This window comes from Lampetra planeri, chromosome 44 (assembly GCF_965212315.1).
Source record: "Lampetra planeri chromosome 44, kcLamPlan1.2.h2, whole genome shotgun sequence".
Lineage (NCBI taxonomy): Eukaryota > Metazoa > Chordata > Hyperoartia > Petromyzontiformes > Petromyzontidae > Lampetra > Lampetra planeri.
This window is the reverse complement of record NC_136150.1, coordinates 2152372-2296550: the sequence shown is the minus strand read 5'-3', so window position 1 is coordinate 2296550 and position 144179 is coordinate 2152372. Positions and strand designations below refer to the sequence as shown.

Genomic DNA, 144179 nt, shown 5'->3' with positions numbered 1-144179 from the left:
TCGCTTTCCTCGAGCTTTAGCCCGCGATCAGGAGGGTTGACGGCTGTCGCCACGGGCACCGAGGGGTTGGGGACCGCAGGTTTTCTGGCGCACGAGATCCCCGTGAGCCCAGCCGTGTGCCGGGCCGTGTTGGTAACAGCGGCGCGTGTGTTGGGGCGCAGGATGAAATTGCAGATGAAGGCGCTGAAGAAGGAGCGCGAGCAGGCGAGGCTCTCACGGAGTGAGGGCGACAGGTTCCTCCTGCAGGCTGATGACCCCGGCAGACACGCGCAGGAAAAGGTGCGTAGCGGGGAGGCGGAGAGAGAGAAAGAGCCGCTCTCCTTTCGTCGCGTTGCATCGTTCACAGCAGACTTCCAGGATAAACACGCCCGCATTCGAGACCCAGACATCGCACCCCCTGGCTTTGACGTTCCTCCTCCGCCTCCTCCTCGGAGTCACCGGCGGTTTAAACTGTGGCCGCCGTCTTGTCCTCCCGTGGGCTTGGATCTTTCATTTTCTATTTACGGAGGAGATGTGCGCGTCGGCCTGTTGATGTTCTTAAGCGGTTGACGGCGCCGCGGTGGCGAGATGTGAACTCCCTCGCCTGGTACGCAGGAGGTCGTGGGTTCGATCCCGACGACCCTTGACGCCTGTTGTATATTTGGAGCTGGAATGTGTCCTCCCCTTGGTCGCATGGGGTTTTCTCCGGGTCCTCCGTTTTTCCTCTCTACGTTTAGAAACATGCATTTCGAGTATTTGGCTGATATACATTTTCCACTCGATAAGCCACTTTGTTGAGCTATCATTTGTGGCCGGGTCGCTTCTGAAAAAGAGCTACACAGCTCAGTGGGCCTTACCTGCTAAAATAAAAAAAGAGCTAATAGTTTAGTTTATCGTATAGCAATGCATCAGCTCCTGCGAATATTGCGGGGCCGACCCATTGCGCTAGCCTCGTAGGTCAGCATCAGGACCTCATAGTCCGCTCGATGCTCGACTGCTAGCCAGTGCAGAGACAAGAGAATGGGTGTGTTTGCGGCGTGCTCATCGGCGACGCTGCCGGCTTTGCTTTGCGCGATGAGCAGAGGCTGGAGGAGCTGACGAGGCAGCTGCAGGCCACCCAGGACACGGCTCAGAGTTTGCAGCGCAGCAACCGCGAGCTGGAGGAGCAGCTGCGGCGCAGCAAGCGCCACCTGCAGGTGCCCGCCGGTGCCCCCTCTGTCGCGGACGTTGTTCGCGCGAATTTACGTTCGCTTACCTCCCTCCGATCAGCACGGTTGGCTACGTACGTGCGAGGCTCGTTGTCAGGGGCGTCCTGCTAGGTTTTCGCAGGAGGTGGTGACGTTTGCCGTGCTTTTACACGTGAAGTTACTTGCGACGTTATTCATGACTGAACGTTTGTTTACCTCCGGTGAGTACGGTTGGCTACGTACGGTACGGAAGAAGAAGTTCAGCATAAATATAAATGTGTCGTTAAACCCGCCACCACCCGCCACAGCCAATTAGTAAGGTTTAATCACGTGGACAAAACGTGCCAATTTATTACGAGTACAGCACGAACCGGTGTGTGTTGGAGAGTGAACCCACTACAACATTTACAATTCGCTACGTGGGTGCAGTTTGGGTGGGGGGGGGGGTGGTCCTGGCTTTTCACTCGCCCGTAACCGCTTCCTTAACCCCGGGTAGACGCGTATGTGAAATGTTGTTCTGACGTTGACGTAATCAAGGTAATGGTGCCCTTAATTGAGAGAATAAATAATTTGATGCAGGATTTCCGAATCAACGTCTTATGATGTTTATTCAAACCGAGTTCGTATTTCAAGAGCAATGGAAATCGTTCACAAAGTTACTTGCGATGGCATTGCAGTCTTTGTGATGGGATCGCATTGCATATTAGAGGCTTCGTCTGAAAACAATTCTCCCCGTTATTGCTCCGCTGGATGCAATTGGTGTCTGAACCTGGCCTCGTCCTGCTCTCAGTTGACGTAGCCTGAAGTGAGTCAGCTGGTGCCGTGTGGCAGCTTCGGTATAGGGGGGCGGAAGAGAAGCAAACTATGGTGTACCACTACCAGCACCACCTCGTGATAAAGCGATTCAATTGGAGATTGTGCCAAGCAATCGGCAGCCCCTCCTCTGTGGTTCCTGATGTGAACTTTTCAGGCGTCCGTCCCCATCCGTAATCTGGTATCAGTTCAACGCCACCCCGCGGCTTCCCTTGAACTCCCCCCCCCTCCCCACCTCACCGGACGCTGACGCCAGCCAATGTCTGCGCTGCAGAAGCAGCAGCTGAGCGGCAGCGTGGCGACGCAGGCGGAGCTGGAGCGTCACAAGCGGGAGCTGCACGAGCTGGCCCGGACAGAGCTCGCGACGAAGCTGCAGGAGGTCAACGCGTTCCTGCAGGTGCGCACTCGGGCGGCCTCCTCCCGCGCGCTCGGCAGCCTCACACCGCCAATTTGTTCGCCAACGTGAACTTTTTGATAACAATGTGTTCGCTTAGCGACCATTCCCCTCCATTGGATCCTCATTTGCCAGTAAAAATATGATAATTGGTTTTTTACCCTTCTATCTGGCAACAAAACTGACACCTTTTTTACAAGGAGTCATGTTTGCATAGACCACAATACCTGCAGCCATAATGCAAACAAAAAACACAACTCTGATAATGTATGCACTGTCCTTGAAGTTAATTGGTCCACACCCGAGACAGCTTTCCTTAGAGCCTAGTCTCACATGGGTTGGACCAGATTACGCCAAAAGGGGTGTGGACCAACTGTCTCGGGTGTGGACCAATCAACTTCAAGGACAGTACACATTTTCAGAGTTATGTTTTTTGTTTGCATTATGACTGCAGGTATTGTGGTCTATGCAAACATGACTCCTTGTAAAAAAGGTGTCAGTTTTATTGCCAGATAGAAGGGTAAAAAACCAATTATCAGACCATTCCCCTGTTAACGACGCGCTGTTGTAGGTTCAGCAAATGTCAATTAATGCATTGATTAACCGTGTTTCTGTTAATATTATGTGTTCGTGATGTTGTTAATATCTTTAGGTATTAATATCGCTTGTTTAAATATTATAAAGTACGTTTTTGGGGTTAAAAACGGGGTAACTTTCAATGCTATCGGAACGAATTAAGCATTTAAAGTGTATTTCCTATACTCGCTTAATGACCAAATCACTTAATGATCGGTTTACTGGAACCAATTACCGTCGTTCATAGGGGTTCTACTGGATATCTTTTTACCCTTTTCCGGCCACCGTGTTATTGCCGAATGTGTTGTATGTAATGTCCCTTGAACTTCTATCACGCCGTACGTAGCCAACCGTGCTAATCGGAGGCGCCAGGTGGAAGGACAACAAACTAAATGCAAAAAGCAGTTTTATAGAAATTCGTTTTCAGTCTAGATATAAAAGTGCATAGCTCCAGTGGCTTCCTAATATCGGAAGGAAGAGTGTTCTAGACGGCCGCAGAAGCGCATCTGAAAGCGAGGAATCTGTCAGGGACGTCGAGAGCGCACGTTGAAGTCCGGCTCGCGAATCGTAACGACCCCTCGTCGGCCTGGTCGACTTGCAGAGCCAGGCGGTGTCCCAGGAGACGTTGGAGGGCCTGAGGTCGATGAATGAGTTGCACCTGAAGCGGATGATGGAGCAGAAGCTGCAGGAGGTGGAGGCGGAGGTGGAGAGGCTGAGGAGCAACGCCGAGGAGAGCCAAAGGGTGACGGAGCAATTGCAGGCCGAGTTGAAGCGCTACACCAGCCTCTACCAAGAAGAGCTCAGCTGCAGGAAGGCCCTCTCTGCCAAGCTCGAGAGGTGAGAGAGACGCACGGCTTGCGTGAACGTCGGTACGATTTTGGTATGAGAGTAAAAAGCAGCCCGGATTCATCGTTGATTTTTTGGAGGTTAGGCCACGTCATGATTTGGCCAAATTTTAATGCTCATAACCCTCCGCTTTCCTCCGCCAAACAATGAGATTGTCATGTCTGTGAGCGTTTGACGTGCGACGCTTGTTATTGTTTCAGCCCACTGGTAAGTTGAGGGGCAATGGTCTCATGGTGTTTCATTTGCACGAGTCTACCTGGGTTTGCCAAGACGACAAAGCGATACAAATTAGGTGCGGCAACGAAGCAAGTATAAATCACGGCGACAGTGCGAGAAATCTAAATATTGCAAAAACCTAAATCATTTTTGAAATCATAAATTCCATTTAGCGTAAGTCACCTGGGTAAGAGAGGTGGAGTCTGATATATTTTTGGTCAGTTTAACCTTTTTCAAGGAACTGAATAATTTGCATGCATGAATGTAAATGTCCCGTCGCGAATCTCCACTCGACCTTTTTTTTTTAAGTCGACCCCTCGCTCGGACGTTAAAAGCCGCGCGCCGCATTCACCCGACTTCCGTGTGCGCCGCAGTGCGAATGAGAGGCTGGCAGACATGAACGCGCAGCTGGGGAGCGAGCGGCAGAGAAGCTCTCAGCTGATGAGCGGTCGCCTGCTGGACAACACGGCGCTCGCCACGCTGCTGCCCATTGCCACCACCGGCCTCCGTCAACCTCAGGGCTTCCTCCATCAACCTCAGGGCCTCCTCCATCAACCTCAAGGCCTCTACCACCAACCTCACGGCCGCTCTCCTGGCCTCTCTCAGAGCCTCCTCTCGCACCCCGCAGACAGCCAGAACTCTGGGACTTTCAAGCATGCCTATCACACCAAGGTGAGTGCCCAGAAGCTGGGTGCACACCTACCCTGTGGGTACAAACAAAGACAAAGTTCACCCGTGTAGCCTTTAACAGACTGTTGGGGCGAGTGCTGTTAGCGAGCACCTGTGAAGACCGGAACGGCACACGAGGGGGTGGGTGGGTGGGCCAGTACCACGCCCGGCCACCTTTGTCTTCCAAGTGGCGATGTTTACACACCGCACCGGGTACTCGTGAGGCTGAGTCGGCTTAGGGGAGGCCCAGGAAAGGTTCAAATATTCGTCACTGGCGATGGCCGTGAGCGGGAATCGAACCCGGGTTGCCAGGTTCGTAGTGCAGCGCGCTAACCCCTGCCCTGCACTACCGCTCCCCATTCTGTGGGTACAGTGCACACACGACTGTAGGAATTCACCGCTGCGATGTTTCAAGTGGGGGGAGGTAGTCTCCACATCGTCTCGCTTTTCATTTGTCAGATTAAGTCCCATCGTGATTATATCTGCGTTAATAATAATGATAATGGTTTGTTTTTGATAGGGCCACCCCACCCCGTCCTCCTTCACGCCGTGGCATTGCGTTGCTTTGCGCACGATAAGCGACTTGCGTCACATCTCATCTCAAGACATTTCAAATGGGCACCCCCGGAGGCAGCTGTCACTGCGCTGCACAAGGTGGCTCGGCACCTGGCTGCGTATAATCCCAAATTAGCAATTTGCGGGGATTTTTTTGGGGGGAACTTGACCAACTAGGACCGTGATGCCGCACGCATTCGTTTGAAATGACGTCAGTGCACTGGTGAAGCGGACGGGGCACAGCTTTTGCACGGCGAATGCACCCGCAGAAAGATCCAGGGCGGCCTGCCGGATTTTGAGCCGCGAATCTCTGCCAACGCCGCTACTCGCCGTGCCGCGCCGCCGTGCCGAGTAAACGGTCTCTCCTGCCACGATGCCCCCCCCCCCCCCCCCCCCCGGTGAATATACCACTTGAGCGACGTGGCATCTGTCTTGTGTTCCAGATGCAGCAGGAGATGGACAAAATCATTTCTCGAGAGTTGTGCCAAGGTAGGAGCAAGCAATTGCACAAACTGTTTATTTTGACATCGTCCTGTGCCGTTTTTTTTTTTACGTGATAATGGTAACCGAGTATATCACACTATCGAAGTCAGAGAACTTCACCGAGTCCACGTTAACCGGTGTGGTAGTTTGAGAATGGAGCAAACAACCACATGGCGGTCAGGTGACTTCACGTGGAACTACTGGACAAGTGTAAACAATGGTAGGCGCATTTATATAACATTCTTGAGAACTATACAGCTTTTGATGGACTATCTGCGCGCTGTTATTTTATACGCTGACAAGCTCTGCCCACGAATTTGCGTGGGATACACTGCCGGGTTGGACGGTGGGTGGTATTATGATGTCAGAGCGACGCTCGAACCACTCGGCTCCACGCTGTGGGATGCGGGTGATGTCATCACGCGGATATGCGTGGTCACGTAACCACGGAGCATTGCCTTCCCGCGTGCCAGCCAGCCAGCCAGCCAGCAAAACTTTTAAAAAATAATACAGTCTGATAATATTCGGGGAGTGCGGACGGGGGCTCAGGAGTGTGATGTCACTCTGCCAACCGCGTGTAGATGGGCGTAGAGCAGTCGTACTTCTGCGAAGTCACGAGAGTTGAAACACCGCGGGAAAGACCCGACCTCACACAAGCGTATGGCCACGACTCCTAAATTGCAGCCAACTGCACAGACCAAGGCAGCAGCAGATGCGGTTGTACTTGATGATGCACAAATTGAAAATGAGAAACTTTGTGGGTACTGTGTTGTGACCCATAACGGAACCAATGCCCGATTCATAGAAGGAGGAGGCATTATCACAGCGATGCACCACTCCGCTACTCCTGATGCAATTATCTGGCTCCACCACCTCAATGTAAAAGTCATGAGTTGTGTTGCTCCACATCAACATCAGCCACACGAAGAAGAAGAAGACTTGAGTAGAGGGCACTGACCACGTGGTTAAACTAAAACTAAACTATTTTCTTTATTTTACCAGGTAAGGCAAACTGAGATGAATAGCTGTTTTACTGGTAGGAACCTCCTGGTTACACCAGCCCACAGGGGATTATTGTGTCCGTCCGTCCGTCGTGCATCCAAAAATGGGAGGGGTGGGGCTGGGTGGAGAGGGGAGGGTGGGGAGGGTCTGGGTGGGGAGGGAGGGGCTGGGTGGGGAGGGGAGGGGCTGGGTGGGGAGGGTGGGGCTGGGTGGGGGGGGGGAGGGTGGGGAGGGGCTGGGTGGGGAGGGTGGGGAGGGGCTGGGTGGGGAGGGTGGGGCTGGCTGTGGAGGGGCTGGTCACCCCGTGGTGCCCTTATAAAACGCAACGTTTAACCTACTCACACCGGCTTGTGCCCGCCCTCACAGTCGGGCACATTTTGCGGAATACACCACGCCGCCATTGACCGAGCAACCCAACGTTCCTACCAGCTCCCTCCGTAGGAATGTGTTTCAGAAGCGACCTGGCAATCACAAATGATAGCTCAACGAAGTGGCTTGTCACGTGGAAATTTATAGCAGCCAAATACTCTAAACCAGTGGTTCTTAGCCTGGGGTGCACGCACCCCCTGGGGGTGCGAGGTGCCCTTTCTGGGGGGTGCGAGACCTGGCAACAGATTTTGCTAGTAATTTTAGCTGTGACGGTCCCACCTGATGACGGAGACTTGTGTTGCCTCCGAAATGTCGTGATTTATAATTTTATTTTATTTCCATTGTTAACTTTTAATTTTATTTTTTACCTACGTGACTTTACCGAAAAAACCTAAGAGTATGAATTCTTGCAGTCACGAAAGCTTCAAATCTAGAATTAGAAGGTAAATAGTTGAAAACGCAAATTAAGCACGGGCACATGAGTAACAACTACTTTGTGTCATCAAACCCTGTGTGTTTATTAACATTGTACATGGGTTTTAACGGTTGAGAACTAAAGGGGTGCAAAGCTGCAGTAAAGGTTAAGAACCACTGCCCTAAACGCATGCTTCTCTATAAATGTCCGTTTTACCCAAACTATTCAATGATCCTGCTGCTGCGTTGACGGTGATGCCGACGCCACCGGCATAAACGAGCGTGGCCTCTACGAAAAAACAAATCGTTATTATTGTTATCATCAACATCATCATCATCACCGCCGCCGTTGTGTGTTGCAGCCCATGCGGAGCTGGACGGGGCATCTCAACGATTCTCCCCACTGGGGGCGGCTGGCGACCCTTGGGAGCGAGACCCCGTCGCCCGAGCCACCAGCCAGTACGTGGACGTGCTGGTTGATCGCCACCGCATCTGAGCCAGGGGCAGAAGCGGCCCAATGCGCTGTCCCACGTCACAACAACCCCAACGCGTTTCGGCTACGTTTCATCGGCACGTTCGTTTTTTGTTTTTGTTTTACAGGAGTGTGCGGTTACAGTGTCGTAGCTCCAAAGAGGTACATAACGCTCGTACGCGGACTACGATGCGAGGTGGTTAACCCTCGCCGATTTGTGACCCCGATCTGAAGGGAGAATGTGAGTGAATAAAAATCATAATAGGTCTCTGCGAGCTTTCTAAAAATGTGGCCGATGGGTGAACAAATCCTACTTGCCATCCACCGCCATTATCGTGATGCTGAACCTGGGGGGGGGTCTTGGCACTCACGCTTATGTAGTTGCTTGCGCACAGTGCAGTATATATATATTACTTTATAGAACAATGTTTCAAATCGTAGGGACCAGCAGAAGAGACGTTGCTTTCCAATATCGTTCTTTTCTATTTTCTTTCCAACAATGCAATGTGTTTGTTACCTCAAATGGCGTCGTGTGCATCCCGTTTGGGTAATCTTGAGATTTTTCCGCGCAGTCGTCTGCTTGTAATCAAAATGTGTATGCACAATATCTGTTTTTAACGCATTGGTTGTATTTAAATGAAGCGCGCAAAGTCATCAAATGTCAAAAGTTGTTTCCTGCTCAAGTTTACAAATCTGGTGGTGGACACTCCACATTCCTACGACGGGTCGAGTCGATCCGCGGGACAACCACTTGTCAAAAAATGTCCCACAAACTGATGTTCACCCTGAAAGCATGAACTAAATCCTCAACCCGGACTTGAACTCCCACACATTCCAACGGCTGTGAAAGTCTCCTAAACGCTTGCTTACTTGTCAGTCGCCCGCCATACTCGCTGCTTGCTCCAACAACCAAACGTGGTTGCGTCGCAGCCAATGGTGGACACGCACGTGACATGTAACCCATCACCGTGGAGGGAGCGAGGGTTTGGCGGACACACGGATGGCGTGAAACGGCCCCTCCACGTGGGCATCGAGGTGGCGCCATACCCCGGCTCGCCAAGAGAAGGGGCTGTACGGCAAACGTGGACTCCACCCGTTCCGTCCGTTATGAATATCATCTGTCCATTTGGCACGGGATCTCGTGTTGCCCCCTCGCCATGCGGGGATTTTCTCCGGGTGCTGCGGTCTTCTTCCACCCGTAAACGCTCATTAATTTGTCGATAAGACCTTCGTATGTAGAGGACTGCAGAGCTCGGATGGGAATGTGGCGCTGGCTGCTGCTGCTGCTGCCCTTCCCACTCGTCCGCGGTTCGTGCTGGTGTCTCCGAGTCGTTCTCTCTCTCTCTCTTCCAGAGTAAGTGAATACTGCGTTACAAGTTGGCATTATTTTTATTTTCCCTTTGCACTGTGTTACTTTTAACGTTTTTTTTAATGGTCGGTTATTCCTGGACTGCCGATCGGTGCGACGTACCACAGTGCTTTGGGACTTTGAGTCGTTGGCACTCACTCTGCCCACAAGTTGTCAACATTAAGATCCATCCACGGTGACGATTGATAACATTGAACTATCAGTCCGATGAAACACTCCGCTTTAAGTCCTAAAAGTCCGGCTGGCATGATACGTTGCTACACGGTGGAATTTGGGACGGTTGAGTTGGTTGACCCCAAATGTTTAATCGTCTTTGAAGTTTTTCGACTTGTTTCCAGGGATACGACACTGGTATTGAACACTATAGGGTTCCATACAGGGTGGTCTGACATGTATGTGAATCACATTCTTGGAACCTAATGGTGAAATGTGTTAAAAGTGGGTTTTCAAAGTCGCCTACACTCAGTGTGTTGATCACACCAAACTTTAGCCGCCCTCGTGGGGCTCATACTTGAGACAAGTTTTTCCAGCTCACCTGTTCGAAGCCCCCACTTTGTTTTTTCTGGATTTGATGATTTGATGATTTTTACACTAATGTTATCGTTGGAGACGCATTCAAAGCGTGCGAGAGAAAGTTCTTGAAACGTTGGGTGAAATTGTCGTGCAGGGAAACAATGCGTGTAAAGTATTAGCCAATCCCTTTAAGTTTACACAATAAAATATCCCACATTTGTTTTAAAAGACATGCCGACTCTGTCTGGATGTGAGCTACAAGGCTATATTTTCGCGACGGATTTTATTTAAACCTCTTCATTTAAAATTGCTTCATTAAATAAATTAAAGCAGCAGTGGAAAATACGCCAAGCGCTGTGATCCACGGAGAAGGCTCAGACCAACCACCGGGATTTAATCCCTGTGTTGAGAAGTTCCGGAGACGAAGGTAAGTTAAGGGCTTCCGCCAGGGTTTATTAAAGCTTATCAATATTACACAGCAGGGTACACAACTCCCAGGGGCTAGGGGTCCTACTCTGAGTCCGGGTCCCTGCCGGCTAGCTCCGGTCTCTCTCTCGTGTCGGATCGTGGACTCTGCCGACTCCACCGAGCGGAGAGAGAAGCACCTCTAAGGCTACCACCGGCTTCTCCCCAGACTCACCACTCGATCCCTCTCTCTACCCCTGGCTCCCTCTTCACCCTGCTCACTCTACCTGTTCCCACGGTGACCCCGCTTACGTCACGGGGTCTCCCTTAAATACCCTAGGAAACGTGACGTCATCGCACTGAACGGCACACCTGACGTCACGTCCCCATTTTACTCCTCTACACCTGTAAGGTACCAGAGCCGTCTACTGGTACAAGTTAATGCTTTTTGTAAAATTAATTCTTAGTCGGGGATTTTTAGTTTTTCCATCAGCCAAAATGCGAATTGTGTGCTGCTTTTATGTTTTAGTTTTTGTTCCGATTTGCGCTGAAGTTCCCAGAACACCTTTTGCGATCCGTCGCTTGGATCGCGATCCAGTGATTGGCGACGGCCGCTTTAAACGACGTTAATGCATTTTGTCTGCTGCGGTGTGCAATGTGCAATACTGCAGGCGTCGTTAATAGAGTTTGGAGGTTCAAACGGAGACTAGAGTTCTCTTTGAATCACTAAACCTGTGGAGTCAATATTCGTGAACAGGTCCACCGACACAACACTGGGCGGGGGCGGTGGTGGCTATGCACGTAGCCTGTCATCCAACACTGGAAGCATCGAGGGTTTGTGAATCGCACAATGCTGTGAAGCCCCATTCCCGTTGAGCGTCACAGAAGGTGCCATACTCCGGCTCGCCAGGAGAAGGTGGTACAGCAAAGTGCTGATGAATATCACCTGCCCCCCTTTTGTACGGGATCGAGTGTTGCCCCCTCACACGCGTTGATTTTCTTCGGTTGCTCCGGTTTCCTCCCACATGTAACACCTTCATATATAGAGAACCACAGAGCTTTGGGGGGGAGGGGGGAGTTGTCACTGGCTCATCGCGTGCCTGTCTTCCCTCGCCTCTGAGCCGTTTTCTCCCTTTCGAGAGCAAGCGAATTCTGTGCACGATACAAGTTGCGATCATCATCATCACTATTAAAGTTGTGCAATCGTGCGTAGCTGGGGACGGAATTGCACCCAGAAAATGCGCTTGCAGGAATTAATTTCCCTGTCGGACTGTTGAGCTGGTAAATACAGGTCCGTGGCGGGGGTCTGCGGCTGTGTTCGGCACAGTCACGGGCTGTGAACGATTCGGCTCTGCTGCGATTCAGCAAAAAAGAATTGCACATGGATGCACGCAAGCACGTTTCGGTCGTCTCCCGCGCGCGAAACACATCGAGGTCCGCGTGGCAGCGTGGACGGTGGCGGGGACCCAATCCCGGCGGTCACAGCAACGCACTACCAGAGTCGAGGCCACGCAGCACACACGCAGCACACACAGCAGCACACCACAACACACACAGCACACACAGCACACACACCACAACACACAGCACACACACAGCACACACACCACAACACACAGCACACACACAGCACACACACCACAACACACACAGCACACACACAGCACACACACCACAACACACACAGCACACACACAGCACACACACCACAACACATCACAGCACACACAGCACACACAGCACACGCACAGCAGCACACACATAGCACACACACAGCACACACACCGCACACACAGCACACACACCACACACAGCACATCACAACACACCAAACCACAGCACACATAGCACACACACAGCACACACACAGCACAACACAACACACCACACCACAGCACACATAGCACACACACAGCACACACAACACACAGCACACACACAGCACACACACACAGCACGAGACGTCCGCCCTGCACTCCCTCTGGTTGACGCCACGGAGTCTGAAGTCGCCCACGTGGTCCGGACGACCACCCGAGACATCCACTTCCTCACCTGCCTTACGGCCGCTGACCACAATGCAGTTCTCCCCCCACGAGGACCTGTCCAGGTAGCAGTCCCTCCCCACGAGGTCTGTCACAGGGGACGCTGATTTCATGCTAAATTGGATATTTTTTTAAAGTGATAAATGTGCCCCTGTTTATCTTCTTGGTTCTTTCGGTAAAGTCACGTAGAAGGGAAATAATAAAGTAATAAAAATAAAACATTAAACAATTCTCACGACGTTTCGGCCACAACGCAAGCAGCCGTCCTCAGGTGAAGAACAGGTCTGTCGGAAAGACAGCGTCTGTCTGTCTTTCCGACAGACCTGTTCTTCACCACAGCGTCTGTCTGTCTTTCCGACATTTTTATTTTACTTTTATTAATTTAAAATGTTTACCTACGTGACTTTACCGAAAAAACCTAAGAATATCTTCCCGTGACGCCTGCTTTGAGTTGCAGCTGTTGGGACGCCGTGTTGCCCTGCTTTCTGTGCTTTATTTTTACTTGACATTTTTAAATTTCAAACTTGATTTGGAGCTTTCGTGCCTGCAGGAATTACTCTTTGGTTCTTTCGGTAAAGTCACGTATAAAGAAAATAAATTCAATAATAGAATACGACGTTTCGATTGCAACACAAGCAATCATCATCAGGTACGAATGAATGAGAAAAAAAACCTAGTGAACTTAGAAATATAATGCAGTACAACACAGAGAGTCGGCTAACATAACAGTCAACACGCTACCTGGTTGATTACGTTCTTCCAAAGATTGCTACATTTGAGAGAGAGACAAAACACAGACACGGAAACACACAGACAGACACAAGCAGAGAGAGACTCACACAGAGACACGCAGACAGACACACAAGCAGAGAGACACACACAGAGACACGCAGCCAGACACACAAGCAGAGAGAGATAACACAGAGACACGCAGACAGACACACAAGCAGAGAGAGACACACAGAGACACGCAGACAGACACACAAGCAGAGAGAGACACACACAGAGACACGCAGACAGACACACAAGCAGAGAGAGATAACACAGAGACACACAGAGAGTGTTTCTCTCTGTGCCTACCTGATGATGATTGCTTGTGTTGCAATCGAAACGTCGTATGCTTTATTTAATTTATTATTTTCTCTTTCTACGTGACTTTACGGAAAGAACCAAAGAGTGATTTTTTTTATTTGTATCGAGGTAAGCGCGTGCAAGCCCGGTACAAAACCATCCGATGGTTTCGGAACAACCGCAGGGAGAGGGAATTTCGGCGCTTGAGAACTTCATGCAGTTGGGGGATTTCACTTTTATTTTCAACGCGTGTAGGCTTTCGCGACCCAACATTTACGATTCGTAATCAGTTTATTTAGCGTCAGAATGTCGTGTAGGTAGAATGCCGCAGTTTTACACTAACCCTCTCAACACCCAACGGAGCCGGCTACATTTTTCTTCAGTCATCGTACGCAGCGCTTATACTTGCAATGAACACGTGGCTCTGTCGGGTGGTGCACGGTGATGGTGGAAACGGTGACGTTATACCTACGTGGCGATCTGATACAAACAAAATGAATTATTGTAAAAAATACAGCTTGAAAAATAAACATCAACAGAGACGACAATTTGGTCGTGATGTTTTTTTTAAATTTTATTGTCAGTTAAAACTGAATGAGGTTCTATTGGTTCTATTTCATAAATACACACATTTCTGCTTTGCCTAGCACCCACGTTACAACTATGAACGGCATATAAATGTACGTGCGACCTCCGTAAAATCGTATAGTATCTTTGTTTACTTTATATTCAAAAAAAAAATAGGAATAGTATAGTGTGTGAAGCACGCTGGCGTGGCAGTTAAATTAAGAAGGCTCATTGGCCGAAACCTCACCTAACATTTAATTTGCTGGGTGCGGAGGGGGGCGATGGCGGTGTAATTGACGAATCTGTCGCGTCTGTTGGATACGTCACAGACGGGCCGATACGAAGGGAGTGTGGGTCACGTGGGCCACGTGGTCTTGTGTCGCCTCCTGTCCACCGCTCCCCTCCTCCTCCCCAGGCCGTGACAGCCGGAGTGGGAGATGCGCCCGCGTTGCTGCGTCTCTTCACAAGTCGCCGCACGCGCGCCATGTGCCGTGACCGCCCCCTCGTAGACGCCAGGGCACGCGCGCGTTCGACGCCTGTTTGGCGAGCACGTGCTCATCACGTGCGCGTGACGAGCACGTAGTGAGCACGTGGGCGTGGTGAGCACGTGGTCGCCACACCCACGTGTTCGTCGCGCGTGCGGTGAGGACGTGTTCACGTAGAGGACGGCGCCGCCATGCAACAGGAGCCGGAGCGGCCAGCGGCTCCGTCGACGGAGACGTCGCCTCCGAGCTGCAGAGTCATCGCCTTCGTCTCCGCGATGTCCGCAGCCAGCACCTGCCTGAGCAGCGCCACGCGCAGCAGCAGCGTCATCACACCACGTGGCGTCACGTCACGTAGAATCATCACACCACAGCAGCAGCGTCATCACACACGTGGCATCACACCACGTAGAATCATCACACGCGCAGCAGCAGCGTCATCACACCACGTGGCGTCACGTCACGTAGAATCATCACACCACAGCAGCAGCGTCATCACACAGGCGGCACACCACACATGCAGCACACCAAAGACAAATATCCCCCTGATAGCCTTAACAGACTGTTGGTCGGAACGGTATACGAGGGGGGTGGGTGACCAGCGTCACGCTCGACCGCCTTTGTCTCTCCAGGGGAGGGTGGGGCTGGGTGGGGAGGGGCTGGGTGGGGGGTGGGAGGGGTGGGGCTGGGTGAGGATGGGCTGGTCACCCCGTGGTGCCCTTATAAAACTCAACGTTTAACCTACTCACGCCGGCTTGTGCCCGCCCTCACAGTCGGCCATATTTGCGGAATACACCACGCCGCCGTTGACCCTGGCCATTGACCGAGCAACCCAACGTTCCTACCAGCTCCCTCCGCAGGAATGTGTTTCTGTTGATGTTATGCACATCTTCGTAAGGCGTAATCCTCACTTGGCAAGCAACTCCACCGCGTCTTGGACATTCGTGCCCTGCTTTGCACTCGTCTCGATGTAGATCGCATTGTATTCCTGCGAACACAATTTCACAGTCGTAGAATCATCAGGCTCCACGGTGGCGAAATCTGAACTACCTCGCCTGGTACACAGGATGTCGTGGGTTTTATCCCGAATACAAACTCAGGGATTGTCGCCCTCCCGTGAGCTGCATGATCGGTCGATCGCTCGAACGAAGACGGTCACTGGTACGGACAGTGGTGGATCCTTCCCGGTATGCGACGGCTAAGTTATAATGGCACTTGCCAGAACACGAATGTGTGTATATCCATCGAACAAATACGGTCACTGTATCGCACCTATAAGGGGCCGTCCATAAATGACGTCACGCGATTTTGGACGATTTTTGACCCCCACCCCCTCTTCACACGGCGTCACAAAAAGTCAGACCACCCCCCCCTCAAATATGACGTCACAAAGCTCAGCCCACCCCCCAAATATAAAACATGCTTCAAATCGTATTCTTGGTTCTTTCGGTAAAGTCACGTAGAAGCGAAACAATAAATTATAATACCGAAAGAACCAAGAATATGAATCCCTGCAGTCACGAAAGCTTTAAATCGAAATTTAACAACTTCTTTGTTTCATCAAACCCCGATGTATTTGTTAACATTATACGGCTTTCTTTTACGATTGAGAACCAAAGATGGGGTGCAAGGCTGCAAGTAAAAGTTACGAACCACTGATGATTGTAGTGCGTATTTAATGTGGCGATGCACTCTGATGTTGTAGGAGAAAACATTTATTAAAAAGTCTATTTAATTAAGTAGAACGTGTCGTCTATATTATTTAAAGTTGCGCATTTTGATGTGACGTCACATTTCTCACCCCCCCCTCTCGTCACATATCGTCACAAACGTCTGACCCCCCCCCTAGGTGCGTGACGTCATTTATGGATGGCCCTAAGGCTTTAAAAGGACTCACCCTACATTGCTTGTGGGACCTAATACATTGACATAATCCATCAATTTCGATTTAAAGCTTTCGTGACTGCAGGGATTCATCTTCTTGGTTCTTTAATAAAATAAAACATAATAAAATAATTATGTTTAATTGTTATTATTTTATTATTTCCCTTCTACGTGACTTTACCAAAAGATAATTATTTTAGAATGTTTTATTTTTATTATTTTATTATTTCCCTTCTACGTGACTTTACCGAAAGAACCAAGAAGATAATCCATCAAGGTCCTTAAGATATTCTGATCTCCAACTGCTCATCACTCCCAGGTCTACAGGTTGCGCTCATTTTGGCGATCGGCCTTTTGTCCGCGTGGCACCCAGGCAGGCTACGGAACGCCTCGCCACTTGAAATCGGGGCAATCAGAGTCGGTAGATACATATGTAATAAAGCTTGTTGAGACGACTTCTGGAATCCGTCTTTTATTCAACTTATGTTACAGTTACTTCACGCTGCTGATAGGCAGCGTGAGAGGGACAGAGAGACAGAGAGAGACGCACTGCCACGTGGCAACTCGGAGCCCCGCTCCCGCGTGGCCCCCTTCCTCTGTTCGTTCCCGTTCTGACCACGTGTCGTTCGTTTCCACCCCTATTTAATACCCGGGTCACGTGGTACGGTTCCGCCAATCCTCGTTAGCCTGCGTCGAATCTTTCAGGCTCCCTCGTCAGCTCCCGGGACCACGCCCCTGACTCATCTCCCCATTGGCTGAGGCCAAAGCCAGCAGAACCAATCCTTATAGCTGTCACCTCTCCATCACGTCAGGGCCACGCCCCCAGGCTTCCCCACAGTGGCTGTAAACCAGGACCGGCAGAGCCAATCACCATGACGAGTTGTGATACGTCAGTGAGCCGGATATATCCTCATATTACACTTATACAAGTCAGCTTTGACAACCCATCTCTTACAAGTGGCCTTCTCTCTCCAGTTTGGTCGGTTGCCCCCTGGCTCTGTTTTTGTTTTCTGCTTTCTATGCATTGCGCATTGGGATTCTAGGATGGAATTCGCATTGTACATGCGAATCATGATTATCGCTCACTTTCAGGTGCTCTTCTGTGGCCGTCTGGAACGCTCTTCCTCTCCGATATCAGGAGTACACTTGAGCTAAGCACGTCTAAATAATCATCTCGATGGAAAACTCATTTCTTTGGAGCCGTACTCTTAGGTTTTTTCGGTAAAGTCACGTAAGTAAAAATAAATAATAAAAATAATAGAAATAATAATAGAAATACAATTATTATTATACATAATTTTATAATAATAAATGTTATAAAATTAAAATTTTAAAAATAGAAATCTAATTATTATTATAAATAATTTTACTTCTATTATTAAATTAAAAAAAAGTAAAATTAAAATTATTATAAATAATGAAACTTCTATTAAAATTTTTATAATATTTATTTTTTATTTTTACCTACGTGACTTTACCCAAAGAGTATGAATCCTTGCAGTCACGAAAGCCTCAAATCTAGAATCTTTGGAGCCACTTTCTGCGTCTAGTTTGTCCCTTCCCCCGCGCGCCTCCGACTAGCGCGTCCGCCCACGTATGGCGCGAGAGAAGCTCTCCGTCCGTACCTTGGCCAGGCGTTTCCCGTCCTCCGGCATGACGCACTTCTTGCCGTACTTGACACACGTGTCGCGCATGTCGATTTTGTTCCCCACCAGCACGGTGGGCAGCTTCCGCCCAGCAGCGTCCTGAGGATGACCACAATCGGCACGTTGCTCCGTTGCTCCGCTCGTCCGCGGAGGTTCGTCCGCTTCGAATCACGCGGCCTCCCGCAGCTTACTGGGGTACCCCTGATGGTTCAATGAGCCACTCTGTCTACAGGAAAGCCACCCATACGGATGCTTACCTAATACCGGATTGCCACCACCATCCATCCCAGAAGAATTCCCTCATCAAGACTCTACACCATAGAGCCCAATGCATCTCCGACCAGGAACACATTGCCAGTGAACTCAAGATGAATCCCTGTAGTCACGAAAGCTTTAAATCGAAATTTAGGCCTCCCGCAGGTCGATGCTGCGGCGTGTATCGGCCGTCACGGTGCGCCCGCCTCGTGGTGGACGCCCAGGAGGTAAAAACCTACTACTATATTTTGCCACTGGTAAAGGAGGTCTCATAGTGTAAATGCTTACCCCGTGCTCTCAATACTCTGATAGTGCGCTGTTTTTGAGTTGTACGCCTTTTGGCGTCATCTGGTCCAACACCAATGGAGACTAGGCTCTAAGAAAAGCTGTCTCGGGTGTGGACCAAACAACTTCCAGGACAGTGCATTTTATTATCATTATCAGAGTTGTTTCTTTTTATTTTTGTTTGCATTTTGACTGCTTGTGTTGTGGTTATTGCAAACATGATGCCTTGTATAATGGTGTCAGTTTTGTACCAGTTGAAAGGGTAAAACCCTATTACTAAACCAAAGAGTTGTAAAAAAAATTTCTAATTTTTAGAGGCGAGCGAGGGATTGGGAGCCAGCGGAGGCCGGGAGGAGAAAGTCGCCGCGGGATTTTAGGAACGGCGCCGCGGGATTTTGGTACCTCCACGGCGAGCAGCCACTCTCGCACGTTGAGGAAGGACCCCTCGTGGGTGCAGTCGAACACGAGCAGGACTCCGTCGGCCCGGCGGAAGTACGTCTGGGCGATGCTGCGGAACCTGCGGGACGGGGGAACGCGTCGCGGTGGTCAGCGAAGGCCTCAACAGCCGGTCACCACCAAGCTGTGTGGTGGTGGTGGTGACGGTGGTGGTGACGGTGGTGGTGGTGATGATGGTGGTGGTGGTGGTGGTGGCGTGTGGTGGTGGCGGTGGTGGCGGTGGTGGTGGCGGTGGTGGTGGTGGCGGCGGCGGTGGTGGTGGTGGTGGCGGTGGTGGTGGTGGTGGCGATGGTGGTGGCGGCGGTGGCGGTGGTGGTGGGTTGCCAACTCGCCTCCCGGCAGCATTGGCCGGGAGTCTCTTACTCCGCGGAATTGGCATCGATCGATCGATCTCACACCGGTGGCCAATGAAAGCAATCGGGGAGATTTTGATCCAGGATATTTTAATGAGATAAATTAACACCCCCCCCCCCCACTCACACACCCCCCGAATAGCTTCAGTCAGAGTTGGCAACCCTTCCTCGGGGGTTGAGAGGTGACCTCCACGACGCGAGATTCCGTTTTTGGGCGGTCAGGCCACGTAATTATTGGGCCAAATTTGTGTCGAGAAACCCTCCGCCACCCGACGACGCAGCCAAAACTTCCCCGCGCCTCCGACTTGCACGTTTGGCTACGTACGGTGCGAAAGACGTTCAACGTACACACGTGCGGACGTACAGGCTTAATCAAATCGTCTGGGAGCGAGGAGAAAGCCTCACGGGAGCTCCTCGTGACAGCCACTCGATGTCAACAACAGCAGCGTGGTGAGCACTCTCCCGGATTCTCCACTGCCTTCCCACTCTCCCACTCTCTCTCCCACACTCTCCCACTCTCTCTCCCACACTCTCCCACACTCTTCCCACACTCTCTCCCACTCTCTCTCACTCTCTCCCACACTCTCCCGGACTCTCCCACTCTCTCCCACACTCTCTCCCACTCTCTCCCACACTCTCCCACTCTCTCTCCTACCCTCCCACACTCTCCCACTCTCTCCCACTCTCTCCCACTCTCTCTCCCACTCTCCCGGACTCTCCACGGTGACACAGCCACTGCCAGGAGACTAGAGCCGTGCTCTTGGTCAAGCCTCTCTGACTTTGGTCACGTGGCCTTGAAGCCCTCTTCAAACTCTGTTCAATCCATAACATACACACACACGTGTGTGTGTATATATCACCATATATAAATACACACATACACGTGGTAGTATATACACGCCACTAATTAGTCACATGGCTTTATATATACGATAATTATTCACATGCTTTTCCAAACACGCTGCTAATTAACATATATACGCTGGTAATTTTTCTGCTAATTATTAAAACGTTATATAAAAAAACACCGCTGTACGTATAATGCCATGTTAATATATACTTAGCGGTGCTTTTTTCTCTTTCTAAATTGCCACGTGCGCGATCTCGCCGACTGGCAGGGCGCTCACCGTTCTTGCCCGGCGGTGTCCCACAACTGCAGAGTCAGCTGCCTCTCATTGATAGTCAACGTCTTCACGTGAGTGTCCACGCCTGCGTCACACACACACACACACAGTGACACACACACACAGTCACACACACAGTCACACACACAGTCACACACACAGTCACACACACACACAGTCACACAGTCACACACACACAGTCACACACACACAGTCACACACACAGTCACACACACACAGTCACACAGTCACACACACACAGTCACACACACACACAGTTACACACAATCACACACACACAGTCACACACACACACAGTCACACAGTCACACACACACAGTCACACACACACAGTTACACACAATCACACACACACACACAGTTACACACAATCACACACACACAGTTACACACACACAGTCACACACACAGTCACACAGTCACACACACACAGTCACACACACAGTTACACACACACAGTCACACACACACAGTCACACACACAGTCACACACACACAGTCACACACACAGTCACACACACACAGTCACACAGTCACACACACATAGTCACACACACACAGTTACACACAATCACACACACACACACAGTGACACACACACAGTCACACACACACAGTCACACAGTCACACACACACAGACACACAGTCACACACACAGTCACAAACACAGACACACACACAGTGACACACACACAGTCACACACACACACAGTGACACACACACAGTCACACACAGTCACACAGTCACACACACAGACACACACACACAGTCAGTCACAGACACACACACACAGTCACACACAGTCACACACACACAGTCACACACACAGTGACACACACACACAGTTACACACACACAGTCACACACACACAGTCACACACACACAGTCACACACACACACACGTACACACACACAGTCACACACACAGTGACACACACAATCACAAAACGAGCTGTATAACTCTTTGGGTTCCTCCTGCAGTACAGAGACATCAGATTTTGAACCGGGGGGGAGTCATTGAATAGTCACCCAGCGTGGAGCTCATGGTGGCACGGAACTCGTTGCGGCAGAGTCGCATCATGAGGCTGGTCTTGCCCACGCTCGCGTCGCCCATGAAGATCAGCTTGTACATGCGGTCCGAGAACTCTCCCATCCTGCACTCTGCACAAAGACGGAAGATCTTACACCCCCCCCCCTCACCACGTGTTCGCCTGCTCACAGAACTTGATTCGAGGCTTTCGTGACCGCAGGAATCCATTCTCGCTGGTTATTTAGGTAAAGCCTGCGTGACTTTACCGAAAGAGCCACAGAATATGCGCACAGACTGCCTGGGGTCAGGCTGCTCTCAGCGAATGCCGCACTAAGCGAGCTTGGTACTGAGGCCGGCACGGCACACGAGGAGGCGGGGGGGGTGTCGATTGATACCAGCAGAGGCCGCCTTTGTCTCTCCCCAGTGCGCACGTCTACACAGCCGCACAGGCAGCGAGTGGACTCGTTTAAGGCCGAGTCAACCTTAAGGAGGCCCAGGAACCGGGTTTCAGACATCGCTCACTGATGCCGGTCGTGTATCACAGTTCCGCGTAAAAATGCACTGCAGTGAATCATAGCCGAAGCGGTGACGTCACTCCAGCGGTGACCCCTCACTGCAGCAGTGACCCCTCGCTGTGACCCCTCGCTACAGCGGTGACGTCACTGCAGCGGTGACCCCTCACTGCAGCGGTGACCCCTCACTGCAGCGGTGACCCCTCACTGCAGCAGTGACCCCTCGCTGTGACCCCTCGCTACAGCGGTGACGTCACTGCAGCGGTGACCCCTCACTGCAGCAGTGACCCCTCGCTGTGACCCCTCGCTACAGCGGTGACGTCACTGCAGCGGTGACCCCTCACTGCAGCGGTGACCCCTCACTGCAGCGGTGACCCCTCGCTGCAGCAGTGACCCCTCGCTGTGACCCCTCGCTACAGCGGTGACGTCACTGCAGCGGTGACCCCTCACTGCAGCAGTGACCCCTCGCTGTGACCCCTCGCTACAGCGGTGACGTCACTGCAGCGGTGACCCCTCACTGCAGCGGTGACCCCTCCCTGCAGCGGTGACCCCTCACAGTGACCCCTCACTGCAGCGGTGACCCCTCGCTGCAGCGGTGACGTCACTGTAGCGGTGACCCCTGGTGACCCCTCGCTGCAGCGGTGACCCCTCGCTGCAGCGGTGACACATCGCTGTGTGTGTAACAACACCGTGTGGAGTGTGAGGTGTGAAGTGAGTCACTCACCGCAGTGACGGTGTCCAACTCTCAGCTGTCCAAATCCGACGGGTGCGAAACTCTGGGAGCTGTAGCCCGGGCAGTTGAGTACCCCGGGTAGTTGAGAAACTAAGGTAGTTGAGTAACTCAGGTAGTTGAGTTTCAGATGTAGCTGAGTAGCTCAGGTAGTTCAGTAGCTCAGGTAGTTGAGTTTCAGATGTAGTTGACTAACTCAGGTAGTTGAGTAACTCAGATGTAGCTGAGTAGCTCAGGTAGTTGAGTAGCTCAGGTAGTTGAGTAACTCAGATGTAGCTGAGTAGCTCAGGTAGTTGAGTAGCTCAGGTAGTTGAGTAGCTCAGGTAGTTGAGTAACTCAGATGTAGCTGAGTAGCTCAGGTAGTTGAGTAGCTCAGGTAGTTGAGTAGCTCAGGTAGTTGAGTAGCTCAGGTAGTTGAGTAGCTCAGGTAGTTGAGTAACTCAGGTAGTTGAGTAACTCAGATGTAGCTGAGTAGCTCAGGTAGTTGAGTAGCTCAGGTAGTTGAGTAGCTCAGATGTAGTTGAGTAGCTCAGGTAGTTGAGTAACTCAGATGTAGCTGAGTAGCTCAGGTAGTTGAGTAACTCAGGTAGTTGAGTAGCTCAGATGTAGTTGAGTAGCTCAGGTAGTTGAGTAGCTCAGGTAGTTGAGTAGCTCAGATGTAGCTGAGTAGCTCAGGTAGTTGAGTAACTCAGGTAGTTGAGTAGCTCAGATGTAGTTGAGTAGCTCAGGTAGTTGAGTAGCTCAGGTAGTTGAGTAGCTCAGGTAGTTGAGTAACTCAGGTAGTTGAGTAACTCAGATGTAGCTGAGTAGCTCAGGTAGTTGAGTAACTCAGATGTAGTTGAGTAGCTCAGGTAGTTGAGTAGCTCAGGTAGTTGAGTAGCTCAGGTAGTTGAGTAGCTCAGGTAGCTGAGTAGCTCAGGTAGTTGAGTAGCTCAGGTAGTTGAGTAACTCAGATGTAGCTGAGTAGCTCAGGTAGTTGAGTAGCTCAGGTAGCTGAGTAGCTCAGGTAGCTGAGTAGCTCAGGTAGTTGAGTAACTCAGATGTAGCTGAGAGCCCCTGGGGTCTCCGCTGTGGTCTGTGCCTCGTCAATATCCCCGTGCCGAGCCGTGCAACTCGCTGATCAGCCGCCTGGTCGCGTGCAGTGGTGGCAGGGAGCGCTGCTCACCGATAACGCCGCACGAGGCGTGCAGCGTCGTCTGAGGATGCCTCGCGAATCCACAGCGGCGAGTCGTGGCGATTGTGCTGTGGGGTGCTGGTGGTGCTGGTGGTGGTCATCGCTCTCCTCCGCCCTGGGCAGGTGCCCTGTGTGCTGTGTGTGTGTGTGCTGTGCGCTGTGTGTGTGTGTGCTGTGTGTGTGCGTGCTGTGTGTGCGCTGTGTGTGTGTGCTGTGTGTGCGCTGTGTGTGTGCGCTGTGTGTGTCGTGGTGATGTCAAGCTGGGGACTCTCCGTCTCTCCGCGTGTCTTCTCCGTTTGTTGTTGTCCACGCGAAGCTTTGAGTGCGGTGAGCGCAGCACGTGGCAAGATCCGGCTTCATGCGTTGCCACTCCTCCCACTCAGCGACTCCCAGACCCCCCCCCACACACACTCAATACAATCGCAGATCGTTACCCACGTCCTCATCGACCGAATGTTTTTGTTAACTAAACTATAGTTTTTTTAAATTCTTAACAATGTAGCGATACATTTTGATTTTAAATCGCTGGTGCTAACTTTAAGAAAATAAAAAAACGCCACTTTTTTCAAATTTTCTTGCTGTGGGTTTCACACCTGATGATGATTGCTTGTGTTGCAATCGAAACGTCGTGAGAATTGTATTGTTTTATATTTTTATTATTTTATTGTTTCCCTTCTACGTGACTTTACAGAAAGAACCAAGAATATAATGTAGCGATAGTTACATTTTAATGTACAAGTTTACTCGATGTTGTCTTGCTGTGGTCTGTGTCTGTTTTTGCTGTTGTTTTACTGCCTTTCCCAGGCTTGAGAATTGATGTACTAATGCAATTGGAATATTTTACTTAATTTATTTACTAAACGACAAATTATTTATATTTATTTGACCAGGTAACCAATAAGGTCTGAGTTGATAAGGGGTTGAAAGGTATGGTAGTGAGACACTGGGTGGTGAGACACTGGGTAGTGAGACACTGGGTAGTGAGACACTGGGTAGTGAGACATTGGTATAGAGACACTGGGTAGTGAGACACTGGTGGTGAGACACTGGGTAGTGAGACACTGGGTAGTGAGACACTGGTAGTGAGACACTGGGTAGTGAGACACTGGGAGGTGAGACACTGGGTAGTGAGACATTGGGTAGAGAGACACTGGGTAGTGAGACACTGGTATAGAGACACTGGGTAGTGAGACACTGGTGGTGAGACACTGGGTAGAGAGACACTGGGTAGTGAGACACTGGGTAGAGAGACACTGGGTAGAGAGACACTGGGTAGTGAGACACTGGGTAGAGAGACACTGGGTAGTGAGACACTGGGTAGAGAGACACTGGGTAGTGAGACACTGGGTAGTGAGACACTGGTAGTGAGACACTGGGTGGTGAGACACTGGGTAGTGAGACACTGGGTAGAGAGACACTGGGTAGTGAGACACTGGGTAGAGAGACACTGGGTAGAGAGACACTGGGTAGTGAGACATTGGGTAGAGAGACACTGGGTAGTGAGACACTGGGTAGAGAGACACTGGGTAGTGAGACACTGGGTAGAGAGACACTGGGTAGTGAGACACTGGGTAGTGAGACACTGGTAGTGAGACACTGGGTGGTGAGACACTGGGTAGTGAGACACTGGGTAGAGAGACACTGGGTAGTGAGACACTGGGTAGAGAGACACTGGGTAGAGAGACACTGGGTAGTGAGACATTGGGTAGAGAGACACTGGGTAGTGAGACACTGGGTAGAGAGACACTGGGTAGAGAGACACTGGGTAGTGAGACATTGGGTAGAGAGACACTGGGTAGTGAGACACTGGGTAGAGAGACACTGGGTAGATAGACACTGGGTAGTGAGACACTGGGTGGTGAGACACTGGGTAGTGAGACACTGGGCAGTGAGACACTGGGTAGTGAGACACTGGGTAGTGAGACACTGGGTGGTGAGACACTGGGTAGTGAGACACTGGGCAGTGAAAATCTGTCAGCCCATACAGTTTACCCCGTATTCTTGTACAGGGAAATTGAGTTTTCAGGTCCATACGACGTACAGCCGTTTCAATACGGGCACAAACATGTATTTGCGTTTCTCCCTTGCGATGGGGCTTTGTAGGATGAACGTTGAGATTGGTGAGGGACACGGGGTGGCCAATAGGGTGTGAGTTGGTCTGTAATAAGGTGGGGCACTGATAAGGGCATTTGAGGTGTGCACTAGCAATGAGAACAATGACGCACTTTTATCGAAGCGTTACGGGGTTTCAAGTCTCTGTTACGACAGTTTTGTTTGGAGGGGGGGGGGGATATTGGGGCCAATTTGTTATTGAGCTCTCAACTCGTTCTACCAGTAAGTTGCACGTGCAAGTCGAGCACCAGCGAGTTACACTGTGCAACATCGCCCTCTACCGCGAAATCTTAGCAGGACCCTCCTGAAAAAACACATTGTCCTGCGGAGGGAGCTGGTAGGCACGTTGGGTTGCTCGGTCAATGGCCAGGGTCAACGGCGGCGTGGTGTATTCCGCAAATATGCCCGACTGTGAGGGCGGGCACAAGCCGGCGTGAGTAGGTTAAACGTTGAGTTTTATAAGGGCACCACGGGGTGACCAGCCCCTCCCCACCCAGCCCCTCCCCGCCCTCTCCTCCCCACCCAGCCCCACCCTCCTCACCCAGCCCCTCCCCACCCTCCCCACCCAGCCCCTCCCTCCCCACCCAGCCCCTCTCCACCCTCCCCTCTCCACCCAGCCCCACCCCTCCCATTTTTGGATGCACGACGGACGGACACAATAATCTCCTGTGGGCTGGTGTAACCTGGCGGTTCCTGCCAGTAAAACCTTTCGAGGTAAGCAAGCATCGTCGAGTAACAGCACTGTTGTCATAACAAAAAAACCACTCCTCCTGCACACGTGGTGTGCATTCACTTACTGCCACCTAGAGACCGCTGGGACGTTTGCAGAGACATTCCGTGAGATTCCATCGTCAGAGTTTGAGCTCGCAGAGCCAGCAGGCGCATTCAAGAGCCATGTGGATCTTTAGATAACTGCAACTGGCTGAGGTCTATGAGTGCACGAGTTATGTAATGCAGTTCGATTTTAAGCTTTCGTGACTGCAGGGATTCATCTCGGTTCTTTCGGTGAAGTCACGTAGAAGGGAAATAATAAAATAATAAAAATAAAACATAATACAATTTAAATTCTCACGACGTTTTGGCCACAACACCTCGGCGGCAATTGTTCTTTTGTTGTTGGTTTTAGATGTTTTGTTGGCCTCCATACAATTGTCCCACTGAACGTGTATTAAATTGGGCTGTGCGCTGGTGTTTTCATTGGTGGCTGATGATGATGTGTGTGGGTGTTCAGAGTTGGAATGTGGTGTGGTGGGGAGGTGAGGACAGGGAACTTTGAGTATCCGCCCCTTGCTCTACTCACCATCGTCATCATCACATTCAGTCTCACCATCTCGCTCATCATCATCATCGATGATGGTGGGGTGGTGGGTCCCTTGTGTTTCGGCTGTTAGCAATGTGATCACAAGTTCCACATCGATACCCAGACACACCTCAAATCCATTTTTTTAAATGTATACCAGTCCTCGGCACAATCTGAGGAGGTATGGTAGCTGGATAATGATGTGCTTATGGATATGAAAAATAAGTCAGACCATTTGATATCCTAAGGAATCTAGTGTCATGTACAGTTTGTGAGTTTTTGTACAAAGGATATCATCCGCATACACATTTAGAACTGCAATAAACAATTGAAACATATAAGAATTGTACATCATGCAAGTTTTTCGTTTTCTTAAATTGTAATAGTTTATGATGCAATGTATTTTCAGTTCTCACATTACTTTGATGTCAGAGGACTAAAACACATTTACCCTTCGGCCAGCATCACGCCTGCCCACCTTTGTTTTTCAATATTGTATCGAATCTTATTCCTCACTAGATGCACTATGTTGCAATATCTTTCTCTAATCTTAATGTTCACTTTAGTTAAATATTTACTTTATAATTAAGTAATATATTGTACGTTTTTTGTTGTTGACTTTTTTTCATTGCCGTATTTATTGTATTTATAGTTTTTATGCGGCCTGTTGCAAACGTTGTGTTTTAATTTGACAGTTTTTTTTGTTTTGTTTATCAAACCCGATTCAAGAGCTTCTGAGCCCGCAGGGAAATTCTAAATAAACTGTTCAATTGTTCAACTGTAACCCTATTTCTGGTGATGGCATACTAGCAGGGGGTTGTTGATACCATCGTTAGGAAATCCTGGCGCCAACGTGAGCTCCCATGGCCCTTCTAGTGGAAGGTTGCAGACAGTTGCCACACCGCTCAGTTGGCAGGCGCAAGTTCGATTCCTCGTCAGGGTCTGTGCGTGGCATGGTGGAGCACGCCCTGTGATCCAGTGACGGGAGGGTTGGCGGATCACGTAAAGAATTACATTTCGATTCAAAGCTTTCGTGACTGCAGGGATTCATCTTCTTGGTTCTTTCGGTAAAGTCACGTAGAATGGAAATAATAAAATAATAAAAATAAAACATAAAATAATTCTCACGACGTTTCGGCCACAACGCAAGCAGCCGTCCTCAGGTGGAGAGCAGGTCTGCCGACAGACCTGTTCTTCACCTGAGGACGACAGACCTGCTCTCCACCTGAGGACGGCTGCTTGCATTGTGGCCGAAACGTCGTGAGAATTATTTTATTATGTTTTATTTTTTTATTACTTTATTATTTCCATTCTACGTGACTTTATCGAAAGAACCAAGAAGACACGTTGAGAATTGTTCAATTCCACACCCGTTGAGCGGCGAGGTCACGAAGTAATGTCAGAAGACGAAGCGGGTTCGTGAACGCGTCTGTGCAGACCGTTGAGTGTTGTCCCTCATCATAGAAGGGTTTCTCAAGGAACTCCGGTGTCCTCCCACATGAAGCCTGGCACTCATTAATGATACAGTATTGTATTTATTTTTCATTTCAAGGCAGTTATTGACGAATGTGTAGAATTTACACTATGAGACCTCCTTTACCAGTGGCAAAATATAGTAGTAGGTTTTTACCCTTTAAACTGGTACTACTATATTTTGCCACTGGGAAAGGAGGTCTCATAGTGTAAATGCTTACCCCGAGCTCTCAATACTCTGATAGTGCGCTGTCTTTGAGTTGTACGCCTTTTGGTGTTATCACCAATGGAGACTAGGCTCTAAGTAAAGCTGTCTTGAGTGTGGACCAATCAACTTCAAGGACAGTGCATATCATTATCATCATCAGAGTTGTTTTTTTGTTGTTTGCATTTTGACTACTTGTGTTGTGGTTATTGCAAACATGATGCCTTGTATTAAGGTGTCAGTTTTGTACCAGTTTAAAGGGTAAAAACCTACTACTGAATGTGTAGAATTGTTTAGCATACGATTTAATTGCCACTCATCATGGTTACACAACACAATATTTCCGATTATTAATTGTAACAGAGATGGCCAATGCACACTCTCCATTTATCTCAATATATTTGGAAAATATATTTTAATGCCACTGTGAATATATTTGGTCCCTGTCCGACTGCTCTTCTGATTAGTAATGGTTCTTGCACTCAGTGTAGCTAGCTGCTCTATAATTATTAACTGTTACTCTGTGAGTCTGTGTGAGTCTGTGTGTGAGTTACTCTGTGAGTCTGTGTGTGAGTCTGTGTGTGAGTTACTCTGTGAGTCTGTGTGTGAGTTACTCTGTGAGTCTGAGTGAGTTTCTGTGAGTCTGAGTGTGGCTCTGTGTGTGGCTCTGAGTCTCTGTGAGTCTGAGTGAGTCTCTGTGAGTCTGTGGCTCTGTGAGTCTGAGTGTGGCTCTGTGTATCTGTGAGTCTGAGTGAGTCTCTGTGAGTCTGTGGCTCTGTGAGTCTGAGTCTGGCTCTGTCTGTGGCTCTGTGAGTCTGAGAGAGTCTCTGTGAGTCTGTGGCTCAGTGAGTCTTAGTGTGGCTCTGTGTGTGGCTCAGTGAGTCTGAGTGTGGCTCTGAGTCTCTGTGTGTATCTCTGTGTGGCTCTGTGAGTCTGAGTGTGGCTCTGTGTATCTGTGAGTCTGAGTGAGTCTCTGTGAGTCTGTGGCTCTGTGAGTCTGAGTCTGGCTCTGTCTGTGGCTCTGTGAGTCTGAGAGAGTCTCTGTGTGTGGCTCAGTGAGTCTGAGTGTGGCTCTGTGTGTGGCTCAGTGAGTCTGAGTGTGGCTCTGAGTCTCTGTGTGTATCTCTGTGTGGCTCTGTGAGTCTGAGTGTGTCTCTGTGAGTCTCTGTCAGTCTGTGGCTCAGTGAGTCTGAGCGTGGCTTTGAGTCTCTGAGTGTGTCTCTGTGAGTCTGAGCGTGTCTCTGAATCTCTGTGTGTGTCTGAATCTCTGCGAGCCTCAGCCTGATTGGCTGCTGGAGGCCCCGCGCCTTATATGGGCACGGAGGCGGCAGCGGGGCGCGCCGCTCCCGGCATGCATCGCGCGCGGTGGCGGGCGGGGCTCGCGGTGGCGCAAGATGGCGGACTACGAGGAGCAGATCTCGGAGCAGGACAAGGTGAGGGGACCACCTCGGGGCGCCCTGGGGGCCGCCTTCACCGCGGCGGGCAGCGAGGAAGCCGCGGCGCGGTGGCCAGACGTCCTCGCCGTGGAGCGGGGGGGTTTACGGGGAGCTCTTCGTCTCCCTCCATCGCCTAGCAGAGGCGCCGCACGGGGCCGAGGGAGGCGCGGGCCACCACCACCACCACTACCTCCACCCCCATCACTACCCCGGGCCTCTCTCCCGTGTCTCTCTCTCTCTCCTCGTGCGCTCTCTCGCCGCCTCGCACGGGGCTCGCCGGGGCTGCTCTTCTCTCGCCCTCGCCCGCCCGGGGCTTCTCCTACCCCCCACCACCACCACCCCGACCCTGTCCCGGGGGACGACGCCCCGCGCGGGGCCCGTTCGCCAACACTTCCGCGTTGTTCGCCGATGCCACGGCCCCCCCCCCCCTCCACGAGACATCAACAACTCACGCTTCTCACGCCTCTCACGCTCTCCCCATCCCGCAGGCTTTCGCGCCTTCCCGATCGCGTCTCGGGCCTTCCTCTCGCGAGCTCACGGCTGGGCCCCGTGTCTCAAAGAACCTCGCGGCTCGCTCACGCATCCATCACGCGGCTTCGTGCTCTCTCTCTCGCTGTCTCACGCTGCGTTGCCTCACACATCTCTCACGGCATCTTTCACGACTTCTCACGGCTTCTCACGCCTCCCCCCCCCCCCCTCCTCGTATCGATGCCTCGGATCCCTTCGCGGTTTCTTACGGTCACGGCCTCACGCTACCGCATCTCTCTGGACCCCATACAACTCTCTCTCTCGACCACACACATCTCGTTCTGTCGCCTTTCTAGGCTCCCTGCGTCTCTCTCTCTCCCCGTCCAGGGCTTCTTGTGTCTCTGTACACCGGCGCCGTGGATCGCCGCCTCCGTTACTCGCGGTGCCCGAGGGCGTCCGCGAGCAGCGGTCTGCAACAACAAAAAACCCGAGAGACCTCGCCCCTGTCTCTCTCTCTCTGCTGTGTGTGTCTCTCTCACGCATCCGGCGCCACGCTTCTTCGCCTCGCTTTTCCCCTGCCACATGACAAACACAAGAGAATGTTGGCAAACGTCACACAATGCCGCCCGACTCCCTCCTGAAAGCAAAATCCTTTCCTTTATTTATCCAGCAAGGTTAAATAGAGTACTTCGCTGTGATTTCTACCATATGGTTGCTGTGTAAACACCGTCTTATTTGCCATGTATTGCTGCCATTTGCGTACAGGATTTGGCAATATTCACGCGACTCACAACAGCAGACAAGTGGCACATCCAGTAGCTGAACGCGTCTTATTATTGGCCTTTTGTATAATCTGTACTACTCGTCTTTTATATGTAAGAATACCTTTTGTGTGTATATAAAGACAACGTTAAGAGTATTTTCAATAACAAAGTCAAGGCACACAACAGAAAGTGCCTTGACTTTTAGTGAGCTTTGTGGCATTGGAGTATTTTGCGAAGTAATTACGAACACTTTAAGTTCTGTTATTGCGCAATGTAGGCATTGTGAGACTTGGATGACGACGCATTTTAAAGTATTGTTCATAGTCGTGTTAGGATTGCAGGAAGTCTGAGCAAGTATTGTACTGTAGTAACTGATTTATTTCAATCTTTAGCAGGGTATTTCTTCGCTCGCCAGTTTATTTTTCGGGAACTAAACCTACTGCTTCATCCAACAAGAATTAATCGTATCCATATATTCTTTGGGTCAAACACTGCGCGTTAGGAATTGAAGAATGCATTATCAAGAGTACTTGCTCAAACGTGCGATTAAGTGGCACGTTTTTTCCGTGGCAGGTCCAGAGCCAGTGGTCCAAATCTCTCGCTTGTGGTCCAGTGTCTATGGCATGACCAACCTCCACTTGCATAATTTTGTTTGTCACATCCCTCCCCCGAAGGGTTTATGGTCTGCATTGACCCCTGAAGGAGAATGTGTAATTGCATGCACAATATCAATGCGTTTGGAGTTTATGGCGACAGACGTGTTGCTGTTGCTTATAGGTGGTTTTAAAAAGTACCCTCCTGCAAAATCTACACCAAGCTCAACACTTTCATAATAGTTCAGGGTGAACGTTGTGAATAATCCAGAGGATTACAAAAAAAATATCTACATTGTCATGCCTTGTGGTGTTCTCAAGCAAAACAGGTCGGGTGTTGGCTCTGCTCGCCACGTTATATTGCTTGCTTGCCTTATACCCAAAGCATTGGCTGTTAATCCAGATCAGAGGGACTTCGCGGATACAGCAAGATCTAGAGGTCCGTTGGGCCTATGTCCCTTGTGAGGAAAGCAGACCGAAATCAATCCCGTGCTTGTAAACATCCCATTTGAGCTGGTGGTAGTCCCATATTAAATAAATGTGAAGCAAATGGGCGATGTTCTTTGCACAAGATCATTAGACTGTCAAACCAGAAAAAAGGATGCAGGATGCTTGGTCTGTTCCTGTCTACATATCCAAGTTACTGTACTTTGATGTGCCTCATTACCCATCCCATGTCAGAAAGTGTTAGCTACACTGCACAGCCTTGTGCATCAAACCTGGCACAAGAGATATTGTGGAACGTTGACATTTAATTATGTTAATATAGTTTTTTTTTTAATATCCATATTGTTTAAGAAAATTAGTCATCTCGGAAAGCGCTTAAGGTTGTTAACAGTTAACTTATTTAATAGCTAACTTAAAAAATAACATGTTTACGAGCACTATAAAATTGCGCTATTTTCTTTATTGACTGGACACGATGTGAGTGAATTTGCGATAGGGATGCTATTGACCTACTGGGAGATGCGTGTTTGATTGTAGTTCAGTACATTATATTTATCTTGTTTGTACACATTTCTTATTTCCATTCGTAGCTCTTAACCATTGATGTAAGTTCAACATTTTCACTGTCAACGTTCCCCTCCCCCAGAGCAATCTTCCTTTTCTCAACCACAAGTGGGTAATCTGCTGAGCTGAGGCCAGTATTTTACTTTGTATCCTCCTGTCATGAGTTGAAACCATCTACCCGCATTGCCACGCTCCAGTGTAGTAAATATAACACGTACGAATTTTTGGGGATTTTATCATGTTTTGGAAATGTCTTAATTATGAAATTTGTATAACTTACCCACAGATATTTCATTTGTAATATGCATATCAATCTTTGCCCCCCCTCTCCCCACCACCGCAAAAGCGTTGCAGGACCATCCTGACAAAGTCATGAGACTCATTGAGGCTTTCCTGGCTAAAGGTGCCTAATAGTAATCTTTGGTACTTAATTATAATGGTATGAAAATTTTAACCCTGTAAAGGACATGAGTGTACTTTTTAATGGACGTTATAGCTATTTCCATTGCCATTGGGAATACTTACCATGGCGATTACCTGGATTGGTTGGATAAGTTAATGTGCTGTCCTAGGTATGTATGCCTAGGGTGGTAATTGAAGATCGACCGCAATGAAAATTATTAAATGAGGTGGATGAGAACCGATTCAAGTGGTTTGGAAGAGATGGAGGAATCGAATTTGCTCGTGTGTAAGAAGGAGCAAGGTGGATTGTTGCAAGGCAGAATCTTGAGCGAGTTGCATGACTTGGTTGAGGTCTCCATCCAACTATGGATAGTTCATGGCTCATGATGATGATAGAACCACTACATAGTTGTCTTTGCATTGATGATGTGGGTTAGGTATTGTTTATATTGCAGGTATACTGTACTACCACTCAGTGCATTGATGGTTCGTGAGCCATGCAGAATCCTGATTGAGGTGAATATAGATTCAGGGTATTTGACATTATTTTAGATTTTTTTTTTTCAAAGTAATATCTTATTTGCCAAATAACGTTATTGTTACTCAGGTACAGATTGAGCAATACAGTAATGTCATGAGTTTCTTATCGTAGGGCTTATGTCCTTTATGTTACTTATGTATACTCACGATATTAACCTCTTAAAAAATAGATTTCTTTTATGATCACTGATAATTGTGCACTTGGAACTGGAAATATCGTCAGTGCTAAACTTGAGTTTTTTCTAAGTGCCTTCATATAAAATCAGTGTAAATCTGAACATGGATTTTCTAATTCATATTTGCTTTGCATTGCTAAGCAGAGGCTTTATTGTAATGTTCCAAAGGCAAATACGGTATAGTATTTCAGTCAGGTAAGGCTTTGCAGCATAACAACTTGCTGATAGAGGCTGCATTTTTTCCCCCCGCTGAAGTGGGGGATGACTAACTCCTTTGTTTAATATTTGTACTTGGACACGGAGGCACTGTAATCGCATGACAACAATAACCTTTGTGCACTCGTTTGTGGTTCGGGTACTTCAGGTTTGAGCTGGAGTCGTCATGAGTGGTGGCCGGAATATTCTGTGTTGTACAGTGGCTCAGTGAAGCCCTGGCTGGCTCGGTAACTGCTGCTGTGGCTACTCCTTGTTCAGCACATTGAGGCAGTGGCATCTGCCCCAGTCAGACCGTGGCAATGCTTGCTCGGCAGGATATTTATACACCAGAAGAGGAATTTGCACTGTAGCCGGTGTAGAAAACGGAACCATAACTTGGTAAAGAAGAAGGAGGGTCTACATGTTTTGTTTAACTTCTTGAGCTGATAAAGGTCAACAAAGGTAACCACAATGGCAGGGTGAAGATTGACTAAATGGTTTTGTATTCTTCTATTGACACGGAGTCTACAGTCATTTGGGGGCCCATAGGGATAACATTCTCGTGCAAGAAGTAGATCTGCAAAGAGCGTGAGAAACGCTGTGCCAGGGGGTCACGTGGCATTAACATGTCATTAGTCAGGGCATTAAAGCACGCGGCACAGCTTTAGGATAACATATACATTTGCGTGAAAACTACTTTGCTGTATGCGTACAACTGACATTACATTTGTACATTTAAATGAAAAAAATATATAAACGTGACTTTACCGAAAGAACCAAGAAGATGAATCCCTGCAGTCACGAAAGCTTTAAATCGAAATTTAAAAAGGTGAGATATCGTCTCTCTTGTGTTTCATTGCAAACGAATCGTACGTGCATGAATTTTGCACAGTACAGGCTTTCATTGTTTCCCCCCTCGCCCTTCACATTTGCACAACACACAGATGCCAAGTGAACGAAAAGAAACGCGTGGTTGAATGTGTTATTAACGCTGTATAATCTCCCACTGAAACACACACACATTGTGCAAGAGCCTCTATATAGGAGGCTTTGGTTGCTGCTGCCTGCAAGGCAGGTGTGTGATGCGTAAGGTGTGAGGGTATTTGCTCAAAAAAATTAATATGGGGAGAGTGAGGAGTTCAGATACATTTGATCTCCCATGCAATTCTCGAGATACATTTGTTTTAGTAGGACACCAATGCGGATGTTTTAAAAAACGCGCTTTCACGGCGACAGAAAGAAAGGACAATAACTCTATCCGGAATAACAACGAGTCCTAACAAGATTTTTTAATGTTTTAACTTTGCCTTGACTCGCCATGCGCTATTGACGCGCTGGGCGCAAGGACGCGAACCGACTGGCGGATAATTTCTTGACAATCATGTCCAGTGGGGGGGGGGAGCAGTCTTGTAGAGGAGAACCCCCTGTTAACGAGCACCCCTGTGAACAACTAGTCGTTTAACGACGGGCCTCAGAGCCCAATGTGTAGTGTAGTAGGTGTAGTGTAGTGTGTAGTATAGTAGTGTAGTGTTTGGTATTGTAGAGTAGAACCCCTCTTAACGACCACCCCTGTTAACGACTAATCGCTTAACGACGGGTTTCCATAGATTCCAATGTGTTGTATAGTGTAGTGTATAGTGTAGTGTATAGTTGTGTATAGTGTAGTGTATAGTGTAGTGTATAGTGTAGTGTAAAGTAGTGTATAGTAGACGGGTCTCCATAGAGCCCAATGTGTTCGCTCACTGACCATTCCCCTGTTAACGACGCGCTGTTGTAGGTACAGTAAATATTAATTAACGCATCGATTAACCATGTTTCTTTTCATATTATGTGTTTGTAATGTTGTTATTATCTTTATGTATTAATATCCATTGTTTAAATATTATACAGTTTTTTTGGGGTGAAATAGTGTCGGTGCTATGGGAACAAATGAAGCCTGTCACGTGTATTTCCTATCCAGTACTCGCTTAACGACCGGTTTCGTGGAACCAATTACCGTCGTTAAGAGGGGTTCGACTGGACACTATTCAAGGGGGAAGTCGCTTCAGTCCATGATCATTCCAAGTTTGCAAACGTGCACAGTTCCCCCATCGTTCGCCAATATGCGCGGTGCAATATGAAGAATTTTATTTCACAAGGAGAGCGGCTCTCACAGAGGCAATCATTCTGCTGGTGACTTGATGATGTGTGTTTATGACGTTCATTGGAAGGGCAGAGAATGCCGGATGCACTTTGCATTCGATTAAATTATGATATCGTAAACAGCAGGCCTGCAACGATTCATGGATTTAAAGTGATTGTTGCATGAACAAAACATTCATCGGTGACGTATGATGTTGTTGGCTGCTGACACTGGTTGATGTAACATTTGCAACCATTTCAGATTCCACGCACGACACTGGTAAAACAAACTACAGTATTTTTATTATGAGTTGGGACCCCAAATTATAATTAATGAGGGGGGGGAAGTGAATTATTACCTGCATCATTAACAATACTCACAACCTATATCACCTGTAGACATGACAACCGTTTTGAGTTACAATTGAAAGCTATTTTAGTTACAAATATAGTGGAATTATTTTATAAACGGTGAACATTTGAGTACCTGCTGTACGTATATTTAAATGGCTGTGCCGATGGAAGGCAATTACACTGATAAAAACATGCACACAATAAAAAAAATCCAGTTCTCATTGCACGCTTTGCAGTGTTTTTGGTATGTGCTCTCTTATTTGCGAGTACTTTTCACGATACCCGATATTTTTAATGACTCTTCCGCGGGAGATTGACTCCCATTTGCCTGGCACTTAAATACAGGGTCATCTCAGAGGGGCTTTCACTGTTACGGGCAACAGCTCCTCATCTCTGTGTACTGCTCAACAGTGATGTAGATCAGTGTTTTTTTTCACCTGGGGTGCGAGACATTGCCAGATTTTTTTAGAAGGTAAACCATCGAAACACAAATTGAGCACGGGCGCCTAAGTAACAACTGTCTTTCCGACAGACCTGTTCTTCACCCGCGTTGTGGCCGAAACGTCGTGAGAATTATTTTATTATTTTTTATTATTGTATTATTTCCCTTCTACGTGACTTTACCGAAAGAACCAAGAAGATGAATCCCTGCAGTCACGAAAGCTTTAAATCGAAATTTAACAACTTCTTTGTTTCATCAAACCCCGATGTATTTGTTAACATTATACGTTGTTTTTACAATTGAGAACCAAAGATGGGGTGCAAGGCTGCAAGTAAAAGTTACGAACCACTGATGTAGTGTGTAGGGGGCTTGCACCTCGGCAGAGCCAGTGTGCGATTGAGTGTCGCCACTTGCTTGGCAGGAATGGTGAGATTCCTCGTAGGACAGTGTGGGGTGTGGCTGCCATCCCACTGGGCAACGTCTCTTGCTCTCCTCGACTCTCTCTTAAACCCCTTTTTGAGACGTTGCTAAACGTCTAAAGTTGCCTTCTTTCGTTAGTAGTTTGAAACAAAAAAGCAACAGGCTTCGAATGGTGTTTTTATTTATTTTGTAAGCCATTCCACTTGTTCCACCAGAATGTGCGTGTTTATGTTGAAGTCATCGGTGGTGGCATGCCTGATAGTTTGCGCCTCATGGCTTCTTATTAAAGTCTGCCGTTAGCCGAGGAACTTTTCAAAATACCCCAGCTTTAGAAACAATGTTAACATTACACGCGATACACTTGTTACATTAAACACCGACAAAAGAAGGCTACTACTAAGGGCATTTTTGTAACGCAAACATTGAAAGACCAGTGGTGTAAATACAGGGGAGAGTGTAACATGATTCCGGTCACACAATCTTAACGGGATTTCAACGTGGAGTTTACGGCATGATGCGAAGCGAGCGCAGAGTGAAATGTGATGAATGGCACGCTGCGAAAAACGTGCTGTGCCGTTCTGCCCTGGGCCACGCGAGAGAGTAACACATACACGCTGTACAACAGGAGTCATTGTGTAGAGGGTGTTTTTTGTAAAATGTAAATATCTCAAGTGCTGGGGATACAGAACCATGCTTCAGAGATTGCTGCCTTGAAGCAGAGTAAATATTATTTCACAAACAATGACAGATGCCTTGGAAACTAAGCACGTTTTGGTGATGCAATGAATGCATTTGTTTTTGATGTAGTACATCTGCGTGTGTGTAACAGCATGTTTGGTGAAACAAACCGACCTCAACACATTCGACAATAACACTGGCCCTACATTTTTTTTACAGAATCAGAATATTTATCCTGCAGGAAGAATCCGAAGAGCAATAAAGCTCTTTCACAGGTGTCCAGTAGGGGCAGGTTAGAACGTTACGACAGTCAGCGGGCGACGTTTTGGGCGATGGCCCTTCTTTACAGCACAGAAACAGAGAGGCCAGAGATACAGATTCGACACGGGTTTGGAGGCTGCACTTGTTCACACCGTGAGGCCTGTTGAGGACATTCTTTTAAGATGTTTTCTGAGCGCCTATGTTTAATAGGCATACGAATAGGTAACTAATAGCCGCTATTGAGTAGCAGGCAAACACGTCGATCATTAAAAAGTATGACTAAGCTCATACTCTTTGTTTTTTTTCGGTACAGTCACGTAGGTAAATTTTTAAAATAAATTGACTCGAGACGTTTTGGAAGCAACACAAGCCTCCGCAATCAGGTGTAACTGCTCCAGTAAAATTGCTGTAGCGTATGAAAAAAAAACCCCTCAGAGTATGAATCCTTGCAGTCACGAAAGCTTCAAATCTAGAATTAATGAGTAAGCTCATTAAAATTATACAAGGTTGCTGGGACAATGCATTGTGGCAATGTTTGATCTTGTGAGGACAAGGCACAATACCGCTGGGATTGCATTCCTGGGCACATTTACCTTTTGTTGGGGTAAAACAAGAAACTTTTGATTTAATTGCTATTTGTAAAATTCTGAAGTGAAGTAATTGCATCCGATTGGAGGAGAGACGGCTGTTTAATATTCAATTTCTTTTGGAAGCCTACATTTGCAAATGAAACTCATTTTGCACGTGAATGTACATCGTGTCAATCTGTTGCTGGAACTGTGTCCCCCCCTCTGTCATGGGGAGGGAAATGCAGCCTTGCATCACTTCTCTAAGATGGCCCCGCAAATTGCCACCCCCTTCACAGATATTTATGGCCTTTCATTTTGATGTTGGGAAGTTTTCATGCAACCTCTTGTGTTTTGGAATTCGATGATTGGTGTTGCTGGTTTTGTCGACTTACATTGCAGTTGAATTGTTACAGGTGGTCTCCGGTTTTACAGTGGTGATCCACATTTAAGAGTTTCATATAATGCCACCATATGGATCGATTTACGACGGAAAAAAAACTGTATTCCAACAACGACTCTGAACACAATTGAACAGAGGCAGTCTTGTTTCCGATGTGACTTGGCATGAAGCTTTTGTTATCCTCAAGTGTTTTTGTGGATTTTTACTCATTAAACCCCGTTTTTAAATATTGCTCATGAAAGGAAAAAAATCACCGGCAAGTGATGTTTCCAACGTTTCTGCCATCAATGGCAAAATAATATCCGATTTACGACGGCCTTTCCAGCAATGCATTGTGTCGTAAAAGCAGGGATCGGCTGTGTAGTTTTCTAAAGTTACTGGTTTTTAAATAGTGTGTTTGTCATGTGCTTTGTAATTGAATTTTTTTTTAATGAAGCTATATTTTTGTTTCAGGTGCGGATTGCGGCCAACTTCATCAAACATGCACCTCCGGGGGAGTTTAACGAGGTGTTTAACGGTAAGTTTCTGCTTAGCCTGTTTTCTTACGCTACCTTCAAATATTCACTACTCCGTCTACTCAAGGGTTCAAAATGTACTATTGTTTTGTTTTAAACCCTGTCTTGTATTCTAACATATAGGTTTTCCTAGCCATAATAATTTAAATTTTGTCCATGTACATAAAACTGTTTATTATTTCAACAGCTTTTAATGGCTATATATGATGTGTAGATGAAATTCCACTCACTTTTTTTAGTATCTTCACTATGTGGAACTGAGGGTGGCACTTACTGCCATCAGCTGATATTTGGTTGGCTTTGCAGAAACTGGCCATCTGGCACACTGCACATGGAGAGAAACACTTTGCTGTGTTTTGTTTAAGTTGTTAAAGTGTAGATTATGTCCAATGAGACAAATGTGTGATTTATTTGTATGGTTAACACACTCAGTAATCTTGTCTGTCACCAAGGTTACATAATACCGTAATTTTTAGAATAATAAAAACCATTCTGAGCTTGTCGTACCTTAGCCTGGCACCTTCTGTCACGCTATACGTTCTGATAATGTTTCTATTTCTTGATGTCCTTAACTGATAAAACCGTGAATGACTGCTGCATACAATATTTTGAAGGGCTCCACGTTCTGTTTCACCCTGTATTGGTATCTTTGGGTATGTGTGTGTTTTACAAGCTTTTTATGATATAAGAAAATGATGGACATTCAGAGCATTCATTCTTTGGTTACTTTAATATATTTTTTAAAGCTTGTATGTACCATAAGAGGAGAAATATGCTTTAGTTTGAATGTCTAGCCTTCCCCTACTCTCTTTGTTTTAGATACTTACCACCATTATATCTTTATTTTCACAACCAGACCGAACAGCTTTTCTCCTGCTTAACCCACACTCATTCGAAAACAACCTTACCACGAAGCTTTTGGTTCTGATTCAACGACTTATCTCAGGTTTGCAAGAACTTCCATCCTGCTCCAAATGCTGTATCCTGGGGTGGTGACATGGCCCAGTGGCACCACGTTTATGAGACAGGACAGTGCTTATTATTAGGTTTTTTTCGGTAAAGTCACGTAGGTAAAAAATTAAAATTAATAAAAGTAAAATAAAAATAAATAAAAATCACGACGTTTCGGAGGCAACACAAGCTTCTGTCTTGTGTTGCGCCCGAAACGTCGTGATTTTTATTTTATTTTTATTTTACTTTTATTAATTTTAATTTTTTACCTACGTGACTTTACCGAAAAAACCTAAGAATATGAATCCTTGCAGTCACGAAAGCTTCAAATCTAGGACAGTGCTTCCCAACCTGTGGTCCATGGACAGATTTGTATTGGTTGACAAGCCCAGAAGGGTTGAACTTCTGCCATGGGGTGTAAATCCCCTCTCCCTAACTTACACTCGCCTCTCTCCATGTCGTTTAACTGTCTCCATAAATAGTCATGTTATTTTATTTACGTTTATTAACTAGCAGCACTTGGCTTATCTGCTTGGCAGAGGTTTGCACATTCCAGTGTGCCCATGTCCTTTTTTGGGGCTGACTTGTCAATCCCACAACTCCATCACAATGTTCGTTATTGTTATTTGTTTTCATATTATTTGTTTCCCTGAATATCCAGTGACCCACTATCCTGTTTTGGGTGCCAATGTGTCCTACTTGAGCCTCGCCTGCTTTTGGGATTGGTTCTGTACCCTATTAGTCCCACAACTCTAGATCCAGAGACCTTTAGCCACCACTTCATGTAAATCCTCTAACGCTCATCCAAGACGAGGAGGGATGTGTTGGAATTATGGGAACTCGAACAATAGGTTGGGTGACTTGTTTGAGGTGAATCAACTGATTAAGACCAATGGGAAAGAGCAAATATTTAAGAACAGGGATCAGAAGAAGGTCAACTTGGGATAGGACTGATGATTTCCACAAACAGCCAATGGAAATGGACTTTCAAATATTCTCTAGTTTAGACTTTCAAAAGGACAATTGTAAGAGTTAAAAACCATTAGTAACGGATTGGTTGTAATAGCCCTGTGCTTGTAATTCTGCAAGTCATATTTTTTCTCTTTGGAAGACAGCTGTTACTCGATAATTAAAAAAAGTAAATTCATCCTTAATTATATTGACACATTCTATTGAGTCCCAGAAGCTTTCCAGTTCTGCATGCCACACACAGTATGGGCCACCACTTGAAATTTCAGCAACTTCCTCTTCTTAATACGGAAGAGTATTTCATGTTGTTACAATCAGACTGTATGCCCTGCGGTGGCTGTGCATTGTAAGGTCCAGGTATACAGCACTGGACTTGGGATACACGGGAACATTTTAATTGGTTTGGATTCTCTGACTGCAATTGTGGGGAATTTTATTGTTTAAAATGAGTGTGGTTCTTAGTAATTCTCACACACCTAAGTTGTTGCAATCGGAATAAGCAAGTTGATTTGCAAAATTGAAGATCGTGAAACTGACGTAAAAAAATAGCCACAGTAAGGTCGATTTTAACGCGGGGAGGGGGGTGGACATGAATAGTCACCCGGGTTCTAGGCTACTGCCCCCCCCCCCCCCCCCGTTACAATGGAACATGCACGTGTGTTTCTCCGTGTCTCTTTGTGTGTCTCTGCATCCGGCTACATGTGTCTGTGTGAGTGTCTCCGTGTCTGTTTTCCCAACCGTGCATGCACCACCGTGGAGGGTATTGTGAGGGGCAGGTCAGGTGGTGGGTGTTGACGGCTATTTGCCATACGGTGCCGCAACTAGTGGAGAGGGGGGAGCGATAGACCACTGTTGTTTTTTCGGGGGGGGCGGCATGACCCTTGCCCGCTTAACGAACCGCGTTGTATCGGACTTTTACTAGAATTGTTTGGTAATGAATGGGGGTGTGATTATGATGATGCCAAGTACACTGTAGAGTATTGAAAGTATTTAACGGTCCGGTATTATGGAAGTATTTTATTTTATAACCTGACGAAGAGGAAGTTCCCCTCCGTGTGTTGACCCTTTGGGGCTTTTGTCGCTGGTCTCGGTGCGGTGGTTTTGCTGCGTGTCGCTGGACTTGCTCAGTGGGTCTGCTACGTGTACAATAGTCAAATTATAATCTGAGATCATGTTGTAAGGGAGAGGGGATTCCGGATGGCCGATGAAAGGTGCTCACCTCGAAGCTGTGAAACAGTCTTCATTTGATAAAACGTCCACTGTGTACTGCCACATCCCTGACATCTGGGCCCAGCAGGTTTGGGGATTTCACCAACATCTTCTTGGTTCTTTCGGTAAAGTCACGTAGAATGGAAATAATAAAATAACAAAATAAAACATAATAAAATAATTCTCACGACGTTTCGGCCACAACGCAAGCAGCCGTCCTCAGGTGAAGACCAGGTCTGTTGTTTTATATTGTTATTTTATTATTTCCATTCTACGTGACTTTACCGAAAGAACCAAGAAGATGAATCCCTGCAGTCACGAAAGCTTTAAATCGAAATTTCACCAACATCTTTGATCCACCAACCCTGGATTACAGGCATGCGTACCACCATGCCGCTCAATGGATTAAGACGGCAGTACAATTATTCAGTCTAGTGATGGCATATCACACTTATTTGGTAGTTTAAGGCAATTGGGGAGATGTAATTTTTTACATGTTGGTAAACCATTGGTTTACTGTTATGGCGAACGTAGACACTGCGGTGTGTAATGAGCACCAGGCAGCACGAGGAGCCTGTGTGTCTCATCAAGTGTAGATTTTACTGCAGTCACGATGGGACTCTTTACTGCCAAGATGTATGTGAATTCATTTGGGTTCCCCCCCATACGGCAATATTTGTTGATAGGTTCGGTACAACGAGTAGGCACTATACGATAATTGTACAACGTTGCTTTCTTTCGGATTAACTGCCAAAAAATTAAAGCAGAATTTTGTTGAGAACGTGAAATTAAGTCTCTTCTCTGTACGTTTATCACATGTACACTGCGTAAGAAAATGTCGCGCGATTACATAATACATCATGCCAAAAACACCCCAGTATCTGGTTATAAGTGATTAAAGTGAATTTGTGGTTCTTGCACAGGATGACGAATTCTCTATGTTCACTGCAGGAGTTGAGTTTGAGTTCAATGACATTCGTATCAAAGTAACTTTATACTGGTAGGAACCTCCTGGTTCCACCAGCCCACAGGGGATTATTGTGTCCGTCTGTCGTGCAGACAGGGGCTGGGTGGGGAGGGAGGGGAGGGGCTGGGTGGGGAGGGTGGGGCTGGATGGGGCTGGGCTTGGTCACCCCGTGGTGGCCTTATAAAACTCAACGTTTAACCTACTCACGCCGGCTTGTGCCCGCCCTCAGTCGGGCATATTTGCGGAATACACCACGCCACCGTTGACCCTGGCCATTGACCGAGCAACCCAACGTTCCTACCAGCTCCCTCCGCAGGAATGTGTTTAGGTTAGTTTCCGTCATGACTTTTCTGGACTGCTAACCCAGCCTTGGCGAGCGGTCTGAGGTTGCTGTGTTCCACAGATGATGAAGCCGCTTCCTGCTTGGTGCAAATGCGAAATCAATAAAATATGGACTTAATAGTTGCAGTGAACAGTGCAGATGCATATGTGCATGATCATAACCCTTCACTTGTCCATTGAAAATAGGGGATATATGTAAGGGGAAAAAAATGCGTCACTTAAAATTCTTGTTATTAGTATTATGCAATCCATTTAGTGATTGGCAACAACACCGATGTCATCTTGTAGTCTATGGGCCAGAGCAGAAATTGATACCACCTGTGGTAACATAACGTTCCCATTTATGTGGGTAATGTGTGAATTGCTTGACAAACCCACTCATTTGAAATTGTTCTTATATAATTCATAGTTGTTGGCCCCGTCAAGAAATTGGAACCACTGAAGCTATGCCAACTCCAGTGGTACTAATGACTAAATTATCTGCTTTAGGCTCATGGACATTATTTTAGTAAAGTTCTGAAAAAAAAAACCAATTAAATGCGCCTTAGGAAAGTCTCGCCGAGACGATCATTTTCGGGGGAGCTTTTCCTTTGGATGTGTGGACAATGTCATTAGTTAATGTTTTTCGCGTCGAAGGAAACCAGAGTACCCGGAGAAACATTCGTATAGGCAAATAACGGGCATATCTGCACAGGTGGCTTCAAGGATACATTATACTGCAATCCTCTGGCTATAACGCAGACATGCAGGATTGGGAGTTTCACAATTCCGTGTGATCCTCCAAGCCTTGCCTCCAAAGTGTTTGAATTCGGGCCTGTGCCACTGCCCGGCTCAAAATGCATTCACCCTCCAAAAGTTTTCCGTCTGAAACGCTTTTTTGCAGCAGCCAAATTTGAACCATAACCTCAATACCACTAGAACACATCGGGGAAAGTGTAACTGCATACAATTGCAAAACGAAATTTGCATTTCCATGGTGTACACCAAGCTCTCTTTCCTGTTTGGGCATACCCGAATGATGGTGTGCTGAGTGAGCAGCGCTGAACTCGGGCAGTGAGGCTGAGAGCCGGCAAGCCACACTGCTGCGGTCTGGCACAGTGAGCCCTTGCACTGTGAGCTCAGTCCGCTGTGGTTTTGCCTCTGTGGTCTAGGTGCACTTGCCTTCCAGCGAATCATCGGCCGCTGCTCCACAAGCCCGAGCAAGACGGCTTGCACGCGCGATGACATTGTGCTTACTCCCTTGCCTGCTGTGCAGCTTCCAAATATGACTGTTGTAGATTTGGTGTTTAAATGTTGTCCACGTGGTCATGTGGATTTTTCTCTGGGTCCTCCAGTTTTTCTCTCCACATTTAGAATCAACATCACGCTTTAGGGTCATTTGGCTGCCATCAATTTGCGCTTGATAAGCCACTTTGTTAAGCAATCATTTGTGGGCCCGGTAGCTTCTGAAAAAGAGCTACATAGCTCATTGGGCCTTACCTGGTAAAATAAACAAAAAATATTTAATAGTTTTTATATATGTTATAAGAGATGAAGCCTTGCAGGAGCCTGAACTAAACCAAGGTGGAGTCGGATCCACATAAACCAAGTGGCCTCGCCCTGTCCCCCCACTCCTCCCTTCCCTCTCTCCCCACTTCCACAGACCCCTCTCATAATCAGAACATTTATTTATACTGGAGGAATCCGCTATAAAGCTCTTTCACAGATGTTCAGTATGGGTGGGTCAGAACGTTACGACGATCAGCGGGCGGATTGGCTAAGGGTTTGTGGAGGCTGCGCTTGTTCACACCGTGAGGCCTGATGAGAATAACATTCTTTAAGATGTTTTCTGATGTCTCACTTCACTCGGGGCACAAACCTTTCTTGGGCACTAGGCCTGTAGCAACACATCAACGAACGAAACATTTTTCACCCTTATTTTCTATTCAAATGTCGCATGCGATTCGTTTTAGCGCCTTAATGCCGTTTACTTTGCTACATTGCACCACGGTTAAAGACATTTACACATTTTATACTTGAATGGGGAAATCTAACTTGAGACAATCGGGGAGAGATGGGAGGGGGGGGGCTTGAGTGGGGTGGTCGGGCAGTGCACAGTGATGTCCGAATGGGCAGCAGTGGGAAACGAAGGGACTCTACCATGGCTGCACGCAGCCTGGATGCTGTGTGCTTCCAAGTGTTTGCTCAAGCGATGCAGAGGTCTTCCTCCTCCGTCTTGTGTTTTCCTCCTTTCTGTGGCAATTGCCTCCCGGACGACCGGTAACGTTTTGCCGCTTGTGCCGCACAGGGATTGGCATTGTCCACGGCTGACGATCACTCCGGCAGCCCTGTACGTTGACGCCTCACAGCCTTTTGGCTGAAGCAAAACTTAATGGCATGGTCAAGATTGTTGGTGTCATCATGGCCAAAGCCACACATCGCCATCGCTTCCTAACTTCCACCAGATCCCTGCAGCTGCTGCATGGTAGACACGTGCCCTCCAAGATCTGCCCTGACAGTTTCCCCATTTTGATTTAAAGCTTTCGTGACTGCAGGGATTCATCTTCTTGGTTCTTTCGGTAAAGTCACGTCGAAGGGACGCGTCAGACGCTGTCTTTCCGACAGCCCTGTTCTTCACCTGAGGACGGCTGCTTGCGTTGTGGCCGAAACGTCGTGAGAATTATTTTATTATGTTTTATTTTTATTATTTTATTATTTCCCTTCTACGTGACTTTACCGAAAGAACCAAGAAGTTTCCCCATTGGTCGCCGGATTCGTGGAGACCATTTCAATGCCTGTCTTGACAATCGGCCCTCGCCCCTCCTGCACACACTCGTCCCACCAGGCTCAACTGGTTTTTGCCTGATCATATCTAAACGCTCGCCTGCCATGTTCTCTTCAGGACTTGTGCATCGCTTCTGTCTTTCCGCAACACGCATAGCATTTATCTCAAACAGCTGTTCACGAATGGAAACGGCTTACTTTCAAGTGGCTTGGTTAGCATCCGGCTGTCTGATATGTCGACACCTTGCAAAGTATGCGTGTTGCACAACTTCATGATGCAGGAAGCCTCCGTGAATGGCGTATTTCTAAGTCCTAATTTTTCAGTGCTGGTGAGAGGGTCTCAGTGTAAGTGCATAGACCAGTGCTGTAGGGCTATGTCCTTCACTTATATTCTTAGGTTTTTTCGGTAAAGTCACGTAGGTAAAAAATTAAAATTAATAAAAGTAAAATAAAAATAAAATAAAAATCACGACGTTTCGGAGGCAACACAAGCTTCCGTCTTCAGGTGGAACCGTCACAGCACGATAGCTGTATCAAGTGAGAGAAATTCCAAGAAAACACTTAGTTCAGATGCAGCTGTCCTTAAGTGTGGGGCAATACTGTCAGGCGTACTCAATGTCTCTGCAGCAAGTCTTTGGCTTAGGACAAGGTAATCCTCAGAAGATGCTTCTTATAGTGGCACTCCTTGTGTTTCCTGGTTCAGCTAACATTGGAACATGACTATCATTGGGAAGAGCATTTACGAGGATGCGCCTATCTTTAGAGCGGAGTTTACCAGTCAGGGCTGTGTCCGCAGTCAACCCTGCGTTCTCGCACAATCCTTGCACGCCTTTCAGAAACGCACGCACAAAAACGTGGTGCCTCTCAACCCACTAAAGAGACTGATATCTGACACAAATTGGTAAAGTCGGTGCGTCTCGTCCGAGTGTTAAGTTTTCCCATTGTTAGTGGACATGTGACGTGGCCCAGCAGTAGTGCGGCAAAACATCCCAATTGTAGAAAAATTACCCGCAAATGCCTCCGTTGGAATGTGCACAGTAATCGCCACCCATTACTGTGAACACTTGGTAAGACCCTCCTGAAAAAGAGTCGTGAGACTCGGGTAGGTTTTGCTGGGTGAACAAGCGTAAAAATAATTGGTTCACGGCACCGCCATGTTAGTGGGCAGTGATAGTTGAACGGTTGGCGTACTGCGCTACTAACCAGGCGACCCGAATTCGATTCCCGCTCACGACCAACACTGGTGACGATTATCTGAACTGTTTCTGGGCCTCCCCTAGGTCGATTCAGCCTCAAATAAGTACCTGGTGCGATATGTAACCATTGCCGTTGGGGAGACAAAGGTGGTCGGGCCACCCACCCCCTCGTGTGCTGTGCTGGCCTTCTTAGGTGCTCGCTAACAGCAATTTAAGCCAATAGTCTGTCAAGGCTATATGGGGAATCTTTCTATTTGTAATAATAATAGTAACCTTAGGTGGCCACTTTCAAGTCCCCTTGCAGGGCACCTGTTATGTGAGGGGGACAGCCTTCCCCCTGCATCTAAATGGAAAGCACACGTCTCACCTTGGCCATTGTAATTTACTGTGAGTGTCTTCTTGGTTCTTTCGGTAAAGTCACGTAGAAGGGAAGTAATAAAATAATAAAAATAAAACATTTATTACTTCCCTTCTACGTGACTTTACCGAAAGAACCAAGAAGATGAATCCCTGGAGTCACGAAAGCTTTAAATCGAAATTTACTGTGAGTGAGCATGGTTTTTGCGTGCTTTCGTGTTCATATGGGTTTCATGGTTAACACTTTCCACTCGTGGTTTGTTTTGCGTTGGATGGAAACAAAGTTTTGCTAATTATTTATTGTTGGCAGGGTTTCGTTCGCTTGAGATGTAACGAGGTTTTTGTGCTGTTATATTGACGAGTTTTTATTTTGTGTTGGTGCCAAGGGTTTGTGGGGGTTTTCTTGTCGATACGCAACTGTGTAAGGATTGTGTGCAATTGTAGTCGACACTTGGGTTCTGCAATTGATTGGCATGTCATAGTAATTGCTGTGATGTATTTATCTCACCGGGAGAAGCCTTTTGTATGGATTTCCTCAACGCATGATTTCATTTCTCTTTCAGATGTGCGATTGCTGCTCAACAATGACAACCTCCTCAGGGAAGGAGTGTCACAGTAAGCGCCTTTGATTCCCGTCGCTGATGATGGCCAGTCAAGTTGTACATCTGCGATTATTGAATCTCAATTCACAGCCCCATGTCAATGCACTCGTGCGACATTGCCGCGATGAATTTGTGGCAATTGCATTTTTAGTCCTTTCTAATTGTAAGGGGTTAAGGCAGATGTGTGCTTTTGTGTAAATTAAAAAAAAAAATTAAAACCAGTATCTGTAGAGAGGACAACAAATGACGAGATGCTTCCTCGATCCTTGGTGTGCCTTACTTGACATTGTGGACCCTGGCCAATTAGCTACTTAGTCTGACGTAGGCTGTCCAAATAGAGGATGCGTGTTCCAATGTTGTGAATGCAGCTAATTAACTGCCAGTTGGTAGTAATGAATAATGCGTGAGAATATCCACTCTAGATTTTAAGCTTTCGTGACTGCAAGGATCCATACTCTTTGGTTCTTTCGGTAAAGTCGCGTATGTGAAAAATATTTTTTAAAAATAATAATAAAAAAGGATGTTATTTATCAGCTTCACTCAGCTTAACCCCTCCCCCCGACTCCACATGCCCCCCCCCCCCTGCATCCCACTTCCCTGGCTCCCCCCCCCTCTTATCCAAGTTATTTTCATTTTATTATTATTTTTTCATCTTCATCTACGTGACTTTACTGAAAGAACTAAAGAGTATAATATCCACTCTAATGATATAATCCACTGAGCTTCACGAACAACTCAAATAATTGTTCCAGATTTTCGTTTCCCTTTGTTGCACAGTGCCAATGCAATGCGGTCCCTCGATGTGTAGCTTAATGTGTATTCCATGAAATAATTTGAACAGTATTTTGAAGACGATCTCCTGTGTTTAAACCCGTTGTAATTGGCAGCAAAATAACAACACATTCGTTAATCACGCGGCCTTAAAGTGAAAAATGTATAGCGGCCGACGTTTTGAGCAACGGCCCTTCTTCATAGCACATCAAAGAAGCGCCATTGTCCGAAACCTAATACGTTCGATTCTTTTTTTTTTCCTTTTCAGGCAGTGTTATTGATGAATGTGGTTTTGTTGCAATTTGTGCTTGTGGCACCACTGCCAATGCAGCAGCCAGCTTCAACTAATTTGTTTAATCTGTTCGCAGTGCCTTTGCCGACTACAACATGGATCAGTTCACGCCTGTGAAGGTTCAGGGAATTGAAGACCAGGTAATTTTGTATTGATTGTGGTGATTTATATTGAGGCTGTGCTCGTCCTGCATCCTGCGGAAGAGAAGAACCCTGATCTGTGATTGTTCGGCTGCCCGAGCACAAAGCACCACGGTGGAGAGATGTTAACTCCCTCGCCTGGTACGCAGGAGGTCGTGGGTTTGATTCCGACCCTGACGCCTGCTGTATATTTGGAGTTTGCGTGTCTCTCTCTCTCCCCGTTGTCGCGTAGATTTTTCTCTGGGTCCTCCGGTTTTCCCTCCACATTTAGAAACATGCGTTTTAGATTTGACTGCTTTAAATTTCCACCTAAGCCACTTCGTTGAGCTATCATTTGTGGCCAGGTCGCTTCTGAAAGAGCTATACAGCTCAGTGGGCCTGGTAAAATAACAAAAAAGTTCGTCGTTTAGTAAATAAATGAAGTATATGAATTCCTATTGTATTAGAACATCAATTCCAAAGCTTGGGAAAGGCAGTAAAAAAAACAGAAAAAACAGCCCAAGACCACACCAAGACAACATCCAGTCCCTCGGTAAAATTTTACATGAAAAATTAACAATCGATACATTGGTAAGACTCAAATTTACAAATCACATTGGTAAATGTGACCGTATCCGGCATTAATCTTCTGCTTCAGAGTATTTTTGAAGGAAGATTTACGACTCTTGCGAATTGACGTCAGGGCATTTTTGGCATCCCCTGTTAAACCATCATGTAAAACTCCGGTCATCCTCGCGGCAGCTTTTGGCGAGCCATTGAACAAATGACGGTCGAATGCGTTTCTGCGGCCATTTGGGACGCTCTTCCTTCTGATATTAGGAAGCCACTGGAGCCACGCACTTTTAAATCCATCTACATTGAAAACTCATTTCTTTAAAACTGCTTTTTGTGTAGTTTGTCCTTCCCCCGTACTTCCGATTAGCACTGTTGAAAGAAGTTCAACGTACATGCATACATTTTACGATTATAACACCAGCAGCAATAATCTGGGCGGCGTTCGTTTGGAATCGTGAACTACTGCAAGAAGCGGCGAACGCACTACCGCTAGACCGTGTCACTGCACATTAAGTGTGTTATTTAAGCGATGTGTAATGAGAGTTTGGGTGCTCCGTGATTTAGATGGGTAGGTCATGAATGCTTGGCAAGACTCGGCATATTTACGCTGTTTGGAGTGCATGAAATAGGAAGAGCCTCTTGAAATCGGGAGCTTTTATCTCATAATTGTCGCTGTGGGCTTTTAATGGATTTTTTTATGCCACGCATCAGGAGGGACCCATGGCCGTTGTTGAAGGCTAGAGGAACAGGCTTGCCACCGACACCAATTTGCACCGCGGCTGACTTGGGGAGTGGATGTGATCGTCATTCATTAATGCCTGGATTCGGAGTTTGGCAGGCGAGCCTGGGTTAAAATTTTGTCTTAAATCTCCGCCTTATGAACCCATTTTGGTAGAATGACAGGTTCAGTGGTGCTGAGGGACATATTCTCAGAGGTTGAAAAAAGCAGCATGAGGCTTTATTGCAGTAGAATGTATTTTATCTGATCTTTGATGCCCAATACCTTCCACGTTGCTCTATTCCTGAGTAGGGCTGTGTTTCTGTTCATGTTTAGAGTTGTGCTGGCTGTTCAACTTTCTTGGCAATAAGACCAATTATTTCGCCGTACATTTGGTCGCAAGGGTATAGCGATGCTCTGGATTACCAGGTCTTAATGCTGGACTCAAGTGTAATGGTCTTGGCACAAGAGTCACATTGTTTACGCTTCGCCTAACCTCGGCCTGTGCTTTGAGTAGATTTCCGTTTTTTTTTTGCGACCTTTGCCAGGTACTGATCACAGAGCACGGTGACATTGGCGGTGGCCATTATTTGGACCCACGCACCAAGCAGTCCTTCAAGTATGACCATCTACGGAAGGAGGCGTCTGACATCTCGTCGTGGGATGGCGCCATGGTGATGGAGTCCTGGAGGTCCAACGTGGACAACGCACTGCAGGCCTACGTCAAGGAGCACTACCCAAACGGCGTGAGCACGGTACGGCGCCCGACATTCGCAGCAACGGCACGGGGGAGGGGGGGGGTACGGGCCTGGAAAATACAAACCGGCTCTGTTGTCATCCTTATTCGTGATTTATTATTAATTTGCTTGTTTACCCGGCAAAGCCTGCCCCACGTCTGGAGACTCTTACAGTAGGGGTCCGATGTTGTGTGTAGTCACCCACTTGGGAAATCTGCAGGTTCTTTTTCAGCGCATGATGGCATGCTACCAGTTTGCATTGCGTGTGCTTGAGCCCTTTGAATTTAGCATTCCCCCGACATGTTTTGTTTCATTAACATCTTGTCAAGAAACGCTGCAGTAAGTCGTAACCAACAAGATGGCCGGAGTGGATGTTTCATTCCAGCAGAATGATGTGATTAGATTTCTAATGCAGGAGGGCGCCGAGTTTGCCAAGTAGTTTGCCAGATTGCCGCATGAACACCTTGCATGAAAGAAATGTTAAGAAGTGGGTCGGTGATTAAAGCATGGCAAAACAGACATTGTCGATTAAGCTGGGAGGGAAGCAGCTGAATTAGAGTGCTTCTGTGAGCTACAACAAATGCACGACAGTGGAGGAATACCGTTCGGGCTGATCCGTCGTGTCAAGTTGGGGGACACCTCGGGTGCATTGCAAAAGTGGCCACCACATTGCAGTGACAGGATCGTGTCTTGTCAACATGTAGCAAACAGAGGTGTTGATGTATGCTGGAGGCTGTTGCTTTGACTCCGGAAGGAGGGTTCAGTGAAATGCCGAATAAGACTTGAAGAGTCAAATCCTAGTATGTTTAAAAATAATCAGCTTCATTTGGAAATTCCAAGGATTTTAAGCCATTAAATTTATATTGCTGATTTTAACCATTCATTGAACACTCAAAAGAGCCAAAGATACTTGGAGTTATTCGATTTCAGTGTAACTTTGTGAACCTCATTAAGAGCAAAGCAATACAAACCTGTCTAACAAACTGTATGAATATCTGGACAAACTTTTAAGGCCAGCTTATTCTATTGACACGTGGCACCAGCCCATGTGGTTCAGACGCGCAATAGAGTACTGAGCTGGCATTGCCAAGTTCCTTCGTTTGAATATTGGCACTTGCCCGTGATCAAACTGGATTCTCAAGTGTATTGAGATGATGGTCTCGGCCTGGTCACCAATCCAGTGACTGCACAACAAAAAACATGGTATGAAATATGGCTCTGCACTTCATCATCAGTCCGGATTCCAGCTCCTGAGAAATCCGTTTGATCAACGTCCCTTGAATATTGCCGCCAGTGGCAGGGCATTTGGAAAGGTGCTGCCCCCTAGTGTGTCGAACAGAGATCACGTGAAGGGATGTTTGAGGTAGCTCTTTGATATCTGTGTCCGTGGACTGTTCCTCTTAACGCCAAAGGGTCACAATGCTTTGTGCGAGTTGTGATTGGATGATTGTTAATCCCTCGCACGCGATGGTTTTCTCCGGGTGCTCCGGTTTCCTCCAACTTGTACAAGCGCTGAGTAATTGGCTAAAAACATGTTAAAATATACCCCCTCCCCATCCAGAACCCGCCTGATAAAGAGTGATCTACGACTAGGTGTGGCTTTCCTGGATAATTAAGTTAAAATAAGTAAAGTCTCATGACATGACACCGAAAGGACTAATGGGATAAAATTGGAGGAAAAAAAGACAATAAACTGGCATGTAAAGTTGACCTGCGCACCAAGGGAGCATTTCCAGGCCATGACACAATATGAATGAAATGCTTTCATGTTTATGATTTTTGCATTTGAGTAAATTATTATCCTAAAAAATGTAAAAAATGTACTGTGCATGTAACATTGCGTTTGCCTGACAGGTGTACGGGAAGAATATCGATGGACAGCCCACAATCATAGCCTGCATCGAAAGCCATCAGTTCCAGCCCAAGAACTTCTGGTAAATTCACGGCGCGCGGCGGTGTGTCCTTGTGTTTACGTGTCTCGTGAGCAATCACCCTGGACATGGGCAGGTGGGCACCTCTTAATTGATATTCTTAGGTTTTTTTTGACCTACGTGACTTTACCGAAAAAACCTGAGAATATGAATCCTTGCAGTCACGAAAGCTTCAAATCTAGAACCTCTTAATTGCTTTCCTCACTCGACGCTGGTATCCGTAGTGACAGTGGTCCCAAGCAGCATTGCCGAGTGGTGACGTGGCGGTGGCGCTGCGTTCACCGCTCGTTGGAGGGGTTCACGGTTTCGTATCCAGCAACCGCTGTGGTTATAACCGTGATGACGCTACGACGCTATGCCTGGATCGCGGCGGATGTTAAAGATCCCCTGAAGTCGTTTGCGCACACGAGCGTGTCGTTGTGTGCCGGTGTCACGGTACAAATTCTACATTTTACCCACAAATTAATCAATTGGGATTATACGTAGCAATCGGCGCCCTTTCCCAGCATCTCACTCTTGCAAAGGAGACTACACTGGTTTTATTTAACAAAATGAACGTATATGCAACGCTGCAGTGAGCATGGATGCTGAAAATAACATGAGCAAGATAATATTCTGATGGGCTATGAGCCAGCCTCGTGTTGGTTATCGTGCTTGCAAAGTCTTTTGTGCTCAAGGATGTGTCCTGTCCGTAAGCTCCGTTTATTTTGTCTTAGGGGTTCCGCAAGGTTCCACGTCATCACGTGCTAGACTCGGCCTGACCGATCTCCACGAGTGGGGGGGGGGAGGAAGTTAGGTTTGAACTTGAAACCCCTACACACTTGTGCCAGTGCATAATAGTGCCCTTTGTTTATCCAGGAAAGCCTCACTTGAGTCTCAGGATTCTATTTCAGGAGGTTCCTGCATTTCAATGTTTGGCCAAATGCATTAATGAGTGTTTGGCAGTTGGGAAGGAAACGGGAGCACACGAAGAAAACACGCCGCACATACGAGGGTGTAACATTGCTCCGAACAGATGGGTTTCAACCACTTCCTGTCCTACCATCTCGCTTGAGAGCTTCGCAAACTTTGGTATTTTCTCTTGCGTGGCTCGCAAGCTTGTGAACAGTGACGAGCTGCAATTGCTGGGCCTGACGGCTGTGTTTTGTTTGCTTTGTGCTCTCTGCTACACTCCTTCTCTGTGCTGTCATTAAGCAGTTGATGCCATGCCACATGCACCATGGTCATTGCTTACAGACGTTTACCGTAGAAGAGTGGCTGGACAACGTTAGAATTTAGTGTCATTCGTTAGCTGGTGATAAAAGTACAATTATTTAATTTTGGTGGGTGCTGACAATTAGATTAAGCTTTTGTATATCCACAAGAACCTGTTTGTTAATTTTGAGTTGTGTTTGGATGGTAATTCCCAGAGGTCTTTTGGCCAGATGTGAAATTCAGCGCTCGGGAAATAGGTCATTGTGAGTTGCACAGAGCGGCAATTATAAATTGTCTGCCCATTTACTAGCCTCAGAATAAGTAACAACTTGCAGTACATTCAGTTGATTGAAGAACGTTGCGACAACCACAGCAATACATTTTACTGCTGTGGTTGTCACACCTGATGATGAGTGCTTGTGTTGCAATCGAAACGCCGTGATTTAATTTATTTATTTTTATTTTCTTTACCCACGTGACTTTACCGAAAGAACCAAGAGTATGGATCCTTGCAGTCACGAAAACTTCAAATCTAGAATGAAAAATGTTGGCTTGGTGTACGCAAGGTTCTCTGCTTCTCTTCAGCGGGGCGAGCGAAGGCGTTTGACACTTGACACCGCGTGTGCCTTTCCCAGGAACGGGCGCTGGAGATCCGAATGGAAGTTCACCGTGTCCCAGCCCACGGCACAGGTGGTCGGCATCCTTAAGATCCAGGTGAGAGCTTCATTCCACCGCGTCACTTCTCACCGCCGTCGGAATTCATCTGCTGCTGTCGACGTCGTTTTCGAAGCATTGTGCAAGTGAATGAACACCACTGCCATCATTGTGCTGTGAGCCAGCACAAGCCCTCAAGGCAATCGATTAACTGGCTCCAATATGAAAGTAGTCTTTCGGAGCCTCCTACCAGTCCCCTTGGTCCTGCACTGCCTCATGATTGACCTCATCAGGCAGTTCCACTCGTTTGTTCCATTGCCCTGATCCAGCAGTGGAATGACAAATATTGCAGCAAATGTACAAGATGTCATCCATGTTTGATTGCGTAAAAACTCACAGGTACTGGAAACATCTGGACAGGGTCCTCCCCATCAATGCGTTACTCTGGCAGAAGAGTATACATTGATGGTGTCATGCTGCCCCATAGGCTCCACCATTGAGTGCCCAAGCATCTATTTTTGTTGTCGTAGTGCAAGGGGACCTGGTCCTCTGCTGCCTTTGCCAATGGCTGTACCAGCAGTGTTGGGATTTTCCTCGGTGGAGGCGGCTCCCGAATGGCGGTACTGGGTGGCTTGCAGCAGCCAACGATCAAACAAATGTGAGGCACAGGAACGATGTCGCAACGTTGAGCCAAAACAAGGCAGAGGCTGGGGAATACAGCGGTCCATCTGCTGTCCATCATGGTCCGATAACCTGAGGCTAAACCACGTGACATGCTACCTGTGAGCCAGAGGTCACAACCGGGTACCCGTACCCTACCCGATACCCGGCCAGGTACGGGTACGGGTAGGCCGTGAGTCACTGGTGAGTAACCGTTTGTCACTCATTTCGGGTAGGGTACGGGTAGGGAACGGCTACCCTTACCCGGCCGGGTACGGGTACCCATTTGCGACCCTGGTGCGGCCGGGTACGGGGTAAGGAATCAAAACCCGTTTGCGACCTCTGCTGTGAGCCGTTGGCCACTCGGCGTGGCCTCGCGCGTGTACCCCAAGCCTGCCCACAATTTCCGTGGCAAATATCACCGTCGCTCAGTGGTGCACGTGGCGGCTGCCGTGTCACTTTCTCCCCCTTTGTCACAGGTCCATTACTACGAGGATGGAAATGTGCAGCTGGTGAGCCACAAGGATGTGCAGGAGTCCATGTCCTGTAATGTACGTAGCGCAACGCAAACACACGCCACTCGAGATTTATCCGTTTCGGTGCTATTGTGTTTCCCTTGGGCTTCCCATTAGAAGTGAAATTTTAAAAATGCCATATCTCCTGCGCTCGTACGGCGAGCGCGTTCGCCTTGCATTGCGTGTGATTTGTGTTCCGGTACACTTGCAATGTTGAGTAAAAGTTCAGCGTTTTAGAGACTTCAAGTTAAGACCAGAAAATTATCACAGGATGCAGTTGCTTAAGCTGTGTAATGATGGTCGGCTGGTTATCTGAAATTGTTTAATTACAAAACTGCAATTTGTGTAAATATTAAGAGTTTAGAAGAGCGGTTTTGAGCCTTTTCAAGTGTCCCGGCCCCTTTTCAACCTCCAAATATTTAATGGACCAACACACGCTACTAGTTATTTGAAATTGTACATTTCCTTGGTGGGGATGTTATTATTTTTCTGTTCTACGGACCCCTGGGGGTACGTGGCAATGTCCCAGGGAGTACGTGAAGTGATTTATCAATGTGTGAAATTATACCGTACGTGAGAGTCATTGGTGAATAATCACGTATGAATCTGCCAAAATAAAATGACTCCAATAAAATTTGAGTCCATATGGTAATCTCGAACGACCTTTCTTTCTAAACTCATTGATCGTAAACAATGCAGGTTCCAAAAGTAACCAGCGAGCGTGAACAAATTACGTCACGCATGCAGAGAGCGTCCGTTGAATTGGACAATTGGTTAAACTTTAATTCTAGATTGGAAGCTTTCGTGACTGCGAGAATTCATACTCTATGGTTTTTTTCGTGACTTTACCGAAAAAAACCAAAGAGTAATTGGTTAAACTATTGGTGTTCATTATTCATACATTTCTCGAACCATGTTAGCTCAGACAAGGGGGGGGGGGGGTGGCACTCGGTTGAAATAAAAGTCAACGAGGTTGTACAGTTGCCAAAAAAGGTTGAGAATTAATGCGCTTAGAATATTATCGCCACGCAGTTGCACCCACTAGGAGGAGAGGTGACCATGCCTCGTGGTCCGTGCGAGGCTGTGTGTGTACCACGTGCTGTGTGTGTACCACGTGCTGCGTGTGTACCACGTGCTGCGTGTGTACCACGTGCTGCGTGTGTACCACGTGCTGCGTGTGTACCACGTGCTGCGTGTGTACCACGTGCTGCGTGTGTACCACGTGCTGCGTGTGTACCACGTGCTGCGTGTGTACCACGTGCTGCGTGTGTACCACGTGCTGCGTGTGTACCACGTGCTGCGTGTGTACCACGTGCGTCCTCTGGTGGTGAATGCGAGTGAGGCTGAGGTGTCACAAACGGGAGTGCTGCCTGCTGCTGTTGGCTCAGAGACCGACCCCTCAGCATTAGGACGAGTTAGTGGAGGTTTGGCAGACTGTGGTAAAACGACGTCTCGGTTAAATTTCGATTTAAAGCTTTCGTGACTGCAGGGATTCATCTTCTTGGTTTTTTTCGGTAAAGTCACGTAGAAGGAAAATAATAAATAATAAAAATTAAACATAATAAAATAATTCTCACGACGTTTCGGCCGAAACGCAAGCAGCTTGCGCTGTGGCCGAAACGTCGTGAGAATTATTTTATTACGTTTTATATTTATTATTTTGTTATTTTCCTTCTACGTGACTTTACCGAAAGAACCAAGAAGACATCTCGGTTGTTGTGGGCCTGCTGCACCTGGCCTGCAATGGTGTGCATGTCTTGATGGCGTGAACTCTGCTGGGAGTATTGTGGTTTTGAGGTCATCCTCGCTCACCTGAGCACGCGTAGTCTTACGTCGCACAGCGCCCGTGAAATAGAGCCCAACGGCTAATTGTGTCATTCCTGCTGCAGTAAATACAAATCTAAATCCCGTAGACTGCAGACGTCACTTGCCAGCGTCGTTTGCAGTGAAGATCGAGCGTGCAGTGCAGACGCGATCTCAGCAAGCAATGGGACACTCCAGTTGGGAGTGAGAATCGCTCACCGTGGTTCTCCCGGCTTGTTGATATTCTTGTTGCAGAATGAATCTCAAGCTGCCAAGGCATTCATCAAAATTATCGAAGATGCTGAGAATGAGTATCAGGTAAAACTCAGCTTTGTACCGGTTCTCCTTATTTAATGTTATTGAACCTGCCAAAGGCAAGCAATTAAGGAAATGTTGTGTTATGATTATCACCATAACCACTAATATTTTGTAATGTACGATTTGCTATGTCCTTCAAGTCATCGTAAGTTACCCCCCTCCTGGCTCGATCTGCTGCCCCCAGCATGACCAACTCTCCTCAACACGAGTTTACAGCTGTGGCCCATGCTGATACCTCCAGTGCTACAGTCCCCACTTCCCCAGGCCATGCCCATCTACTGTCAAGCTCTCTCAAGCCTGGTCACCATTGTATTATACTGGTAGGAACCACCTGGTTCCACCAGCCCACAGGGGATTATTGTGTCCGTCCGTCGTGCATCAAAAAATGGGAGGGGTGGGGCTGGGTGGGGCTGGGTGGGGAGGGGGTGGGAGGGGTGGGGCTGGGTGGGGAGGGGGTGGGAGGGGTGGGGCTGGGTGGGGAGGGGCTGGGTGGGGAGGGGCTGGTCACCCTGTGGTGCCCTTATAAAACCCAACGTTCCTACCAGCTCCGCAGGAATGTGTTTTAAATGCTTCTCGACTTGCTTACTTTGCACAGTCGCCAACCGCTCTGTCCTCTGATCTCAAGAAGCACTCGAGTAAAATATTGCACTTCTAACTTCACGAATTTTATAATTTGTTTCCGACGTTTCTTTACGTTTTATGTTTGTAATATTTGAAAAACAATTCCTGTTTGTCCTCACGTTCTCTCTTGATATTGTGCATTTGTACGTTACGACGTAGGAATTGCTTTTAAGTTGTAGTCTAAAGCGTTCTGTTGGCAGTGTCCATATTTCACGTGCTAATATTTCGCGTGACAAATTATTCGCGCGTTCATCTTGCAGACGGCGATCTCAGAAAACTATCAGACGATGTCGGACACAACCTTTAAGGCTCTTCGCCGCCAATTGCCAGTCACCCGAACCAAGATCGACTGGAACAAAATCCTCAGCTACAAGATTGGCAAGGAGATGCAGAGTGCTTAGGCAGGAGTTGCATGCTTGCTTTTAATATGCTCTGTCCTCCTGGTATGGTCTCCTGCCCGGCATAACCACAGTGTATTTTGCATTACGTTGGTTGTTTCCTGGACTGAGCATTTGGGATTTTGGTCTTCACTGTAAAATGTATATGTCAACATTATCAGAATTAAAATTTAGTTTCATTTTTGTCTCGTACCTCTGTTTTTTTTCTTGGTTTGATGGCTCTTAGGGTAACTGCATGATTCAAAAATTGAGTTGATTGCTTCCTTTTTGGATGTGTAAAATAAGTGATGGGTGAAACGAGACCATACCTTTGTTTCGATGGCAAGATGTGGCACACAATTTATGAAGACCTGGGGAGCTGAAACTTGTTTTGTAATTTAGGACGTTGTCTTATGTAAAACAAGCTTTACTGTAGAAGCCCCTTCCATGCATTTAAGTTTATTTCAACAATCTTTAATGTATTTCAAAAATGTGTTTGTTTTACGAGTGTAAAGAAGCAGATCTTATAATTTACACATTATGTTTGTCATACTTGCAATAATGAATTTCCCCTCATTTAACAACTTGTCCTAATAAATTGCATATTTGCTTTCATATATGAAAGAGATGCTATGTGTATTTTGTTTAATTTGTATGCTTCCATGTTATCTTGTGCCAGATGCCTGCATCACAGTCCAGTGCTGGTGGCTACTGTGCTACCATGCACAAAGCAAACTGCACTGCCCACCTGTAATATTGTTGGAAAACATACTTTGCAAATTGTATTACTAACAAAAAAAAACTAATAAAAAAACTGCTTTATTCATACAATATCCAACTCTTAGGACAATTGTTCCTTGTTCAGATTTCTGTTCTGCATGTGCCGTTGCATTTCTAGCAAGATCTATGAGCATATTTAAGGGTACATTATGAAAAAAAGCAAGCTGGATGGATACCAGTCCTTTATAACTTTTTTGTTGTAATTTCCTGAGGTAAACGGCCTTTCTTATTCCCACAATTAAATTGGTATTTTGAGTGCTCCCCTTGATTCATTTGTGCTCTTATGCATCTCTGTTCCGTGGGCTCTCGCATTCATTGATGTTTTGGAAGATCTTGCAATGAAAACGGTTTCCCACTTTGTGCCTTTTTGTATCAACATCCCATTGAAAGTATCCAGTCATCGTTTCCCGAAGTAACATTTGCCTGCAATCTGGCTGGGTCATTGATACTATTTATAAAGATGTAACATTGGGGAAAAAAACCAAACAAATCAAGCTGCAACATAACCACACTCACATTTACATTTTTAAGATGGCTTGTTAAAATTGTTAAAACATCAATGCAGCGGTGACGTTAAAGGAACAAAAACAGACGGAGTCTAAATCTTAGCACCAATAAGAAAACTCAATTTGTGGTTTCGATTTCACTTCTGAAAGTTACAGAAGTGGGACAACGCCTGACATTTTAATTCATGCTTTGACATCAGCTTAGATAATCCTGGCCTCTTGAAGTGCATTATAGAGTTGCTATGAGCCCATTGTCGACATTTGTTGACCGTTGATTCCCTCAATAAGATGGCCAAGTAGCACCGTGTTCACTCGCCATGATTGTCAACGCGAAATCTCTTGCCGGGTGACCCCAGATCGAGGGCCGGCGTGACCTTGACAAGGGCCACCTTGACCTTGCGGCGCTCCGTCCGTCGTGAAGCAATGCGCCAGCAGCATTTCATAACTTTTAATAGAAATTCGTTTCCGAAAACTTGTTTTGATTAAAGATTTGGTTGTCTGTTGATCCAACTCAGTGGTTCACCACCTTTACTGGAGCCTCGCGCCCATCTAGTTATCAATCGTTAAAACATGTATAATGTTAATACTGGTAGGAACTTCCTGGTTCCACCAGCCCACAGGGGATTATTGTGTCCGTCCGTCGTGGATACAAAAATGGGAGGGGCTGGGTGGAGAGGGTAGGGTGGGGAGGGGCTGGGGAGGGTGGGTCTGGGTGGGGAGGGGCTGGGTGGGGGGTGGGGCTGGGAGGGGAGGGTGGGGAGGGGCTGGGTGGTGAGGGTGGGGCTGGGTGGGGGGATGGGAGGGGTGGGGCTGGGTGGAGAGGGGTGGGGTTGGGTGGGGAGGGGCTGGTCACCCCGTGGTGCCCTTATAAAACTCAACGTTTAACCTACTCACGCCGGCTTGTGCCCGCCCTCAGTCGAGCATATTTGCGGAATACACCACGCCGCCGTTGACCCTGGCCATTGACCGAGCAACCCAACAACGTTCCTACCAGCTCCCTCCGCAGGAATGTGTTAGAAATTAGTTTCTGAAAACTTGTTTTGATTAATGATGGGGTTGTCTTGCTGTAATTCAGTGGTTCACAACCTTTACTGTAGCCTAGCGCCCCTTTGGTTATCAATCGTTAAAACGTGTATAATGTTAATACATACACATGGTTTGATGAAGACAAAGTTAAGGTGTTACCTACGTGCCCGTGCTGAATTTGTTTTCGATTATTTACCTTCAAAACAATCTGACATGTCTCGCACCCCCAGGTTAAGAAACAATGCTCTACTTATAGATAACTACAAAAAAAATATTCTTTGGTTCTTTCGGTAAAGTCACGTATAAAGATAAAATAATAAATTAAGTAATAGCTATTATTTAATTGAATAAATATTAGCGTCTACACTATGGGAACCTCATTTGCCAGTAAAAATATGATAATTGGTTCTTTACCCTTCTATCTGGCAACAAAACAGACACCTTTTTACAAGGAGTCATGTTTGCATAGACCGCAATACCTGCAGTCATAATACAAACAAAAGAACATAACTCTGATAATGTGCACTGTCCTGTGGATCAATCAACTTTAAGGACAGTGCACATTATCAGAGTTATGTTCTTTTGTTTGCATTATGACTGCAGGTATTGCGGTCTATGCAAACATGACTCCTTGTAAAAAAGTTGTCAGTTTTGTTGCCAGATAGAAGGGTAAAGAACCAATTATTATAAATATTAGCGATTATTTAATTTATTCTTTTATCTTTATACGTGACTTTACCGAAAGAACCAAAGAATAATTCTTGCAGTCACGAAAGCTCCAAAATTAAGATAACTAAAAAAATAACTTGATTGGGGAAACTTTTTTTTTACAAATTTATTATAAATCCCCAATGTTTGCTTTGAATGACCATTGCCCAAAATGTCTCGTTTAGGTTGGTATTTGTTTTTAAGGCCCCGCTGTTATTGACACATGTGGAGTATCATTGTGCCGGACAATCCGGGAATTTAAATTGGTGTGTTCGGGCGGCTTGATTTGATTTATACTCTTTTGTTCTTTCTAAAAAACAAATTATTTTATTATTTTTTACCTCCGTAACTTTTCCGAAAGAACCAAAGAGTACGGATCCTTGCAATCACGAAAACTTCAAATCTAGAAATAATTGATTTGATTTGTGCCGATATTTGGTACGTATTGGAAACTGCACTTAACGTCACATGGTTTGCCGATGACCAATTTTAAAGGGGCATTTTAAATTGTTGCTGTTTTTATTTTACCAGGTAAGGCCCACTGAGTGATATATAAACTCTTTTTTTCAGAAGTGACCATGCTATCACATAGTTCAACGAAGTTGCTTTTGCGGAAATTTATAGCAGCAAAATACTCTAAACGCATGTTTATAAACGTGGAGGGGGAAAAACCGGATGACCTGTGGAACAATCGACACGACTACGGGAAGAACATGCAAACTCAAACATATAGCAGGCGTCAGGGTTGGGATCAACCACACGAAATCTTTATACCGGGGCCCCTATATATGGGTAGTTACCTACCCAAGGTGACCGATCTACAGTCGCATAAATGAATCCCTTACCCAAGATGGTTACTCTGCATGTTATTGCCTCCTATCAATAAATCCCTTACCCAAGATGGCTACTCTGCATTTCATTGCATCACGTTAATTAATCCCTGACTCAAATTGATGGCCACTGCAGGTCACATTGCCGTCTTTACCGTCATTGAATCCCTAACTAAGATGGCCACTATGCCATTGCCTGCCATCAATGGATCCCCTACCCAAGATGGCCACTCCGCAATGTCACACTGCCCTCTCGCCATCAATGCATCCCCTATCCAAGATGGCCACTATGTCATTGCCTGCCATCAATGGATCCCCTACCCAACATGGCCACTCCGCAATGTCACACTGCCCTCTAGCCATTAATGAATCCCCTATCCAAGATGGCCACTCTACATGTTATTGCCTCCCATCAACGATTCCCCTATCCAAGATGGCCACACCGCAGGTCACTGCCGTCCCCCCCCCCTCATCAATACACCCCTACCCAACATGGCCACTCTGCAGGTCACATCGCCGTCTCCCCCCCCCCCCAATCAATACACCCCTACCCAACATGGCCACTATGCAGGTCACATCGTCGTCTCTCCCCCCCCCCCATTCAAAACACCCCCTACCCAACATGGCCACTCTGCATGTCACATCGTCCCCCCCCCCCCATCAACACACCCCCTACCCAACATGGCCACTATGCAGGTCACATCGCCGTCTCTCGCCATCGACACCCCCCCACCACCCCGAGGCAAGATGGCCGTACCGCGTCTGCACGTCACTGCCGCCTTGAGCCCACGTGGTGCGCTACGGGAGCCGGGAAGAGGTCAAGGCGGAGGACGAGGACGACGAGGCGGCGGAGGTTGTTGGTGATGAACATGGCAGCAGCAGCAGCAGCAGCGGCCGCATCGCTCGGGAGGCTGGGGCTGCTCCGGGCCGCCTGGGGCACGGCGGCTGTGCGCGGGCCCCGCGTCCTCTGCAGCAGTAGCAGCAGGAGGATGCAGCAGCAGCAGGCGAGGTGCGTGTCCAGCACCGCGCACAACAAGACGACGAGCTCGCTGGTGGGGCAGGCGCTGCAGCACAGCCCCGGCGGCGAGCACGGGCACGGCGAGGACGGGATCAAAGTGTACGAGAAGGTCAGAGTCACATCCCGCGTGCCTCTCTCACTCGTGTCTCTCACTCGCGTCTCTCACTCGAGTCAAAGTCTCTCTCGTGTGTCCCTCTCGTGTCTCTCTCGTGTGTCCCTCTCGTGTCTCTCTCTCTCGTGTCTCTCACACTCACTCAAGTCAAAGTCTCTCTCGTCTCTCTCTCTCTCTCGTGTCTCTGTCTCTCTCGTGTCTCTGTCTCTCTCGTGTCTCACGCAAGTTGGCTGCAGCTGCTGCTGAGCCCGAGACTCGCCATGTCTCGCCATGTCTCGGGCCCAGACGCCAGCGGTCGTTGTTGTTGCTGTGTTGACACACACACTCACTCACACACTCACATACTCACTCACACACTCACACACTCACTCACTCACACACTCACATACTCACTCACACACTCACACACTCACTCACACACTCACTCACTCACACACTCACATACTCACTCACACACACTCACTCACACACTCACTCACTCACACATTCACATACTCACTCACACACTCACTCACACACTCACTCACACACTCACATACTCACACATACTCACACACACTCACTCACACACTCACTCACACACTCACTCACTCACACACTCACTCACCCACTCACACACTCACTCACTCACACACTCACATACTCACTCACACACTCACTCACTCACACACTCACATACTCACTCACACACACTCACTCACACACTCACTCACACACTCACACACTCACTCACTCACACACTCACTCACACACTCACGCACGCTCACCCACACGCTCACTCACTCACACACTCTCACTCACACTCACCCAAACTCACACACTCACTCACTCACACACTCACTCACACACTCACTCACACACTCACACTCACTCACTCACACACTCACTCACACACACACTCACCAGTCGTCAATCCCTCATAGGTGCCGACTTTGTTACAGACCAATTCAGACCTTATTGGTCGCCCGTGCCCTTACAAATCTCAATGTACATCCTACAAAGTCCCAACATCACAAGTGAGAAACACAATTTTACATCATTGGAACCTCATTTGCCAGTAGCAAAATATGATAATTGTTTTTTTTGCCCTTTTATCTGGCAACAAAACTGACACCTTTTTTTACAAGGAGTCATGTTTGCATAGACCACAATACCTGTAGTCGGAATGCAAACAAAAAAACACAACTCTGATAATGTATGCACTGCCCTTGAAGTTGATTGGTCTACACCCGAGACAGCTTTCCTTAGAGCCTAGTCTCACATGGTGTTGGACCAGATGACGCCAAAAGGCGCATCATCTGCAGGTATTGTGGTCAATGCAAACATGACTCCTTGTAAAAAAAGGTGTCAGTTTTGTTGCCAGATAAAAGGGCAAAAAAAACAATTAACAATTTTACATGTTTGTTGTTGCCCGTATTGAAACGGTTGTACGCCGTATGGACCTGACAACTCGATTTCCCTGTGCAGGAGGAATTCGGAGTCAAAGCGTATGAGTTGACAGCTGTGAAGATGCTCAATTGAGCGATTTGCGGGTAATGTTCAAATTTGAATCCTGACCCCCGTCACGCAATAGCCCAATCTTTAACTTTCGGTGTGAATCCGATGGCGCATCGTGTTATTGTTGTGGTTATTACACGCGCGGTATTGACCGAGGTGGCCGCTCGATTCGAACCGCGGCGAACCTCTCTGCTGGGCCACGTCACCGCTCACGGTGACTGTCCAGCAATAGGGGAAGCCCTGAAGCCAGAGGGTGATAGCGATGATTTGGTGAGAGCAGGCCTTGGAGGTTGGGGCACCGACTGTTCAGCAGTTGTGGGATGTGGCAGCAGGAAGGAAGAGGTGGTGGTGGTTATTAGTGGCTGTGCTGTTCATTACAAGGCCCTGTCTCGCTTTGGCTCACGTTCATTGCACATTTTTGCAAGTGCTTGATCGTGACCAAATTCTGGGCCAATGCCTCATTCCTGGCTGACTGCCCAGGTGGCCAGGGCACGATTGGAGACCTGTGTCAACGAGCTTGATAGCTCATCGGATTTTGTCCAGTGTCAATGAAGATTCCGATTGAGTCTGATGGCAGACTTCAGTAAGCCATCGTTGCTGTCTCTGTGAGCGATATCCCCGTTGGGATGGTAAAACCACCGAGCAGCAGTGTGTTTGCCACTTTTTTTGCAGAGCTTCGCGGTTCAACCACACGGCCGCCCTGGTTAATGCCGGAGCTCCACTAACCACAGATACTGCGCCGCTGGCTGCTGCTTCACAATGGATATTATGTGACCAAAAAAAAAAGTGTTATTAAAAAAAACCGGTTTGACATTTGTGCCAGCATCAAGTTTCCACATTGAAGAAAAAAAAATGCTTTCAAATTACGTTTGTAAAACCACGCAGCAAAATAGCCTACGTACTGGCAGACTATACTCGTGTGTGAAACGTAGTGCCACCACGATAAGTTTGCGCGATAAGGAAAGGAATAATACCTTGCGCGCTAAATAATTTTTTTTCTGGTCGTGGTAAACTCACCTCGTTATTCCCTGTGAGTAATACTTTGCGGGAAGTCACCGTTGGTCATCCTCAAGAGAGACTGGGCCCTGTCATTGGAATGTGGAATTTCCACTTCGGCTCATGGCCAACCAATGGGAGATGTGCAGGCTTCTCATTGGCTGTTTGAGCAGGGGGACACTTGACTTTGACACTGAATGTGTGTGCACACTACTGGATGATGGCATCCCCACGGCCATGGGGTCGTGGGTGGTAATTTCACCCTACTCCTGCAGGCCGGTCAGTGCGGGTTGACGCCGGTGGCAGGCATAGACGTGGGAGCATAGAAGTACAGTGTTACCCACCGCATAGCCTCGTGGATGGTAGTCACTCATCCGAGCCACAGTCTCAGTTTTGAGTCGACTCAGCTTTCGAGATCTGATGGAGATGATTTGGGCCATTGGCAGTATTTATAGAGAGACATCCAGTGGTGAACAGTGGTGATCTCAGATTTCCACAACAATATCACATGTGCCTTCGTCACCGCTAGAGGGTGTAATAATAATTATCGGCAATGTTTGATTCATGCAAATGTCACGTAGTGTTTACACGTCATTACGTGTTTTGCTATTTATGCGTCAGTGGACACACCGGATACCCTTGCAGACTGAGGTGCTCCATCTCAGGGGATTGTGCCGGGGAAATCTTTTAACAAAACAGAAACGGGTTTGCAAGACCGCTGCGGCAACACTCCGAGGTGCGACAACATTTCACCGCAACGATGAATCAAGTCGCTACCCCAATCGTGGCAATTTGTAGAATTTTGAAGGCCCCCCCCGCTCCGATTTTTTATGTCTGGCGACCGCATCGTAAGAGAGTGTTGCCCGCTTCCTCTGGGCTCATGTGCCGTTGGCTGAAACATTAGCCTTCGTGTGTGTGTGTATTGCCGTTCTTCCCTTGTTTTGTATGTGTCATTTTGGTAACCAAGGGGTCACTTCGTGCGAATGAGGCTCAACCTTCTCCCTTGAGTTTCCGCCAGGTTAAGCAAGGTCAACTTGAAATCGTTTCACTACATCGCCTGGTGTGCAGGAGGGTCGTGGGTTTGATCCCAACCCTGACGCCTGCTGTATATTTTGACTTTGTGTGTCTCTCTCTCTCTCCCCGTGGTCATGTGGATTTTTCTCCGGGTCCGTTTCGCTACCTCGCCTGGTATTTCCTCCACATTTAGAATCGACATGATACATTTGAGAGTATTTGGCTTCATTGAGCAATCATTTGTGGCCTAGTCGCTTTAAAAAAAAGAGCTAAATAGCTCAGTGGGCCTTACCTGATAAAAAAAACACAAGTAATATTTTTTATGAAATGTGCTAGTAATGGAAGAACTCCACGACTCCAGGAAGTGGCCCCGAAGCTTGCCATAACGTCAGGGACCGTGGCCAATTACAGCCAACGTCAGTTGAGCGTGGACAATTAGACCCAAGCCGAAACATAAAAAAGAATGTTTAAATTTCTTTAATGATAGAATATAGTATTGTCATCAGTATGACATAAGTATACCAAGTTTGCAGTCGGTACCATATTGGGAAGTGGGTAAAAATTGAGTTACAAGATTTGAGGATACAACAACAACAGACAGAGTGAGTTAAATTAAAGCGTGTAAAAACATACTCGTTATAGTTTCAGATGTTTCGCTTCAAACCGTGCCAAGCGCCTTCAGCGCAGAATCCAGGAAGTTGGAATAAGCGTGCCAACTCGTATGCCAACTGCCTTGAACAACGTACTTGATGTGGCCATGTGCGGCTGAAGGAGTCTCCACTTGTGCTTCTACACCGGGTTTCCATCTGTCTTACCTCCACGCGGTGTAGCCCAGGAATTGGCATCGGTTTTCGGTTCGGCAGGATTTGATTTGGACCGAAGTCCAGTACCGGCACTGTGTTCGACTTCATTGCACCAGACTGGAGAACGCGCGTCTGGGTTTTAGCAGCATGAGAACGATTGTTTAAGGACGCTTTATAAACATCAATTAACACATTCCTGCGGAGGGAGCTGGTAGGAACGTTGGGTTGCTCGGTCAATGGCCAGGGTCAACGGCAGCGTGGTGTATTCCGCAAATATGGCCGACTGTGAGGGCGGGCACAAGCCGGCGTGAGTAGGTTAAACGTTGAGTTTTATAAGGGCACCACGGGGTGACCAGCCCCTCCCCAGCCAGCCCCCCCCACCCAGCCCCTCCCCACCCTCCCCACCCAGCCCCTCTCCACCCTCCCCACCCAGCCCCTCCCCACCCTCCCCTCCCCACCCAGCCCCTCCCTGCACGACGGACGGACGGGCACAATAATCCCCTGTGGGCTGGTCGAACCAGGAGGTTCCAACCAGTATTATTATTGGGTTTCGTCCACAATGGAAACCGACGAATTATTTTTCTGCACGTTTGCCAACAGTGCCCTAGACAGTGTTCGGTATAGTACAGGCATGAGTGATATGAGCAAACACGTGGAATGCGCCTGATCTCGTGAGATCTCGTCAAACCAAGCAGGTCTGAGCCTGGTTCGTGCTGGGATCGAGTGGCCACCGTGCATGGCCGACGTTATAGGCTTATTGATTGCAGAGCTGCACGGTGGACAGCAGAGGGCACTGCAGCAGCATCGTCTTGCCCGTCCGTATTGCATGCATACACTCCAGAGGTCGCAAACGGATTTTGATTCCGTACCCGGCCGCACCAGGGTCGCAAACGGCTACCGGTACCCGTACCCGGCCGGGTACGGGTAGCCGGGTATCGGGTAGGGTACGGGTATCGGGTACCCGATTGCGATCTCTGATACACTCCCAGCACGGAGCAGTGTGGTGAGCAGAGCCGTCCCTAGGATCGGGGCGACTGCCCCGGGCCCCGCGTTTCGGGGGGCGCCCAGAGCTTCGACATCACGCTGTCAGATGTAATAATTCCCGTTTAGTTTATAGGTTGGGGGGGGGGGTTCGGAGGGCGGTTTGTGGGGAAATGGGGTGGTGGATTGTTTGATAAATGGCCGTAGCTATGAAGAATTGTCAAGTCGGTCGGATTAAATCCTCCAGGTGGCACTAGTGTACAGTTGAATCATTGCACAGTAATCTCACATCCCAGTCGGAGGTCTGCTCAGCGAGTATCATCACGATTATCCCAGTATTGTCAGCTGAAATTGTAATTACAATTGCATTGTGTTTACAGTTAATTACTAATGGCACAATTACAATTGTCGTCTTTAGCTTCATTGTGGAGATTATACCCAGCGAGACAAATAAGCACGCAATACCTCCCCTTCCCATATCTGTCCCTCCACTGAAAAAAAAAAGACATTTCTTGCACACATCCCATCGGTCGCACGGCCTTCTGGGAGCGCACAAATTCAGCAGCATCGGTTCAACGCAAGCGAAACTCCGGACCAGCTTTGACATTCGCCGCCTCATCAGCAGGGTCCAGGCTTGCTTGAAACCGATGCCGAAACTGCTCCCCCCCCCTCCCTCCGGGCGTGCATGCTCAGCCCGTCATCATTGTGGGATCCGTGAAAAATGAGCTCAGTACGACTCTTCAATCAATATGTGTGACGGTGGGTGTTGTGGAGGGACGGGGCACCCACCATGGTAATGTGGAATCTCCGCCACCGACTCGGTGTCAGGAGCCGCTGCTGGAGAGTGGGACTCGCTCGACTCTGCGATTCGGCTTTAACATTTGAAATCGGCGGTCGATTTCGCCCCCCCCCCCTCTTCCTCCAAGTCGACTGCTTGGCCCACTGGGTTATTATTGCTCATTTCGAGTGTTCAGCCAGCAGCCCCAACCCCCCACCTTTGATCCTGGGAGTGGGGGAGGGAATTGATGAAAAGTAATGCCTTGCACGCTCATCGTGAAGTGCCCTGTGCATATCGCTTACCCATTTCTAAGGATTCTTTGATGTTCCCACATCCCTTGTTTGATGTCCCCCAAACCTGGCCAGCGATTATTTGCACGGGGAGGTAGAGCGCTTCGTGTTGAGGAAATTGTGTTTCGCGTGTGATGCGGTTATGACATTTGTTCTCACCGTCAGATGTTGGGATGCTTCTTTTTGTCCTGTTCACGTCTTGATGGCCAGCTCCCTTTATTTAACCGAGTTAAAGTCCTTCTTGAAAGGCAGTGGCCGCTGTTGTCGCAAGGGGAGGTCTGCGGTGCGATGGGTTGGTTGTGTCTGTGTGTGTCTGCGTGTGTCTGTGTGTGTCTGTGTGTAGCGGGGAGCGGTAGTGTAGCTATCAGCGCGCTGCGCTACAAACCTGGTGACCCGGGTTCGATTCCCGCTCACGGCCAACACCAGTGACGATTATTTGAACCGGTCCTGGGCCTCCCCTAGGTCGACTCAGTCTCAAATGAGTACCTGGTGCGGTGTGTAAACATCGCCACTGCAGAGACAAAGGCGGTCGGGCGTGGTGCTGGCCACCCACCCCCTCGTGTGCCGTGCCGGCCTTCACAGGTGCTCGCTAACAGCACTTGTCCCCTCAGTCTGTTAAGGCTATATGGGGGATCTTTGTTTGTTGTGTTCTAGCAGGATCGCAGCACCGAGAGGCAGCAACCTTAGCATCCTCGTGCATTCATAATGCAAGTAACACCACAATGGGTCATCCTGTGGAGGTATTGATCCCCTGCCATAGAAATATCGATTTTCAATCGCAGGATATGAGCCCAAACCACATTATTGGTGTGACGTTAGTGAAACGTTAGAGTAACATTTTTTTCTCTTTGCCATGTCTCTGCTTCCACACAGAACAGTGTATTTTTCACATCGCATCAGCCACACGACCTCTTGTGAGTGCATCATTTCAGCAGCATTGGTTCAACGCGAACAGAATGACGAGTTAAATGATGACGTCACCCTGCTGCTGCTGCTGCTCTATTTAAGACCGGGAGCCAGAGCAGAGCCCCTCACCATTCTGGCGAATTGCCCGATGATGCTGGATGCAATTACCAGCGAAACGTCACTCTTCAACACACCGGTGGGCTAAAGCAGTGAACTATTTGTCTTTTGTCAACGTGACACTTTTTTGCTGATTGGCCGTGTCGGGTGGTGGAGGGTTACGACACATTTATAAATAACGCGATCTAACCCAAAAACGTTGATTATGACGACCAAAATGCTGCTCCGGTTTTGACGTTTATCAGCAGGGTCCAGCCTTGCTTGAACCAATGCTGGTGACAGTCACGTGATCCTAGTTCCACACTGAAGCTGTATAATCCACACGATGCGAATGATTGTGTGGTGCGCTCAATCTTGTCGTTGTATCAGCAGGTGGCGACTTAACATTAACATTCTGCTGTTTAAATTTCGATTTAAAGCTTTCGTGACTGCAGGGATTAATCTTCTTGGTTCTTTCGGTAAAGTCACGTAGAACAGGTCAGCTCTGTTCTTCACCTGAGGACGGCTGCTTGCGTTGTGGCCGAAACGTCGTGAGAATTGTATTTAATTATGTTTTATTTTTATTATTTTATTATTTCCCATCTACGTGACTTTACCAAAAGAACCAAGAAGATGATTCTGCTGTTTGATTCCAAGTACCCTTGCAGCTTGCGTCGTTTGCATTAATTCACAACTCGGTTCAGAGCTAATCCACTCTGTGATGGGAATCGCTAAATAAATACTCTTTGGCGTAAGGGAAACATCGTTTTTTGTTGTTTAATTTGAATTTGCTCCGAGTGTGCGTGGTTTCACATGCAAATTTAGAGCACAACTTCCCGCCAAGAATGAATATGATTTCTGGCCGGGCTGTGGTGGTGGCTATGCATCTGGCCTCTAATCCAGCACTGCAGAAGAAGAGATTATCAGTATTATCTTGTGCAGAAAATAAGTAAAAATAACAACAACTTTATTTAGGCTATTCCCAGCGGAGGAAATGTCGACTATGCCGACCTACGATCGAGGTTGTAACTGCCAAGCGCGGTGCCACCCTCCCGGTTGTGAAACTGGTGCATAGTAGAAATATACTGAATGAATCTCCACCTCATGGGTAGATCAACGTCTAAAGGCCGATGCTTGCCACCGCCACTGTTGTCTGCCCTCCGCCAGATACTTTGCCGAATGGGCAACGACTAAAATATGAATTTCGATTTAAAGCTTTCGTGACTGTAGGGATTCATCTTCTTGGTTCTTTCGGTAAAGTCACGTAGAAGGGAAATAATAAAGTAATACAAATTAAACATAATAAAATAATTCTCACGACGTTTTGGCCACAAGGCAAGAAGCCGTCTGAATGAAACACCCCAGGCTTGGAGCGTAAATATACGCTCCAAGCTTGTTCTTACCCTGAGGACGGCTGCTTGCGTTGTTGCCGAAACGTCGTGAGAATTATTTTATTATGTTTTATAATTTTTATTATTATTTTATTATTTCTCTTCTATGTGACTTTACCAAAAGAACCAAGAAGATAAAATATGAATGGTCATTCCTCCATTCTGGTTTTGCGCACAATGAAAATGTTATATATATATATTTTTTGCCCATCGTCCTCTTTGCTTTACAGACCAATATTATCCAGCAGGATTTGCTTTGAGCAAGCAATCTCTGGACCAGCTTTGACCCTCTCGGCCTCATCGTCAGAGTCGTGCTTCGTTGAATAAACGCTACTGAGTTGGAAGGCGCAATTATTGGCACGAGCGCCTCCCGTCTTAAATGATGGGTGCCCCCTGTGAGATGTTGCGCGGTGGGACGGAGTCGCCAAAAATAAATGAATTAATTACGATTTTGACTTCCGTTTCTTCGGGACACCCTGGGGTCCCGTCATAAGGTTCATTTGCATTACGTGAAGAACCAGTGGCATCTACGTCTCCAGGAGATGATACAACTTTTAAAGCCATTCGCCATGTTTAGTGTACACGCCGTACAACATGTTTGGAATCGATGGGAGTAAAGTTGGAGTTACGAACAAATCAACTTACGAACAGACCTCTGCAACCAAACGCCTTCGTAATTAGAGGAGTCCCTGTATAAATATATTATGCACGTACATTGACTCGTTCGTTAGAATCACCCTTGCGTTCATGATACGTGCATTGTATCATCATGACAGGTTAGAGTACATTTTTGACGATTTACTCCAATCATATCCCAATTATATGTAAATATTACATCGGGGCAAATTGAGCATACAAAGCCGGTTAAAAATGGAGAAAATCATTAATTGTAATCTTCAACGAAATAGCAACCCCGAATTGCGGCTACTTGTTGAGTTTCCGTAGTCGTTGAAGTGCGCGAGTTCGAGTACATACACATATGTGTAGTCCACCATCATCATCATTATTATTTTCTGTAGCCGTGACCAATCCACTGCTAGATGAAAGCTTCCCAAAAGCCGTGCCGCAGTGCAGTGCTCCTTCTGGCCCGTGCGCGTGAGCGCCTGGCATCGCTCCGAAACGTTCAGCTTTAGTTGTCTGCTGACTCTCAGGTCACATGGCTGAACTAAACAGACTTGATCATTGAACGGGCCCATTTGTGTCGGACTTAGATAATTAACTTATTACTCAACCATTTATTCACTAGTTTTGCCAAGGTGGCGTACGAATAGAACGCAGAGTTCAACTCCCAGACAGGAAGTGTGGCTCATTCCGATTATTATTATTATTATTATTCGGGGATCAGTGAAAATGAGAATCAGTTGGTGGTGCTTGTATTCATCTTCTTGGTTCTTTCGGTAAAGTCACGTAGAAGGGAAATAATAAAATAATAAAAATAAAACATAATAATCCGACCTGTTCTTCACCTGAGGACGGCTGCTTGCGTTGTGGCCGAAACGTCGTGAGAATTATTTAATTATGTTTTATTTTTATTATTTTATTATTTCCCTTCTACGTGACTTTACCGAAAGAACCAAGAAGATGAATCCCTGCAGTCACGAAAGCTTTTTTAAATCGGTGCTTGTATTGTGATGAGGTTGGCTCCCCACCATGACAATGTGGAATTTCCAGCATCGCTTCAAGGCGGCCGACAGGAATAACAGGCGCGAGCTTTGCGCGCCACGCGTCGCCGTCCCCCTTGGAGCAGAGAGACCGTTTGGCTTTAAATCACGAGCTGGTTGGAGCCCCACGGTGTAACCTCGCATCAAGCGGACAATACAAACGTGTGAGAGGCTGCTTTGTTGAAAGGATCCCATGGACAAAGAAGAAGAAGAAAGAGGTGGATTTATTTGGAGGAATGAAAGACGATTGTTGAAAGCGTTGATGACGACGTTGCGATTCATTGGCGGCCGACTGGCCTTGGCGCGAGAGTGCCGGGTTGTATTCCGTACAAAGAAGAAGGATGCTGGGGCACGCTTCCCCCCCAATGGTGTCGTTTGAACCCGCACTTCTCTGCCGTCGAATTTCGATTTAAAGCTTTCGTGACTGCAGGGATTCATCTGCTTGGTTCTTTCGGTAAAGTCACGTAGAAGGGAAATAATAAAATAAAACATAATAAAATAAAATTCTCACGACGTTTCGGCCACAACGCAAGCAGCCGTCCTCAGGTGAAGAACAGGTCTGTCGGGGAGACAGCGTCTGAATGTCTCCCCGACAGACCTGGTCTTCACCTGAGGACGGCTGCTTGCGTTGTGGCCGAAACGTCGTGAGAATTATTTTATTATGTTTTAATTTATTATTTTATTATTTCCATTCTACGTGACTTTACCGAAAGAACCAAGAAGATGAATCCCTGCAGTCACGAAAGCTTTAAATCGAAAAATAGTAACGTGCCGTTTGCTTCTAGGCTTAAGACAATCCCCTCCAGTACTAGAATTGTGCAGCTAAGATGCTTGCAGTGAGGGATGCGTTGCACCGCAGTTTGAACTGCGTGCTTGAAAGGTTCATGGACATGTGCCAGGCGTCCAGTACTTCACGCTTCAAATGGACAATCTTCCCAGCGGTCTTCAGAACGGCAAGCGACAGGCTCCAATCATTGAGCACCTGGGACGCTCTAAAATCTTGATGCAAACGCCACGGCCAACATGTAGAGGTTTAGAGGGATGAGACTCATTGGATAAAATCGTTACATTGCCACGTGTGTGTGCGCGTGTGTAATTGTATCTGTCTTAATAAAATAAAAACTGCTGGTGTGAAAAGGTTGCATGTGTGAGCAGACGCATCACTGCACAATTACTGGACTGGGAGCGGGTTGATTGATCAGGGTGAGTGTGTGACGGTCGGATATGCGACCTTGCACCAGATATTGAAGTATGCACGACCGCATTTGATTGGTGAATTTATTTTTTGGTGGGCGGGGGGGGAACCAGTGAGTGTTCACATGTAGAGAGTGTTTGCGCAGTGTTAGGATTGTAAAGCAGCGTTCCACCGGAACCAGCAGCAGCACCGCCACCCGTCGATGGTGCGATGACCGTGTGCGGGAATTACCTTGTTTACACCATTGGAACCTCATTTGCCAATAAAAAATATGATAATTGGTTTCTTACCCTTCTATCTGGCAACAAAACTGACACCTTCTTTACAAGGAGTCATGTTTGCATAGACCACAATACGCCTTTTAGCGTCATCTGGTCCAACCCATGTGAGACTAGGCTCTAAGGAAAGCTGTCTCGGGTGTGGACCAATCAACTTCAAGGACAGTGCATACATTATCAGAGTTGTGTTTTTTGTTTGCATTATGACTGCAGGTATTGTGGTCTATGCAAACATGATTCCTTGTAAAAAAAAAGGTGTCGGTTTTGTTGCCAGATAGAAGGGTAAAAAAACAATTATCAATTACCTTGTTGTTATTGCCTCCGTTTACTCCGTACACGTACAATCTGTCTCTCCGCTGAATTGTTAAACTGTTATTCTGAATGTTTGCTGGGGGGGGCGGGGCGGGGGTCTTGTCGGCTCCCTGTGCCGGGCTTGGTGCTAACCAGAGTCGGCGCGTCGCTCTCCTCGCTCGAGCACTACCGCACCGGTGGCCAAATCCGTCGGCAGGCTCTGAGCCGGTGGTGGAAATTGAAACGGCAAATAAAGTCCGCAGTAGTCGTCGTAGTAATAATGATGATGATGATGAAAGAGTGAAAGTGCTCTTGATGAATTGCATCCGTGCTTTTTGAGATTTTGTCTCGTTTTTTGCTGAGCAATCGGCGGCGTGGCGATGACAACGCGGAAGGGCCATGTGACAATCCGGCCGTCCTGACAACATCGTGATCCCGAGTCAGACCTGCGGACACGAGTCACCACCTCGTCCCCTCAACTTCCCGTCGCCTGTCCCTCCAAACCCAAGGACCGTCCTGGAAGAGCGCCGTTTCTCCGTGGCCATTTGGAATCGCATTTCACCCCCCCCCCCGCCGCTACGCATCTGGAGCACCGTCACATCCGCTGGCACTTTGAAGAGGCAACCGAAGGAAGGCTGCCCCCCCCACCTCCCGTCACCATTATGTTTCGCCGGGCGTGCGAGGAACCCCGAGCCTGGCTCCGCACCTCCCGTTTCGCGACCGGAAATTTTCCGTGTCGCGAGGATTTTCATCGTTTCATCTTCGTTGCGGTCAACGTCATCGTTTTCTGACGCCTCGTGCGATGCCAGCGTCACGGACTGCAGAGTCCGCAGCGATGGGAGAGGCTTAGGGGGCGGGCTCGTGTCGAGTGAACTGCAGTTGAGGAACTCGGAGGCCATCTTCGTTCGCACCTGGGAGCAAGTAATGTGGCGATAGAAATGCGAAATACAATTTCAGTGCAAAGTTGTGGAGAAAACTAAAAGCGCAACGACTGTCACATTGTGAAGTGTAATATCCCGTCGTCTCTTGAGATATCCCGGCGCGTGCAATGATTTGTTCCAAGGCAACGCGTCTCTATTTCGGTAGAACGACGGGCCTTCTTAGAGCCCAATGTGTAGTGTATAGTAGTGTAGAGTGTAGTGTATAGTGTATTGTAGAGTGTAGTTTATAGTAGCGTAAAGTAGTGTGTAGTAGACGAGCCTCCGTAAAGCCCAATGTGTTCACCTACCGACCATTCCCCTGTTAGCGACGCGCTGTTGTAGGTACAGTAAATATTAATTAATGCATTGATAATGATCCATGTTTCTTTTAATATTATGTGTCTATACTGTTGTTAGTGTCTTTATGAAGTACGTATTTTGGGTGAAAAAGGGTAACTTTCGATGTGGTCTGAACAAATGAAGCCCGTAACGTCTATTCCCTATACGCGCTTAACGACCAAATCACTAAACGCCCAGTTTTGTGGAACCAATTAGCGTCATTAAGAGGGGTTCTACTGTACTCGTCACGTAAAACAAACGGTGACGCGTTGGCGGTCGATTATCCCGTTGCAAACCAAAATAACCTCTCGCCGCCTTCAACGCCGTCCTATAATAGACACAGCAGGCCACGTGGGGACAGATATGCAGCAAACGATGCGGGGATTTGAACCCCGGGGGGCGGGTGGCAACCGCGGTCGGAGCGCTCCGCTCGCAAATCTCACGACAACGAAACGAATTGGGTGATGTCGCCGCCGCCGTGGTGTGTGGCGGTGGTGTGTGGTGTGTGGCGGTGGTGTGTGGCGGTGGTGTGTGGTGTGTGGCGGTGGTGTGTGGCGGTGGTGTGTGGCGGTGGTGGACAGGCACGGCTCACAATGCGGTCGTCAGCAACTCCGGCGTGGCCCCAACAGGTGACGGAAATATTATCGTTGACGTTGCGGCGAATGGCCCAATAATTTTCGATTTCAAGCTTTCGTGACTGCAGGGATTTATCTTCTTGGTTCTTTCGGTAAAATCACGTAGAAGGGAAATAATAAAATAATAAAAATAAAACATAATAAAATAATTCTCACGACGTTTCGGCCACAACGCAAGCAGCCGTCCTCAGGTGGAGAGCAGGTCTGTCCATTCTACGTGACTTTACCGAAAGAACCAAGAAGATGAATCCCTGCAGTCACGAAAGCTTTAAATCGAAATTTAATTCTTGACGTGATCTCACGACGTTTCGGCCACAACGCAAGCAGCCGTCCTCAGGTGAAGAACAGGTCTGTTCGAAAGACAGGTGCGACAGACCTGTTCTTCACCTGAGGACGGCTGCTTGCGTTGTGGCCGAAACGTCGTGAGAATTATTTTATTATGTTTTATTTTTGTTATTTTATTATTTCCCTTCTACGTCACTTTACCGAAAGAACCAAGAAGATGGCCCAATAATGCGGACTGTGACGAAGGGGCCGTTGTCCGGAACGTCGCCATTAATTATTTATGATAATTATTTTGTTTTATAGAGCATCATTCATGTTATTGCCATCCCACAACGCTGCAACGTCAGTTACCCGGTCCCGTACACACAGATGATGCAAAAAGCAAAACCGCCACTTGTTTAGCAAGTCAAAAAACTAAAAGGTGTGTAGATGAATAACGGGAAAGTCACACGTGACAAGAAAATGATCGCCACAGAGAAAATAAGTTCAAATAAATAAATCCGTTTGTTTCCTTTTAAGAGCGCACGGTTATTGGCGGATGTGTCGCGACATTCTGCGGGGTGTGTGTGTGTGTTCTCAAATCCCTGTTGGGCGTCTATACTCTCAGTCCGTCATGCATCCTTACGGAGTCATTCAAATCGAACACGGACACGGCTTTTGGGGCGTGGTCCAGTGCGGTCATCTTGTGGAGGGACTCACCTCTCGTCGACTTTTTTCCTGCCGCCTCTGTCCGGGCCCTCGATTGAGATGAAATCTGCCCCAGTGATCGGTCGAGATTTTCTCGTTACTCTACGACTGTCCGGGCGGTCTCCAACGATGGCGGTTGCTGCAGGTCTGCTCTGCACATGTGCGGCGACCTTTCTTTAAAAAAGTCGAGAGTCATTTTTGTTCTTTCTTTTCCCTTCCACACAGACAAGGAAACGACAACAACCTGACGTTCAAGTTAAAGTTAATTTATTAGGTATAGCCCTGTGAGCCATTCGGCTCTTGAATCGGGTGCAATCGCAACAAACAAAAAACAAAAACATGAACAAAAAACATCTTAAAGTGAATATGTGCCGAGGTCAAGGGATTATTGAAGAAGTATAAGTTACGTCGGATCAAATGAGTCGGCCGGTTCAATAAGCGTCCCGCTGCCGAGCGTGCATTTGCTGGATGACCCAAGGAAGCCATCAAGGCGCGGGTCAACATGAAGATGTTGTGGCTCTTAACAGCGTTCACAAATCAATTACGACGAAATACAGGCCTCTCTCTCTTTCGGCCACCCTTGATGCGCAAAAAAACAGGCGCTGGCAACTACAACATAGAGATTTCTATGTTGTAGTTGATATATTTATCGTCTTTTTTTTATAGCCTTTCAGGCCTACCCCGAATCGTGGCTTACCCGAGTCTGGTTTTGCGAGGTTTCACTAAACGCAGCTTCAGTGTTTGACGCTCTGAAGTGAACGGGAGAAGCCTTGATAATTCGTTATTTACCCTTCTATCTGGCAACAAAACTGACACCTTTTTTACAAGGAGTCATGTTTGCATAGACCACAATACCTGCAGCCATAATGCAAACACAAAACATAACTCTGATAATGTATGCACTGTCCTTGAAGTTGATTGGTCCACACCCAAGACAGCTTTCCTTAAAGCCTAGTCTCACATGGGTTGGACCAGATGACGCCAAAAGGCGCACTCCCATGTGAGACTAGGCTCTAAGGAAAGCTGTCTCGGGTGTGGACCAATCAACTTCAAGGACAGTGCACATTTTCAGAGTTATGTTTTTTGTTTGCATTATGACTGCAGGTATTGTGGTCTATGCAAACATGACTCCTTGTAAAAAAAGGTGTCAGTTTTGTTGCCAGATAGAAGGGTTAAAAACCAATTATGATATTTTTTTTTACTGGCAAATGAGGTTCCAATGGTGCACCGCCTGTGAAGCCAGCGGCGGCAGTGGTCGCCACCGATGTAAGAACGGGGGAAACCTCACCAGTTGGCCAGTGCCACCAACAGAGCAAAGCACTCTCCTTTGATTTTTTTGGGCACAGAGACACTTGGATTTTCACAGCGAGGTTGGCGTGGCACTGCGGGTGAACACACGTACAGCCCTTTATCGACCCACTGCCTGTTGTGGGCCTCTTCAGGCTGTGTAGGTCCATGGAGGGTTGTTTGACCGTACTTCCACCACACCGGTCAGTACCAAGTTGGTGAACGAGAGGAGGCCCAGGTTGCGTTTCAGATGTCACTCGCCGCTGGGGTGTGTTCAGTAGGCAAGAGCGCACCCCAGAGTCCTTTTCTCTCGAACTACCTTGTCAGCTCGGAGCCGCATCCAACCAATTGTAGGCGCCCTGCCTTACCTCCCCACGAGCTCTCGTTTGGCGGACGCCCCACGTGCGCTCTCATTGGCTGGGCCGGGTGCGTGACGTCACGTCCGCCTTTTGGAGGCTCTCGGCGTCCGAACGTGCAGTTCTACGAGAGCGAACGCCCCAGCCCCGTAGCATCGCCACGGCAGAGCGCTCCGCCGATGTTGGAGTGGCCGATACGTCGAACTCGGCTTGCCGGGTTCATGAACCCCTTTCCACCCTCGGCGCGCGCGCCCGCTTATCGACTTGCGCGCTCGCAGCTGTGCGCCTTACCGCAGTGCCTTTGTGGCAAGTCAGCGGCTGGCGTATTGATCGTTTCCCTTTGTTGTTCCTCCGGCGTTATTAGTGAAACAAATGGATTTTAAACTGCGGCTCCCAAGATATTGTTGCCCATTAGAGCAATAATACGAGCTGCAGAAGAGCAGCACTTACCGCGGCGCTCGGTTGCGCGCGCGAAAGAGAGGGCCCTTGTTCCCTGGAGTTGCATCAAAGTGGCGTGTGTGTGCGGCGAGCCGTGGTGTACTCCGTTAAAGGATGTGCCCAGGCAGGTGCGGACGGACGGTTGGGATGGATGCATGGCGATGCACGTGGATGGTTGCGTTTGGTTATATTGCGATTATGGGGAAGGCATTTTTTGTTTGTCCACATTTCGCGTCGGTGAGCTTGGACATTGGATCTTCATACGACAGTCCAACAATGGAATTGCTGCACTGCTGTATGCTTCCCACCGTGGTCTATTGCTCGGTGGTCTCCCATCCAAGCGTCTGTACGGGCTCATCTCTGCTTAGCTTCTGAGATCTGATGGGACCGGGCACATTCCGTGTGGTTTGTTGAATGACAGCGATTGAATTGTGTTGGTCTACAATGATGATACGCCACACGACTCGGAACACTGAACACACATACACCAGCACAGTGCCGAGCGGTTCCTATGCCTACACTGCGGTGGTTTCACGGAGAGGAAACGGCAGTGAGCGTGTGCGAGGGAGCTTGAGGCTGTGTGTGTTTGGCAGTGATGTGGGGAGCGGTGGCGCAGTGGTTTGTGCGCCGCGCTACGAACCCCGCGACCCGACTTTGATTTCCCGCTCACGGCTAACAGCAGTGTCAATTAGCTGAACTGGTCCTGGGCCTCCCCTAGGTCGACTCGGCCTTAATTAAGTACCTTGTGCGGGGTCTGAAAACATCAGCACTGGGGAGACAAAGGCGGCAGTGCGTGGTGAGGGCCACCCACCCACCAGCGTGCCGTGCCGGCCTTCATCGGTACTCGCTAACGGCACTTGCCGCAACAGCCCTGTGTAGGATGCACGCGAGGGATCTTTGTCCTTGGGTGCAGTGAGCGTGGGCTGCAGGATGAATAGGTATTGTACTGGCACTTGTACATTTTCGTTTTCCACCACTGGTCAGGCATTTCGTGAATAGTAATGCCTAATTTTGACATCTTTAATTTTGCGGAGAGAAGGGTGCTGGAGACTTGGATTTGAGGGCTGTGCAACCCCATTAATTGGTGTACAATAATTTGACGGCTGTTTGGAGAATTTTTTTTTGCATTGCACAAATCTCCAAATGCAAATATTTGAAGAGTCAATCGTGTGTCTCCGTGTCTAAACAAGAACCAAGCGGTCTTCTCTCTTTTTTATCATTGTACCCCGAAGCGGAGCCAGTGATGATGGCCCATTTTACCTTTCCCCGGCGAGGTGCCAGCCTCTCCACCGGGTGACACACCTCCGTTGACCTCCTGCAAAGTGGCGCTCTTTTACCTGCCCTCCTCTCCGGAGGGATGACGGCCGAGCGTGTGCCGTCAGCCGAGATCCGAACTCAAGATTACACCACCCCCACCCCCCCGTGAGATGGACGATTAGTCGTGAGGGCCGAGCAGAGGTTAGCTGTTTGAGCCCGGCGGGTCTCCCCCCCCCCCCCACCGCCCCCCCCCCCCACCGCCCCCCCCCCCCCACGTAATGCTGTGGTAGTATCAATCCGTGACCACTGCGTCGAGAGTGAAATCTTCCCCGTGACGTCGTTCGAAAAGTATCTACGTGCGTGTGGGGGGGGCGGTGGGGGGGGATGTCGCGGTAACCAATTTTTTTACCGAGTGTGAAAGTGAACGCCTTCGTGGTCGCCTTTGCGCTGCAAGCTTACCGAAGTAAGAAGATTAGTTATTGTCATCAGCACACGTGAATTATCATGATGATCATCATCGGTCACGTTGTGTATCTACTGCCGGATGAAGGCCTTCCTACACCGTGGACATTTCCTCACGGCCCTGCCATTCCACGCGGTGCGTATCGCGCCTGCATATTGAACTCATGTCGTGGGCCCATCTCTGCGGTGGCCAAGGATTAATGCGTTTGGGATCGGGTGGCGTGGCGGCGGGTCGCAGCGGAAGTGTTCGTTGGAGTGACGCAGAAGTACGTTGTGTAAAATATCCTCCTCTTCGTCCTCTGCAATCCGTCACAGCTGAGCGATGATTGTCTTCCATCATCGCGGACTTCTCCTGTGTGGGTCCGTCGATGACCGGACAAGGCCGACGATCTGGGATGGACAGACCCTGTAGTCACAGTTCGGGCTCCGCGTGTTTATACACGTGTAGTGTCCTCCTTCCTCGAGGCGTGTGTGTGTGTGACGTGCGGCTATCGTTGTTGGAGCGCAAGTCGACGCTGCTGTGGTGTGCAGACGTGCTGCAGTGGTTTCACAAGAGGGGGCGGTGTTGCTGCTGCTGCTGCTGCTGCGTGTGATCCCTATCGATTTAAATTTTCTCACATTGACATGCAAATTTTTACCTGGCAGCCCTTTGATTGGTGGAAAACCCACCAACGCCGCAATCGCTACCCACCGCTTACATTAACATTGGCTGCTAACATTTGGGTTACGCCCATGTCAAACCTTTATAAACGGTTGTCTTTAGAAGCTAACCCCCTTTTCCTGATGACGGTCACTTGTGTTGCGATCGAAACGTCGTAGTTTCTTGTTATTTTCTTTGAACCTATGTACGTGACTTTACCCAAAGACCCAAAGAATGTAGCAGCAAGTCGGTTGCAGACCCCTAGCGCCCGTGATTTTTGAGTACGTTTACTCTGGGACGCTCCTCATTTCCTTTCCACATGCTGAAATTGACTCGAGGAAGAATTCACCGAAGCTCAATCCGGGTGGCAAGGACCCTCCTGGGTAGATAAAAAAAATATTAACTTTTTTACGGACATTGTACTCACAATTTAACAACTCACTTCGTTTTTTAACATCATTCGTACCATTGCCATATAATAACACAATCCTATATCCAGGACTTTCCTGAATATCGCGGTTGTTTGTTTTCGAGGGCCCTACCATAGGTTCTCGCACAGACTTAAATTGCTGATCCACTCTCTGTTGTCGCCGGTGATTAAATAACCAGGTTTCATGATGAATCCGAATGTTGCTTTGAGTGAAGTCACCATTGAGGCTTTGGTGGCTAAGCCAAATTAATCCCCGCGGCGTTTATTCTGTTTATGTGCCTTTATTCAGTCAGTTCAAGTCAGTTTCTTCTTCTAAAAGGGAGGAAATCATTAAGTAAATACAACCATCAACGCATAAAAGGCCCTTTCAAGAACACTCCGTGTATGATGATCACGTGATCAAAAGAGGCCAGATAACGCAAATTTCCTGCAGAATGAAGCCAACCTTCTGAGCTCAACTCCACAATGGATAACAAAAAAACTTTAGTGATAGGTTTTTACCCTTTTAACTGGTACAAAAACTGACACCTTTATACAAGGCATCATGTTTGCATTTTGACTGCTTGTGTTGTCGTTATTGCAAACATGATGCCTTGTATAAAGGTGTCAGTTTTTGTACCAGTTGAAAGGGTAAAAACCTATCACTATATTTTGCCACTGGTAAAGGAGGTTTCATAGTGTAAAAAAACTTTACTTTAAGCCGTGAATAAAAACAAATCCAGTTTAATATATTTATAAAGGGGACGACAACGTTGTTTCAGCATTCAAAATGCGGAGCGACCGCACCACCGCCCGAGCTTTGGGAGATAGTGAATGCCTCTTCTTGGTTCTTTCGGTAAATCATCTTCTTGGTTCTTTCGGTAAAGTCACGTAGAACCAAGAAAATGAATCTCTGCAGTCACGAAAGCTTTAAATCGAAATCTTTCGGTAAAGTCACGTTGAAGGGAAATAATAAAAATAAAACATAATAAAATTCATACAATTCTCACAATTTTAAATCGAAAAATAGTGAATGCCGTGCAGCCTTGCCGATTGACGTCAGCGCGGTTGGATTGCGGCTTCGAGAGTGGCGGGCGCGAGCACAGAGAAGTGTCCGCGGGAGACGCTGGCCCCCCCTATTTGCATCTTCAGCCTTTTCCCCGCTATTTTTAAATGCCTCCAATTAACATAGCCGCAGAGAATTCTTGTCATTAGGCAAATGACGCACACTCAATAAACCCCCCCTCCGCCCGCCGCCCCGCCAATCCAGCCCGCCCACCCCCCCAAAAAAATAAAACCGCATCGGAACCGACCAGTGGGGTGGTGCGTCTTTGCACGATTTCTAATTGGATGCGGTTCCTACGCTACGGCGCGCGTGAGCCGTTGCCAGGGTTGCGTCACTTAGTAGTGTGTGGGGCTGCAAAGTCGTCCGTTGCGTGTGTCATCCCACGGCTTCTCCCCCCCCTCCTCCACCTCGAGTCTGCGTGGTGCTGTGAACGCGAGAGACTCATCCCTGGTGTCTTGAGTTTCTCGCTCGGTTAAATCAAATGGACCTGGACATCTGTGCAATGAGAGCTTTCCTAGGATTCCTCCATTTAAAGCTTTGGTGCAGGGATTCATATTCTTGGTTCTTTCGGTAAAGTCACGTAGAAGGGAAATAATAAAAGAATAAAATTTAAACATAATGAAATAAAATTCTCACGACGTTACGACCACAACGCTGTCTTTCCGACAACTCTGTTTCTTCACCTGAGGACGGGTGCTTGCGTTGTGGCCGAAACGTCGTGAGAATTTTATTATGTTTTAGTTTTATTATTTTATTATTTCTCTTCTACGTGACTTTACTGAAAGAACCAAGAAGATGAATAGGATTCCTCCAGTGTAAAGAAAGATTCTGATTCTAATTCGCCCGATGAAGTCGGTTTGTTAATTACCAGCGCAAACAACATACTGATATTGTAAATGTTATGGGTTTACTCTCCGACCTACCGGCGTGCTGAACTGGTGACTAAATTGCCATGTTTTGTTTACGGGACAAGCCTTACTCACACTGGCGGAGCCAGTGGGGGGGGGGGTGGGCACGTGCCCCCCCCCAATGATCCGATAAAAAGCCCTAATTTCGATCGGGTCATTTGGGTTTATTAGTAATAAATCGGCATATTGCGACCCCCACTGCCACTGTGTAGCATATTATGACGTGCCAGGGACTCTATGAGATGATAGGACAATAGTCCGAGTCCATAATTGGCAATAAGTAACGGCAAAGCAGTTATAAGCGACTCACAGAATTGTGCGCAGTTGAGTATCCAGTCCACGACTTTCCTGAAGGCATTCACCTTCAGCGAGCGCGATGCCGATCACACAGCGCGGTTCAAATTCGACCCTCGATCGATGGCTGCGCCATCGCCGCACACGCGTCGAGTAAAAAGCAAGGGACAAGTCCTTACTTACTTAACAATTCCGATCGGAGTCCCACCATAGGCTGAGTAGACTTCATTGAGGACCAGTCCCGGTTAGGAATTTAACCGAGTAGATGCAGTGCTTTCACCACAACCTCTCCTAATGTTCGGGCATTTGATGTGGCCCAATTGGTAGCACATTTGCCGCAGAGGTTAATACTGCGGCATGTATTAACGCTAATATATACAAGGCCTTCTGCTTCGCAGTGCACATTTCCAGGTGCCATGTAATTCACATGGATATGCCGTTGCGTGCCAGCGTTATGGGGCAAAAAAATTACCAAATTAGAATTTTATTTGTACTAAAATGACTCGATTTGAATAGACAAAGCGATAGGCGCCGCACTTTGTACTGCAAAATTTTGACAGGACCCTCCTGGAAACGACGTCATGAGATGCACGTGAAGCTTTCCTGCTGTTTGCCACTGAGTGGCGGCGACGTCACCACACGCTCGTGCCAGGCTATAGGTACACCTTGAAGCCACGTGATGTGTGGAAGGCTCGCTGGCGGGAGGTCACGGGACAGACCCAGGTGCCACGGGTTGACTGACTTGAGATGACTGGCCGATGCACCACCTGTGCTCCCCACTGTGCCACTTTGCATGATTTTAGCCGCCAGGCGCTCCGCTCGTTGTTGTGAGCGGTCCTTCCTCTGCCCTCTGTTGTTGCTGGATGGCACAAACTAAACACAAAGGAGTTCTGAAGAAATGAGTTTGCAATCTAGATTTAAAAGTGCATAGCACCAGTGGCTTCCTCATTTTGTAAGGAAGAGCGTTCCAGACGGCCGCAGAAGCATATTTGAAAGCTCGCGATGCGGCGACCGTCTTTGTTCGACGGCTAGCCAATAGCCGCTGCGAGGATGACCAGAGTCCCCGTGATTGTTGATGTTCCTTACGAGATCAGCAAGGTACCGTGGTTCATTCGTGGCAAGCACTTCGTGTGTAATGATACATACACGTGTGTGCGCACAGGCAACACACGTGCACACGCAAGAATGAAATGTGACGGGCAGCAATAGTCGCACTGCCACCGCCGCAAGGGACGTGGCTGTGACGTCAGCCTACTATCAGAATCGGCGTCTTGTTCCAATATGGCACAGAGATGCATTGTGATAGTAGTAATATCTATCTGCCTCTGCAGATAGCACGTGTGTTCCTTGATCCGTGCCCGTGACCGACTGTGACGAGCATTTCTTGTGCAGCAAGGGCTCTAGAATTTGAGGCCCTTTCTTTTTAAAATAAATAGTGTGCTATTGTGTAATGCCATTAGGTTTTTCGCCGTGACCTTATTTCATTCACGATTGTTATCGTCTTTATTTGCCCAGGAAAAGCGTAACTGAGTCTCGTGGCTTTTTCAGGAGGGGCCTGCCAAGTTGTCAGGAGGTAGGGGGGCGGAGGGCGGGGGGCGATGATTCCTGACAGTATTTGATGAAACCTGCCAAACATGCGGTGTCTCATCACCGCATGTTTAGTCAGAGCTTGCCAGGTTAAGGTAAGAGCAGTTTCGGCACTGAATGTCGAAACGGGTCCAGAGCTTTTCATTGCACAATGCTCATCAGCACATTTTTTTTGTTACATTATTATATATTTTCTGTTTTATTCAAATATCTCAACCCCAATAATTGCAAAGGGTATGGGCCATCGCCGGTGCGTTCGTTCACACATGCTCTTCACCTGGTCTGTTTAAATATCAGTGGGGTTATCTATAAATAGATTGGCCTGTATTATCTGGAGGCTAGCATCCGTCTTCTTACGTCCGAGGTCGATGTAAGGGCAGCAACTGCAATTTTACCTCTTGGTGGATGAGCCAGATAATTGGGTCAGTAGCGGCAGAGTGTCACTGTGAATGATGCCTTCGTCGTATTTGCGAATCGGACTTCAAGTCTACGTTACATGTTCCGTGGCTCTATCCTGGGTGGTGACCACAGTCTCCGCACACTGCCAGAGAGTTGAAATTTACCATTTGTGCATCGTCATCATCGTCATCAACAAAGTATAGCCGCATCTGCTGCCGTGGGGTTAGCGCAGTGGGTGCGCTTCATGGTTGCTGCCCGCAATCTTCGCTGGAGATGGAAGCCCAGCGTCTTCTGTGTCCAGCGATGAGGTTGGGGATGTGGCTTGCCGGCCGCGTCCGCATCAATGTTTAATCGCACGACGTGCGCTCACCGGTGATTTGTCTCCAGAAGGCCACGCCGGGTTTTCCCAGAGGGATCGGCTGCGCTATTGCTCAACGTTGACATCAGCCACGGCCGGGAATCAAACTCGGGTTGTCATTTGCGCAGTGCGCGAAGTGCTGCCGCCACCAGCTCCGTCTCGATCACGTGTGGTCTCTCTCTCTGTCTGGGCCGTGCTGTAGAACTGGGAGCATCATGGCTTCAGCTCCCTCTGATCACGTGTTGTCTCTCTCTCTCTCTCTGTCTGGGCCGTGCTGTAGAACTGGGAGCACCATGGCTTCAGCTCCCTCTGATCACGTGTTCTCTCTCTCTGTCTGGGTCGTGCTGTAGAACTGGGAGCACCATGGCTTCAGCTCCCTCTGATCACGTGTTCTCTCTCTCTGTCTGGGTCGTGTTGTAGAACTGGGAGCACCATGGCTTCAGCTCCCTCTGATCACGTGTTGTCTCTCTCTCTCTCTGTCTGTCTGGGCCGTGTTGTAGAACTGGGAGCACCATGGCTTCAGCGACGACTCCGTGGCCGACGTCTGGAACATGAGGCTCGCCTTCTTCTCCGGACTCTCCGTCGCCATCGTGCTGGGCGCCATCTTCGTCCACTACCTCCCCGAGTGAGTTCCCCGTGTCACGGTGGCTGGGAGATGTTAACTACCTCGCCTGGGATACAGGAGGTCGTGAGTTCGATCCCGACCCTGATGCCTGCTGCATACAGGCAGTCCCCGACTTACGATGGAGATGCGTTACGACGACCCCTTCGTAAGTCGAAAATATTGTAAGTCGAGAATGGCCTAGCCTACCCAGGAGTCTTAAAGAATGGTGATGATTTTGCAAAATAGAGCAATTTACAGTACCGTACTGTATAAACTATATACTGTATGTATTTATTAATTGCAATACATACTTTTTTCACTAAAATTGGGCTTTGAAACACAGAAAAATCTACACGCGCTAACACCGTGACAACTGAACTCCGTCGACCGCTGGCGAGAGTGAGAGGCATCACCACGCAAGGCGGGAGATGCGTACAGTACATCCCGGCAGCGTCCCAACGTGCAGTATCGTACCTCGTACGCTGCTGCGTTTGACTGCCGCGCGAAATGTAAAATATGTTACAATTTTGTCATATCGCTATCGCCATCGTAAGATCGAAATACCGTAAGTCGGACCATCGTAAGTCCGGGGACTACCTGTATTTGGAGTTTGCGTGTCTTCCTCTCCCCGTGGTCGCGTGGATTTTTCTCCGGGTCCTCCGGTTTTCCCCTCCACACTTATAATCGTTTAGGATATTTGGCTGCTATAAATTTCCATGTGATTAGCCACTTGGTTGAGCTATCATTTGTGTCCAGGTCGCTTCTGGAAAAGAGCTATTTAGCTCAGTGGGGCCTTATCTGGTAAAATAAAACAAAGTTTGAAAGTGTGAGCTGAGTAATGCGTGTCCCTCGCCACCGCCATCATCACCGTCGTTTTCTCCGGTTCAGAGTCATCATTCACGTCGTAAACAACAACGCCAGTGAGCAGACTTTGTCCCCCCTGAAACGTATATTTCTCTGCACCCGAAAGTTTTTCTTCTGCGTTTTAGAATTTTTTGCCGCCATAATGGGAGGGGTCCTTGCCTGTAATGCCTGGCTCTGCCGATGAGACGCTGCGTATCCGAACCCGTGCAGAGATTTGCCTGTCTGGGTTGTGTAAGAAGTACTTTCAGAAAAACTAAAAATGTATGTGGAGAGACGGATGTGTGTTGTTATTGCAATTTGTTCAGCAAAACTTGTCACTCGACAAAGGAATAGGCCTCATGTCCCCGCCCAAAAGCGAGTGGCCAGGGCACATTGCGAGAAGGTGATCAATGGGTGAGACTGGTGATGGAATGGCAGCCTAAGGAGGAAGAAAACGGTTACAACCCCAAGTGCACCTATTGTTCTCTTTCAGCCCCACCCACCCCCCCCAACACGTTCCATTCATTGGCTACCACATTCAGATAAGCCCCTCCCCCCCCTCCCCCTTAACTTGTATATAAGAGCTTGTCTCTTGGAATTTTGCCTCACTTGATACAGTAAATCTAGCTGTGACGGTCCCACCTGATGACGGAGACTTGTGTTGCCTCCGAAACGTCGTGATTTTTATTTTATTTCTATTATTATTTCTATTCTTTTTATTTATTTTTATTTATTTTTACCTACGTGACTTTACTGAAAAAACCTAAGAGTAGGAAGAAATCACGCCCGAGCGCACGACCACTCGCGCGTCGGAGTGCGGCATCACAGGACCGTGGAGGGATGCTGACAGGATGGAAAAGGCCTTCCTTCATTCAGCAGTGGATAGATCATAGCTGATGCTGCTGCTGCCAATAATAACCATGATGCCGGTGATTAGTGGCAAAAATTTACGCTGTGGGCCTTGAATGGGTGAATGAGGCGATAGCGGCGATTAAATGGAAACGTTTCGCTGTCACGCTTTCATTTTTGACCCGCGCACACTCACGGGAAAGGCGAGCGGACCTGTCTAATAGAGTCGTGGCGAGAGCCTGGTGCCCTCGCCGGCGCGAGAGATTCTTTGCCCCTTGACGGACGCCAGGGTAGCGGCGCAGCGAAACTAAAAATAAAAATAAAAACCCGCGTGCATTGTGGCTGCCGTTGGGCGCATCTCCGATTCGCACGGTTGGCTGCGTACGGGTGCGGGAGGACTTGGACGTGCGTGCGTACGCGCATGCATGTGCGGCCAAACGTTCGTCACGCTGAAAAGTGACGTAGAGATTACTCCGTTGGGCTTCCACGTTGGCAACATTGCCATCTGCTACGAAAACTTTTGAGAATCCTCCTGGAAAATAGCCTTGAGACTCGGCGAGGCATTCCTGGGTAAACAAGCGTTGTAGTAAGAATACAAAAATATCAATCATAAGTTGACAAAACAATGCTATGAAATTCCAGAATATCTCCTGAAACCGTGCCCAGTTTGCAAGCACACCAGGTCAAATGTGAAAGGTCTGTTGAGGTCAAACGCTGACTTAAAAAACGCCCGTGTAGAATTCACGCGACGCATATTGTGGCCTCCTCCATTGCTCGCTACGTATCCCAAATGAACCTGCGGTGTTGCTGCCACTCCAAATTGCTTCCCCCGCAAAGCAGGGTTGCCTTGACCTCTGCACCAATTGGCTCAAAAGGGAAGCCGTTATTACACTGGCATCAGTTTTTGTCTATCACATCAGGTTTTTGAGATATAAAATATTGCATTTTCAATAAAAACTGCAGAAGAAAAATATTAAATAAATGTGGATATTTACATAAAATGATATTATAAACACACTGTCCAAAAAACACAGCACCATATTTTAACACTAAAGCAGTCACTGACTCGCAACAACTTGCAATCATAAGTGATTTCGGGTAAAAGCAATGAAAATGGGGTATGCCGATAGCATACAAATGAGATGTGATAGAGCAAATCTGAGATCAGATTTGGAATCGGCACCCTGAAATTAGTCTAAAACAGCTGCAAAAGTCCACGCCAGAATTTTTCTTTTTTTTGTTGACCAGTGTAATTGACGGTTGTCGTCACCGTCCCTTAGTTCCGTGCCCGCGTCCCCCCCGGTGCTCCCCTTAACCCCTGTGAACGCTGGACATCTGCGGAAAGAGCTTCGTAGCTCATCGGATTCCTCCAGTTTCGGGGCCGTCGTGTTTATTTGTTGTTTGCTTGGCTGCTCGTTCTTTTGGCCATCGCACGGGACCACGGGCACGTCCTGTGTCCCCAGCGTGGCTCATGGCCACCGCCAGCCGGCTCGTGAAACACGACGAGGATTCGGGTTCAAGCAAAGTTACTAATACGTGCAGATACACACACTCTCTCTCACGCACACACACACGCGTGCTTGTATATCAAACTGCGCCGTGTATATGATATACACAGTATAAGCAAGCTGCATGCAATGCATTGGATATACACAGCATAAGCAAGCTGCATGCAATGCATTCGATATACACAGCATAGGCAATCTGCATGCAATGCATTGGATATACACAGCATAGGCAATCTGCATGCAATGCATTGGATATACACAGCATAAGTAAGCTCCATGCAATGCATACAATATTTCTAGCATAGGAAAGCTGCATGCAATGCATACGCTATACACAGCATAGGCAAGATGCATGCAATGCATACGCTATACACAGCATAAGCAAGCTGCATGCAATGCATACGATATACACAGCATCGGCAAACCATACTCCGTATGTATGTCACGATGTCAAGATGTACACGGTATGGTTAAGCTGTTAGTCGCAGTGTGGGATGGTGATCATCTTTGTTGCTATGCCTGAGCCCACTCGACCGCTGTTGATTTCCGACAAAGCGGTACGAATTTTATTGCCTCTTGAGAGGATGGGCCGAGTCAAACCCCGACTGGGATCCGTGTGCTTTCAACTGTGGCGGCACATGGCGGCTGGTATTTCATCACTCGACGCTCTTAGAGAAAAGCAGCTCTCATTTCTCCACACGACAGACATTTAAGCGGACACCTTCACAGTGTCAAGAGACTCAACGTCTCCACGCTATTGAGTGTGCAGGCGGTGCAACTGCACCCAGGGGCTGGAGGGGCCCAGGCACCGGGCTGCGAATGGCGGGGGAAGGCAGACCGTGAGTTCTTCCAAATATCCTAACATAGGACCGCAGAACTTGGACGATCGTTAACGCCGGTTCTGACTCCCTTCCTGCTCGTCTGCGGTTCCCCCCCCACCCCCCACCCCCCGAGCCTTCCGTGCGAAAACCGCGCGCGACACAAATGCCCGCTGCCCGATTTTTTTTGCGATGCAATGGGAACGAATGGACAGCGTGTAAGTAAAACAAACACAGCAATTTTATTTGATGAACTCGTGACGCTGTCTTCCCGACAGACCTGTTATTCACCTGAGGACGGCTGCTTGCGTTGTGGCCGAAACGTCGTGAGAATTATTTTATGATGTTTTATTTTTATTATTTTATTATTTCCCTTCTACGTGACTTTACCGAAAGAACCAAGAAGGTGAACTCGTTATTCCTCGCGCCAGGGCCCGGGCCAGTAATGTCGAGCCGCCGCACGCGGGCAAGCGCTCGTCCCCGTCGATTTTGACTCGCAAACTCCACCCTGGCACCACGACGGGGTCCACAACGGCTTTGTTTATTGCCGGTAAAAATTTGGCACAACGCGTGTTCAGTTCTCACTCAACGGCGGGGGGCTCGTGGTTACCACGAGAACAACGCGGCACTTGAAGACGTCTGCTAATGCACGTGTGCTCGCACGCACACACACGCACACACACGCACACGCACGCACACGCACGTACACGCACGCACACGCACACGCACGCACACGCACGCACACGCACGCACACGCACGCACACGCACGCGTGCTGCTTTGTCCTTGGGAAGGACCGTGAGTGTGCGTGATGCGCGCGGCCCTCCCCGCTCGCGCGCCTCCGTCGAGTGGCCGCTAATAGACAGCCCCCGCGCAGCCGAGGGGGCGACGCCGTGCCACTTGAGAGCCGCCGCGCGGTGGGTCGGCGTTTGGAGGCCGTTGATGGCGGTCGCCAGGGCGGGTGGGCGGGGGGGGGGGCGGCCGCGGGTGTTCTGGCAGCTCGACAAAAGCGATCCCCTATGTCACCGTCGTCACCGTCGTCACCGTCGTCAACGTAGAGCCGGGCGGTGCTGTGGGTTTGGTCCTAGCTGGCCTTGGCATCGTTACGTGTACGTGCGCGGCCCTTTCGTCGATCCACCGCTGGCTGGATGACGACCTCCCCACGTGGTGCGGAGGCACGGGAGGAAACTTGACCAGACTTCACCTCGCCGGTGCGGGTCGGTGATTGCCGGGGAGCGTAGGCGTACGGTACAACAGTGGATTTAGCCGCACTTTACTCGACTGCCCCACAGCATGGTACCCGCAGCAGCCTACAATTCCTCCCAGTCGCCCCCCATCCAAGCACTATCAAGGCCCAACCTCTACTCCGCTGCTGAGATCCGATGAGATCGCAGGGCTTGCCCTGGTGCTCAGTGCTGCCCCTTGCTCATTGAGGCAGGGAAACACATTTTATCTTTCTCGCAATCAGAAAGAGAGGAGACTCGTCAACGGCTTTCGTGGGTCAAACGAGCGGAAATCGGAGATGAGCAGCATACGGGGCACGCGTTCATCTCGACGTACTCAACAAACGGGTCCGGATCCTGTCGAACGTTTGTTATTGCGCGCTCCTTATGAGTCCATTCCACTGCGATTGTGCTTGGATCACACATTGAAGCAGGCTCTCTGAAACAACACGATTTTGAATCTGTTGCAGAACTGGCTCCCGAACGTGAGCTGGCAGCATGTTCCAGCTTCTAGATTTGAAGCTTTCGTGACTGCAAGGATTCATATTCTTAGGTTTTTTCGGTAAAGTCACGTAGGTAAAAAAGAAAAATTAATAAAGGTAAAATAAAAATAAAAATCACGACGTTTCGGAGGCAACACAAGCTTCCGTCTTCAGGTGGAACAGTCACAGCACGATAGCTGTATCAGCATGTTCCTGCGTCCGTGGGCCGGAGACCCCGACACACGCGCCGGGGTGCAGCGGCAGGTCGCCGCGAGAGTCGATTTGGGTCCGTTGAAGCCGGCACGCCACTGATCGGCGAGATAGGACGGAGCAGGTTGATGGAGGCTTTTGAAGAGGAGTAGGCATTAGATTCGCGCGGTGCGAGCTTTTACCAGATGACACGCGCGGACGACTATCGTTTTCCAATCGTGGGCCCCGTGATCCCATTTTGTTGCCAAATCGTTGCCCCCCCCGCCCCAACCTTCCCTTTCAAACAGAACTTGTCTTTGTGTTCGTCACCGGAGGGAGTCGGAGGCAGTTTCATGGGCGCGACGCACGGTCTGCTCCGTGTGGGACGAGCGACGCTTACTTCCTACGATGAGCATTGCCGAGAGCTCCTCTGTAGGTTTATTAGCAGCCTCCTACAACGTGTACCCCCCCACCCACCCACCCGCACTCATCGCCATTGGCGGTCCGAGCCAGCGGTCAAAACTCTCGCGTCCCCGAGACGAGGGCCAATTAATTCGTCGGATTGCAACTGTCCACCACTCCTCGCTGGGATTGCTGCGCTCATTCCATTGAACCCCGGGCCGCGGGTGAGGGTGGGTGTTGAGTCAACCCCCCCCCCCCCACACAACTGAGATCTGAACCTTTGGGGCTAACAAATTAGCAGCGGTGATGCTTTAACCAACTGCAGTCTGCACGCATGATTCTAAATGTGGAGGGAAAAACCAGAGGACCCAGAGAAAAATGCACATGACCACGGGAAGAGAGACACACAAACTCCAAATATTACAAGCATCAGGGTCGGGATCGAACCCACGACCTCCTGTATACCAGGCGATGTAGTCAACATCTCCTAGCCACCGTGATGATGATGAGAGAGAGAGACACACAAACTCCAAATATTACAAGCATCAGGGTCGGGATCGAACCCACGACCTCCTGTATACCAGGCGAGGTAGTTAACATTTCGACACCGTGGCTACCAATTGACAGCACTGCTGTCAGATCCAGCAGTGCATTGACTGAGGACCGCGTGTGCACAGTGGTTGAGCACTGGCATTGTCTCGCCCGACGCCGACCTCGCTGGACTGTGAAGGTTGGTTTCTCACTCGCAAGTGACGTTTGGTTTGTCACTTAACGTGGCTCCAAACCTCTCGTTGGACAGCCCTGCTGGTGCATCTGCACGTGAAGAGCGTCGCATCGATGACGACACTTTTGTCAATTGGATGTTTCTGACGCGAAATCTAAGTAGGTTGCGCTCCTAAGAGTTATTTATTTTTTACTTACACGGTTGCTGAGCGAAAAATGTCGAGCGTCTAGCAACAGGCAACACTGGTGAAGGTGTAATCGGAAACGGTTCAAGTTAATTTCAAGTTCATGTATTAGGTATAGCCCTGTGAGCCATTCGGCTCTTGAATCGGGTGCAACCGCAACAAACAAAAAACAAAAACATGAAGAAGAAAACATCTTAAAGTGAATATGTGACTGAGTGCAAACAGAAAATCCAAGAAAAGACAGCAAAATATTGCAGAAAAAGCACCGTACACCAACGCTCTGTGCAAAAATCCCAGTGGGATGCAAGTCAAACAACAACCACAACCACAAGACAACTTAGATTAAGGCCATCAGTCTTACTCCGTACTACAACAAACAAACATGGCCAAACCACAAACACTTTACGGTGAACGCAATCCCTGCATCGAGCACGGTGATTTGAAGGGATTGGGATGAGATGCGTTGCGAGGGAATTCCAAAGTGAAAGCGGTGCCTGGGAAGACGCACGACTCTTTCTGCTGCTGCTGCTGCTGCTTGTCGTGTGGTTGAGCGTCTGTTGTTGTGACCTACTGGCACAGAATGGGGCACAGCCGGTGCATCTGCCAGTCATCTCAAGTCGGTCAACCCACGGCACCTGGGTCTGTCCCGTGACCTCCTGCCAGCGAACCCTCCGACACTTCACGTGGCCTCAAAGTGCACCTGGCCTGGCACTGGGCGCCGTGGTGACGTCGCCACCCATTGTTGACGAATGCCGGCTGTTGTTGTTGTTGCTGCGACCTGCAGTGTGCTTGTGAGTTGAGTGTGTTTTTGAGGTCCGCGGTGTGGCAGTTGAACACCGTGATGGATGAGACAGAACGGTTGGCCCGACAGACCGAGTCCTCAACCATCAACCGAGATTGACAACGGACTTTAAGCTCTGCGGGGAAAACCGCAGTCCCGGCCTCGTGTGAGAGGGAAACCAATTGGTCAAGAACCCATTTGTTTCTCCCGCCGTCGCCCGGGGCGACCTCGCAGCGCCGCCGCGATCTTTGCCTGATCCATCAACCCCCCGAAAGCAGTGGAGCGCGAGATCCATCGTCGTGACGGGGCAGTGCTGGTCACACCAGGGTTACGTTTGACAAATACGTCAGAGCCCAAGGTGAGGACCTCGACGAGTCCGTGCGTGAACGTTAGCGCCGGGAAGACAAAGGTGGCTGGGCACGGTGTGGACCCCATCGACCCCTAGTGTGCCTTTACAATGTATGTAAAAGCATTTCACCAGGATGAGAGCCCTTTGAAACGGAGCATTCGGTTTGCAGTGGCCGCACGGCGCGTCGATTGACGCAGACGTAGCAAACGACCGAACGAGCCGCGTATACAAACGTTTTAAACCGTGCAACTTGCTGCAGCATGTTGGCCTTAATAGGCGCAAGCTAACAGCGATTTCCCCAACTGCTCGGCAGGGCCAAGCAAGGGGCAACTCGTCTTCATTTGCGCGTGCGTGTAATTGGAACAACTCGGCAGACCTTGTTGTTGTTATTGTTCCCCCCCCTCGCAGAAACGATGAGGGCCTTGCTCGGCGTAGCCTTGAGAGATGGCGTCGTCTTGGCTGCCGCTGAGATTCTGGTTTTCGAATCCGGGGCCGCTGAATTAACCCCCCCCTCCCCCCCCCGGGGCTCTCAGGTGCAGCGAGTTGATGGGCGCCGATGGCCGCACAAACAAAAACAAAAAAAATCGGGTTTTTAATTTGGCAAAAACGGGGCAGCTGTGAGAGTGGCACGTTTCGAAGGCGACGGCCGTGTGACGTGACCGCTGGCGTGCGGGGGGGGGGGGGGCGCGTGGTGCAGTGCGAGCCGGACTTTGTGAACGCCGAAGGGCAATTTCTTTGGGGAATGTGGGGATTTCCAACAAAGATCGTCAACGTGAATCGTAATTCCCATCGATTTGGTCAACAGGTTTAATGCACGTTGCCGTTGACGGACGGAACTTGATGAAGAGGGTTCGCTGTTTATTGCATGTTGGTGTTCGTTAGCCACGATCCGCTGACGCGGTGCGATCGTCGGAATATTTTTTTTTTGCTGAATGTGACAATGGGGCCCAACCTGGTTCGTGACGTAACTAGTCTGACAGATGCCTCGTTTAGACAAAAACATTAAGGCATATCTGCATATGTCATCAATATGCTCAATTCCTCTGTTGAGATGTAAACTCATTTGTCAAGGCTCTCTCCTCCCACCCAGCTTAAAATACGCTGCCAAGCTTAGCAGTGTCCATTAGGACGCTGTCTTTCCGTCAGCTCTGTTTCTTCACCTGAGGACGGCTGCTTGCATTGTGGCCGAAACGTCGTGAGAATTTCATTTTATTATGTTTTATTTGTATTATTTCCCTTCTACGTGACTTTACCGAAAGAACCAAGAATATAACATTAAAGCACCTTTATTATTTAGTGGAGGGGCAGATAATGTGTGAAAGGAGGAGCCGTATCGTCTGAAGAGTTGTTCACCTACTTATATTCTCCACTATGGCATGCATTGGGTGCACGTAGGCAAGATGTTGACTCCCTCGCCTGGTGTACAGGAGGTCGTCGGTTCGATCCCGACCCTGATGCCTGCTGTGTATTTGGAGTTTGCGGTGTCTATCTCATCATCATCACGGTGGCTAGAAGATGTTGACTACCTCGCCTGGTATACAGGAGATCGTGGGTTCGATCCCGACCCTGACGCCTGCTGCTGTATATTTGGAGTTTGCATGTCTTTCTCTCCCAATTGTCGCGTGGATTTTTATCCGGGTCCTCTGTTTTTTCCCTGCACATTTAGAATCAACATCACGCCTTCGGAGTATTTGGCTGCTGTAAATCTCCACGTGATGAGGCCACTTGGTTGTGCCATCATTTGTGTCGGCCAAGTTCGCTTCTGATGAAGAGCTACGTAGCTCAGAGTGGCCTTTACCCGGTCAAATAAAAATGGTGTTTTTTGTCAGTGTATCGTTTCATGATAATTTCGCAATATCTATTGCATTGTTTCGTGGCCGGCACTATTGATGAGACCTATAAAAAAATGGAATCTGGCCTCGGGGTTTTTTGTTTTGTTTCCTTTGTTGAAACAAATGTCAGAGGTGGGGGGGGAGGGGGTAAACATTGATCCGTAAAACCCATTGGTCGATGGACTTAAATGTTATTTTACTCTGGCGACGAAAACACTCTTGCAAAATGACATTTTTTTTTAGAGAAGCGAATTGCGCCGTCCGCAATTCTCAGGTTTCCGCCGGTGGGCTCTGGCACGTCGCGATTGAGCGAGACCGGTCGGGAGAGACGGTCGGAGGGAGCGACTGTCCGCCGCTGCAAATCCTCCCTCCCCCCCCCCCCGCGCACGTTATTGCTTCAAACGTTTCGGGAATTTCTCTGCCAACGTTCCACTCGCGGAGAAGCAAGGCTTCAGCGTTTTAACTGACCTTTTTTGTTTTTCACGCCCAAACTTAAAACATTGAACCGCTTAAATAAAGTGAGGGCCGTGTCATCGTTCAGCCGCGGATCGATGGTGTTGACTCCGAGCGGCTGCGTTTCATTTCCACAAACGATTCTCCGCGCCATCGATTCGCTAATTTGACCGTGCCGCTGGAGCAAATTGCTGCGAGCTCGTTAAATGTGTCACGTGAGAGCAGACGCCTAAGTTTGTTTATTTTTTTAAAACTGACGGGGCCTGCACGTCCTACTTTGGATGTGGCCGTCGATCTGCTCCTCTGGACGAGACGTCCTGCCAGCCAGCCAGCCAGGCAAACTTGTTTCTGATAAAGCGGGAAAATAATGTTTGATACGGTGCTGCCATGGCTGCCTGGAAAAATGAAATAAAATGGTTTGCATTTACGACTCTCGGTCCGGACAGGCAACTGGACATACGGACAGGTTTGTTCATATCTCTGAAAGTTCGTAATTCGAATGTTTGTAAGTAGAGCAGTCCCTGCAATAACATTCAATAATAAACCCCAGCTCCGTCAAGTCCAAGTTTATTTTATTTAGCCCGGTGAGGACTTGAGAGACCAGGTTAGTCTCATTTGAAAGGGTGACCTCCACCCAACGCTTCCTCCTGGAAACGAACGGACATATGAGGGGGCTTTTAAATTTGTAAATCTGTGGTATAATTCCTGTCGCGTATCTGCTATATAGCCGCATTGTTTAAAATCGTCCGTCTTGCGATTGGCTCCAGGTCAATTATGATGCTCGTGTGCGATTGGCTGACCACTTGAGTTGCTACAAAATAAAGGCGCAGTGCGCTGAGCCCTCGGTGAGGTGTTGTGTCGTGATGGGCATTCGCATTCCCGTCTCTCGCTCCACTGCTGGATGAGGGGCCAGCGGAGGGCACGGAACGGCGGACAATCCCAAGCGACAAGCCGGACCGTCTGGGCTATTTGCGGTTTGCGGTAACCTTGTACGTCCCGATGATGACATAAAAATATAATTGTGTCGGAATAGTAACGGCTCCGGAGTAATTGAACTGTAAAGGTTGCCCGTAATCAATAACCTATCGGGGGGCCGGCCCGTGCCTTGCCGCGTCTCGGAACCTTCTGCCCTCCGCCTCCCGCGTGAGTGACATCTGCAAAGCGCCGTCCGTTTATTTGCGTATTCTCTGCAGCTTACGGGGGGGGTTGGGGGAAGGTGGGGGGGGTGAGGTGTGTGGGGGGGGGCTTGCAGGTCACAAGGGCTGGGCGGATTGAATGCCGCCCTCCTCTCTGCCAGAACAACCATTCTCAAATTCTGAGCAGCTGGTGAAAACCTCAGCGAGGCAGTGCTCAATTTAGCCACCCGGTAAGGATGATGATGATGATGATGGCAGCGATAATGACGACTGAACTTACGATCTCACGTCTGTATGTATGTTGAACTACTGTGCGTCGCCAACCGTGATAATCGGAGATGCGGGGGGGGGGGGGGGTAAGGACAACAAACAACAAACAGTTCCAAAGAAATTAGTGTTTCAATTGAGATTTACAAGTGCATAGCTCCAGTGGCTTCCTAATATCAGTAGGAAGAGCGTTCCAGACGGCCACAGAAGCGCATCCGAATGCGCATGATGCAGCGAGCGTCTTTGTTCGATGGCTAACCAAAATCTGCTGCGAGGATGACCGGAGTTCGCGTGATGGTTTATGTTCCTTGACGAGATCAGCAAGGTGTAGCGACAATGACGACTGAACTCACGATCTCACGTACGTATGTACGTTGAACTTCTTTCGCACCGTACTTAGCCAACCGTGCCAATCGGAGGAGCACACATAAAGCAGTTCTAAAGAAATGAGTTTTCAATCTCGATGATGATTCATAGCTCTCAGTGGCTTCCTAATATCGGGAAGGCAGAGCGTTCCAGACGGCCGCAAGAGCGCATCGGAAAACTCACGACGGGGAGCCCTGCTTCTCCTCCTACCAATTGAGCCGCATGCTCACCCCGAATCCATTCACGATTCTGTGTTCCGGGTGCGCTCCCAATGCAGAGCGTTGTGCTTGGAGCGCCACTATCAACACCGTTATGCTGTGGAAGGAGGAAAAAATGAAAAGGAAAATGATTTTAATACTCTCGTGTGTAACCTTCTTGCCTTGGACACCTTTATCCTGCCGGGCCACAGCGCCACGTTTAATGTTTTCCCCGCTGGCGGATGGGCACGGCTTGGGCAAACTAAAATGTGTGTTTGCAATGCACGTAATTTTTGAGATGAGCGACATCGGAGCATCGGCTGCTTTGAGCGCAAAATCGGCATGCTGTCCTTTGTTTCGGTTTTTTACCCCGTCCCTCGCTTGCAATCACTCAAAGTGTCCTTAGAGGCAACAGTGATCGCAAGTTTTTAGTGAAAATGTGCGACGTCTGATGTCGGAGTACATTATTTAACCGTTGTGAAAGCCAAATTGAGGCGACGTTTCTGCGTTTACAAGGACGACCTTTGCACAATGACAGTTTGCAGACCGAGGCGACGCGGTTATTCTGACTTCCTGGAATTCTGCGCCGATGGTTCTTGGCACACTTTGAAGCAACACGTCTCAAACTAAAGTTTATTTTTTTTACCAGAGTAAGGCGCGCTGAGCTGTGTGACTCTGTTTTCTAGAAGCGACCTGGCCACAAACGATAGCCCGACGAGAAGTGGCTTCATCACCGTGTTGAAGTGTAACGCAGCCAAGGACTCTGAACGCATGACGTTGATTGTAAATGCGGAGCGAAAAACCGGAGGACCCTGGAGTAAAAGCCACGTGGGCCACGGGGAGAGAGAACACGCACATTAGAAATGTCACGTGATCTAATCGATGCATTTGATTGTTGGGAACCAGGCATTCTGTGACGCTCGGGTTTCCACTCACTTGCCAATCGCTCATTTAGGGATTTGGCCAAATATCACAAAGCAGGATCCTCCTGAGAGTGAGACTCTCAACAGAAAAGGGTCGTTATTGCTGTGAGATTGGAAATATACCGAGCGGGTCTTCTCGCTCGAATTGGTGGTGGCTGGCGCTCGTTTGTCCATCGGTAGCTCTGAGCCAGTGGTGGTAATTCTACATTTCCATGGCGAGGTCCGTTTCTGGGAATGCGAAGATGTATTCGGTTTCAGGTGCGGTGGTTCTCAGCGATGGGCTCAGATGAACGCCAAATCAGGGGACTAAAACCGATCACCTTCTTGTTGCGAGCGGAGCGCTGCTAACCGTATCGCCACCCAGCCGGATAATGACGACATTCTCTGGATTTATAAGATGCGGCAGACAGTAAGTCTGCACCCCTAAGTTGTGCCTGGTTGTCAATAAAGTTACACGAAACCTTTACAACAACAACAACCGCCATTCGCCACTAAGTGGTGGTGACGTCACACACACGGACACACTGACTGGGCTATTAGATGCACCCCCCTGACATTTGCATGAACATACAAGGCAAAGAAGTGATTATTTTAATCCCTACAATGAAGCCAGTGTGTTATCCTTAGCCAACAAATCATGCGGCAGTTATTTTTTTTTTCACTTGCATTATTTGAACACAATCTTCTCATCACCTTTGGTAATGAAGACGATGAGGATCGTTGATCAGTCACCTACTTAAATTGGCCTTCACTTACCTCTCCAGTTCCGGCCGTGTACCCTGCAGATTCCGTAAACTTCCTGGCTTTCCATACACGGCGATGGCGCCATCGGTTGGGATCTACGGATGAAGAGCTCCACTTTACACAATGTCAATTACTGTTGCATTTCACTCGGCAACCCTGGCCGATGTGTTTGTTTATTTTTATTTATTCCACGTCGCTGCTGCATGAAGACGTGTTGACTCAACGGGCTGTCGCCGCCCCCCCACTCCCGCCTTAAACAAAAATCATCGCTTTTCCGTCCGTCCGTCCGACCGTCCATATCCCTTCCAATTAGGGCTTTGTAAGTCAGCCGTCGGGAGAAGTGGAAGGCGCGGGAGGGAGCCCGACATTAGCCTCGGGAATTAAGCGAGTAAGATTAGCCTTTCATCTGGCACCAATCCTGACGTGATCGTATTAGCCCCCCCTCCTCTTCCACACTTTAGAAGCGGTTGTTTCGTCAGAATTCCTCGCCTCCCGTTCCCGTTCGCTCGGGCCGCCCCGGAGCGAGGGCCGTCCCGGAGCGAGGCCCGTCCTCTCCGCCGCTGCCGTTGTACCGCCACCGCCGTCGTGGCGGGCGGTGGGACCGCGCCGAGGGCAAGCGTCGCCGCGGCGATGGGGGCGACCGTTGCAAGTGCACGCGAGTCGTCGCCCCGTGGGATTCGGGGGGGGGGGGGGGGGGGCCGGGTTCAATTGGTGCCGTGGGCCGTGTTGTCCTGGTGCCTCGCCGGTGCTGCCCCGGCTGTCTCCTGGGCTCGTTGTCGTCATCGTCATCGTTGTTGTTGGCGTTGTCTTGTTGTTGTTGTTGTGTTGTTGTGTTGTTGTTGTTGTCGGGTGCTGGGTCCTGGCGGCCTCACGCGGGGTTCTGCTGCTGCGTCGTGATTTCCCCACGCTCTGTCCGGTGTCACTGCCCGCGCCCCGAGTCGCCCCCACCGCTATCCCCGCCGTTGTAAAGTACCTTGAGATGCGGTTGCGTTTAGACGCTGTGCAAATTGAAACGTGTGATGTTGGATTTGTAGGAAGTTGATAGTGGCTGTTCTGTAGAATCACTGCGCGGAGATGCACGTTGCCTTTTGACCTTCAACGGGTGACAAAGACACTCCGTTTCGCCACCTGGACAGGTCGCTGCCTTCATAGCGGAGTGCCCTAACCACCACTCTCCCGCTGCCCACACACAGACTCGGATTTCCGGGTTCATGACAAAGCACGCAGATCGCTCCAGCACCGCTCATGTCTCGCTCTCATGCACACATGCACGTGTACGCACATGCACACATGCACACATGCACACACGCACACATGCATACGCACACACGCGCACGCACATGTGCGAGTAGACACGGCCCCTTTTGTGGACCGAGCGTTCGCGTGCCATTAGCGGGCGACGCGGCGAGACACATTTTCGCGCGGTCGTGCGGGGCGCCTCTCTCTGCCTCTCTCCGTGCGCCATCGTTCATTCTGCCCTCATGTCATCTCGGAGTGCGGCAAGAGCCGCACGCGGGCATCCATTAAAGCGGGCTGAGCTGGCCCCAATGGACGTGCGTATAAATATAGAAATATATGTATTTATTTATATATTTACATGAAACTAAATTATAAGGCAAAGAAACGTAGTATTCTGCGTTCATGAAAGATGATGTTCTGGTCCACCACTGTTTTGTCAATCCACTGCTGAACAAGAACTCTCCCCCCGCCCCCCCCGCCCCCCCGTCATGCCACGCGGGCTGTGGGGATTTTGACCATACTTCACCGCACTTGTCGGCGTGGGTTGGTCATGGCAGGGGGGGAGGCATCGTGCGGAAGCATAGAAGTATTGCACAACACAGTTTATTTTGTACTCTGTAAATGTTGTGGCTTGGCTCTCCAACACACCGGTTAGTGCTGTACTAGTGACGAATCGGCACGTTCTGATCACGTGACAACCCTTACTAGTTGGCTGTGTCGGGTGGTGGCGGGTTTAACGACACGTTTATTTATTTACGCGCTGCCCTCTGCTGCCCAAACCACGGCTTTGGGAATCTCACCATTCCCGGCGATCTTCGCGTGATCCGTAAACCCCTTGCGCGTAGATCAGAGGCACGTGCGCTGCTCTGCCCCGCAGCCGTGCTGAAAGGCCGATCATCCCCCCGCCCCCCGCCCCCCACCGTGCCACCCAGCATGAGAGCCACACGGTTTCCATCGCAATGTTGACGTCGTGCGTGAATCATTTGTGAGAACGTCCCCGTCTCGGCGGCTGGCAGCCGCGGACGTACGCAACGCTCCACAATCTGCGCCCCCCCCCCCGTCTCCTCTGGGGTAGTGTGGTAGCCCGGTGTGCTGTTGTGATGCGCCGGGCGTGATTCGGCCCCCGGTTTTCACAAACGGAGCGAAGCGAGCGGTTCGTGAGCACGTGCCGAGCCCTCGGAATCCATGAATCGGCATTGGCGTCGTAGAGACGTCGGTGGCTAACTAATAATCGGACAATATCCTTCACTTATTGTGATGACGACGACGATTTCAATCTGAAAGTACTTTTTGCACGTGCCATTAGCCACGTGGCCTTCCGGCAATGGACAACTGAATCGACATTTGGGTTCAATTTGAGCGAGCTCTTCTCTGACCTATGGTGGAAATTCCCAATTTCTGTGGGCGGGGGGTGAACACATCCACGGAAAGACCACGGCTCGACTTACTCACAAAAATTGGCGCGAATCTTTTTGACGCTTTCAATCGTGACCCGCTCACTCGCTCGCTCCGCCAGCCGGATCTACCCGCTGCGGGTGAATGCACGATCAGCGTACCGGTTCGGGTGCTCGGACGGCTAGTCGACTCGCGCTTCGATGCCAGTATGGTGAACGCGCTGCGATGCGCCGCGTGTCAACCCCGCGTGAGCGTCTCTCTCTCTCCCGTCTCCTCTCCCGTCTCCTCTCCCTCCCTCGCCTTGCGAGCGTGGAGGCAGCGCTCGCCTCCTCTTCAGATTCAGAATATGTATTTGTGTTGGAGGAATCCGATGAGCTAGAAAGCTCTTTGTTCACAGATGTCCAGTCGGGGCACGGGGTCAGAACAACAACAAACAGCACACAAACACGACAGGAATGCAAAGTACAAGAAAGTTAAACAAATCACCCAAACAAACAAATTGAACTAAACCATCCTCATCCTACCAGGCAAAGCCCACCGAGGTATTAACTTATTTTTCAAAAGCCACCCGGCCACAATTGATAGCTCAACAAAGCGGCTGATCATTGAACATTTATAGCGCTGCTCATTCCACGGTGCCGTGACGAGAGCCGTTCTTCACCGCACGGCTGCCTTGCCTCGCAGCGTGATTGTCGTCTGCGAGCTGATTCGACAGAGGCGACCTTCAAAGTCGCGCGTCGAAGTTGATTGCGAATGCGGTGGACGCTGTCATCACAGCGTCACCCCGGTCATATTCGTCCCCCGAGGGTCTCCTGTCGGCAGCCGTCGCGTTCGGAGCGGCGCGCGAGCGCGCTGGGGGAAGGAGACGCGCGTTAATATTCGTTAGGTCGTTCGTACGTCGCTCGCTCGCTCCCGTTTGTTATCCTCAAACCGACAAAATTGCTTTTAGGTAGCGTGGCGATAATTGCGACCCATCCATCACTCCTCGCCGCCGCCGCCGCTCGGCTTTCCCTGGGCGATGAGAGCCGTGTGACTCGTGTCAAAGCGGAGATGGAGTTCCTGGCGCTTTCTCTCTCTCGTCTTCTCCCGTGTCCGGCGCGAGGCGAGAGGATGCCCTCTCGGACGATCCGTCACCTCTCCGCGACGACTTTGCGCGCCGTCACGCCACTGGCGCATCGCTCTGCCTCGGCTAGTCTACGTTTGTCCTTTCCTCGCACGCGTGTCGTCGTCGTCGCTGCTGGCCTGCTCCGTGGCTGCCAGCGGGTGCATCCTCTGCTTGTCGGCACAAGCGGGTGGATGGCCAAAACCACGGCCGCCTTTGTCTCACCAGTGGCGATGTTTACACACTGCACCAGGTAGCCATTTGTGGCTGAGTCGACCTAGGGGAGGCCCTGGACCGGTTCAGATAATCGTCACTGGTGTTGGCCGTGGCCGGGAATTCGAATTCGGGTCGCCGGTTTTGTAGCGTAGTGCGCTACGCTCCATTATGACCACCACCACCATCACCTCAATCACCACTGTCACCACCACCACCACGATCGCCACCTCAACCACCACCACCACCACCACGATCGTCACCTCAATCACCACCACCACCACGATCGTCACCTCAACCACCACCACCACCACCACGATCGTCACCTCAATCACCACCACCACCACCACGATCGTCACCTCAATCACCACCACCACCACCACCACCACGATCGTCACCTCAATCACCACCACCACCACGATCGTCACCTCAACCACCTCCACCACCACCACCACCACGATCATCACCTCAACCACCACCACCACCACGATCGTCACCTCAACCACCACCACCACGATCGTCACCTCAATCACCACCACCACCACGATCGTCACCTCAACCACCACCACCACCACGATCGTCACCTCAACCACCACCACCACCACGATCGTCACCTCAACCACCACCACCACCACGATCGTCACCTCAACCACCACCACCACCACCACGATCGTCACCTCAACCACCACCACCACCACCACGATCGTCACCTCAACCACCACCACCACCACGATCGTCACCTCAACCACCACCACCACCACCACGATCGTCACCCCAATCACCACCACCACCTCAATCACCACCACCACGATCGTCACCTCAATCACCACCACCACCACCACGATCGCCACCTCAACCACCACCACCACCACCACGATCGTCACCTCAATCACCACCACCACCACGATCGTCACCTCAACCACCACCACCACCACCACGATCGTCACCTCAATCACCACCACCACCACCACGATCGTCACCTCAATCACCACCACCACCACCACCACGATCGTCACCTCAATCACCACCACCACCACCACGATCGTCACCTCAACCACCTCCACCACCACCACGATCATCACCTCAACCACCACCACCACCACGATCGTCACCTCAACCACCACCACCACCACGATCGTCACCTCAATCACCACCACCACCACGATCGTCACCTCAACCACCACCACCACCACCACGATCGTCACCTCAACCACCACCACCACCACGATCGTCACCTCAACCACCACCACCACCACCACCACCACGATCGTCACCTCAACCACCACCACCACCACGATCGTCACCTCAACCACCACCACCACGATCGTCACCTCAACCACCACCACCACCACGATCGTCACCTCAACCACCACCACCACCACGATCGTCACCCCAATCACCACCACCACCACCACGATCGTCACCTCAATCACCACCACCACCACCACCACCACCACGATCGTCACCTCAATCACCACCACCACCACCACGATCGTCACCTCAACCACCTCCACCACCACCACCACGATCATCACCTCAACCACCACCACCACCACGATCGTCACCTCAACCACCACCACCACCACGATCGTCACCTCAATCACCACCACCACCACGATCGTCACCTCAACCACCACCACCACCACCACGATCGTCACCTCAACCACCACCACCACCACGATCGTCACCTCAACCACCACCACCACCACCACCACGATCGTCACCTCAACCACCACCACCACCACGATCGTCACCTCAACCACCACCACCACGATCGTCACCTCAACCACCACCACCACCACGATCGTCACCTCAACCACCACCACCACCACGATCGTCACCTCAACCACCACCACCACCACCACCACCACGATCGTCACCTCAACCACCACCACCACGATCACCCCTCTGGGCGGAAAAACTAAAAAAATTCCGGCCGTGAATGCGGGGCACGAATCTTCGCTCGCTGCCTTTTTGTTGAGTTATTTTTCTGGCTTGTGACATCTGGAGAGTTGTTGGTCGGCGTTAAAGCTTTGATGCGTTCCCCCGTGCCAATTTTCTCCAAACACGTGCAAACATTGAATCTGCATCTGCTCCTGCAACCAATCGCGTTAAATCCCAACGCTGTGTTTTGTGGGCACATAAATGGGGCTTTATGGCCGATTTTAAAATGCAGATACGGTACACGGAGTTACACTTCGATACAAACGCATTTACAAGGCGGTACTTAGCCATCTATAATAAGTGGAACGCGCTGTTAGCAAGCGCCTGTTAACGATGGCACGGCATAGGAGAGAGAGCTGTCTTCAACCACGGTCAATCCACTGCTGGATGAAGGCCTCCGCAAGCCACCGCCACCGCCGCCACCACCGCTCACGATCCTGCGATGGTGACATTCCATCTGGCGCCTGGACCACGAATTTATGTCATCGTCGCTCCATCTCCTCGGTGGACGTGCTGTCGGGCGCGTTCTGCTCCTTGGCTGCCACTCCGTCGTTAATCTTTTTATTATTATTGAACAAGAGCCCGCAACCAAACACGCACGACTTGGAGAGGGCGGTACGGACGTTCCCCGGTACGACAAACCCCGAGGCCTCTGGCGCCCACGTGGCAAGGGGAGAGGGAAGGCGGTTGGGCTCACTTTGCCCCCACTCACGTGGTAGGTGTGGGGGCAGCGAGAATGTGCCCCAGCTGCTAAATAACATCACGGACACGCGGCGAGCGGGCCCGGCGTTATCGCGACACCTCCGGCCATGAATCGGGCGCGTCGTCTCTTTGTGCTTGTTTGCGCACTATTTCATTTGTTGTTTCTTGCTCCGGATCAATTCCTGCTGCCCAAAACGCAGATGCCAAATCTTTGGACCGCACTGGGTAAAGCCTCGATTGGTGGCAACGCGAGTGTAGAAGGACAAGCTGATGAGATTGGCCACATTCTTGCTGATATGATCCAGCGTTTATGGTATACAAACTAAAGTAAAACTATGAACTCAACTTTTTGATTTATTTTACTAGGTAAGGCCCAACTGAGCTATACAGCTTTTTTTCAGAAGCGACCTGCCCACAAATGATGGCTCAATGAAGTGGCTTTTCACGTGGACATTTATAGCAGCCGAACACTGTAAACGCAAGTTTAGAAACGTGGAGAGAATAAACCAGAGGACCCGGAGAAAAACCATGCGACCACAGGGAAAAACAGACATATTCTTAGGTTTTTTCGGTAAAGTCACGTAGGTAAAAAATTAAAGTTAATAAAAGTAAAATAAAAATCACGACGTTTCGGAGGCAACACAAGCTTCCGTCTTCAGGTGGAACCGTCACAGCACGATAGCTGTATCAAGTGAGAGAAATACCAAGAAAACAGTATTTGTATATATACTGGTTGAGGGTGGGAGGAGCCAAGGTAGGCTTTGAATATATATATATTTTTTTTCTAAATATACAGGGGTTGGGAGCGAACCCCTGACCTCCCGTGAATCAGGCGAGGTAGTTAACATTATCATCCACGTTTTGTCAGTGACAAAACTTAAAAAAGGAAAACTTACAAAGACGGCCTGTCACGGGTGTAATCTGTCTTGCTCTCGGCTGGAATTCGCTTCTTCGCCGATCCCCGCGACCTGTTTTGAGCAAGTGAGCGAGCGAGCGAGCGCTCCGTATTTTTAGAACTCCTGGGGTACGGTCGACGGCCAGAGCCCGTCACGACGTTGCCGAAATTTTTCAATGTCAGCACGGCTCCCGCGGGATCACCTGTTCCACGAGCGAGCGGCGCAGCGCGTGCAGAGCTCGTAGGGACAGCGAGTCCCTCGTCCGCCGGATCTACGCTTCCGGCAAACCTCCTCTCTACAATTCACACGGCCGACTTCAAGCTGACCGCCACTTTGTGCCGTTTCCTTCTGCTCCCTCCTTTTTGCCCCCCCCCCCCACCTTCCCCCCCCCCCCCTCTTTGCAGCCTTCATGGACGGCGGTCAATTACCACTGTCCAATATTCGCGAGCCTTTTCACCAAACTAAACGTTGTATAATTGATGCAGCGTTCTTGGGTGCTGTCATTGTCTCGCATTAATTATGCACACGCGTCTGCATTAGCAAGCCCCCCGTGGGAGCTTATTAACTACTGCACGGAAATGTATTCAGTATTCAGTAGTCCTCACTGCGGGACAGACAGCCTGGGCTTGGCTGGAGAAGTTACTAAGTTCTACAATTTGCCCATCTCCATTAAGAGGGGGCCTCAAATGGCTTAAACCCATAATAATTTTTTTTCCCATTTATACATTGCGCTTTAATGTCTCGCCAACTCAAAGTTTCCGTGCAATCGCGTCTCGTCTCGCGCATTCGAAGGGCACTCCCAGTGGCCTGCAAAAGCGGGGGCATTATGGGCCTGCCAGCATGGGGTGACGATTGCTACCATGTGGGTCCCGGTAATCGAGTAGTTTGTGAGTATCTTTTGGGGATTTTTTTTTATTTTAGAAACATGTTGACCACGATGCCGGCACGCAATTGCCTACTCGTTGCACATGACGTCATGGGGTCTTTAGCGTCCGCTGGGCATCGGTTATATTGTCTTTCGTTCATGGGCCCCCCCCCCCTCCAGCCACTGTTTATAAGCCGTATTTAGTTAGCTTTTTGTCACGCGCAAAAAAGTTTACGATCCACGGAGTAAAAAAAATCAAATATTACTTCTGCTCGATGGGTGCAAGAGTTTCTGCCCAAAGGCATTTAAAAAACTAACATATGAGCCGTGTAGGCCCTGACAGTTGCAATAGTTCATTGTTAATTCTGGATTTTCACCGGAGGCCAGTCAAGCCGCCCTGCTTGTCTCCCGCGCGCATGTTTACGCGCTTGATGGAGAAAGAAAAATGACCGACAGATAACGGGAGCTGTTGGATGACACCTATTTTCACGGACGATATGCAGTGGTTGGTTTTTGTTGTTGCAGATTTTGTAGCGTGTGTTGATGAGCTGACTTCATGCACCATCTCCAATGGTGGTCGTACGCTCAAACACATTCCCTCCTTTTAGCTGTCACTCCATCATCGTTATTAACCCCTCGCCATGACGTGTCCCCCGCTCAAGCCCACAATTGTTTTCCTTAACCCGTTCCGATGACATAGGTGTACGTCATCAGAACTGAATTGGAAGAGAAACTAAAATATAATAACTTTAATGGTACCGAGGCTCCCACAAGGCCATGTGGGAGGGAGTGTGGCACAGTTTGGCGCCAGCTATTGTAGAGTGCGGTCGTGCCACTACAGTTCTCTGCAGTGAGTAGCAATGTCTTTAAAAACAACAGCGCTACTACGCCTCTCTAAATAACATTAACGCTGAATCGCTTGCGCTTTCCGAGATTCAGCGGTGAACAGGATCGTGAGGGATGGCGATCTCGTGCGGGAGGCCTTCATCCACAGCTGACGACAACGATGGAAATGCCAATTGGCTAATCTAATCTTTAAATATATATAGAGGCCCGCAGAGCTGGGGCAATTGTTGGCGCTGGCTCATTGCGTGGCTGCTGCCTTCTTGCTTGTCTGTGGTTCCTCCTCACAACTTTTAGAGTCGGTCTCCGTACGAGAGTGAGCGAGTACCGTGCGTTGCACTACAAGTTGAATTTATTGTCATTTTTGGGGCACCGCTGAAGTGAGCTGTTAACTACCTCGCCTGGTGTACAGGAGGTCGTGGGTTCGATCCCGACCCTGGCGCCTGCTGCTGTATATTTGGAGTTTGCGTGTCTCTCTCCCCGTTGTCGTGTGGATTGCTATTCGGGTCCTCCGGTTTATCCCTCCGCATTTAAAAACATGTGCCTCGAGTGTTTGGCTGCGACACATTTCCACGTGATAAGCCGCTTCACTGGGCTCTAATTTGTGGCCAGGTTGCTTCTTAAAAAGAGCTATGTAGCTCAGTGGGCCGTATCTGGTAAAAGAAAAAATAGTTTAAGTTTTTTACGTTATAGTTTTACATTGCAGATTGTGGTTTGTTTCATAATTACTCGTTTGATTTGAGTAAAGTCTCCTCACATTGTTTGTGTAGTGCGCGATCGGGTTAGTTGTGGTTGTGGGCTTATCTTATCCCTCCGATTGAATATCCCGCCAGTTGGCCGTGCAGTTCACAGCCCTCAACTCGATTTCCAAATTTGTGAATTCACCTGCTAGTGACTCGATTTAGGCTACGTGGCAATTATCGCCCATCTTTTGTGAAAACTCGGCAGGATTCTCCTGAAAAAGAGTGATGAGACTCAGTGTGGCTTCCCTGGGTAAACAACCCTAGTACTGTTACAGACGCTTAAGAAATAATTTTAAGTAATTAAAATATGGCCTAACTCCAGGTCCCTAAGGGATTGGATACTTGCAATTGCCATCAAGTTAGGAGAGAAGTTACTGGTGATCAGGAACACTGTTTTTAAGTCAACTGTAAACAAAAAAAGTCAACCTGTAATTAAAAATATAACAATGATGAAACTCGTTTGTAAAAGTATTAACGATTGTAATTTACACTCTAACGCAAATATACTAGCCTCAACCGCAGGCCAACTTAAGCGGATGGAAGCGATGACGTCACGGCAGCCATTTTTCGTGAATGACGTCATTGCGGCCATGTTGCATGGGCATGCTTGTCAACCCCTTATCAGAGCCCTACCTTATTACAGACCAATTCAGACCTTATTTGTCACCCCGTGCCCCTTATACATCTCAACGTTCATCCTACAAAGTCCCATGACAAGGGAGAAACACAAACAAATAGACTAAACAAATTCCCGTATTGAAAAGGCTGTAAGCTGCATTGACCTGCAAACTAAATTTCCTTGTGCAGGAATATGGGTAAACCTATGAGTTGACAGGTATGCATGGGAGTTGCCTTCCTGGCAGCTGATTGGCTGAAGTCAGGACATCATCGCCGGCAACCTCGCTCGCGTGTCTTGAGTCTTGAGTCGACGTATCGACACTTTTCTGACGACATTTTTCACCTTGCTGTAATCTCAGCCTCAGGACCGTGTCAAAATTTAATGAGCATTTTGAGTACTCGGAGCGCTGACCTAGGGTGACTCAGTCTCCACCATCCATAGCCTGAAGCAGCTGTCCTTTCACAAGTTGATGCCTGTCACAGCAATATTTCATGTCCCCCATGTGCTCGGATGAGTTGCCAAACGTAAGTGGCATCCCACGCTTCCTTGAGCAATTAAAGAGTTTTTGTTTGTACATTTGCCCGAGCGAAGGCCGAAAGGCCCCAAAACATCACGGCACCATCGGAGTTGTCTTCAATAAGAGTTGCACCGTGTCTTGGAATTGATCGGGGTTTGTTATAAGAGCTTGGGTAAAGAGACGTTGGGAGGGAATTTCAAAGACGAGCATCGCAAGGGGACGAAAGCAGAGAAAGAACTGTTGTTGTGACCTGCAGTGTGCTGAGCGAACACACCGTAGGTATGAGATGAAACCACTCAGTCTAGTTGACATGAATCTTCCACATGTGGCGCCACGGTGGCTACGAGATGTTAACTACCTCGCCTGGTATGTAGGAGGTCGTGGGTTCGATCCCGATCCTGACACCTGCTGTGTATTAGGAGTTTGCGGTGTCTCTTTCTCCCTATGGTTGCAGGGATTTTTCTCCGGGTCCTCCTGGTTTTCCCCTCCACGTTTAGAATCGTGCGTTTAGAGTTTTTGGCTGCTGTAAATTTCCACGTGATAAGCCACTTTCGTTGGTCTATCATTTGTGGCCAGGTCGCTTCTAAAAAATAGCTATACAGCTCAGTGGGCATTAGCTTGTAAAATAAAAATAGTTGAAAAGTTGATATGGGTGGAGGAATCAATGAGTGAAATTCACGGGAGCAGTAACCATGGTCGTCGCAGTACTCGAGTGATAAAGGGACGACTACCCACCAGTGAGTGAGTGGAGAGAATCAGCAATTGCTGGATCATCAAGCAATCAATCAGTTTGAATCATAATTTCTACTTGAATTGTAAATCCAAGCCTTCACAACTAAGATTATGGATTGCTTCTTCTAAGCGCTGCATACGCCTACATATAAAAAAAATGGTTGTGGATTTTGTAAATGGAGTTAGCAGGTGGTGCAATTTTCTCATTTGGCGGTCGTAAAAATCGAGATGGTTTATTCCAATAAATCAGCGGATAATTAAGGTCATGTTCCGAGATTCATTTAGCAGCGGCCGATGTCGCGCGTGCCGGTGGCTCCGCTTCGTTCACGCCGACTCGCCCGATGGGGTGAATTAAAGTGCACGTTGAACCCGGGACAGGTTCACTCGTTCAATTGGCGGCGGGCGCCCATCATCAACAAGATCGCGCGCGAGTTCAGTTCCCAGTCGGGGTCAACCGTCATCGTCTTCTTTGCTGTTGTCGTCATTATCGTCGCGCTCTTCCCAGGGCACCATCGCGGAGGTTTGGCTTGGCGCACGACGCGAATTTGTTAAATGCCCAACAACACGGCACGCGCCCGACTCGAATGACGTCGGGGGCTTCTACTTTAACGCCCGCCGCCGCCGCCATGCACACGGGGTGAGTATTCGTGCGGTCAACACACCGGCCGCAAAAGTGGGGGCCCGTGTCACAATCCTGCCGGAGTGTACCACTCGCCTCGCCGCGGTGAAGTGGATTTAACGAAGATGTCGTCTCTTTTTTTTTTTTTTCTGGACAGCGCCCTTCAGATCCGCCAAGGTCGACCTACCTTATTCAATCACGCGCGTCCCCAGCCGTCTTATTAACAGGTTTTTTTTTTGGCACAGAACCCCGCTGCGCAGGATATTTGGCGTTTCTGTTTTTTTTGGGGGGGGGGTGGGTGGCGGAGGTAATTTTCCGCACGTAGCCCAGAGGTGAGATGGAAAGACGCTGAGACTCCACTCTCAAACGGCCGTGGGGCCCGGATTCATCTCTTTAAGTGGCCCATCTTACCATCGGTGCAAATTCCACATTCTTATGAGATGGGCCGGTCTCTCCATAGGACGATCATCATTGACTGACTCGCCACAGTGTGGGTCCTTATTTTATCGTCTCCGGAGGGGTGATGGGCTCCTTTTTCTGCGTGTATATTCGTGGCCATCGCGACATAGGGGCACCACGAAAGCGATACAAAGACTCCCTGAAGAAGTCCCTCACTGCTTGCTGCATCGATCACCGTCAGTGGGCAACACAAGCAGCTGATCGCAACTCCTGGCGGCACACAGTCCACCAGGCCACCTCCTTCTTCGAAGGTACCCGCAGGGCCCGTATGGAGGACAAAAGGAGGAGGAGGAAGAACCATGATCCCTCAGCACCCATCCCAGATCAGACCTATACTTGCAGCTGTTGTGGCAGGACCTGCTTGTCCCGCATAGGCCTCGTCAGCCACCAGCGTGCCTGCAGAAGACGTGGATGTCCTTCCTAGATCTTCGTTTGCGAAGCCAAGCCATGGTGATGATGATGATGATGATATTGGTGGAACTTCTTTCGCACCACACGGAGCCAACCGTGCTCGTCGGAGGTGTGGGGGAAGGACAACAACACAAAAGCAATTCTAAAGAAACTCATTTTTAACCTAGATTTAAAATTGTCTTCCTAATATCGGAAGCAAGAGTGTTCCAGACGGCTGCGGAAGCAGCCGTCTGGAACACATCCAAGAACCGCATACAGTATTGGGGACAACTCATGCGACCGTATAAAAGATAAAGATAAAGATCCCCATATAGCCTGGAACAGACTGTTGGGGCAAGTGCTGTTAGCGAGCACCTAATGAAGGCCGGAATGGCACACGAGGGGGTGGGTGGCCAGCACCACGCCCGACCGCCTTTGTCTCCCAGTGGGATGTTTACACACCGCACCAGGTACTCATGTGAGGCTGAGTCGATCTAGGGGAGGCCCGGGACCGGTTCAGATAATCGTCAGTGGTGTTGGCCGTGAGCGGGAATCGAATCTGTGTTGCCGGGTTCATAGCGCAGCGCGCTAACCGCTCCCCACACACACACAGTGTACGTTGTGTATAGATACTGACGATCACATGTGGAACTGGACATATATACGAGCACAGCATCAACGCCCACGGTCATTAAATCATTTACGATTTATTGGCATCCCGATTGCTCAGCCCAATTTGAAAAGTGCGTCCGCGAGCCCGTAGATTTATCCAGCAACGTTTCCAATCGGCCACTGCTTGTGCGTCACACAGCCGGCATTGGGGCATCTCAGCCACGCAGCCTGTGGATTTCTTTACTTGAATGCCACGTTGAAATAACACTTAAAGTTCATGAGCCTCTTGGTTTTCCAGAACAATGTCATGTGCGTATGTTGAACTTCTTTAGCATCGTGTGTAGCCAACCGTGCTAATCGGAGGTGTCATCCAGGAGCATTGATTTAAGTGATCAAACTCTGGACTGGTGTACCAGGTTTAGCGTGAGTCCAAATCTTGGCCGGAGGTTGAATCAGCCTGTCGTGTCTCCAAAGTATATATGTTAAATAGCTTTTTGTGGTCAGCCCTTGGAACAAATGCTGCATTTCCACCACTGTCTCAGAGCTGGCAAGGAATCAGATTCAGACTATTTATACTGGAGGAATCCGATGGGCTGTAAAGCTCTTTTTCGCAGATGTCCAGTCGGATGTGGTTGGTAAAGTAGGATCAGCGATGCCCCATCGCTCGACTAAGCTCGGTGTGAGACCCACATTTAAACCACCGCAAGCAATGGCTGAGAAAGCAGGAATCAAACTGTGCGCAATCTGGGAGCGCCAGCGCGTGCGCGCTTCGCGCTCGACACTGCACCACCGTGGTCGTTTAAAATGAACAGCATTACTTTGGCGCGCGCAATTAAATATGCAGCCAGCGTCCAGCACGTTCGCCACATGCTGGACGATAATTTATCCAATCGCGCCGTCAGATTTAGAAGCAAGTGGCCAAAGAGATTTATTGACCCTTTTCAAAGTCCACGAGAGAGAAAGCCAAAAGGACCTCGTAAAACACACGTTTTTTTGTGTTTGGCCTAATTGAAACTTTGAACAAGAGCAAAGACTGAATTGAGGTTGTGTGTGGGGGGGGTGAGGGGTGGAGTGGGGGAGGGGACAAGCCGCCTCGTTCGAATTGGCACAGAAAAGAAAAACCCACGAGAGAGAGAGGGCGGCCACCGAGTGGCAGCGTTGCATCCGGCCGCTCTCTGTAGCGCGCGCTGGGAGAGAGGAGAGCCCCGTACACAGGGCCCGGTGTTCGAGTGCATCCCGGTAAAAGGCCCGGCTAGCCGGAGTTATCGGAGGGAGGGAAGGATGGAGCGAGCGAGCCCTGGCTCGGCCAGCTGAAATGTCGAGCTGTCCACGGTTATCGTGAACGTGCTTGTGTGTGTGTGCGTGTGTGTGTGTGAAAGAAAATGAACGGCAACCCCCGCACCGTTCCCCCCTGCACCACCCCTCCCCACAACCCCTCCCCACCACCCCTCCCCACCATCCCCCACCACCCCTCCCTACCATCCCCCCCACCACCCCTCCCCACCATCCCCCCCCACCACCCCTCCCCACCATCCCCCCCCACCACCCCTCCCCACCATCCCCCCCACCACCCCTCCCCACCATCCCACCCACCACCCCTCCCCACCATCCCCCCCACCATCCCTCCCCACCACCCCTCCCCACCACCCCTCCCCACCATCCCACCCACCACCCCTCCCCACCATCCCACCCACCATCCCCCCCACCACCCCTCCCCACCATCCCACCCACCATCCCCCCCACCACCCCTCCCCACCATCCCACCCACCACCCCTCCCCACCATCCCACCCACCATCCCCCCCACCACCCCTCCCCACCATCCCACCCACCATCCCCCCCACCACCCCTCCCCACCATTCCCCCCACCCCTCCCCCACCACCCCACCCTCCCACCACTCCTCCCCACCACTCCTCCCCACCATTACCCACCACTAACGGATTGCCGTAAGCACATTGATACACTTTACATATTTTACACATTATACACAATTTTACATATTCTCACGCGTTTTATTACGCTTTTTATATCACGCAGCGTATCCCAAACCATATTAGTACATCATAATATATATTTTAATCTATTATAATGCCGGCACATATGGCGTAGTCTTTTCTCATATAACTCGAGACGATTTCTAATGTCCATACACGGGAGACCACACAGGGAAGTGATTTGGCTGCTATACATATCCACGCGATCATAAGCCCACTTCGTTGAGCTATTATTTGCGATGGCAAATGATAGCTTGGCTGCAAAATTTTCAAAAATTGTTGAGTTTTAGTTCAGACAGTGTGTGGTTCGTGCGCCCACTGCCGCGTGTTTTAATGGCGTAACTTTGCCGTGGAAGCACGGAGGTACGCTGTCCCTCCTCCGCGCACCTCCGATTAGCACGGTTCGCTACGTGTGGTGCGAAAGACGGTTGGCTACGTGTGGTGCGAAAGACGGTTGGCTACGTGTGGTGCGAAAGACGGTTGGCTACGTATGGTGCGAAAGACGGTTGGCTACGTGTGGTGCGAAAGACGGTTGGCTACGTATGGTGCGAAAGACGGTTGGCTACGTATGGTGCGAAAGACGGTTGGCTACGTATGGTGCGAAAGACGGTTGGCTACGTGTGGTGCGAAAGACGGTTGGCTACGTGTGGTGCGAAAGACGGTTGGCTACGTGTGGTGCGAAAGACGGTTGGCTACGTATGGTGCGAAAGACGGTTGGCTACGTGTGGTGCGAAAGACGGTTGGCTACGTATGGTGCGAAAGACGGTTGGCTACGTGTGGTGCGAAAGACGGTTGGCTACGTATGGTGCGAAAGACGGTTGGCTACGTATGGTGCGAAAGACGGTTGGCTACGTGTGGTGCGAAAGATGGTTGGCTACGTGTGGTGCGAAGGACGGTTGGCTACGTGAGGTGCGAAAGACGGTTCGCTACGTGTGGTGCGAAAGACGGTTGGCTACGTGTGGTGCGAAAGATGGTTGGCTACGTGAGGTGCGAAAGATGGTTGGCTACGTGAGGTGCGAAAGACGGTTGGCTACGTGTGGTGCGAAGGACGGTTGGCTACGTGAGGTGCGAAAGACGGTTCGCTACGTGTGGTGCGAAAGACGGTTGGCTACGTGTGGTGCGAAAGATGGTTGGCTACGTGAGGTGCGAAAGATGGTTGGCTACGTGAGGTGCGAAAGACGGTTGGCTACGTGAGGTGCGAAAGACGGTTGGCTACGTGAGGTGCGAAAGATGGTTGGCTACGTGTGGTGCGAAAGACGGTTGGCTACGTGAGGTGCGAAAGACGGTTGGCTACGTGAGGTGCGAAAGACGGTTGGCTACGTGAGGTGCGAAAGATGGTTGGCTACGTGTGGTGCGAAAGACGGTTGGCTACGTGAGGTGCGAAAGATGGTTGGCTACGTATGGTGCGAAAGACGGTTGGCTACGTGAGGTGCGAAAGACGGTTGGCTACGTGAGGTGCGAAAGATGGTTGGCTACGTGTGGTGCGAAAGACGGTTGGCTACGTGAGGTGCGAAAGATGGTTGGCTACGTGTGGTGCGAAAGACGGTTGGCTACGTGAGGTGCGAAAGATGGTTGGCTACGTATGGTGCGAAAGATGGTTGGCTACGTGTGGTGCGAAAGACGGTTGGCTACGTGAGGTGCGAAAGACGGTTGGCTACGTGAGGTGCGAAAGACGGTTGGCTACGTGAGGTGCGAAAGATGGTTGGCTACGTGTGGTGCGAAAGACGGTTGGCTACGTGAGGTGCGAAAGATGGTTGGCTACGTGTGGTGCGAAAGATGGTTGGCTACGTGTGGTGCGAAAGACGGTTGGCTACGTATGGTGCGAAAGACGGTTGGCTACGTGAGGTGCGAAAGACGGTTGGCTACGTGTGGTGCGAAAGATGGTTGGCTACGTGTGGTGCGAAAGACGGTTGGCTACGTGTGGTGCGAAAGATGGTTGGCTACGTGAGGTGCGAAAGACGGTTGGCTACGTGTGGTGCGAAAGATGGTTGGCTACGTGTGGTGCGAAAGACGGTTGGCTACGTGTGGTGCGAAAGATGGTTGGCTACGTGAGGTGCGAAAGACGGTTGGCTACGTGTGGTGCGAAAGATGGTTGGCTACGTGTGGTGCGAAAGACGGTTGGCTACGTGAGGTGCGAAAGACGGTTGGCTACGTATGGTGCGAAAGATGGTTGGCTACGTATGGTGCGAAAGACGGTTGGCTACGTATGGTGCGAAAGACGGTTGGCTACGTATGGTGCGAAAGACGGTTGGCTACGTATGGTGCGAAAGACGGTTGGCTACGTATGGTGCGAAAGACGGTTGGCTACGTATGGTGCGAAAGACGGTTGGCTACGTATGGTGCGAAAGATGGTTGGCTACGTATGGTGCGAAAGACGGTTGGCTACGTATGGTGCGAAAGACGGTTGGCTACGTATGGTGCGAAAGACGGTTGGCTACGTATGGTGCGAAAGACGGTTGGCTACGTATGGTGCGAAAGACGGTTGGCTACGTGTGGTGCGAAAGACGGTTGGCTACGTGTGGTGCGAAAGACGGTTGGCTACGTGTGGTGCGAAAGACGGTTGGCTACGTATGGTGCGAAAGACGGTTGGCTACGTATGGTGCGAAAGACGGTTGGCTACGTATGGTGCGAAAGACGGTTGGCTACGTATGGTGCGAAAGACGGTTGGCTACGTATGGTGCGAAAGACGGTTGGCTACGTATGGTGCGAAAGACGGTTGGCTACGTATGGTGCGAAAGACGTTCGGCGCGCATACGATACATAGGCTGAGCGCTGGCTGTAATTAATGCGCGCTTTGAGATTCGCAAGAAACAAAAAAAAATAATATTCCTTTTTTTTGTTTGCGCGCAGCACAATATCGGTAGTGGGAACACTTGACAAACGAGAACGACCGTTGTGTTTGAATGTGGGGATGCGAACAAGATAAATACAGAGCAGCGCTAAAAGAACCACCCCCCCCACCCCCCAAAATGTCAGACAGAATTGCAGTGACGTGGGGCCAAGGTCGAGATTACAGAAAGGAATGTTTGCCTATTTTTGTTATTATTCTTCTTATTATTATTTTATTATGATGAGATTTTATTGCCTTACAAAAACACAGATTCTTTTGTTCCCCCCCCCACCCCCAGAAAGGATTTTCTTTGTTGTCTGCCGCGTCTGTGGCGCTCGCACAAAGCGTCGGGGTAGCAGAGAGACGAGAGAGAGACGAGAGAGAGAAAAGCCTTCAACAATGGGGCTGAGTCTGTTTGCCCCGCCGCGGCCAAGGTGATCGTGGCTTTTTGTCTGTCACTCACTCCCAGCGCCTCTTTTATTTATTTTCTACCTCACCGCCCCCCCCCCCTCACTCTCACTCCCCCCCCCCCCATCCTCTCTCCGGCCTGAAACATTGTCAAAGGCCGGCGTACAACATTCTATTCGTCGGACCGGGAGCCGTTTGGCCATCACCGATGAACCGCTGTAATAAATACGAAACAATGATTTTGGTTCTTGGACGGAACCGTCGCCCCCTCCTCGTTTAGCCGCCTTTGTCTTGGAGCGCTCCGAACGCCCGAAGAGCGACGCCGCCGTGGTGAGATGCGTCGAGAGGAAATGAGGAAGCCTCATAAGATCTCTGTATCCTCTCTGTACATCGCAAACGAACTAACCGTGACCAGCCACCGATGTCTCAGGAAATCAATAAGCGGGCAGTATGCCTGTCCCCCCCCCCCCTTCACACATCTGTCCCTCCGGATAAAAATAAAATAAAGTTTTTCTTTAATATATCAGAATCAGCCGCACGGCATTCTGAAGGAGGCATATTGGGTGCTTATTTTGTTACTTATATCTCAAACATGACGGTCGTGATTATTTGTTGTTACGTACCACGAAGGTTTGCATCGATCTAGGACCCGTATTGAACAGTGGGGGGGGGGGGTCCCATTCCCCTTCCCCTGTAGACATCTTGCCAGTTCACCAGCAATGGTTCAAGCAGAGCCTGACTGCTGATGATGAGACGTCGAACGTTGAAATCGGCTCCAGAATTCTGCTTGTCAGTTTGACATTACGAATTCCGCTTGTGTTGAACCAACAGTGCTGAATTCACGCGCTTCCCAGAAGGCTCGCGTGGCTGTTGATGGGGCGTGTACAAACGGTACCGTTGTTTTTCACGTGGAGGGACATGTAGGTGCATGACGCGAGTATTGTACATTAACTTTATTTGTAGCATCAGCACGGTGACAAGCTAACTAACCGGGAGCCAGCCACCAACGTCTAAAGGGAATTGCAGGACTGGCACGCCATCGGGAAAAGTTTGAGATGTTACTCTTATTAGCCTTTGATCTGTTGCTTTATTGCAACATAAATGATGATGTTATGTTGCGTTGTATTAGGTTACGTAGCAACTACAATCGCTTTTTCTTCTTCGTACGGCTGATGTTGATGTAGAGCAACGGCTCTGATTTGACATTGAGCTGGTTGAGACAGATGATTGCGTCAATCAATCAGTCGAACTTTATTTAGCCGCGGCGCCTTTCACAGTGAGCTTTGCACAGACCACTTCACAGATGGAAGGCATTAAAAACGTACGTAACATTCCATCGCTAAACATTTAAATTACGCGACACAATAAAAGAAGGTCTACACGGTTAAACTTAAAAAAAAAAACCTACGGATTGTCAACCCATTGCCCCGAGCGAGTTAAACAGGCCCCCACAGATCAAATAGTGGTGACGAGCGACAGACAGATCAACCCGGAGGGATTTGTGTCTGACCAAAGGGATAGGTCTTCAGCGACCCTTTACGTGTGCCTGCATGGGAGTTAGCGGAGTGATCGACCGCCGTGGTGATGACACCGCGGTATTTTAGTGTGCCTATATCCGATCGCTGTGATCACAAAGAGACAAACAGCAGCAGGTCTCTTGTGTGGGTGACCGTGGTCGCACACCGGAGATAATTTAATGCTTTATTTTACACTCGAGAAGCTTGCAACAACAGTAGAGAGAGAGAGAAAAAAAGGATTGATTCTTGAATCGAATTGCCGCCCGGAAAAAAATGAAAGTTCATCGATTTTCAGGTGTGGTGGTAAGGGGATTAACCGTCGTAGGCCTAGCGCAGGGGCACGTGTACCCATGTGCGTGCGTGCGTGTGTGCCCATCGGCGGTTCCCGCTCACGGCCAACACCAGCGATGATGATCTGAACTGGACCTGGGCCTCCTCTAGGTTGACTCGGCCTCAAATGGGTACTCGGTGTGTCAAAAACATCGCCGCGAAGGAAGACAAAGGCGGCGGGTGCGTGGTGTTGGTCACCGACCCCCTCGTGTGCCCTGTCGGCCTTCATAGGTGCTACTCGCTAACAACACTTTCCCCGGCAGTCCATTCAGGCTATACGGGCGATCTTTATAATTGCGTGTATTGGTGAGGAGGTGATGCGTTCAGTGCGCACGTCCTGACGCTTCGTACGAACACGTAATCCCATTGTGTTTGTGACCTCGGGGGAGGGGGGGGGCGGTGGAGTGGATGGGAGGGGCAATGTTACGCGATGTTTTTATTTTATTTTAGACGCAAATCTGATTAGCAAAATGAGCCCATGCGGCCTTCTCCCCCCCCCCACGCGTTCCCGTCGCGCGGTCGCTCTCTAATGCGGCTTTTATGGAAACGGTAAATCACTCGCCGCGTCCCATCCAGTGGACTTCGCTCCATGTGCTCCTTTGCGCCTGGAAACATTAATTCATTCTATCTTCGCCTGCGAACGAATTCCCACCGCTCTCCCCCGAGTTCTCTCGCCGCACTCGCTGCGGACGCGTGCGTATTTTCTGACCATTGATTTCCGCGCCCCGCCCTCCTGCCTTGGTGTTGAACGAGCCGGCCGTTTTTTTATTTATTACACGGACAAGATTAGAATGCCCATTGGCTTGCCACAACGACAATGCCCCCGGGGTTGCGAGGTCGCGGATCAAGGTCAAGTAATGCATTTGTTTATTTAGACATCGGGACATCCTGCTAAAATCCCACACGCATCCCAGCGGCCCCGGGTAAAGTTCCAGAGTTATGGGTGTACCACGTTTTGTGTGTAAGTCAACAGCAGTTGTCCTATGGATAGACTCACCCACCCGCCCCTCCCCTCGGGAATTTTCACCACTAGCTCAGAGCTGTAAATGGTTGGATGAGCACGATCTCATTGCTCCCGTGAAGCAGGACATCGCTGCCGTGGAGTGGACGGGTTGAACCGTCCCCAAAGACGGCTCAACCACACCCATGCCCAGCCGTACCTTCCCACCGTGTGCCACGCGCCCTAACTCCACGGCGCCCCTCGATAGCTTGGTTTACTCACGGCCGGGTATAAAAAACACGGGATTTGAATCCGGGATATCTCTCGTGGTGTTGGCTTCATGTTCCAAACGTGAGGCCGCTGATCCATTGCTCCTAGTCATCACTATTAAAACGAATCTATTTTTATTCCACCAGGTAAGGAGCACTGAGCTATGCAGCTCTTTTTCAAAAAGCGCCCTGGTCACAAATGATAGCCCAACGAAGTGGCTTATCACGTGGAAAATATATCGCAGCCAAATGCTCTTAAACGCGTGATGTTGTTTCTAAATGTGGAGAGAAAAACCGGAGGACCCGGAGAAAATTCCACGCGACCACGGGGAGAACATGCAAACTCCAAATATACAGACATCAGGATCGGGATCTAACCCTCGACCACCTGTATGCCAGGCGAGGTAGTCAACGTCTCGCGCGACAGAGGAGAGGGCCCGCGCGCGTCCGTGCCGCGTGAATGCTCGACGGACGTGGCGAAACTTTGCCTACTTGTCACGTGCGTATAAGTAGCGCTGCGAATCAGGCATGCTGCTTGTGCTGCGTGCAGCCCGTGCCCGTTGAGCGAGCAGCCCGTGTACTGCAATGACATCGAATTGCTTGCGATGACAAAGTGTGTGGGATTAAATGTGCAAATGGGGAAAAAAGCAAAACCCTTTGTCGACATTCATCGGGACCGCAGAGGCAAATACTCTTTGTAGCGAGCACCTGCTAAGGGCAGCTTGGCACAAAGCGGGGAGTTGCGGCGGTTTTGCCCGGCGCTGTGGTGTGGGCCAACGTTATCGCCCCAGCGCCGATGTTCACACCGCAGCGGCGTGTACCCCACAGTACTCCACAGTACTCCACGGTCCGTTGAGACCGCGGTGGCAGGGGTGGGTGGGTGGTTCAAACTTTTCTCTTTGTCTTCTGTGCGCCGCGTGCAGACCCCGCGTGTGGCTGCGACGCGAAGCGGAGCGCCTGGTGCGGGAGCGCGAGAGCGCCGGCCTGCCCCTCCTGACGCCGGACTACTACGACCGCGACTCCATCGTGCTGCCCAGCGTGGAGGAGGAGGAGCAGTGGGTGCTCGCCCACAAGAGAGAGCAGTAGAGGCGGACGCACACGCACACACACGCACAGACATGCACGGACACGCACACACACACGCACAAGCACAGACACGCACACACATGCACAGACATGCACGGACACGCACGGACACGCACGGACACACACAAGCACAGACACGCACACACACGCACAGACAGCACGCACAGACAACACGCACACACATGCACACACACGCGCACACTCATCGGTGCCCTGTATCCGTCCCTCGCTGTGAGCGGTACCACCTGACACAGCGCGCACACCCACCCACCCTCGGACTTAGACTCGCGGCGAAACACGAGGGGTCGTAACCGCGGTAACCGTGCCAGACTCCGCCAGGCACCGGATGTGAGTCGCCGAGGGCGATGCCCCGGCAACGGAGAAGCGCACCGAGCGTCGCGCCCAGACCGAGGCGGAACGCGAGGCTCGACCTCGTCACACTCGCTCACGAGACACACAAACCACGCGCCGGCGGTCGACATCGCGCTCTGCACAAGTGGGGGGCTTTGTGAATGCGAGGGCGGCTTCAGGCCTCCACGTTGGCGTTACGGGGGGGGGGATCGTGGCCTCGTGTTTCACCGTTCTGTCTCCCTCCCCAAGCGTCATTGTGATTTAGAAAAAAAAAAGCATCTGCTTGAGAATAAATCGTTTGCCAAGTGGGCTAACGCGCCACCATGACGGGCGGATTTCCGTGTGGTGTCTGTGTGTGTGGTGTGTGTGTGTGTGGTGTGTGTGTGTGGTGTGTGTGTGTGGTGTGTGTGTGTGGTGTGTGTGGTGTATGGTGTGTGTGGTTTGTGTGTGTGTGATGTGTGTGTCTGGTGTGTATGTGTGTATGTGTGTGTGTGAGTGACTTGTTGTGACCTGCAGTGTGGTGGGTACGTGTAGTGAACGGGTGGGTGAGTGGGTTGATGTGACCTGCAGTGTGGTGGTTGAACACCGTGTGATGGCAGAGAGGAACCAAGTCGGTGTCTGGTAGAGTCCTCAACATAGAAGGAGGAGCAGGAATCGAGTGAAGTTCAGAGTAAACTCACGGAAGTCATTATCCATAATAGAGGTTTTTTTGGGATTGACCGCGTAAATATATAAATGTGTCGTTAAAACCCGCCACCACCCGACACAGCCAACTAGTAAGGTTTGTCACGTGATCAGAACGTGGCCAATTCGTCACTAGTACAGCACAAGTGTATAGTGTAGTGTATAGTAGTGTATAGTGTAGTATAGTACAGCAGTAGTGTATAGTGTAGTGTATAGTGTAGTGTATAGTGTAGTATACTAGTACAGCAGTAGTGTATAGTGTAGTGTATAGTGTAGTATACTAGTACAGCACTAACCGGTGTGTTGGAGAGCCAAGCCACAACATTTACAATCTTGAGTACGACATTTCGCCAGTAATTACAACCAGCTTCATCAGGCGACAGTGGTGGCGGGTTTAGCAACTCATTTATATATTTACACGATCTAGCCCAAAAAAACTATTATGGATGATGTTGATCGCGAAAGCCTACGTGATGAACTGAAGTCAGTATGTGCGTGGAACTTCTTTCGCACCCTACGTAGCCAACCGTGCTAATCGGAGGTGCGGAGCAAGGACAACGAACGAACGCACAAGAAGCAGTTTCTAAAGAAATTCGTTTTTCAATTTGGATTTCACAGTGCATAGCTCCGGTGGCTTCCTAATATCGGAAGCAAGAACGTTCCAGACGGCCGCAGCAGCGCATGTTAAAGCGCGCGATGCGGAGTGACCGTTGTTCGGTGGCCAAGCCTAAAGCCGCCGCTGCTGGGAGGAGACGACCCCCGGAGTTTGCGCCGACGATGGTTCATGCTGCAGCTACGGCTGGTTGCTCCCGATTGTTGCCACGTTAAGTCGGACCCGTTCAGAACACTTGTTGTGCTTCGCCTCCATCGGCACCTCTTCACAAGACCGCAACGAATGGAAACCCACCCCCGGGACCTGGATTCTTCGAGGCCCTCACACGTGCTGGCCATTGTGAAGTGGGGGAGGGGGGTGCGTTTGAGATCCATTGAGATTCGCCAGACTGGGCACGTTTGTTAACGCGTGCTTACGTTATTTGTGGGATTGGCGAATGCATTCCCCCCCTCCTCCTTCACGTGGTCCCACATCTTGGGGAGCAGCGCTGCACGCAGGACGTGTCTCGTTGAATTGTCTCCCTTTGTAATGTCGATGAACGTTATTGACGTTGAAGAGTTAATTGTGGGCAACGCTCTTGATGCCACCGCACACTTTTCCTTTCGTGTGCGGTGGTCGCCTGGTATACAGGAGGTCGTAGGTTCGATCCCGACCCTGACGCCTGCTGCTCTATATTTGGAGTTTGCGTGTTCTTCCCCTGGTCGCGTGGGTTTTTCTCCGGGTCCTCTGGTTCCCCACACATTTAGAATCAACATCACGCGTTTAGAGTATTTGGCTGCTATAAATCTCCACATGGTGATAGGCCACTTCGTTGAGCTATCATTTGTGATAGCCACGTCACTTCTGAAAAAAAGTTGCATTGCTCAGTGGGCATTAACTGGTAAAAGAAAAATAATAATTGACTAGTTTTTCTGCAGTTTTGGTGAAACCCAGTGAGTGTATAAACACTTTTAAGTTTTCCCAATCGTGGTCCGAGCCCTCTTGTGAAATTGCCCGTCCTCATGGTCCATTTCTGGAGTGTTTCTGGGCCCACAGGAAATTACACATTTCTCTAACTGAGGATCTCCATATCAATACAACAACGTGTTGACTTGCTAATGAGTGGTACCCATTTAACTTATACAGGCAAGATCAAGGCCTTTTCTAGGCCACATTTCCCATCCAAGTGGTGCAGCCATATAAGGTGTCATCCATTTTACCAACCCCGCATGGATGACCGATGATCACGATCATGATGATGATTCTTATTTTCATAAGCCAGATACTAGACCGATAAAACTGTTCCCGTCGTCATATACGCACAGGACATCATGATCACTTTTTTAAAGCTTTGTTTTTTTAGGACGTTTTTTTTGCCACGTTCCGTCTTTTCCTTGGAGCAGCAGCAGTAGCAGCCGGCAGAACACGAAACACGAGAATAACCTCCCGTTGACCATCGTGACTGGGCATCCGTGGTCCGGTGGTGGCGTTGAAACATGCTCGAAAGCGCGGCGGCGGCTTTCGAACGAATGCCCTCTCGGCCAACGACATCTGCAAACGCGGTCACACTTCTTGAATAAAAGCTCAATGTTGTTGGCCGAAATGCGTTGTCGTTTTATTGTTGATCGTTCGTTGCTCTTCGTCGGCGTCCCAAGACCTGCGTCGATTCTTTTCATTCCGATTTTCCGTCCGCAGTGAACGCGCGCGATTGCCACTATCAACACCTCGCGAAAAATAATCCGCCAGCGAAGATGCCGCTGGCATTTTCCGCCAGTGCCGCCGACCGTGCCGACGTGAAAGTTCAAGCCGACATTTGTGATTTATTTTAATTTAGCGCCTGCCGTCGAATCCTAGCGCCGACTTGCGTGGCGAAGGCAGGCGGATAGGGGGAACGTTTGAGAGCGAGGGCCGCGGTAATCGAGCCGTCAACGCCCGTTGCCCGAGCGATCCCATACCGCTTCGTTTTTGAGAGTGATCGGCAATCCCGAACGTCGCCGTCGCGAAGTGTGCGCGGCGCGGCGCTCCTCCGCAGTGGAAAGGCCGCGTTCAAAAGAATTTCAAATTTCCTTCCGTTGTCAGAACCTTAAAGAGGAGATAATGTTCAAAGGTGCTTTTGAGGTGTGCGGCACACAAGCAAGGCAGCCTTTTACACCGGGAAACGTGGGGGAGGGAGTGGAGATAGAAAAAAAAGCTTTTCGTGCGGGCATCGGATTCTTTTTTTTTCCAAAGCCGCGACAGAAAAATGTAATCGGAGGAAGCCACCTACGAATTTGGTGGAGGTTTGCCCATCGAGTCTCGCTTCTGCTGCACGGTCGCCCGCGTCGATGCCGCGTCGCGCTAAAGCTCCCCGCGCATTTTGAATCGTTTCAAAAAACTCCACCGCAGGCGGATTGTGCGTGAGCCCGTGTCCCACTTGGCCGGGACCTGCTGGGATTTGTGGTAGATTTTGTAGTGCGGGCGGGCGGGCGGGGAGGTTGGGTTCGTGTTGTGGTCCTGCCTCGACTCCTGTTCGTGCCATCCGTTGCGTTGTGGTTGAGCTGTGGCTGGAGCGTTGCAGGTCACGGCGGCGAGAGGCCGGGCCAGTCTCCGTCAGACAACCTGCCGCTGATAGTTTGCAGAAAACGGTCCGTGCGTTCTTACGATGGGCCCGGAGGAATTGAGTCGCTTGCCTCTTTGTGTTTTTTTGGAGAGCGCGAGATCGCTGATCGAAGTTGATGATGGCGCGAGTTGTCATTCAGCCGCGTGAAGGCAGCTGCCACGTTCCACTTCACCGAAGGGTTGTGAAATGATGGCTTGTAGTCATTCCCCGAGAGAGATTTGGCCGCGTAGACTTTTCACGACCGACTCGAGCATTTTGTCGCAGTGCCGCCCTGAAGAAATTTCGCAACCCGATAAGCGGTGGCCTTGGCCGCGCCGCGATCCGGACCCGTCGACCTGAGTTCGATCGCTGGCCGTGGCAAACACGAGAGAAGAATTATTATCATCATCGTCACCATAACTGGCCTTGCCGTCTCTCCACTTTCCGTTCACCATCCCGGCACTGATCAGCGTGGCGGTGAAGTTTGGCAAACAAAACAAATCTCGTGTAAACAAAACAAAAGCCGCGTGGAATGGTGGTTCAAGTTAATTTATTAGGTGTAGCCCTGTGAGCCATTCGGCTCTTGAATCGGGTGCAACCGCAACAAACAAAAAACAAAAACATGAACAAAAAAACATCTTAAAGTGAATATGTGCAAGCAGAAAATCCAAGAAAAGACAGCAAAGTATTGCAGAAAAAGCACCGTACACCAACGCTGTGTGAAAACATCCCAGTGGGATGCAAGTCAAACAACAACAACCACAAGACAACTTAGATTAAGGACCTTGATCCGTTGGTGTATTGAGAATGCCTCGGATTGTATTGATTGTAAATGAACGTAAAACAAAGTCACGTTACGTTGTTCCGGCCCGCGTGTGTGTCCGCGTGTGATGTTCGCGGTGGGTTTTGTGAGACCCCGGAGTGAGCTCGGCTCATACTCGGCGCTGGAGCGGCAGCGGATTTTCATTACTTTCATGGGAGATGTCTCTTATTAGCCCATTGTGCTTTGCAAGATGAAACGCGTTCGTCCGCAGTCGTGCGATGTTCTGCCAAAAGCCCACACGTCAACAAATATCAAAGCGCAAAAGCCTTTTGTGAGGTTACCCGTGGCCCTTTTATTCTTGAAGAGGTCAACATAATAAAAAAAAAACAGGAAGTTTAACGATGCCGAAATTTAATTGGAGTAAAAATAAAAATATTATAATCTGTTTAAAGCCAGGATATTGAACTCCGTGTAATAGACGTGAAATGCTAATAGAGCAGAGGTGGCTGTGACAACAATTCGTGCAACCGGCGCAATACAATTCCCACCCTTCAGCGGCCCCCCCACGCTCTCGAGTTATCAGCCAGCCCACGACTCTGCCCGATTCTCAACGGTAGCAGGAGCAGCAAAAGGCGATGGTTGCGATTCTCTCATCTCGCTCGCCCCCTTCAAGTGCCCTCTCCTCCAGCAGCCGAGGCCCGTTGTCCAAGCCTCGCAGCCAGCCGAAGCGGCAGTTCTCCAACGTTGGCTCAAGCGAGCGCTGACTCCGCTGATGAACACCGAATGTCGAAAGCCCTCTTGACTTGTTTTGCTGTTGCTCGTGCCGGAATGATGCACTCCCAGGGGGACGTGTGGCCGATGGGATGTAATTTTTTTTTAATATATATAATGATTAAAAATTACGTGGACGGACATATGTGAAATAGGCGTATTGGGTGTTTTTTAATATATCATAATTTTATCTCCATATATATAAAAGGCAAAGTTGTGATTGTGTCTGTTGAAAATGTTTAGCGTACTCCCCGACATGCAACAAACTTCAAATTTGATTCCCGCTCACAGCCACCACCGCTGACGATTATTTTAACCGGTCCTGAGCCTCCCCTAGGTCGACTCAGCCTCAAACGAGTAACTGCTGTGGTGTGTGAACATCGCCACTTGGGAGACAAAGGCGGCCGGGCGTGGTGGATCCAAGTCCCGGGCGAATCCGGGTAGTACAGCTAGTATACAATAATTAAATCATAAAAATTTTACTTTTTATGCGGACGGCATAGATGTGAAGGAGGCGTATTGGGTGCTTATTTTGTTTCGACTCAGTGGGAGGTCGCTCCTTCTCTGCTGCCCCTCCCACTGTCTGGAACTCTCCCAGACATCCACGCTGCCCATTCCCTGGCCCTGTTCAAGCCCAAGACCTTCCGCTCCTCTGCTTGGGACAAAACCATACAGACGATAAACACGCCTCGTTTTTCCCCCGATCACCATCTGCCATTGCTGTGTACCGCGACTCGAGATTTACAATCCGAATATGCCCATTTTAAACATATCCTACGTAAGTTCATTCGAAGCCATTCAGGCCAACTTGCTTTGGATTTTGCCGTAATTTTTTTTTATGCAAAAGTGAGAAAAGTGGCGGTCACGCGGGCGAGCTCCTCTCCGCGTGACAGCGAGTGGCGTCTGGAATCGATGAGCGCGGCTGGTTGAAGTTAACTCCGAGAAGTCGTCTTGCAGGGTCCTTAGGCGCAGCAGCGGTAACACGTGTCCCTGGGTTCGACTCCCGACCCAGGCCCCTGCGTGTGTGGAGTTTGTTTTCCTCCGATGTTCTTCCCGTAGCTAAGCAGCGAGCGAACAAACACAACAACAACAACAATGCAACTGGCAGTGGCCAAAAAAACCATCAAAAATGCGGAAAAATTACACCAATTGGAGTTGCACGTGTGAAGCATCTCCCGCTGCTGCACAAAAACAAACTCGGCAGGACCCCCTCCTGACAGAGTCACACGACTCGGCGAGCCTCTCCTGGGCAAAACAAACGCGATCATTGCCAGACACGTGCATTACCTGCACGCGGACAATATCGGCACCGTTCCATCGCGAGTGATTTTATTTCCGACGAAAATAGCAACGACAAAATAATATGCCTATCATTTTGAGATTGCACTTTCTGAGGACTGAAAATGCGTTTTCAGGCCCCCTTCGTAGGAAGAGACTGCGATGGAACGAAGGCTGCGTGGATTTTTGGTGGGAAACCAGTGCACAGCAAGGCCGCGGTAGAGATGCGTCAACGGTGCAGGTGAAATGCAAATGAGGATCGTGTGTTTATTGTCTCTCTCGCTCTCGCGCGTTCGTTCTCCCGCGCCGATTCCCTCGTGAACATTCTAATGAGGCTACACAGCTGAGCACGCGGCACACATCGTCGACACGCGCGCTCCATCGGAAGAAGGGGGGGGCGCGGAGACACCGCGGAACACTCCGCGAGCCAAAACCACGCGCACCGTTTGTTTCATGGCCACGTTTATCGGTGCGCGCGCATGCGCGTGCGTGCGCGCGCGTGCGTGCGCATGCACGTATGTGCGCGTGCGTGCGCGTGTGTGTGCGTGCATGCACGTGCGTGCGTGCGCGTGCGCGCGTGCGCGTGCGTGCGCGCGCGTGCGTGCGCATGCACGTATGTGCGCGTGCGTGCGCGTGTGTGTGCGTGCATGCACGTGCGTGCGTGCGCGTGCGTCTTTATCCAGAGATTCTTGGCAAAGGGGTTCGCACCGCCGGATCATCGCTCGCGCGATTTAAATTGCGAATGCAAAGCAGCGAACGACGCAGGCGGCGCTTGATAGATCAGGTTGCACGCCGAACGTAAAAAAAATATATTGCACGATCCATTTTGTTCCCGTAACGCTGAAGTAACTACATTAACTAGGTCAAGCTGTTCACAATGATTATTTATAGGCCATTATATATATTACATACACACAAAACTATATAAGCTCGTGCATTTTTTTCTTTCAAATTCCAGCCGTGGGATGAGTTTAAACGTGTAATTACGAAATGTGTTATATTTTGGCACACGTATACGAAACGTGAAAATGTATGCGACCCACATCGCGGGTCTCTTGTTATGTCAAAGTGTTCCGCTCGTTAGAATGCGCGCTGTGATCACATTCGTCGTGGTTCCGTCGTGGTTCCTGAGCCGGTGATGGTCGTGGTGGTGATGGTCGTGGTGGTGGTGGTGATGGTCGTGGTGGTGGTGGTGATGGTCGTGGTGGTGGTGATGGTCGTGGTGGTGGTGATGGTCGTGGTGGTCGTGATGGTCGTGGTGATGGTCGTGGTGGTGGTGATGGTCGTGGTGGTCGTGATGGTCGTGGTGGTGGTGATGGTCGTGGTGGTGGTGATGGTGGTGGCGTCTTCCACGTTCCCATAATAATAATAAGAATTCCATCTTGTAACGCGTGCCCGGCACAGTATTTGCTCGCTTTAAAAAGAGAGGCAATCAGCCACGCGGCGAGAAATCGGCTCTGCCAACAATTTCCCGAGCTCCGCGGTCCTCTGTATATGTTGAAGCGTTACCGGCCAACTAATGAGCCACATATGGCTCAGTGGGCACACGGTGTCCATGTGCGAGCGGCTGAGACACGTTCTGCTGAGAGCATCCTGGGTTGCAAACAAAAGGCTCCAAAGACGTGACCAAGCTGCTTAAGCGTCGGCACTGCCAAAAAACAACCCCCTGGGTTTGAACCCAGGGCAGTTTCCGCCACTGCCCGGCGATTAAACCGAGGCCTCAAACGTAGGAGAGGCGATTGTCTGAAGCTGCCTCGTCACCAATGACTGCATACGAAACAACAACAACAACAACAACAACTTCTTGGTTCTTTCGGTAAAGTCACGTAGAATGGAAATAATAAAATAATAAAAAAATATAAATAAAACATAATAAAATAATTCTCACGACGTTTCGGCCACAACGCAAGTAGCCGTCCTCAGGTGGAGAACAGGTCTGTCGAGGAGACAGAGTCTGAATGACAAGCCCCAGGCTTGGAGCGACTATTTTATTTTATTATTTCCATTCTACGTGACTTTACCGAAAGAACCAAGAAGATGAATCCCTGCAGTCACGAAAGCTTTAAATCGAAACAACAACAACAAAACCTCATAATCGTTGGCACCGTGGCGAATTGAGTTGCAGGTCGCATTCATTCAGCTGCCACTGGATTGCAGGCTCAGCGTGCGAGGCGTTCACCAATGGCAGCCACCCTCCTGCAGCCGCCGCCGCCGCCGCCTTCGACACAAATGAGCCACGGCACCTTGGGGGCTGCTGGTGGCGTCAATGAGCACGAATCATCGTCACGCGAGCTCCGACGGTCATCCTCGCGGCACCAGCAGCAGCAGCAGCAGCAGCTGGGCACCGGACAAAGACGCCGCCGGTCACCGCAACCGCGCGCGCGTTTCCGATCCGCTTCTGCGGCCGTCTGGAACGTTCTTCCTACCGATATTAGCAGGCCACTGGAAGCTATGCACTTGGAAAATTATCTAGATTGAAAACGCATTTCTTACGAATTGCTTTTTGTGTTTAGTTTGTTGCGCCCCCCCCCCCCTCCGCATCTCTTCACCCATCGGTTGGCTACGTACGGCGCGAAAGAAGTTCAGCATGCATACGGATGTAGGTCCTGTACTGGGCACATTCTTCACAGGACAACTGTCGTGCACTTAACCACAAATTGGTTGCGATTGTCTCTGTCCCAGAGGAATTATTGGTTTCAGTTGACCGGCCCCGTCTGGGATTAATGAATCCGTGTGGGTTTTGCGCAATCCAGCAAACGTCTGTGCGACCTCTGGGATTGTGAGTGCGGCGTGATAACAACCATCATTACACGTGGGCTATATTTGGGCGTCTTGTCTGTTCCACACGAGTAACCCTGGCGGCCACGACCTAAGCAAGCATTTCGTTTTCATTATTTGACCAGGTAAGGCCCCACTGAGTTGTCTCGCTCTGTATTCTGAAGCTACCTGGCCACCAGCAATGATAGCTCAACATAACAGCGTATCTTTCGATTTAAAGCTTTCGTGACTGCAGGGATTCATCTTCTTGGTTCTTTCGGTAAAGTCACGTAGAATGGAAATAATAAAATAATAAAAATAAAACATAATAAAATTATTCTCACGACGTTTCGGCCACAACGCAAGCAGCCGTCCTCAGGTGGAGGAATTCAGACTTTGTCTTCTCGACAGACCTGCTCTCCACCTGAGGACGGCTGCTTGCGTTGTGGCCGAAACGTCGTGAGAATTATTTTATTATGTTTTATTTTATTTTATTATTTCCATTCGAACCAACGTTACACTAAACGCGTGATGTTGATTCTTAATTGCGGAGGGAAACCCCGGAGGAGCTGAATACAAATCCACGCAACAACAGGGAGAGAGTGAACATACAGCAGACGTCACGGATCGAACCCACGACCTCCTTGCACACCAGGCGAGGGAGTTAACATCTCCTAGCCACCGCGATGATGATGAGAGAGAGAGAGACACCACAAACTCTGAATATACAGCAGCAGGCGTCAGGGTCGGGATCGAACCGACGACCTCCTGTATACCAGGCGAGGGAGTTAACATCTCCTAGCCACCGCGATGATGATGATGAGAGAGAGAGAGACACCACAAACTCTGAATATACAGCAGCAGGCGTCAGGGTCGGGATCGAACCCACGACCTCTTGCACACCAGGCGAGGGAGTTAACATCTCCTAGCCACCGCGATGATGATGATGAGAGAGAGAGAGAGACACCACAAACTCTGAATATACAGCAGCAGGCGTCAGGGTCGGGATCGAACCCACGACCTCTTGCACACCAGGCGAGGGAGTTAACATCTCCTAGCCACCGCGATGATGATGATGAGAGAGAGAGAGAGACACCACAAACTCTGAATATACAGCAGCAGGCGTCAGGGTCGGGATCGAACCCACGACCTCTTGCACACCAGGCGAGGGAGTTAACATCTCCTAGCCACCGCGATGATGATGATGAGAGAGAGAGAGAGACACCACAAACTCTGAATATACAGCAGCAGGCGTCAGGGTCGGGATCGAACCCACGACCTCTTGCACACCAGGCGAGGGAGTTAACATCTCCTAGCCACCGCGATGATGATGAAGAGAGAGAGAGACACCACAAACTCTGAATATACAGCAGCAGGCGTCAGGGTCGGGATCGAACCGACGACCTCCTGTATACCAGGCGAGGGAGTTAACATCTCCTAGCCACCTTGGGGGGGGGGGGGGGCGGGTGTTCTTAGTTGGCTATCGGAAATTCCACATTACCGTGGAGGAGTGCCAAGGCATCGCTCAGAAGGAGGGACGCGCTGTAGACCTCTCCCCCCCCCACACACTCAGCCGTACTCATTCTATTGCTCCGGGAAGGCACGATGAGCCGACAGCCCGTCAACTTTGCAGGAAAAACAACAGTGGCCTCCCTGCATACCGGGCGAGGTAGTTAACATCTCACCACCGTGACGCCCTTTGCCCCGATGGAGGCAGTTGTAGTGGCGTTGGATCGTGCAGCGGGGGAGGGGGGTGGGTCTCGAGGCGGCGAGGAGGAGGAGACGGACATTGGGATGAATGGGCACGGTCAGTGCCGCTTCATTGTCGCGTGACAGCTCTCCACGACGCCTCCCCCCCCCCTCTAACGGGAGCGGTGGTGTAGCGGTTAGCGCGCTGCGCTATGAACCCGGCGACATGGGTTCGATTCCCGCTCACGGCCAACACCAGTGACGATTATCTGAACCGATCCCGGGCCTCCCCTAGGTCGACTCAGCCTCAAATGAGTACCTGGTGTAGTGTGTAAATATCGTCACCAGGGAGACAAAGGCGGTCGGGCGTGGTGCTGGCCACCCACCCCCTCGTGTACCGTTCCGGCCTTCATAGGTGCTCGCTAACAGCACTTGCTCCTACAGTCTGTTAAGGCTATATGGGGGATCTTTGTCTTTGTGTGTGTATGCACGCCTGGCCACAGACTGTCCCTACAGTCTGTTAAGGCTATATGGGGATCTTTGTTTTGTGTATGTGAGCGTGTGCGCGCGTGTCTGTGTGTATGTGCGCGCGTGTGTGTGTGCGCGCGCGTGTCTGTGTGTCTGTGTGTATGTGCGCGCGCGCGTGTCTGTGTGTCTGTGTGTATGTGTGTGCGCGCGCGTGTCTGCGTGTCTGTGTGTCTGTGTGTATGCGCGCGCGTGTCTGTGTGTCTGTGTGTGCGCGCGCGTCTTCACGGAGAGCGGTGGTGTAAGCGGTTAGCCTCGCTTGCGCTACGAACGCGGTGGCCCGAGTTCGATTCCCGCCCATGGCCAGCACCAGTTAGACGATTATATAAACCGGTCCTGGGCCTCCCCTAGGTCGCCTCAGCGTCAACTGTGTGACTTGTGGTGGTGTGTAAACATCGCCACTGGGGAGACAAAGGCGTTTGGGCGTGGTGCTGGCCACTGGTGTTGGGAATCGAACTCACAGACACAGACACACACACAGACATACACACAGACACAAACACAGACAAAGATAAACACACACAGATACACACACACAGACAAAGACAGATACACACATACACACACACGTGAAACAAGCGTTCAGCACATTCGAAATGTAATGTTTTGTTCCTAGCCTTTTGTTTGGCTGCGGTAAAAATAAATCACGTTCAAAAGCTCCCCGTGCGGTATTTGACAGCCGTGCAAATGTTGTGCTGTAAACTCTTTTAAAGCAGATCTTGGTATTTAGCGCAATTCAAGGTGTAAACAATGCTCGTGCTTGTTTGTGTCCATCGATGTCCCATAATTGATGCGTTTTACATTCAGTTGACTCTTAGTGATGAAGATGGGATGTAGGAAACAACATCATCATCATCATTGTACGTGGAGGGGGACAGATACGGGAAGGTGTCGAGTTGCCCGCCTATTCGTGTCCGCTAACTTATATTCTCGGTAGCGACGTTAATGAGCATCATTTGTCGCGCGTCAAGTGGTTATGCGTCAATCTTAATTTTGGAGCTTTCGTGACTGCAGGAATTATTCTTTGGTTCTTTCGGTAAAGTCACGTATAAAGATAAAATAATAAATTAAATAATAGCATACGACGTTTCGATTGCAACACAAGCAATCATCATCAGGTATAAATTAAATAGCAACAAAAAATCTAACCAGAAAACTATAGACAGACATATAAGCAGACAGATATCACCAAGATACATAGAGAGAGAGAGAGAGTAACACAGGTACAGAGAGGGGTGATCGTCTCTGTGGGGTGGCCTTAAATAGACAGAGGGGGGCGGAGGCAGAGAGAGGGAGGGGTTAGAGAAAAAAAATGTACATGTCAATCAGTACGAAGAGACGCGTAGTAAAGTACGCAGGCTTGAACATTAGGAGAGAGGGAGAAAGAACACACTAAATTAAATAACCTAGCAAAATATCGAAATGTTATGCGTCAACAACTAGTGACCCAAATCTCACAGGCAAGGTCTTCCTTGCGCCCAGTGGCGTAGTAGCTGCAGCATCACGCTCAGCGGGTGAGCCATCGGTCAGGTAGGGCCCCCCCCGGTCTGAATGAAAAGTGCGTTCACCCCCAAAACGGCTTGCTCAGGTGTTGTTCATACATAAATAAAAGGCAATATTAGTCATAATTTAAACTTGTAACTCGCTCCTGCGCAGCATCCGCTCACTCTCGTGCAGAGACGGAGCAGCTCAGAGGCGCGAGGAAGAACCGCAGACGAGCGGGGAGGTGGCAGCCACGCGTGGTGAGCGGGTTGCCATCAGTTGCCCAAGCTCTGCGGTCCTCTACATATTGAGGTTTTTTTTTAATCAGCCAATTAATGAGTGTTTACATGTGGGAGGAAACCGTGTGTGTGTGTACGTGTGTGCACGTGTGTGTACGTGTGCGTGTGTGTACGTGTGTGTGTGTACGTGTGTGTGTACGTGTGTGTACGTGTGTGTGCACGTGTGTGTATACGTGTGTACGTGTGTGTGTACGTGTGTACGTGTGTGTGTACGTGTGTGTGTGTACGTGTGTGTGTGTACGTGTGTGTGTGTACGTGTGTGTGTACGTGTGTGTACGTGTGTGTGTACGTGTGTGTACGTGTGTGTACGTGTGTGTATACGCCACGTGGTGTCTAACCTCGGTTCGACATTGGAGACTCCGGAGTCAGAGGGGGCAACGCTCGATCCCTTCTCCCTGGCGAGCCAGGTGATGGCTCCTTGGCACCCAGGGGAAGTGAGTTTCACGAGATCTGTGCGGTGATCCACCAACCCTCACTGCTGCCTCCACGGTGCTGGGTTACAGGCAGCCACGTGCAGCAGCGTAGCCACCACCACCACCACCCGGTTGTTGTTGTTGTTGTTTACAAAGGGGACTTTCCTCCACGTCGGTGGAGAGAGGGGGAGAGGGAGAGAGAATTGATAGCTTTCAAGCTATCAATTCCGGTTCGGTGATTCTGCACCGCCTTCAACTTTTATGAACGAAATAATAAAGTTACTTTACTATGCAAGTTTCACATTTGTGTTTTAATATTTACGTGTTTTAAAGAAAAATTGTTACGGCTCCTTTATAACAAACGCTACAGGCCCCGAACTAGTTTAATCCGGCACTGATCACAAGGTCGTCATCAGCAACAGCAGCAGCAGCAGCACGCAAAGTCACGCTGAGAAGAAGTTGATGTCGAGATTGCCCGAACAAAAAACAAGCGTGCTGATGCAATTTGTCAGTGCCAGTCATGAGCGGGATAATTAGTCTGATGGCTGTAACGGGTGGGGGGGGAGGGAGGGAATGTGAGAGGTCAAAGCTAAGAATGCCATGCTTAAGAGTTACATCGTCATCAATTATATAGGCAGTGGCAACCCGAAGATGTATTTTGAGTCTCGGCTGGATAATATATTTAGTAGCACGTCCTTTAAAAATTCCTCTGATGTTGAATAACATTTTAAATTGGCTTGAAAAAGCGAAGGAAATTCGCAGAAGTTTAAACACATTTGGGTTTTGCATGAGCATGTCAATGCCTAGATTTGAAGCTTTCGTGACTGCAAAGATTCATATTCTTAGGTTTTTTCGGTAAAATCACGTAGGTAAAACATTTACTTGACACAGCTGTCGTGGCTGTGACGGTTCCACCTGAAGACGGAAGCTTGTGTTGCCTCCGAAACGTCGTGATTTTTATTTAATTTACTTTTATTACTTTTAATGTTTTACCTACGTGACTTTACCGAAAAAACCTAAGAATACATGTCAATGCCATACAAGACACTGACTCGCACTCGGGTTACAAGGCACGCCTTATCCACGGTATAACCCCTATATGATTGTCGCCGATATCTTCCGAGTCCTTTGAACAGGGTTTAGAAAGATCACACGCAATGGGGCTATCTTTGTTGTTTGGAAGCGCCACGATACATCTCCTTACGGGACTCGGCGGTCCAGACTGCCCCGGTTGGAATCAAGCACAAATTGCGTTCCTCTTCTTCTGCAACATTTACAAAATGAAAAAAAAGATATACATGTATATTTTACAATATCTATAATTTACTTTAAAAAAAAAAAATTTTAACAAAAATAAATTTGAATTTTTATTTTATTTACGGAGAAAGAGGCAGACAATCATA

At 49.3% G+C, this 144179-nt stretch overlaps 4 protein-coding genes across 4 annotated transcripts in view; 3 read left to right on the top strand and 1 right to left on the bottom strand.

Moving 5' to 3' along the window:
- LOC144732778 (ankyrin repeat domain-containing protein 26-like) overlaps nucleotides 1–10089 on the top strand; it is a 32664-nt gene extending 22575 nt beyond the window's left edge. The window contains exons 18-24 of the mRNA XM_078614365.1: nucleotides 162–279; nucleotides 1062–1175; nucleotides 2254–2376; nucleotides 3551–3786; nucleotides 4386–4683; nucleotides 5679–5724; nucleotides 7866–10089. Coding sequence (XP_078470491.1) covers nucleotides 162–279; nucleotides 1062–1175; nucleotides 2254–2376; nucleotides 3551–3786; nucleotides 4386–4683; nucleotides 5679–5724; nucleotides 7866–7999 — 1069 coding nt within the window. The 3' untranslated portion in view covers nucleotides 8000–10089. The remainder of the gene's footprint in view (nucleotides 1–161; nucleotides 280–1061; nucleotides 1176–2253; nucleotides 2377–3550; nucleotides 3787–4385; nucleotides 4684–5678; nucleotides 5725–7865) is intronic.
- A 3847-nt stretch (nucleotides 10090–13936) lies between these two features.
- LOC144732774 (ras and EF-hand domain-containing protein-like) lies at nucleotides 13937–22842 on the bottom strand. Its single transcript, XM_078614355.1, has 7 exons — nucleotides 22718–22842; nucleotides 21481–21612; nucleotides 20431–20512; nucleotides 18897–19011; nucleotides 17934–18053; nucleotides 15336–15412; nucleotides 13937–14723 (listed from the first exon to the last, which is right to left on the bottom strand). Exons 2-7 carry the CDS (start codon nucleotides 21602–21604, stop codon nucleotides 14597–14599), a joined length of 645 nt encoding a protein of 214 aa, XP_078470481.1. The 5' UTR covers nucleotides 21605–21612; nucleotides 22718–22842; the 3' UTR covers nucleotides 13937–14596.
- A 7447-nt stretch (nucleotides 22843–30289) lies between these two features.
- Nucleotides 30290–62022, top strand: LOC144732777 (F-actin-capping protein subunit alpha-2-like). Its single transcript, XM_078614364.1, has 10 exons — nucleotides 30290–30420; nucleotides 40271–40334; nucleotides 49650–49701; nucleotides 50828–50891; nucleotides 52713–52919; nucleotides 54756–54835; nucleotides 56662–56740; nucleotides 57820–57891; nucleotides 59914–59976; nucleotides 60858–62022. The coding sequence occupies exons 1-10, from the start codon at nucleotides 30382–30384 to the stop codon at nucleotides 60996–60998; spliced, it is 861 nt and encodes a 286-aa protein (XP_078470490.1). The 5' UTR covers nucleotides 30290–30381; the 3' UTR covers nucleotides 60999–62022.
- Nucleotides 62023–65597: 3575 nt separating this feature from the next.
- LOC144732773 (uncharacterized) lies at nucleotides 65598–129272 on the top strand. The gene is made up of 3 exons (XM_078614353.1): nucleotides 65598–65951; nucleotides 90959–91083; nucleotides 128432–129272. Exons 1-3 carry the CDS (start codon nucleotides 65688–65690, stop codon nucleotides 128592–128594), a joined length of 552 nt encoding a protein of 183 aa, XP_078470479.1. The 5' UTR covers nucleotides 65598–65687; the 3' UTR covers nucleotides 128595–129272.
- Nucleotides 129273–144179: the final 14907 nt, after the last annotated feature.

Bases quoted from the DNA above. Each gene is read 5' to 3' on its own strand.
- LOC144732774 (XM_078614355.1), bottom strand. From the start codon at position 21,604: ATGGGAGAGTTCTCGGACCGCATGTACAAGCTGATCTTCATGGGCGAC. The intron at 20,513-21,480 runs GTGACTATTCAA...TGTGTGACGCAG, and splicing joins CACCATGAGCTCCACGCTGG to GCGTGGACACTCACGTGAAG. The intron at 15,413-17,933 runs GTACGGACGGAG...TTGTGTTCGCAG, and splicing joins ACGGGAAACGCCTGGCCAAG to GAATACAATGCGATCTACAT.
- LOC144732777 (XM_078614364.1), top strand. From the start codon at position 30,382: ATGGCGGACTACGAGGAGCAGATCTCGGAGCAGGACAAG. The intron at 50,892-52,712 runs GTAATTTTGTAT...GACCTTTGCCAG, and splicing joins TTCAGGGAATTGAAGACCAG to GTACTGATCACAGAGCACGG. The intron at 56,741-57,819 runs GTGAGAGCTTCA...CCTTTGTCACAG, and splicing joins TCGGCATCCTTAAGATCCAG to GTCCATTACTACGAGGATGG.
- LOC144732773 (XM_078614353.1), top strand. From the start codon at position 65,688: ATGAACATGGCAGCAGCAGCAGCAGCAGCGGCCGCATCGCTCGGGAGG. The intron at 65,952-90,958 runs GTCAGAGTCACA...GCCGTGTTGTAG, and splicing joins GGATCAAAGTGTACGAGAAG to AACTGGGAGCACCATGGCTT. The intron at 91,084-128,431 runs GTGAGTTCCCCG...CGCCGCGTGCAG, and splicing joins TTCGTCCACTACCTCCCCGA to ACCCCGCGTGTGGCTGCGAC.